Here is a 117,498-nt window from a genome sequence, read left to right on the forward strand (position 1 = left end):
CTGTTCAAACAGATATTTTATACTTCAGCCATGGTGTTAAATAACAGAGCAAATCGGAGTCCAAGGCAGTGCAAGAGTGTCATTCAGGTGAACGCATAGACTGTACCTTATTTCACCTTTTAATGCCTTATTTCACCCCTTATTGTCCCTTTATTGTCCCTAAGAGACAACACTTCAGGTGCACTAATGCAGAATCTCTATGCAAAGCTAAGAAAATGCGAACACGGTTCTAATTATGTAAGGAACCACCCAGTAATGATCATATGAAAGAGGTGATCATTGTTTCTCTGTTTCTGTACTAGCACGATTCCTACTCATTGGCAGACAACGTCATTCCAAAAATGTATGTGCATAATCATATTACAGCCTACATGATAGTTCTGCTGTTTTGTCTGAGGGTTTACATTTGATCTCTTAAAGCAGGGGTTGGCAACAGGCGCATGAGGGAGTTATTTTTCAAATATATTTTTTTACACCAATCTCGACAAATAATTTCTGTATAGACCTAGCTTTGTGCACAGGAGCATTGTCATGCTGAAACGGGAAAGGGCCTTCCCCAAACTGTTGCCACAAAGTTGGAAGCACAGAATCGTCTAGAATGTAATTTTATGCTCTGGCGTCACTGGAACTAAGGGGCCTAGCTCGAACCATGAAAAACAGCCCCAGGCCATTATTCCTCCTCCACCAAACTTTACAGTTGGCACTATGCATTGGGGCATGTAGCGTTCTTCTGGCATCCGCTAAACCCAGATTGATCCGTCAGACTGCCAGATGGTGAAACGTGATTCATCACTCCAGATAATTTGTTTCCACTGCTCCAGAGTCCAATGGCAGCAAGCTTTACACCATTCCAGCTGATGCTTGGCATTGTGCATGGTAATCTTAGGCTTGTGTGCGGCTGCTCGACCATGGACCCCCATTTCATGAAGTTCCCGATGAACAGTTCTTATGCTGACATTGCTTCCAGAGGCAGTTTGGAACTCGTAGTGAGTGTTGTAACCGAAGACAGACAATTTTTTAGGCATTTCGTGCTTCAGCACAATGACAGTGCCACGTTGAAAGTCACTGAGCTATTCAGTACGGGCCATTCTACCGCCAATGTTTGTCTATGGAGATTGCATTACTGTGTGCTCAATTGTATACACCTGTCAGCAACAGGTGTGGCTGAAATAGCCGAATCCACTAATTTGAAAGGGTGTCCACATACAAGTGTATGTAAACAATCCTTCCTCCAAAGGACTATTCAATGGATTACATTTAGTGAGAAGAACATCATGGAATTTTTATGTCTGGGTTTCGTGAGGAAACACTCTAGCCTTCTGTTGAAGCTCTGGTCTCTGAAGCCCTGCTAGGGATTTCTCCACCCCGTGTATTTCCACCAGGCAAGAGGCAGGCATAAGTTTGCACGATCTTGGAGTCAAGTGTTCTCAGGGATGTTGGAGTCAAGTATACTTATGGATGTTGGAGTAAAATGTTCTCAGGGATGTTGGAGTCAAGTATAATCAGGGATGTTGGAGTCAAGTGTTCTCATGGATGTTGGAGTCAAGTGTTCTCAGGGATGTTGGAGTCAAGTGTACTCATGGATGTTGGAGTCAAGTGTACTCATGGATGTTGGAGTCAAGTGTACTCAGGGATGTTGGAGTCAAGTGTACTCAGGGATGTTGGAGTCAAGTCTTCTCAGGGATGTTGGAGTCAAGTGTTCTCAGGGATGTTGGAGTCAAGTGTTCTCAGGGATGTTGGAGTCAAGTTTTCTCTGAGTCAATGTCTTGCATGTGATGCTGAGCTATTGTGATATTGAGAAGCATACGTATGTTGGTGCAAAGTCAACCATCACATTTCACCTTGAGTGAAAGGTTCTAATCAATGCAGTCAACAAGCCCATACAGATGCTCTCGATATGTTCAAGCCAACACACTCATTTTTTAAGTAAGTAATAGTCTATCTACTGGCCCTGAGCAACTTTAAGTACACTCACAAACATCCTCGCACGCCAAATGCAAAAGACTGAGAGAAGGAAGAGAGAAGGGAAAGAAGAGAGAGAGGGAAGTTTAATAGACTGAGAAAACTGATAAATGGACCGGATTGCAACTATGTGCCCTTGCAATCACAGATGAGTGCAGCTTTTATAGTGAGGGGCACTGGAATTTGTATGTGCATACGTGCGTGAGCATACATGCACGAGTTTGTCTGTGTGGCTCAGCCACAACAGTGTGACTGCTGTTATCAACTGCATGTCTGCCCTAGGGAGGAAGCTGCTGTGCTGGGGGGTAAACAGCTTTTGCAGCCTCACTGCTCCCTCACTGCAGCTGTGAAAGGGGCCGAGTAATCCTGCTGCTCTTTCACGCCCTGTGGACCAGGCCGATCTGGGGTGGCACACAGCAACACAGTAACACACACTCCCAGGACTGGGAGGGTGGTATGCTGATCTCAACTAGGGTGCTGTATGATTTGTGTGACTGGCCAAACACTATCAAAACACACAAGGAGCATGCTCACTACAGATATCAGTAGGAAGGTCGTTGTGGGGGCAGAGAAACGCATCTCTGATCAAATCCCGATTACTGAGACAAGGCTTCGGATGTTAGGAGCAGAAAGGTGCAGCATCTGACACCTGTGGAGTGGAGCTGGGTTATTGTAAGTGTCACTGCCTCTGGCACCTGAAACATATTCCCAAACTGAACAAATGTGCGCCTTGGTGCAGAGTCATGGTGATTAGCGTACCAGTGAGGGGTGAGTGTGTGTCTGCGTGCGTGACACGGTGGTGGTTTATGCGAGAGAGGTGGTGACTCACACTGGCCTGAGCTGACGCTGGAGACCCTGTGACCTGTGAGGAGGGAGGGGAGAGAAGGAGGGAGGGGAGGAAGGAAGGCGGAGTGAAAGCTGGATGACGAGGGAGAGATAAAGAAGGGTCTGTGGGGAGAGTGTGTAGGCTGTGCATCCTGCAACATCCACAGAGACTGCCAGCTTGCAGAGAGAAGGGAAGGGAAGTCTGTGGGCCCTGGAGACAGACAGCGCTAGCTGCACCCGTTGGCCTATACGCTGAAGGAGGGTGCTCGGTGGGCGGGGGGCCATGTTTACTAAATACAGATTCCCACTGGGAGACTGCCTCTCTGTGTGAATGTGATTACACTACACACACCATTTACCAGCAGCAAAGCCTTATCATTACTGAATAATTACTTCTGCAACAAGAGCACAGGGAGGATGAATGGCTGCAGGTTATACTGTCTACTTACTTCGTCCGGGTTAGGGAGGGCTTGGCCGGTAGGGATGTCCTTGTCTCATCGCGCACCAGCGACTCCTGTGGTGGGCCGGGCGCAGTGCGAGCTAACCAAGGTGCACGGTGTTTCCTCCGACACATTGGTGCGGCTGGCTTCCGGGTTGGATGCGCGCTGTGTTAAGAAGCAGTGCGGCTTGGTTGGGTTGTGTATCGTGTACCTCGTCTCTCCCAAGCCCGTACAGGAGTTGTAGCGACTAAACAATTGGATACCACGAAATTGGGGAGAAAACGGGGTAAAATAAAAAAAAAACATAAAAAAAAAACATGTTAATATGCCCCACCAACATTAGACAACTCTACAGAAAGCCCTTAAATCGCAAAAAAAAAGTACTGTAAATCAAGTCAAATTATGAAAATAGTGACGATGAGCATGCAGATGAGCTTCCCCGAGACGGTTTCTGACAGTTTGTGCAAAAATTATTTGGTTTTGCAAACCTACAGCTTCATCAGCTGTCCGAGTGGATGGTCTCAGACGATCCCGCAAGTGAAGAAGCTGGATGTGGAGGTCCTAGGCTGGCGTGGTTACACGTGGTCTGCGGTCGGTTGTGAAGCCAATTGGACGCACTGCCAAATTTCCTAAAACGACGTTGGAGGCGGCTTATGGTAGAGAAATTAACATTAAATTCTCTGGCAACAGCTCTGGTGGGCATTCCTGCACTCAGCATGGTAATTGCACGCTCCCTCAGAACTTGAGACATCTGTGGCATTGCGTTGTGTGACAAAACTGCACATTTTAGAGTGGCCTTTAATTGTCCCCAGCACAAGGTGGACCTGAGTAATGATAATACCAGTTAATCAGCTTGATATGGCACACCCTCAGGTGGATGGATTAACTTGGCAAATTAGAAATACTCACTAACAGGGATGTAAACAAATTTGTGCACAAAAATTAAGAAAAAATACACTTTTTGTGCATATCGAAAACTTCTGGGATCGTTCATTTCAGCTCACGAAAAATGGGACCAACATGTTGCGTTTATATTTTTGTTCAGTTATGACCCCTATGCGGTTAGTTGGGCCAACAGGATTGAGGGTATGAAATGTAATTCTGTATTATCAGGGAGCAATCTTCTCAAACTAAGGCAATTTGATATGTTATTAACTTCATAACACAATAAGGTATGAAACAATTGGAATGGTAATGACATCCCTATGGGCTCACCTTGGGGGAGGGGGGGGGGGTCAAAGGTCATACATGTATGCATTTTGGGGTATGTTGAGCCAGAATGGACAGTATTGGGATATTACCACATGGCACCCTATATGATAACTCCACCAAATTCCTTCTTGCTATATAGTCAAAGATTTTGCATGGCCATACCTGAATAAATATCTGGGTTAATAAAGCCAATGTCAGTTATATATCATTAACAAAGTATTACCAGATAGGCCACCAAAATGTTTTGTTTTGTTTTGTAAACATTTTTGGAGAAGCATTCACTGATGTCCATTAATTAAAATGATATACAATATGATTCTATAATGTAATGTTAAATTGTTAACATCAACAAATCAAAACAGAAAAATGGCCACATGCTTCGTAAACAACAGGTGTAGACTAAAAGTGAAATGTTACTTACGGGCCCTTCCCAACCATGCAGAGAGAAAAAGGAGAACTAGAAAAATTACTACACAAGTAGTAAATACATAATGAGCAACGATAACTTGGCTATATACACGGAGTACCAGAACTGAGTCAATGTGCAGGGGTAGGAGGTAATTGAGGTTGATATGTACAGTGTCGTGAAAAAGTATTTGCGCCCTTTCTGATTCTCTATTTTTGCATATTTTTGATACTGAATGGTTTCAGATCTTCAACCAAAACTTAATACTAGATAATAAATGGATGTGTCACCTTTAGACGCAATGACTGCAATCAGATGCTTCCTGTAGTTGTTCATCCGTCTCTCACATCACTGCAGAGGAATTTTGGCCCACTATTGGATGCAGAACTGCTTTAACTAAGAGACATTTGTCGGTTTTCAAGCATGAACTGGTCATTTCAAGTCCTGCCACAACATCACAATTAAGATTAGGTCTGACCTTTGACTAGACCATTCCAAAACTTCAAGTGTGTAACTTTTTAACCATTTTCATGTTGACTTGATTGTGTGTTTTGCATCATTGTCTTGCTGCATGACCCAGCTGAGCTTCAGCTCACAGACAAATGGCCTGACATTCTCCTGTAGAATCCTCTGATACAGAGCAGAATTCATGGCTCCTTCTATTAATTAAGGCAAGTTGTCCAGGTACTGAGGTAGCAAAGACTCCCCAAACCATCACACAACCAACATCATAAAACTGTGAAGGACCTCGGCGTTACTCTGGACCCTGATCTCTCTTTTGACGAGCATACAGTGCCTTGCGAAAGTATTCGGCCCCCTTGAACTTTGCGACCTTTTGCCACATTTCAGGCTTAAAACAAAGATATAAAACTGTATTTTTTTGTGAAGAATCAACAACAAGTGGGACACAATCATGAAGTGGAACAACATTTATTGGATATTTCAAACTTTTTTAACAAATCAAAAACTGAAAAATTGGGCGTGCAAAATTAGTGAGGATCTCTGAATGATCCAATGTTGACCTAAATGACTAATGATGATAAATACAAATCCACCTGTGTGTAATCAAGTCTCCGTATAAATGCACCTGCACTGTGATAGTCTCAGAGGTCCGTTAAAAGCGCAGAGAGCATCATGAAGAACAAGGAAAACACCAGGCAGGTCCGAGATACTGTTGTGAAGAAGTTTAAAGCCGGATTTGGATACAAAAAGATTTCCCAAGCTTTAAACATCCCAAGGAGCACTGTGCAAGCGATAATATTGAAATGGAAGGAGTATCAGACCACTGCAAATCTACCAAGACCTGGCCGTCCCTCTAAACTTTCAGCTCATACAAGGAGAAGACTGATCACTCTGGATGAACTGCAGAGATCTACAGCTGAGGTGGAAGACTATGTCCATAGGACAACAATCAGTCGTATATTGCACAAATCTGGCCTTTATGGAAGAGTGGCAAGAAGAAAGCCATTTCTTAAAGATATCCATAAAAAGTGTCGTTTAAAGTTTGCCACAAGCCACCTGGGAGACACACCAAACATGTGGAAGAAGGTGCTCTGGTCAGATGAAACCAAAATTGAGCTTTTTGGCAACAATGCAAAACGTTATGTTTGGCGTAAAAGCAACACAGCTCATCACCCTGAACACACCATCCCCACTGTCAAACATGGTGGTGGCAGCATCATGGTTTGGGCCTGCTTTTCTTCAGCAGGGACAGGGAAGATGGTTAAAATTGATGGGAAGATGGATGGAGCCAAATACAGGACCATTCTGGAAGAAAACCTGATGGAGTCTGCAAAAGACCTGAGACTGGGACGGAGATTTGTCTTCCAACAAGACAATGATCCAAAACATAAAGCAAAATCTACAATGGAATGGTTCAAAAATAAACATATCCAGGTGTTAGAATGGCCAAGTCAAAGTCCAGACCTGAATCCAATCGAGAATCTGTGGAAAGAACTGAAAACTGCTGTTCACAAATGCTCTCCATCCAACCTCACTGAGCTCGAGCTGTTTTGCAAGGAGGAATGGGAAAAAATGTCAGTCTCTCGATGTGCAAAACTGAGAGACATACCCCAAGCGACTTGTATTAACTTAAGGGGGCTGAATAATTTTGCACACCCAATTTTTCAGTTTTTGATTTGTTAAAAAAGTTTGAAATACCCAATAAATGTCGTTCCACTTCATGATTGTGTCCCACTTGTTGTTGATTCTTCACAAAAAAATACAGTTTTATATCTTTATGTTTGAAGCCTGAAATGTGGCAAAAGGTCGCAAAGTTCAAGGGGGCCGAATACTTTCGCAAGGCACTGTATGAAGACTGTTTCAAGGACAGCTTTTTTCCATCTATGTAACATTGCAAAAATCAGAAACTTTCTGTCCAAAGATGATGCAGAAAAATGAATCCATGCTTTTGTCACTTCTAGATTAGACTACTGCAATGCTGTACTTTCCGGCTTCCCGGATAAAGCTAAATAAACTTCACTTAGTGCTAAACACGGCTGCTAGAATCTTGACTAGAAGCAAAAAATTTGATCATATTACTGCAGTGCTAGCCCTGTTTGGCCCTGTCCGGGGGTATCTTTGGACAGTGTCTCCGGACCCCTCCTGTCTCAGCCTCCATTATTTATGCTGCAGTAGTTTATGTGTTGGCGAGCTAGGGTCAGTCTGTTATATCTGGAGTATTTCTCCTGTCTTATCCGGTGTTCTGTGTGAATTTAAGTATTCTCTCTCTAATTATTTATTTCTCTCTCTCGGAGGACCTGAGCCCTAGGACCATGCCTCAGGACTACCTGGCTGTCCCCAGTCCACCTGGCCGTGCTGCTGCTCCAGTTTCAACTGTTCTGCCTGCAGCTATGGAACCCTGACCTGTTCACCGGATGTGCTACCTGTTCGAGACCTGCTGTTTTCAACTCTCTAGAGACAGCAGGAGCGGTAGAGATACTCTGAATGATCGGCTATGAAAAGCCAACTGACATTTACTCCTGAGTGGCTGACCTGTTGCACCCTCGACAACCACTGTGATTATTATTATTTGACCATGCTGGTCATCTATGAATATTTGAACATCTTGGCCATGTTCTGTTATAATCTCCACCTGGCACAGCCAGAAGAGGACTGGCCACCCCTCATAGCCTGGTTCCTCTTTAGGTTTCTTCCTAGGTTTTGGCCTTTCTAAGGAGTTTTTCTTAGCCACCGTGCTTCTACACCTGCATTGCTTGCTGTTTGGGGTTTTAGGCTGGGTTTCTGTACAGCACTTTGAGATATCAGCTGATGTAAGAAGGGCTTTGTAAATACATTTGATTTTGATGACGACCGTTGGTATGAGGTTCTCACTGTGGAATGCAGTGTTTGGTTTTCATCAGACATAATGGGACCCATTTCATCCAAGTTGACTTGTGTCAAGTTGACTGAATGTCCTTTGGGTGGTGGACCATTCTTGATAAACACAGGAAACATTTGAGCGTGAAAAACCCAGCAGCATTGCAGTTCTTGACACCGTCAAATCAGTGTGCCTGGCATCTACTACCATACCCCGTTCAAAGGCACTTAAATCTTTTGTTTTGCCCATTCACCCTTTCAATGGCACAAGTACACTGTCTCAATGCTGAAAAATCCTTCTTTCACCTGTCTACTCCCCTTCATCTACACTGATTGAAGTGGATTTAACAAGTGACTTCAATAAGGGATCACATATTTCGCCTGGTCAGTCTGTCATGGAGAGAGCAGAAGACTTAAATGTCTTAAAATCTGTAATTTATTGTGGAGTAAACACACAGAGAGAGAGAGAGAGAGAGAGAGAGAGAGAGCGAGAGAGAGCAGGGATTTTCCTGCTTTAGTATTTCGATATGGATATCCTCGCGACAGACAGATACATAATTGAAACAAAATAATACATTAGACATGACTGCAGCTATACGTTCACACGACAGTATGAAAAAACTATCCCCTACGCTTTTAGTGGGAAACAGCTGCCCCAGCAAATTAAGGTGGCGGTGAATATCAGTTAGGAACACGTGCCCCGATAATGCTGAAGTCGCCAGAAAAGGAAGAGGGAGGCAAGGGTCTGGAAAATTAAATTATAAACACACTGAGATCACCATGAGAAATAACCTGGGTACCTGGCTGTATCTCTATTCAACAAGGATACATAGTAACTGCCATGCAAGACAACAGGCACCCAGACCACATGGGAAATAGCCTATCTATGATGTTTAGTCTGTATTGGTTTGTCCAGTCCCTGGGAGTGTTATAGTAGGGTGGATGGTGTCTGGAGCTCACTGGGTCAGTACCATCATCATCACCAACCTGTCTAGTCAGATGCTGTATGTCCCTCATCACTGACTTAAACACAGCTAAACTTGGCCCTGGCCACTAGGTCAGCAAAGCCCTGTATTAGTAGTGGTTAACCCACAGGGATCTCCTACCCGGCCGCTCTGCTCAACACAGTAGGGACAGATCCAGCCGGACAGTCGTGGTATTTACATGCTCTTACATGGATTTTGTATAATGTTCTGGTACCCCGTGTACACAAAGTTATAGTTACTCATTGTGTATTTATTTTTTCAATCATTTTTCTCTGGCTCGTAAGTAAGAATTTCACTGTTAGTCTACACCTGTTGTTTACAAAGCATGTGACAAATCGAAATGTATTTGATGCTCATGGTGTATACACAGCTGGCCATTATGTTTTTCAACAAAGCCCATATTATCCTCAGCTAAGTAAATTATACAATTAGACATATTTGCCAACTGTACACAAAATTCACATTCAGACACAGCAATTCTCTACTGAAATTAAAACACTACATTAAAATCAATGGACAGTGAAAGCTCCGTAGTGAAGACAGTGTAGGTGTTGTGGGTTGTGTACTTGACTTGTAGCAACGACAAGGAACAACGGCATACGGAAATGGATTATATTTAAACAAGGAAAAAGTCACCTTTAATTGGTTGTTTCTCTGTTTTTATATGCAAATGTAAAGCATGTGAAAGACAATTATTGGGCCCCTGGCAGCAAAAAAACGCAGCATTATTGTCACGCCCTGACCTTAGAGATCCTTTTATGTCTCTATTTTGGTTTGGTCAGGGCATTCTATGTTGTGGGTTCTATGTTTTATATTTCTGTGTGTTTGGCCGGGTGTGGTTCTCAATCAGAGGCAGCTGTCTATCGTTGTCTCTGATTGAGAACCATACTTAGGTAGCCTTTTCCCACCTGTGTGGTGTGGGTAGTTCTGTGTTTTGTGTCTCTCTGCACCAGACAGAGCTGTTTCGGTTCGGTCTCTTCCTTGGTTTTTTGTTAATCAGTGTTCAGTTCAAATAATAAAGATGAACACGTACCACGCTGCACCTTGGTCCTCCACTCCTTCCAACAGCTGTTACAATTATCAAAACAATTACATTTAGCTCTATGGGAACATTTCACCCCTTTCTCATTCCCTGTAGTTCTGCAGTATTCACATGCCTGCTTATGTACTACTGTAATCTAAAACATAATCCATTCAGCTATGTTCTATAAAATGGCTGTTGATCCCACTCATTGTCCCCTTCATGAATAAGGCTGCTGTGCTGAATGATCATGCAAATTAATTGTGTATCGGCATTCCTCTAGCTAGTTATTAGTTCTCATCAGAGGCAGGTGGATCTGGCCAACTTCACGCAGGTTGAAGTAGACTAATGAGTGGGGAGCCCTGCTGTAGTCCTGCAGTGTAGAGGGAGAAGATTCCATATGGACAGCTGAGCTGCCCGTCTCGGTCTCTGTTTGAAGTCTGCCTGAGAGCTGGCCTGTGTGCCTATGGAGGATTTCATGAGCAATAAAAAGCCTAGTCAAGCGCACTGCCCACAACCACATTCCAGAGCAAGCCTGGGCTCAGGGCCAGAGCTCACACAAACCGGCTGTCACAGCCACCCAGTTTACGCTCCACCAGCAGGCCACGGCTGTTTATACATTGTGTTATCCCATTAAGTGTGTGTGTGTGTGTGTGTGTGTGTGTGTGTGTGTGTGTGTGTGTGTGTGTGTGTGTGTGTGTGTGTGTGTGTGTGTGTGTGTGTGTGTGCTTTAGGCTATATACATTGCATTGGGCAATAGTATAGTATTTATCCAATATACACCATTCCTAACTAATGCATTTAACCCAGCGGTTGTTGGGGTGAGCCTGGCAGAAGTCTGCCACTGTTTATACTTTAAACCTTACACCAAGTGTTCTACAACTCGACCAGCGATAGAGGAGTGGTAGGACAAATGGCCCAGTCAATTCCCAGCCACTGGTTCTCTTCATCTTTATCTGCTGGTAATGACAAGACTGGCTGTAGCTGTCAGAGGGAGAAATACATCAGCTGTGATTAATCCACCCCACTGCTCTCCTCCATCTTAACAGATGAAGTGTTCTCCATAGACTGTGACAGGGTGAACAGGGGCGCACAGGGGTCAGATATTGATAGCGCCCTCAACGCAGGAAGGCAACCTTGGAGGAGACAGCCAGGAAGAGAGAAAGCAAAAATGCTACTTCTGTGTTCGGGAAGAGAGCAGCTTAAAGATTGAAGTGGGGGAAGAGTGATGGTGTGAAAAATGTGATCACAGTTTCAATTTGGAGCTGTCATGAGTAAATAAGAAGTGTATGGGTGGAAGGAGATAGAGGGCAGGATTAGTGAACCCCGCTTTGCTTTCTGAGGCAGCTCATTCCTCCCATTACTATCAAAGGAAGAGAGCCTTTAAACCGCTTGGAACCGGAAAGAGATAGCCTAAACACAATACAGATTTCAAACACAAATATCCAAACGATGGAAATTTATGAGCTAAGTGGAGATTATGGAGAAAATATATTTCATGAGGACTGTCTACTCCTTAAAGGCATTCTGCTCATTCCAGATACAAAGCACTATCTCTTATTACTAGAGCTCTAGCATCATGCCTGCAATCAGCTTCTCAATGATCCCATTCCTCTTCATTCGCAAGAACTTCTGAAGTTTGTAAAGAATCCCAAAAAATTCAGGTCTAAAATATTCCACCAGTGAATTATACTCAGTAGGAAGGTAAAGTCATACAGGAGCTTAGAGAAAGAGGGAGATGAGCTATTCCCAGCAACAGTTTCACAGAGCCCGGAAATATGTCTCTGGTTTTTCCTTGATAAACTTCCTCTCAGCAACATGTGTATCCTCTTATTTGAAAGTGTATCCTCTTATTTGAAAGGTCAAGCGTATGCTACGAACACTGCAGCCACAGTACGAGATGCAACTGGATGGTAACAACTGCTCATGCTGCACAATCCCCTGGGTGTTATTTCAGATGTTAAATTGGCTTATTGAGATTAGCATGCAACGTCAAAAACAGCGTCATTCTAGCCTTAGCCCATGGCAGTGTGAGTGCCTCTCAACATGCAAACAGCAACAACGTAAAGCATTGGGCTCAATGTGTTTGGGAAATTTATTTGAAATTCCAATGTGCTTTTAGAACAATAAACCACAGACTATCTCCTGTATCAGATATGACATTCAAGGCTTAATAAGGGAGTTATTTATTAAGTTATTTCTCAAATCTGCAATATAAATGTTTCCCTTCTTGCGGAGTTCTGACTATGCAAATAATTTTGTTTCTCTCCAGGCCTTGATTATAGTCCCCAATGTCCCTGGGGAGTGATTTATGTGAGTGTGTGTGTGTGTGTGTGTGTGTGTGTCTGCGTGCGTGTGTGTGTTCGCATACATGTGTACCTGAGAGCAATGTAACTATTCATACAGATCAGTGAGGCCACCCACACAGTATGCAGATTGAGGCCGAGCCGAGACAAGAGGATGGTGGGTGGATTAGAACGCAGTGGAGAGGATCACATTTCTCTGTGGTTTCCAGGAGGATTTCACACGAGGACAGGAATTCACATGATTTCACAATTAGATGAACACAAAGGATATAGTTTATACAATCTGAATTTACTAGAAAAATGGTATCCAATATGGATGGTGTTAAGCGATAGATGGGAGGAGTTGAACGGAGTTTAAGGTTGGGACTAATAACAACAAATAATAACAAGATAACTAATGTAAAACATACTATGACAATAAAATGTGTATGGGTTAAGAAATTTAGTGAAAGAGCACAGTTTCAAAGATATGGCAAAAATAAATCAAACCGGATGGGCATCAGAAATAGATGGGAGAGGTTGAGGGTAGAGGAAGGACATCAGAAATAGATGGGAGAGGTTGAGGGTAGAGGATGGACATCAGATATAGATGGGAGAGGTTGAGGGTAGAGGAAGGACATCAGTAATAGATGGGAGAGGTTGAGGGTAGAGGAAGGATATCAGTAATAGATGGGAGAGGTTGAGGGTAGAGGATGGACATCAGATATAGATGGAAGAGGTTGAGGGTAGAGGATGGACATCAGTAATAGATGGGAGAGGTTGAGGGTAGAGGATGGACATCAGATATAGATGGGAGAGGTTGAGGGTAGAGGAAGGACATCAGTAATAGATGGGAGAGGTTGAGGGTAGAGGAAGGACATCAGTAATAGATGGGAGAGGTTGAGGGTAGAGGAAGGACATCAGTAATAGATGGGAGAGGTTGAGGGTAGAGGATGGACATCAGATATAGATGGGAGAGGTTGAGGGTAGAGGATGGACATCAGTAATAGATGGGAGAGGTTGAGGGTAGAGGATGGACATCAGATATAGATGGGAGAGGTTGAGGGTAGAGGATGGACATCAGTAATAGATGGGAGAGGTTGAGGGTAGAGGATGGACATCAGATATAGATGGGAGAGGTTGAGGGTAGAGGAAGGACATCAGTAATAGATGGGAGAGGTTGAGGGTAGAGGATGGACATCAGATATAGATGGGAGAGGTTGAGGGTAGAGGATGGACATCAGATATAGATGGGAGAGGTTGAGGGTAGAGGAAGGACATCAGTAATAGATGGGAGAGGTTGAGGGTAGAGGAAGGACATCATATATAGATGGGAGAGGTTGAGGGTAGAGGATGGACATCAGATATAGATGGGAGAGGTTGAGGGTAGAGGATGGACATCAGATATAGATGGGAGAGATTGAGGGTAGAGGAAGGACATCAGTAATAGATGGGAGAGGTTGAGGGTAGAGGATGGACATCAGTAATATATGGGAGAGGTTGAGGGTTGAGGAAGGACAGGACCAAAAACAAACAAAAGATACTATTAAAATAGACTGTGTCCACAAAATGTATATTGAGTTTGAGTTTATTTTACTTTTACAGGGACAGTGCACATTAATCAATGTTTCAGTAAAAGTGCCGGTTTTAGCCAGCCGGCTAATTTTCAACCTCAGTCCCTGGGCAGGTCATTAAAAACAATTACAATATAGACAATACAGTAAACTCAGAAAAAAAAGAAACGTCCTCTCACTGTCAACTGTGTTTATTTTGAGAAAACTTAACATGTGTAGATATTTGTATGAACATAACAAGATTCAACAACTGAGACATAAACTGAACAAGTTCCACAGACATGTGACTAACAGAAATGGAATAATGTGACCCTGAACAAAAGGGGGGTCAAAACTGGACTGCACCAGATTTGCCAGGTCTTGCTATGAGATGTTACCCCACTCTTCCACCAAGGCACCTGCAAGTTCCCGGACATTTCTGGGGGGAATGGCCCTAGCCCTCACCCTCCGAACCAGCAGGTCCCAGATGTGCTCAATGGGATTGAGATCCGGGCTCTTCACTGGCCATAGCAGCACACTGACATTCCTGTCTTGCAGGAAATCGCGCACAGAATGAGCAGTATGGCTGGTGGCATTGTCATGCTGGAGGGTCATGTCAGGATGAGCCTGCAGGAAGGTACGACATGAGGGAGGAGGATGTCTTAAACGGCAATCCGACCATCACCCCTGGTGAGACAAAACCGTGACTCGTCAGTGAAGAGCACCTTATGCCAGTCCTGTCTGGTCCAGCGACGGTGGGTTAGGCAACATTGTTGCCGATGATGTCTTGTGAGGAACTGCCTTACAACAGGCCTACAAGCCCTCAGTCTAGCCTCTCTCAGCCTATTGCAGACAGTCTGAGCACTGATGGGGGGATTGTGCTTTCCTGGTGTAACTCGGGCAGTTGTTGCCATCCTGTACCTGTACCACAGGTGTGATGTTCAGATGTACCGATCCTGTGCAGGTGTTGTTACACGTGGTCTGCCACTGCGAGGATGATCAGCTGTCTGTCCTGTCTCCCTGTATCGCTGTCTTAGGCGTCTCACAGTACGGACATTGCAATTTATTCACGCAGATGAGCAGGGAGCCTGGGTATCATTCTATAGGTGTTTTTCAGAGTCAGTAGAAATGCCTCTTTAGTGTCCTAAGTTTTCATAACTGTGACCTTAATTGCCTACCGTCTGTAAGCTGTTAGTGTCTTAACGACCGTTCCACAGGTGCATGTTCATTAATTGTTTATGGTTCATTGAGCACACATGGGAAACAGTGTTTAAACCCTTTACAATTAAGATCTGTGAAGTTATTTGTATTTTTACAAATTATATTTGAAAGACAGTTTTTTTTGTTGTTGCTGAGTTTAGGGGAGGGGTATTAGGGTTAGAATTTATTTTTATAGATATGTATATATATATATATATATACACGTATATATGTGTGTGTATATGTATTTATATGTATGTGTATGTACAGTACCAGTCAAAAGTTGACACACCTTCTCTGGAATCATGTAGTAACCAAAAAAGTGTCAAACAAATCAAAATATATGTTATATTTGAGATTCTTCAAAGTAGCCACCCTTTGCCTTGATGACAGCTTTGCACATTCTTGGCATTCTCTCAACCAGCTTCATGAGGTAGTCACCTGGAATGCATTTGAATTAACAGGAGTGCCTTGTTAAAAGTTCATTTGTGGAATGTCTTTCCATCTTAATGCATTTGAGCTAATCAGGTGTGTTGTGACATGGTAAGGGTAGTATACAGAAGATAGTCCTATTTGGTAAAAGAACATGTCCATATTATGGCAAGAACAGCTTAAATAAACAAAGAGAAAGACAGTCCATCATTACTTTAAGACATGAAGGTCAGTCAATGCGGAACATTTCAAGAACTTTGAAAGTTTCTTCAAGTGCAGTCGCAAAAACCATCAGGCGCCATGATGAAACTGTCTCTCATGAGGACCGCCACAGGAAAGGAAGACCCAGAGTTACCTCTGCTGCAGAGGAAATGTTCATTAGAGTTACCAGCCTCAGAAAATGCAGCTCAAATAAATGCTTCACAGAGTTCAAGTAACACACATCTTAACATCAGCTGTTCAGAGGAGACTACGTGAATCAGGCCTTCATGATCAAATTGTTGCAAAGAAACCACTAGTAAAGGACACCAATAAGAAGCAGACTTGCTTGAGCCAAGAAACACGAGCAATGGACATTAGACCGGTGGAAATCTGTCCTTTTGACTGCCGAGTCATAATTTGCGATTTTTGGTTCCATCCGCCATGTCTTTGTGAGACGCAGAGTAGGTGAATGGATGATCTCTGCATGTGTGGATCCCACCGTGAAGCATGGCAGATGAGGTGTAATGGTGTGGGAGTGCTTTGCTAGTGACACTGTCTGTGATTTATTTAGAATTCAAGGCATGGCTACCCCAGCATTCTGCATAGATACGTAATCCCGTCTGGTTTGCACTTAGTGGGACCATCAATTGTTTTTCAACAGGACAATGACCCAACACACATCCAGGCTGTGTAAAAAAAATGTTATCACTGGGTGTTCAGTGCTGAATGGTTTTTAGATAACGTTAAGTGAGCTTCATGAGAATCCATCTCAGTGGCAGAATGATTCTCTCTATGGATATACACTGATACACACACCCATGCATACCGTGCACTTGTCCACACTCTCATGCACACACACACAAACACAAAGATCAAATGCAAGGCATGAATATCCCGGACTGGGTTCTTTAGCTTGTTTTGTGAGAGAGTCTGTACTGTAGGGTGTGCTGACCACTGCTCCATTTTGTTTTAGCCTGGCAGTGCTCCAGTCAAGCCATGAGAACCCATTAGGTGATGTGGTGTTAAGCGCAACTAAATCACTTTTCTATGCCTGCTTTTACTCGGTTTGTGCTAGAATATACTGTTGGTATTAGTGTGGGCATTGCTATACAAAATACAAACTTGGACAAGACAAGGTGGCTTTGTGTTTCTAGTGAATGTACAGTTGAAGTCAGAAGTTTAAATGAACTTAGGTTGGAGTCATTAAAACTCATTTTTCAACCACTCCATAAATTTCTTGTTAACAAACTATAGTTTTGCCAATTCGGTTAGGACATCTACTTTGTGCATGACACAAGTAATTCTTCCAACAATTGTTTACAGACAGATTATTTCACTTATAATTCACTGTATCACAATTTCACTGGGTCAGAAGATTACATACACTAAGGTGACTGTGCCTTTAAACATCTTGGAAAATTCCAGAAAATTATGTCATGGCTTTAGAAGCTTCTGATAGGCTAATTGATATCATTTGAGTCAATTGGAGGTGTACCTGTGGATGTATTTCAAGACCTACCTTCAAACTCAATGCCTCTTTGCTTAACACCATTGGAAAATCAAAAGAAATCAGCCAAGACCTCAGAAAATAAATTGTAGACCTCCACAAGTCTGGTTCATCCTTGGGAGCAATTTCCAAACACCTGAAAGTACCACGTTCACCTGTACAAACAATAGTACGCAAGTATAAACACCATGGGACCACACAGCCGTCATACTGCTCAGCAAGGAGACGCGTTGTCTCCTAGAGATGAACGTACTTTGGTGCGAAAAGTGCAGAACAACAGCAAAGGACCTTGTAAAGATGCTGGAGGAAACAGGTACAAAAGTATCTATATCCACAGTAAAACGAGTCCTATATCGACATAACCTGGAAGGCCTCTCAGCAAGGAAGAAGCCACTGCTACAAAATCGCCATAAAAAAGCCAGACTACGGTTTGCAACTGCACATGAGGACAAAGATCATACTTTTTGGAGAAATGTCCTCTGGTCTGATGAAACAAAAAATAGAACTGTCTGGCCATAATGACCATTATGTTTGGAGGAAAAATGGGGAGGCTTGCAAGCCGAAGAACACCATCCCAACCGTGAAGCACGGGGGTGGCAGCATCATGTTGTGGGTGTGCTTTGCTGCAGGAGGGACTGGTGCACTTCACAAAATAGATGGCATCATGAGGAAGTCAAATAATGTGGATATATTGAAGCAACATCTCAAGACATCAGTCAGGCAGGAAGTTAAAGCTTGGGTCGCAAATGGGTCTTCCAAATGGACAATAACCCCAAGCATACTTCCAAAGTTGTGGCAAAACGGCTTAAGGACAACAAAGTCAAGGTATTGGAGTGGCAATCACAAAGCCCTGACCTCAATCCTATAGAAAATTTGTGGGCAGAACTGAAAAAGCATGTGCGAGCAAGGAGGCCTACAAACCTACACCAGCTCTGTCAGGAGGAATGGGTCAAAATTCACCCAACTTATTGTGGGAAGCTTGTGGAAGGCTACCCAAAACATTTGACCCAAGTTAAACAATTTAAAGTCAATGCTACCAAATACTAATTGAGTGGATGGAAACTTCTAACTAACTGGGAATGCGAATAAAGTTTAATCGTTTCATATTCTTAAAATAAAGTGGGTATCCTAAATGACCTAAGACGGAATTTTTACTTAAATTAAATTTCAAGAATTGTGAAAAACTGAGTTTAAATGTATTTGACTAAGGTGTATGTGAACTTCCGACTTCAACTGTATGTATGTATGTATGTATGTATGTACGTACAGTGTATAATATATATATCAGTTATTGTATTGTTAGAGCACAGTGCTCTGAATAACTCAACCCCCCCCTGAAAAACCCAGTTAATATCATAGAAGGAAAAGGAAACAAATCGCTCCCATTATGTAACCGCTCCCCTTTCCACATTTTTCCCTTCCAGCTTATTTTCAGTCAAACGGTTTGTTTTGTTGTGAGTGAAGGTAGTTGGACTCCTTTTCATGATTAGCGGTTCAACAGTCCTATTCAGAGCTCCCTGCTCACGGCTTCTTACATAAGAACCCTGGCTGTAGTTGCCATGTTGGGTTGGCGTACCAGCAGCACTATAAAACCAGACTGATGCCTCACAAAACTCCCTCCTCCGGTCTCTCTATAGGCCGTGGTGCTTCAAAAGCACATTGCTACACTCACCCTGGCCTGACACGTCCCTGGTTCTGCATTCATTTTAGTCTTAGTATCGGTTTTCATTTTCCCATTCTAAAACAAATAACATGACTGGCAGAGCATTCATTCTATCCAATATGACAAATACCAATATTGGGAGCACACAGGCATAAAGGAATGGTAGATTGTTTTGGCCTTCCAGAGTTTATATCCATCACACGCTTTTAGGGAGCCATAAATTCTCTCTTGGCTGCACAAATAAATAAATAGCTGTTATTATGTCCAATGATCAACTGCCAGCCAAGGCAAGGCAGGATGAAAACTTACTTGTCACAAAATGGCCTTTTTGTGAGAAAATGATCAAATGAGATCACCAAGCTATACAGGGCACTAAGGCTGGGGGATATTTTATTTTCTGACGGCATAGGCCTACTTTCTTTTGAAATTATTGTCAGAAACAGAAGTGGATTTTGCTCGATTCACATAGACAGCGTCACAGAAATCTCACACCATCCAACTTTAATTTCCTGCTGGCAAGGCAGACCAATCAGAAATCTCATCTCCAGACACTAAGTCAGTGAAAATGAGCTCTCGATGAGGTTATTGAAACATGAGTGTTACACTCCTCCACATCCTCTCCCCCAGCTCCATCAGGTAAAACTAAGGCGATGCTCTCATCTCCAATACCAAACTTTACTTTGTGTGTACAGGTCCAGAGAGGAAATACATATTTGTAATGAGTTGAATCATTCATCGGTTGTCGCCTAGCATCGCTCAGGCAACAGGGAAATGGCCAGTTGTATCTCTTGTACACAGACAGAACAGGAGTGAGTGAAGATACAGTGAAGTCTGAAGACATGACAAATCCCATTACTTCCGGTGGGCACATCAAAGAGCTGAGGTAGGGCCTCTGACTAAAGGGGGAGGTACACACACTCTGCATATTACCATCACTGTCACCCAACCCTGTCTGCTACTGTACTGTCAGGCAGAGAACATCTATGAGTGTCTGTTGGGGGAGACGAAAACAAACATTCACTAGAGACGTCGCATAACCTTTGCTTATATTGCGTAGACCCCACAGACTGAGGAATAGGGGACTACATGAGAAATGGTAATGAACTGACACTATATAGTACATAAGGCTATAAACATCTGTATCCACCCCATTAGTAATGGACTAGTACCCTCCACTGTGCTATCCTGTTTCACATAAATTAACCATATTCTATAAAACTAGAAAAACTAAAGCTGCTATTTTTGTCAAGTATAAAAAAAAGCTTCAAAAGTGAGTGGAGTTGCAAAATGTCAGTAACTTTCCCAAAACCCCTAGGTTTTTCAGAAGTCACGGTTAGACGATTCTGGATTTCTTGCTTATTCCCTCCCGATTCCAAGAATTTTCCAACCGGGATTTCTGGAAAACCTGTACATTTTGGGAAAATTCTGTAATTTTGCAACCCTAAAAGTGAGAGAATGAGATCTCCTGGATGGTGTGTCTCTAACCAGCGCTGGCCTCCCTTCCATCCCAGCTCTCCCTTCATCTCTCTGCCCTACATTCTAGAGTCAGCAGCACCTTCCAAACACTAATCCCCAAGCAAGGGGCATATACAGAATGAAATTGTACATATATAGAACTCACTGGAAAATGTTATTGCATTGCCATCTCTGTGGTGCTGTGTATGTTAAAGGCCCAATGCAGTCAAACTTGATTTTCCTGAGATTGGAAAGATACTGTGAAATTGTGAAAATTATGTTAATGTAATTTTAGTGTTTAGCTGTTTGAAAAGACCGCCTGATCTTTCAGCCTGTTTTGGTGGGATGGAGTTTCGGCCTGCCTGGCGACATCACCAGGCGGTATAAGTTAATAGACCAATAACAAAGAGAGTTTCAAACCTCTCTGGCAATGACAGCTAGTTCAGGTTACATATCCCTCCCATTAGGCCCATCCAATTAGGACCCTCACTCAGACCACTCCCAGACAGTACTAGCAAAATTCTAGCTTGAGAAATTGCTCTTAGTTAAGAAGCTTTTTTTAATTGAAAACAATCACAGTAAAGTACTTAATTGTAACCCAGAAATTATTTGATATTTAGATCAAAACGGCTGCATTGGACCTTTAATGACAATCAGGGGAATCATAGGAAGGCCTATCAAAGGCTGTGTTCACACAGGCAGCCAAAATCAGATCTTTTTTTTCTTCTCACATTTGACCAATCAGATCAGCTCTGAAAAAGACCTGATGTGAAAAGATCGGATGTGAAAAGATCTGATGTGATTGGTCAAAAGACCAATTAGTGGAATAAATGATCAGAATTGGGCTGCCTGTCTAAACGCAGCCTAAATGCAGTTGTTAAATGGCTGTAATTGGCCGTCAGTCTTAATAGGAGCTATTTTGGTGTTTGGATCCAGAGGCCAGAAGTCGTTAGCTACAAGCAAATTAGGTCTCTGTACAAGCGGCATCATCATTATTCATGGGGAATGTTCCAAAAGCGTCAAACAGAAAGTCTCGTTTTTTAATGAGGTACTTTTTTTTTACACCAGTTCAAATGTACGATGGATACAATTTCACAAAAACATCATGTCAGAAGTTGTCCTCTCAATTATCTTCTAATGAAATCAGCATGATGTAAACATAAAGTGACACGTAATGCAGGTGTTGTGAGCATATTGAATCAAAGAGCCTGTCCTCCAATCAAGCAAATGACAATCAGAACAGGCCATCTGCATTCCTGGCCCTAATTGTGAAATATAGGGACTTAACAAGCTGTCTCTGCTCTCAAACTGAGAGGCTCCTAGTGTGTGAGTTAAAGGTAACTGCCAAAATAGTGGAAACACTTGAGTAAATTAGGCATAAAAGTACATAACTGTTGAAAAGTTTGGGGTCACTTAGACATGTTCTTGTTTTTGAAAGAACCGCACATTTTTTGTCCATTAAAATAACATCAACTTGATCAGAAATACAGTGTAGACATTGTTAATGTTGTAAATGACTGGAAACGGCAGATGTTTTATGGAATATCTACATAGGCGGAAACAGCAGATTTTTTGTATGGAATATATACATAGGCGTACAGAGGCCCATAATCAGAAACCATCACTCCTGTGTTCCAATGGCACGTTGTGTTAGCTAATCCAAGTTTATCATTTGAAAACCCTTTAGCAATTAAGTTAGCACAGCTGAAAACTGTTATTCTGATTAAAGAAGCAATAAAACTGGCCTTCTTAAGACGAGTTGAGTACCTGGAGCATCAGCATTTGTGGCTTCGATTACAGGCTCAAACTGGCCAAAAACAAAGACCTTAATTCTGAAACTAGTCAGTCTATTCTTGTTATGAGAAATTAAAGCTATTCCATGTGAGAAATTGCCAAGAAACTGAATATCTCATACAACGCTGTGTACTACTCTCTTCACAGAACATTCTCTAACCAGAATATAAAGTTTGATTTGAGTGGGAGGGCCCGGTGCACAACTGAGCAAGAGGACAAGTACATTACAGTGTCTAGTTTGAGAAACAGACGCCTCACAACTCACAACTGTCAGCTTCATTAAAGAGTACCTGCAAAACACCAGTCTCAACCTCAACAGTGAAGAGGAGACTCTGGGATGCTGGCCTTCTAGGCAGGATGACAATGGCCCCATCAACATGGCACGAGAGGTCATTGAATAGTTTGACAAGCATCAAAATGATGTAAACCATACGCCATGGCTGTCTGATCTCAACCCAATTGAACACTAATGGGAGAATGTCGCGACGCCTGAGACAGCGCTTTCCACCACTATCAACAAAACAAATGCTGAAATGTCTTATGGAAGAATGGTGTCGCATCCCTCCAGTAAAGTTCCAGACACTTGTAGAATCTAAGCCAAGGTGTATTGAATATGTTCTGGCTTGTGGTGGACCAACGCCCTATTAAGACACTTAATGTTGGTGTTTCCTTTATTTTTGCAGTTACCAGTACCTCTCAGTTCTTTGATAGACAGTTTAGACATTAACCATGCATTCATAAGTTTAGAATGTCTAGAGAGTCTAGAATGTCTGCCGCAGGTGCACAGTGTCCTCTTATGATCCATCTTCATTCTAAGAGGGTTTGCTGCATGTGTGAAAGGGATTGTCATCATGGTCAGACTGAGAAGGAGAGGTGATGGCCCCACACACCAGAGCCAAACCCTGATCTCTTGCTTCTCACTTCAGTGAGTCGGGCTGTTGTGGAGAGATGTTACTGACCACATCTGGCCAGCTACCTTCAGGACTGAGAGTTCAGCCAGGCCGTTTAATCCCGTGTGTAGGTATGATGAGCTGATGGACCAAAACACAAGGTGCACGTCGTTCAGCCAAACCTAGTCTACTGGCCTTCAAGGCATTCAGATGATTTTGTTTCCATTTCAACACTGTTTCTCTAGTGGTGGGAAACATACCCAATAGTCATACTTGAGTAAAAGTAAAGATACCTTAATAGAAAATTACTCAAGTAAAAGTCACCCAATAAAATATTACTCAAGTAAAAGTCACCCAATAAAATATTACTCAAGTAAAAGTCACCCAATAAAATATTACTCAAGTAAAAGTCACCCAATAAAATATTACTCAAGTAAAAGTCACCCAATAAAATATTACTCAAGTAAAAGTCACCCAATAAAATATTACTCAAGTAAAAGTCTAAAAGTTTTGTCAGAAATATACTTAAGTATCAAAAGCAAAAGTATAAATCATTTCAAGTTCCTTATATTGAGCAAACCAGACGGCACCATTTTACAATTTTGTTTAACCGACAGCCAGGGGCACATCAACACTCAGACATGATTTACAAACAAAGCATTTATGTTTAGCGAGTGCATCAGATCAGATGCAGAAGGGATGACCAGGGATGTTCTCTTGATAAATGCGTGAATTGGACAATTTTCCTGTCCTGCTAAACATGCCAAATGTAATGAATACATTTGGGTGTCAGGGAAAATGTATGGAGTAAAAAGTACATTATTTTCTTTAAGAATGTGGTGAAGTAAAACGTAAGTTGTCAAAAATATAAAATAGTAAAGTACAGAGAACCAAAAAACCTACTTAAGTAGTACTTTAAAGTATTTTTACTCAAGTCCTTTACACCACTGAGTTGCTCTAGCTGAAAAATTGGAGATTACGTCAGGGACAAGGCCATGTTTTGAGCCCGATGGCTCAAGAGCCTCAATCTACATCCCAAACTATCTGCATCAACTCTATGAGACACCCCCCCCCAAAAAATGTCTACCTATCAAAAATGCTTCTGCACACAATTTCTGGTGGGCACTGCACATCCACAGCAGCTTTAAATGTGCCCACTTTAATCTTCATTGTGATTTACAGGCTCCTTAGGTAACCATGCCAGTCATCTGGAGGGTCCCTTCACTGCACTCAACAGTAATGGCCAAAAATGTGAATTCTTTGCATTTTTCCCCGTCCTTTTTACCCAGCCAGTGCTATTCCAAGTCTCTGGCTCTCTTTCCCTGCTCTCTATAAAGCCTTTATACAGATTATGGATGGCTGCATAAATCCAAGGGGACTATTGGACCAGAAGTCCCCACAAGAATAGTAAAACAAAAAAATTGACCAACCGGCACATTTTTATTAGTCCCCACAAGATCAAATGCTATTTCTAGGAGGTTTAGGGTTACGGTTAGAATTAGCGTAAGGAGCTAGGGTTAGGTTTTCGGGTGAAGGTTAGGGAAAATAAGATTTTGAATGGTGTGTCCCCACAAGGTTAGTTGTACAAGACTGTGTGTGTCTCGGAGAGAGGCTTAGGGAGGGAGCAGAAAGACCGAAACAGAGAGAAAGAGGAGGAAGAGTTAGTACGAGAGACCTTTTGTAGCCTGACATTAAAGAGTCACATTGTAATCTATCAGATAATAGCCTGCAGGTCAGACAGAGTGCCTGGGGAGGAGGCAGCACCTGCTGCCATTCAGTCAAGGTGACAATGTGCCCATGTCACAATGTGCTGATGGCTGCAGTGTGCTGTGCCAAGCCACAGGGGGCCTGAACAGTGCCTCTCATTAAGCATCCTGTATGGAAGTTAGTGTGGGCATCTAGATCATGTTAGACATAAAAACCTCAGTGCAAAAACACAGCATGTAAACTGATTACCTTGACACATCACTCTGCGTGATGTCATTCATTAGGGGACAAAGTGGCACGACAAAAGCAGCACACTGCGGAAGAATTGCCCACATGCCCAGGTAACCTTGCACAGCTGAAACTATGCATGTACATTTACTTTCACACATGACCTTTCCCAGCACTGTGTTTCAAAAGCACATTGTAGTTGAAAGGTAGAGAGTGAGGAAGTGTGTGTGGTGTAAAGCCAGACAGGCTGTCTCCAGAGCGAAGTACAAACACTCCCAGACTGAGCAGGCTCTCCTTCAAACACCCAGACAGCCAAAGGAATCCCCAGAGACCATCAGTCCCTGCTTTGTATCCAGCTCTCACTGCATCATCCTCTCTCCCTCCCACAACCAAAAACAACCAGCTTTTCATTCATTCCAATTTGTCATCTAGTTCTATTCTGAAGATTACTGTGGAGAAAATGATTTGGCAATCAAAAAGGTTTCCTGACAAACTAAACAGTATAGTTTTACACTAGTGAATAAGTTTAATACAAATGTGGTTATTGGTTCCATAGTCCATAGAAAAATGTGCACCTTCTGCTACATTTTAGCTGACACTCTTATCCAGAGCGACTTACAGGAGCAATTAGGGTTAAGTGCCTTGCACAAGGGCACATCTGCATATTTTTCACCTAGTCGGCTCAGGGATTCAACGCTCTTAACCACTAGGCTACCTGCCGCCTGAAGCTCACCTTTATGAGTAGAACGTAGAAAGAGAAGATATACAGAGAGAAGTTGGTTGTTGACAGAAATGGGTGAGTGCTGGAAATACATTGAAGGGTTTTCGAGGGGCTCTCCAACACCTCCCACCTACTCCTCTCAGATGGATGGCACATGGTCCTCTTCAGCCTAGAGCCTGGCACCCTGGAGGAGCATGGGCACAGGGCTGGGGGAGGGCACATGGTCCTCTTCAGCCTAGAGCCTGGCACCCTGGAGGAGCATGGGCACAGGGCTGGGGGAGGGCACATGGTCCTCTTCAGCCTAGAGCCTGGCACCCTGGAGGAGCATGGGCACAGGGCTGGGGGAGGGCACATGGTCCTCTTCAGCCTAGAGCCTGGCACCCTGGAGGAGCATGGGCACAGGGCTGGGGGAGGGCACATGGTCCTCTTCAGCCTAGAGCCTGGCACCCTGGAGGAGCATGGGCACAGGGCTGGGGGAGGGCACATTGTCCTCTTCAGCCTAGAGCCTGGCACCCTGGAGGAGCATGGGCACAGGGCTGGGGGAGGGCACATGGTCCTCTTCAGCCTAGAGCCTGGCACCCTGGAGGAGCATGGGCACAGGGCTGGGCACATTGTCCTCTTCAGCCTAGAGCCTGGCACCCTGGAGGAGCATGGGCACAGGGCTGGGGGAGGGCACATGGTCCTCTTCAGCCTAGAGCCTGGCACCCTGGAGGAGCATGGGCACAGGGCTGGGGGAGGGCACATGGTCCTCTTCAGCCTAGAGCCTGGCACCCTGGAGGAGCATGGGCACAGGGCTGGGGGAGGGCACATTGTCCTCTTCAGCCTAGAGCCTGGCACCCTGGAGGAGCATGGGCACAGGGCTGGGGGAGGGCACATGGTCCTCTTCAGCCTAGAGCCTGGCACCCTGGAGGAGCATGGGCACAGGGCTGGCGGAGGGCACCGGTGCCCTTTGCAAACTCATCCTGCCCCCATCTCTGTATCCTGTCAGACACATAAGTACCACAGAGCCAATTAGCTTTCATCTGTCATATGTGACACTGATTCATTAAAACAAGTTTGGTTTTTTTGCAGGAAAACAAAGCTGTTTTGATGCTTCCGTTTAAGTTATGTATGTTCATGAGCATATACATTGAGGGGTGAAGGCCTGTGGGTGGCAATGACGTAATCACAGTACATGCTCAGACCCGTTGTTTGACAGCTAACCTAAAAACTCTGTCCAAAGGAACTTGCTTTCTGCAATGGAAATCATTCATTTCAATTCCTGAACCAAATCATCTGAACTGTACAGTATTTAGCTTAGATATGCACGTACTGCCAACTGATTTTGAATGTGTCAATACAAGTACAAAGACGGGATCTAACTGGCATTTTGTGTACGAGTAATTTGTGCATCTCAAATAGGATGTTACTTAACTGACAACTAAGGGTCAAGTAGCAACCAACTCTTTGTACTCGTGTTATGATTGTACCTCTTATGTTTCCCTACATATGGTGACAACTATCAACTGCAAGCTTATCAAGTCATCCACCTTTCAAAACAGCTAGATGTTTCAGGCTTAACCAAAATCAGGTACTGCCATCTGCTGTTCAGTTCTTACATTGCATGTCTGAAGTTATTAAAGGTTCAATGCAGACGTTTTTATCTCAATATCAAATCATTTCCCGGTAACAATTAAGTACCTTACTGTTAATGTTTTCAATTAAAATGGTCAAAAATAAACAAAAATAGCTTCTTAGCAAAGATACATTTATCAAGCATGAATTTTGCTAGGTTTGTCTGGGAGTGGTACACAAGTGTAAAATCCATCCAAGAACCATGGAATACAAGTGTGTGAAGAAATGGGTTTATTGCATGCATTTACACTACCAATGTGAGAAGAGAAGGGTTGGGCCCAGTCAAGCAACCCATAGCAAGAGAACCCGCCTCATAGTCAGGATCAACAAAAGGGTCCTCATCCTCCACTAGCTCCTGAGTGAGGGCCTCAACCCAGGTCTGCTGCTTCTCTTCATCAATGTCATCCTGCCTTCTCTTGTTGCCCTACCCACAGGGCTTAGTGGGGGAGACTAACTCTGGAATAAACAGCTAACATTAACATAGCTACTTCCCCACTACCATTCCAGACAAAACACTGTATGTATGGAAACCTTAAATATACATGCCTGTGGATAAGGACCAGCATATGCTGGTGCAGATGGGATAGCCCTGGGCGCTCTGCAAAGGTCGGGGCAGGATAGCCAACAGTATGCACTTGGCCCGACGCTTGTGGCCTGATAGACACTGGCGCACTGAACTAGTGTGGTCATCCTCACTAGCAGTGAAAGTCTTCAGCCACCAAAACCTACAGAGAGCAGTCATCTGCAGACATGGTAGGTAAGGAGAAAAAAATATGTTAAAAAAAAGGGCCTCACATATCCAAGACAGACGCAAATTGAGGACAGCTGCTCATGGAAGGCAAGGACAGCCAGCCAATTTTGACAAACTATTGATTGGCTTGGATTTCTGAACTTTAAATATTATTAATCATTAGAACCCTGGATTAGTGTTGGTGGAAGGAAGGAAGGAAGGAAGGAAGGAAGGAAGGAAGGAAGGAAGGAAGGAAGGAAGGAAGGAAGGAAGGAAGGAAGGAAGGAAGTAAGTAAGGAAGGAAGGAAGGAAGGAAGGAAGGAAGGAAGGAAGGAAGGAAGGAAGGAAGGAAGGAAGGAAGGAAGGAAGGAAGGAAGGAGATGCATTCTGTCTCCTAGAGATTAACATACTTTGGTGCGAAAAGTGCAAGTCAATTCCAGAATAACAGCAAAGGACCTTGTGAAGATGCTGGAGGAAACAGGTACTAAAGTATCTACATCCACAGTAAAAAGAGTCCTATATCGACATAACTGGAAAGGCCGCTCAGAAACAAAGAAGCCACTGCTCCAAAACCGCCATAAAAAAGCGGTTTGCATCTGCACATGGGGACAAAGAAATGTCCTCTGGTCTGATGAAACAAAAATACAACTGTTTGGCCATAATGACCATCATTATGTTTGGAGGAAAAGGGGGGGGGGGGGGCTTGCAAGCCGAAGAACAACATCCCAACCGTGAAGCATGGGAGGGACTGGTGCACATCACAAAATAGTTGGCATCATGAGGAAGTCAAATTATGTGGATATATTGAAGCAACATTTCAAGACATCAGTCGGGAAGATAAAGCTTGGTCGCAAATGGGTCTTCCAAATGGACAATAACCCCAAGCATACTTCCAAAGTTGTGGTAAAATGGCTTAAGGACAACAAAGTCAAGGTATTGGAGTGGCAATCACAAAGCCCTGACCTCGATCCTATAGAAAATTTGTGGGCAGAACTGAAAAAGCGTGTGCGAGCAAGGGGCCAACAAACCTGACCCAGTTACACCAGCTCTGTCAGGAGGAATGGGCCAAAATTCACCCAACTTATTGTGGGAAGCTTGTGGAAGGCTACCCGAAACGTTTGACCCAAGTTAAACCATTTAAAGGCAATGCTACCAAATACTAATTGAGTTTGTAAACTTCTGACCCACTAGGAATGTGATGAAAGAATAAAATCTGAAATAAATCATTGTCTCTACTATTATTCTTACATTTCACATTCTTAAAATAAAGTGGTGATCCTAACTGACCTAAGACAGGGAATTTGTACTAGGATTAAGTGTCATTGTGAAAAAGTTTAAATGTATTTGGCTAAAGTGTATGTAATCTTCCGACTTCAACTGTACACCCCCCCCCCACTTCTAAAAACCAAAGTTGAGCCCCTGCTTTACTTTTCAATGTATATGTTTGACTACTTTTACTCCACTACATTCCTAATGAAAATGATGTACTTTTTACTCCATACATTTTCCCTGACACCCAAAATGACTTGTTTACATTTCGAATTGGACAGGAAAATGGTCCAATTCACACTCTAATCAAGAGAACATCCCTGGTTATCCCTACTACCTCTGATCTGGCGGACTCCCTAAACACAAATGCTTAGTTTGTAAATTATGTCTGTGTTGGAGTTTGCCCCTGACTATCCTTTTTTTAAACAACCGTGGCCTCTGGTTTGCATAATATAAGGAATGTGAAATTATTTAGACATGTACTTTTACTTTTGATACTTAATTATAATTTGGCAATTGCATTTAATTTTGATACTCAAGAATATTAAAAACAAAATACTTTTAGGCTTTTACTCAAGTAGTATTTTACTGGGTCACTTTCACTTTTACTTTTAATTCATTTTCTATTAAGGTATCTTTACTTTTACTCAAATAAACTCAGCAAAAAAATAAGTTTTTCAGCAAACTTAACATGTGTAAATATTTGTATGAACATAACAATATTCAACAACTGAGACATAAACTGAACAAGTTCCACAGACAACAGAAATTGAATAATGTGACCCTGAACAAGGGGGGGGGGTCAAAATCAAAAGTAACAGTCAGTATCTGGTGTGGCCATCAGCTGCATTAAGTACTGCAGTGCATCTCCTCCTCATGGACTGCACCAGATTTGCCAGGTCTTGCTGTGAGATGTTACCCTAATATTCCACCAAGGCACCTGCAAGTTCCCGGACATTTCTGGGGGGAATGGCTCTAGCCCTCACCCTCCGATCCAGCAGGTCCCAGATGTGCTCAATGGGATTGAGATCCGGGCTCTTCACTGGCCATGGCAGAACAGACATTCCTGTCTTGCAGGAAATCACACACAGTATGGCTGTTGGCATTGTCATGCTGGAGGGTCATGTCAGGATGAGCCTGCAGGAAGGGTACCACATCAGGGAGGAGGATGTCTTCCCTGTAGCGCACAGCATTGAGATTGCCTGCAATGACAACAAGCTCAGTCCGATGATGCTGTGACACACCACCCCAGACCATGACAGACCCTCCACCTCCAAATCGATCTCGCTCCAAAGTACAGGCCTCGGTGTAACGCTCATTCCTCCGACGATAAACGCGAATCCGACCATCACCCCTGGTGAGACAAAACCACGACTCGTCAGTGAAGAGCACTTTTTGCCAGTCCTGTCTGGTCCAGCGACGGTGGGTTTGTGCCCATTGGCAACGTTGCCGGTGATGTCTGGAGAGTCCAGCCTCTCTCAGCCTATTGCGGACAGTCTGAGCACTGATGGAGGGATTGTGTGTTCCTGGTGTAACTTGGGCAGTTGTTGTTGCCATCCTGTGATGTTCAGATGTACCGATCCTGTGCAGGTGTTGTTACACGTGGTCTGCCACTGCGAGGATGATCAGCTGTCCGTCCTGTAGCGCTGTCTTAGTTGTCTCACAGTATGGACATTGCAATTTATTTCCCTGGCCACATCTGTAGTCCCCATGCCTCCTTGCAGCATGCCTAAGGCACATTCAAGCAGATGAGTAGGGACTCTGGGCATCTTTCTTTTGATGCTTTCAGAGTCAGTAGAAAGGCCTCTTTAGTGTCCTAAGTTTTCATAACTGTGACCTTAATTGCCTACCGTCTTAATTGCCTACCGTTAACGACCGTTCCACAGTTGCATGTTCATTAATTGTTTATGGTTTATTGAACAAGCATGGAAACAGTGTTTAAACCCTTCACACTGAAGATCTGTGAAGTTATTTTGATTTTTACTAATTATATTTGAAAGACAGGGTCCTGAAAAAGGGCATGTTTCTTTTCCTGCTGAGTTTATAACAATTGAGTACTTTTTCCACCACTGATTTTAGGACCATAATATATAATATATTATTGAAACTGAGTAGGCTACAGAATAAATATAATAAACTGAACAAAAAAGCACAACATTAGCAATAATGTCAACAGCTACCTCTTTACAGGGGAAATTATTGCTTTGTTTTGTTCTTATTAAAAATACTGTACACATATTTAGCATATGTTATTGTGGGTGTAGTTAAATGCTTGTGTTCCTAGCTCCAACAGTGCAGTAATATCTAGCAATACACTACAATACACACAAATATTTAGTATATTTATTTAATTTAGTTAATTAGGTCCATCCCTCTGAACAGAAATAACCACACTTGGTTAGAGCTTCCGCTACTAGACAAACACCGTCACATGTACGCACACACAGTACTCCAAAGTGGGAGATCATGAGGGGGTGAGGGGGAAGACACTGGTATAAAGCCCCGCTGGTTTCTCTCCAGACCAATCTAGCCAAGCCTTCCCAAGACGCGCACTGGTGAACGGGAGAGACACACACACACACACAACAATCACAATGAACAAGAATATGACAGTGACACGCACCATCAGCATTGGAACTATAGGCAGTAGTGCAAAACCCAGTTGCGCAGGGATGCGTGCGCTTTTGTGGGCCACCTCCAGCGCACGCTCTCTAGGGAGTTCCTTTGGATCAGACTGCCACTCAAGTAAGGACAACATCTTCAGCAATATTCTGACACCTAGCAGTATCCCACAGTTTACCATTCCCAGTCTTCACCATTCCCAAGAGGATGATGGAGAGGAGGCAGACGAAGGTTTTGGAAGCCCTGAAGTGGACACCGGCTGTTTATCTCTTTCAGCCTCTTCGCTATCTTTATCAGCGTCATCCTCAAACGTTGTGTCTCCAACTGAGCGAAAAGCCCACCGGACCATCTCAGACCCCTTCATCCAAAAGCGGTCTCCCCTCCACAAGGAGAGCTCGTACCCCAGCCCCTACCTGGAACCTGAGCAGTGTCCCGACCCAACGACCAGAGCTGCCCTGTCTCTGCCTCACCTTGCCAAGGTCACCACCCCATACGGCTTTGTCACCCTGAGTCAGAGCCCTCAGATGGCCAACGAGGAGGCTCTGCTTTTCCAAGCTGGGCTCCGGCGGCTACACAAGGACGAGGACAGTGTCCACCACAGGACACAGGCCATTCACATCAAACACAATGCCTCCAGACGGTCGTCTACTGTCCAACACCTCTCCAGAGAATATAGTATCTCACAGACTGAAGCAGCACCAAAGAAGGAGATACAGCAAACCATCTCCCCAGTATTATCCTCATCCTCCACCGCCTCACAGAAACATGCCACAGGAGTCAAACCTCAATGTCGGCTGTGGGGAGTTCTACGCAAACACTTCACGACTCAGGAGATTGAGTGATTGTTCTATCAGAAAATAAGGATAGTAGGATACCCTTTACATTACAGGAAATAACCATCAAGACATTTCTACAGCTTACGGATTTATCTTGATTATGCATTCTCTACTTCAGCATGTTTTGCTAAGGACCCATTTGTAACATAAACAGTATAGACAGTATTTGCACATTTTCCGTTCCTCACATGTTAATTAATGTGATGCATTGTATTGGTGTTCTGTCAAATCCAACAATAAAACATTGTATTCGTATGAAAGCTGATCATGAATTCATCATTTTGTTTAAATGCCATGAAGAAGCCTTTCATAAACAGTCTCCTCTAAAGACAGGTCAATATATCATGAAATCCAGATGACTGGCTAGTGTATTAGCTATGGCTACACGCTAGATACATTTTTCAAAGATTTCCAATTTCCAAGACGCACTTGTTGGATTTACAATGAAAGTAAATTTTTTATGAATAATATTGCCCCTCAAAATAAATCCAACTGAGATGGTGTAGGCTATCTCTTGGATTATATAATCATGGTTGTGGATGTGCATTCATGTTGCACTGACCAATGTTAATACTAATGGATTCCAATCCCTAGTCACCTTTAGTCAGCATCAGTGTCAGCCCCCCTTCAGACCTACAGTATATAGATCCCCACTATGGCTAGCCTTAAGTCTGTGTGTGTTAAAGGTCCAATGCAGCCGTATTCATCTCAATATCAAATCATTTATGGGTAACAATTAAGTTGGCAGTGGTGCAAAACCTTACTGTGATTGTTTTCAATTGAAATGGTCAAAAAGTAACAAAGAGCAATTTCTCAAGCAATAATCTTGCTAGGACTGTCTGTGAGTGGTCTGAGTGGGGAGGAGAAAACTGAAAACTAGCTGTTATTGGCAGAGAAGATTGGAGCTCTCTTTCTTATTGGTCTAAACCGCCTGGTGATGACACCAGGCAAGCAAAAACTCCATCCCACCAAAACAGGCAGAAATTTCAGCGGTCTTTTCAAACAGACATCCATGCACCAATCTACCAATCTACCATGCACCATCAACAACAACACAGAATAGCTATATATTTTCAATGGTTTATTACTCTTCAGATGACCATTTAAAGCTACATATCATAAAGGATTATGTATTTCAGCAACTCAATCTGTTGCAGATGAGACGTTGTACGGGCCAGACGTCCAACAGTCTGTAAAGCTGAAGTGCATATTGTTCAAAGTGTGCTGACGCAACGTCTGCTGAGATAGACCCTGTTCTCTGTGGCTCTCATCATATGAGTAGCTCTTAAGGGAAAGGACACTCGCGCCTAATGATGTCTAACCTTCTACTGATACTCATTATATCTCTCTCAGATCTAGATTATCATTAAGAGGGAGAGTGCCTCACTGTGGGATAAAGACGAAAGATGAAACCCTATAATTCTAAAAACAAATCACACAAACCCCCTTGTCTGAAGAGCACTTGGCCTAATATATTTCAATAGGATTATCATGTTTCAGATATGACCCAGGTGCAGACAGTGTTGAAGAAACTAAAGTTTAGTCTGTAAACAGGGGTAGGCAAATGACAGGTCAAGGCAGGCAGGGGTCAATAATCCAGAGAGGGTGTAAAGCAGCGGAACAGCAGGCAGGCTCAGGATCAGGTCAGGCAGAGGTCGGTAATCCACAGTAGAGGCAAAGGTACAGGACGGCAGGCAGGCTCAGGGTCAGGTCAGGCAGAGGTCGGTAATCCACAGTAGAGGCAAAGGTACAGGACGGCAGGCAGGCTCAGGATCAAGCACAAGGACAGGTGAAACAGATCAGGGCATGACAAAAATAATGGAGCCAGATATTCATTCTCGGAATAATGCCCACTGCAAATTAAGAAAGTTGCATTTACAAGCTTGTTTAAACCTATTCATGCTGACCAATAGGCCTTCAGTGTGCTATTGTTATACCTGTTTTAATTATAATCCCTCTCTGCACTTCCACAATAACAGGTCCAACCTCCCATCTTCCCAAGGACTGAATGTCCAAGTAGAGTGACTGTTAGTCAAGCCAGATACCTTCAATTATGTTCTCCGAGATAAGCCAAAGACACTCTGCAACCCTAGATGGACTGTACTGAAATATGAATAGAATAGTAGAAATATGAATAGCACCCACAAAATGTTGCATCATTACTAGGAACATCAATTAGAGTGACCACAATGACAAATGGAAATGGCTGTATGATCCTCTACCATAGACCTAAGCAGGGATTCACTCAATCATAAACATTATGCACAATGAACATCAGGGTAAATAAAATAAGACAGTTGTAGAGTTGACAAAACAACACAGATCAGACACTTTGTTATGCTAAATTGTTTATAAAACAAAGACAGTAATAATCTTTATGGGAGTATAGTGTACAACATGAATTCACACATGCTTGTCAAAACAGATGCATCCCAAAGTAATTGGGGGCAAGCACATTGAAGAAGAAGAAGAAGGCAAAGTACAATGGAGGCAGAGACCAAGTGTGTGATGGATCTAACTAAAAAGGGGAGTGAGAGAAAAAAAAAGAGTGTGTGAAGTTGGGAGTTTCTTTTTGATGTTCATCCTTATTTTGTAGTTGAGGTTAGAGCATAAGTACTGCTATGCCATTACACAGACACTACTTGTAGAGAGAGAGAGAGAGAGAGTGAATCAATATCCAATATCCCACGACTAATGGTTGTATTCAGGCACTATAATGGCCATATAGCACATCTCCTAAGCCATTTGCTTAAGTATAAGTCTTCTTCTGTATTTTCTCTTCCTTATTCTGAAGAAGTTCTCAATAATCATAGAGAGTCAAAGTGTGAAAGTTTCTGTTCTGACGATGACATGTTCTGTACTTACCGCTAACTCTATTACCAGCCTGTTCAACCTCTCCTTCGTATCATCTGAGATCCCCAAGGATTGGAAAGCTGCCGTGGTCATCCCCCTCTTCAAAGGGGGAGACACCCTGGACCCAAACTGTTACAGATCTATATCCATCCTGCCCTGCCTATCTAAGGTCTTCGAAAGCCAAGTCAACAAACAGATCACTGACCATCTCGAATCCCACCGTACCTTCTCCGCTGTGCAATCCGGTTTCCGACCCGGTCACGGGTGCACCTCAGCCACGCTCAAGGTACTAAACGATATCATAACCGCCATCGATAAAAGACAGTACTGTGCAGCAGTCCTCATCGACCTGGCCAAGGCTTTCGACTCTGTCAATCACCATATTCTTATCGGCAGACTCAGTAGCCTCAGTTTTTCTAATGACTGCCTTGCCTGGTTCACCAACTACTTTGCAGACAGAGTTCAGTGTGTCAAATCGGAGGGCATGTTGTCCGGTCCTCTGACAGTCTCTATGGGGGTACCACAGGGTTCAATTCTTGGGCCGACTCTTTTCTCTGTATATATCAATGATGTTGCTCTTGCTGCGGGCGATTCCCTGATCCACCTCTACGCAGCTGTATACTTCTGGCCCTTCCTTGGACACTGTGCTATCTAACCTCCAAACGAGCTTCAATGCCATACAATACTCCTTCCGTGGCCTCCAACTGCTCTTAAACGCTAGTAAAACCAAATGCATGCTTTTCAACCGTTCGCTGCCTGCACCCGCACGCCCGACTAGCATCATCACCCTGGATGGTTCCGACCTAGAATATGTGGACATCTATAAGTACCTAGGTGTCTGACTAGACTGCAAACTCTCCTTCCAGACTCATATCAAACATCTCCAATCCAAAATCAAATCTAGAGTCGGCTTTCTATTTCGCAACAAAGCCTCCTTCACTCACGCTGCCAAACTTACCCTAGTAAAACTGACTATCCTACCGATCCTCGACTTTGGCGATGTCATCTACAAAATAGCTTCCAATACTCTACTCAGCAAACTGGATGCAGTGGATCACAGTGCCATCCGTTTTGTTACTAAAGCACCTTATACCACCCACCACTGCGACCTGTATGCTCTAGTCGTCGCTACATGTTCGTCGCCAGACCCACTGGCTCCAGGTCATCTACAAGTCTATGCTAGGTGAAGCTCCGCCTTATCTCAGTTCACTGGTCACGATGGCAACACCCACCCGTAACACGCGCTCCAGCAGGTGTATCTCACTGATCATCCCTAAAGCCAAAACCTCATTTGGCCGCCTTTCCTTCAAGTTCTCTGCTGCCTGCGACTGGAACGAATTGCAAAAATCTCTGAAGTTGGAGACTTTTATCTCCCTCACCAACTTTAAACATCTGCTATCTGAGCAGCTAACCGATCGCTGCAGCTGTACATAGTCCATCGGTATATAGCCCACCCAATTTACCTACCTCATCCCCATACTGTTTTTTATTTTATTTACTTTTCTGCTCTTTTGCACACCAGTATCTCTACCTGCACATGTTCATCTGATCATTTATCACTCCAGTGTTAATCTGCTAAATTGTAATTATTCACTCATATGGCCTATTTATTGCCTAGCTCCTCATGCATTTTGCACACAATGTATATAGATTATTTTTTTCTACTATGTTATTGACTTGTTTATTGTTTACTCCATGTGTAACTCTGTGTTGTTGTCTGTTCACACTGCTAAGCTTTATCTTGGCCAGGTCGCAGTTGCAAATGAGAACTTGTTCTCAACTTGCCTACCTGGTTAAATAAAGGTGAAATAAAAATAAATAAATAAAACTCTCAGAACCCTCTTACTGTCATCAAGAGAGATTTTTCTTAAAGAGCACCACCCCACCATCAGCGCCCAAGAAGAGGCTGGCTCGCACCCTATCCCTACCAGGGGTCTATCTGTGTCCTATCTCCCCAGTGCCTGCTACCCTGCCATTACCAAAACTATGACAACACTCTCTACAAGCCGGCCCCCATCACAGACACTCAGGCCCATGTAGAGAGAGATGAAGAAAGAACAGTACAGAAGAGCCCTCTCCACTTGCAGCCCATATCTCAACTGAACTCCGATACACCTGACAAACAGCTTCACTATTTCTTCAGCAGTTCTACAATCAGGGGAATATTTCTCAAGGCATTCAGCATCGCCACCTACTGTTCCTGATAAATATGGCACAGCACCTGGAGGCTGGGGTTCTCCTGATGAGAGAATCCAGTGAAGAAGTTGGTGCATTTCAGCGCAAAGATTTCCTCTTCTGTGAAAACTACCAGCCCATGCAGATAGCAGGTTCACTGTACTACAGCCTGAATACCCCAACGTTTCCTGGGAAGATGATATACTCATAATATATAGGTTATACTCATAATATATAGCCTACGCAGTATTCATACTTGAGTCATGTGCACAGTGCAAAAATCAAGCAAAATGCAAACACAGCTGCACCAAATGCAAACAGCCACAATCTAAAATAGGAGATAATTACAAAAAAAGTGGTATTTCTATGATCTACCTCAAGCCACAAGTCATGATCTGCACCCTTATGGCAAGTTTGGTAGCCCCTAACTCACACGTTCAAACCCCAGTGACACACACTTCCTCTGAACTGCCAACAGGTGTTCAGCAACCCAACAGAATTGAAAGACAACAGCAAACATCCATGGGTTAGAAAGGGCTGTTTTGTTAGACTGTACAATAGAGAAGCCTTTGATGCGACTTTTGTTTTACATTATGGGTTGGTTGTGTAGGCTCTTCGCTTTCTACTACATATAATAATATGCTTAAATTATATATGTACATTAATATATAGAATGTATAAGTCCAAAAATGGATGTAGCAACCACAGATTGGCCATTTAAATTTACCAAAAGTGTGCTAGTTTGAGCATGTGTCCATTAGACCTATGGATAAAATTTTTATCAGCATGAATTAGATTGAGCAATAAAAGCCACACTTTTATTCCATAGGCTGGGATCCGCAATGCAAGAGCGCTTTTTTTCAATGGCTGTCCACTGGTTTCAAAAACAATGATTGAAAGGCAGTTTAAACTTCTTGAATTCAACTATTATTGGGATCAAATACACATTTAGATTTGTGAACAGCAATCCACAACAACCACAATCCGTAAGGCGCAAATAGCTAAATGAAAGCGCAGCAGTGTGATTAACATCAATAATAAGTGATATCCGTATCGCCGTAGACTACACCACTGCTGTCATCCTTACCTCCAAGCGTTAATTCAAATTGAATAATCTTTGGATGACAACAGCATTCGCACTATTGGAAGACATAGTTTGGACTGTAGCCTACAAAAGCCTCTTCCTGCTCTTTTCCCGCGATCCATCAAACACATTTGGTGTCATCATACTGTAGTGGTCTCTGATTTGTCAGACTCGCTCAGGTGGAACAAAATTAAATATGCGCCTTTTTAAAATTTTGATTTGAATGTTATTGAGAAAACAGAGAAGTGTCATATTTTATTTTTTTTTAAATCTGAATTTAAAAGTAATCCTCGAAGTAATCATCTAGTTTTTCACAAGTATCTGTAATCTGATTACAATATTTTTGCTGGTAACGTAACCGATTACAGTTACCGTTTTTTGTAATCCCTTACTTGTAACGTCCTCCCCAACCCTGGAGAGATTTACCAACCAGAAGCTACTTTGGAAGACTTTATACAAGAGGGAAGGGTCCTGCAGAGCTTTGAACTACTAGCCTATGAGAGGCAAGTTATTTTTATTTCTACTTTGCACATTCTTCCACTGCAAATTGTATTTACTTTGCCACCATGGCTTTTTTTTTTTTTTTTTTTGCCTTTACCTCCCTTATCTCACCTCATTTGCTCACATCGTATATAGACTTGTTTATACTGTATTATTGACTGTATGTTTGTATTACTCCATGTGTAACTCTGTGTCGTTGTATGTGTCGAACTGCTTTGCTTTATCTTGGCCAGGTCGCAATTGTAAATGAGAACTTGTTCTCAACTTGCCTACCTGGTTAAATAAAGGTGAAATAAATCAAATAAAAAGTGAGTAGTCTGCTGCTACAGTTGGCCTTGGGGTTGCAACACCTGTGCAGCAACGCAGCCACCTGCGTGAGGGCACAGCGCTTCTTACTGGCATGGTCAAGGGGTGAAAACAGAGGGAGAGGAAACAGCAGGAAAGGCAAATTATTTAAAAAAAAATATATACAATCAATGCCAGGCACTGTGGCATATAAAGCTGGAGAAGGTGGGCACAGTGCCATATAAAGAAGGAGAAAGTGTGCACTGTGGCATATAAAGCAGGAGAACGTGGAAGAAGTGAAGAGTTCTTAGAGTATGATAAAGCAAAGATAAAGGGAGTGATTCAGACCCTATGGAAAGATTGGGGAGCCTCTAATGTGGTGTTGATCCATAACCTTACTGTTCATGCTGCATTGGAACGCTGGATTGGGAACGCTTACTGTGTCTGCAGTAACTCTCCTTCATTGACTCCAGGACTGTGATGAGGACCACAGCACGGCTAAGATTAGACCAGAAGTTGTCATTATTCACAGCAATACTCATATTTCAAATATGTTAAAGTTCACTGCTTCATTGATCCTCCAATGTAAAATGTGGATGATTTTAAACCTTCATGTATCTGGAATGCATAAAAGATTAGCTTATTTCTCCATTAAAGGGTTTTCCAAGGATATTAACTACATATCAAAAAGCCCAAATTAAAGCCATTTCAAAATGTACACCTTCCTAATATTGAGTTGCACCACCCTTTGACCTCAGAACAGCCTCAATTTGTCAGGGCATGGACTCTACAATGTGTCGAAAGCGTTCCACAGGGATGCTGGCCCATGTTGACTCCAATACTTCCCATAGTTGTCAAGTTGGCTGGATGTCTGTTGGGTGGTGGATCATTCTTGACACACAGGAAAATGTTGAACTTGAAAAACACTGCAAAGTTGCAGTCCTTGAAACACAAATCCTTCTTTAACCCATCCCCACCCCTTAATCTACACTGATTGAAGTCAATTTAACAATTGACATCAATAAGGGGTCAAAGCTTTCACATGGATTCACCTTGTCAGTCTGTCATGGAAAGTGTAGGCCGTCATTGTAACTAAGATTGTTTATAACTGACTTGCCTACTTAAAGGTTAAAGGGGAAAAAAATGAAATGGGTTGCTAATGTTTCCTATACTCTGTGTATATGCACTTAACCTTCCATGGATCCAAGGAGCCCCATTAGCACACAGTAATGATTTTAAAACATCAACTTACAGTGCACTAGGTGAAATTCAACACCGACAGACTGATTTTAAAAGATGATGCTTTTAAAACTGGTATAACCCTCTGGTCTACATAGGCCAAAATTGTACTTCTTGTACAATTCTTTACATATTTCACTGAGCTGTATCCAATCCATACAACATAACTAGAAATCAAAATCCACTTGTTAAGGTGAGCACTTTTATTCGCGCACTTGTTACATGCAGATTTCAGTCAAGTGAATCAAAACTAAAACAAAATAATTCATGCACACTTTTTTTTTTTTAACTAAACATGAAAATCAACTTGAAGTAGCCAGGAAAAAAAAACTAGTTACATGAGTATGCAGCATGGAAATTACCATATATATTACATCCTAGAGATTATCATTGTGGTGGATGGGGGAGGGGGAAATGAGCACTACACATGAAAATTATTACAGTGGTGAGGAAACATTTTCCAGATGTGTCCATTCCTGGTTTAACATTACACACTAGTGCAAATGTCATTGTAATACAGCACATCAAAGGTAATAAACAAAAACAAATTCACAGGAAACCTAAACCTCACTGAGTTTTGATAATATGCATTTTCCCTAAGTGATAGAGTGGGATGGGGAAGGGTACATAAAAGCAAACTTGTGTGTGATCAGTTATTCATCGTCAGAGGAGTCTCGTTCGATGCTGTAAGCCATGAAGAAAGCGTCGGGACGGGTAGGGACGAGGGGATGACCTGGTCTCACAATCTCAAAGCCCAGGAAGCTGAAGGTACGCAGCAGAGATGCTGGAGCGAGAGAGAAGGTAGTGTGAGAAGACTCAAACAAAAAAAGTATAAAAAGAAGGGTATACTGGACACAGACAGGAACTTACCTCTGTCGTCTCGGTTCTTATGGAAGCATATGAAGACATGGTCAACTTGCAGCTTCTCTTCCGCAAACTCCAGCAGGAGAGCGAAACTGGAGAAGGGAAGTAAATCAGTGAGCTATTAAGGCAGTGCAATAGAAACAGAGTCTATCTAGCAAGAAACAACCATGTAAAACAGGTTTAAAGACAACAAAGACATCATCCAGCGATAAAAAAAATATTTAAAAAAGGTTTCCTATTGTGAAGCAAGTATAACTAAATACAGTAACATACACATACTAAAGGGTAAAAAAAATACATTTAGAACAAAATAAGGTTTTAGACAACTGCAGAAAGAGTAGGGCATTCAAGGTGGACTAATGGGGATTGGCCTCCGCTTGCTTGAGGAACAATACAGAAAATAGTAAATGCCCACTATTTCATGAGGATACCTGGACCACCTATCGAGATGTGCCTTTTGTTAAAGGGTCACCTGTTTTGAACGTTATATTGTTCTTGTGCATCTCATAGATGTTCTATAGATTCCAAGGGTCATTTCATGTGTATCTGAGTTATTGGCGTTCAAGCAGACAGAAATCCGGCCGGTATGATGTAGTACTGCGATAAAGTCGCTCTCATTACAATAAAAGTTCATAGGAAACGACTTTTAGATTGCGAAAACGTCTATCATACGACAGATTTCAATACTGGCCGATGTCGTAACTCGAGAGGATGTCTTCTTGAATGAGCCATTGGTCATATTTTTTTGCGATATTCCTACCTCGAGAAAACTAATCTAACAGAGGGTCTAGAAAATGTTCCTATATGTCTGCCTCTTTAGTCAAGGGTGCATTGCATGGGTGCGGTTTCCAATCGTGTTCACGTTGTCATGCTGGATCACAAAGTTGCTAAGCATCACACAATCCCTTCTCAAAGTGAGGGTATATGTCAAGAAACGTGCCTATTTCCCACAAAAGTACGTAATGTCTCGATTCCAAAGCTATACGACGTTACATCTCTGAAAAGATTTGTAATGTTGTACTTCTTGTTGACAAAATTTGTGCCAATGTTGGGTTTTTTAGATGGCGGCCAAGACTCCCATTCACTCCTTGAAGGAGAGCGCTCTTTGTCCCAGAATTGCCCAGAATGCACCACACGGCCCATTGACGTAGCATGGGCAAAGCTTCCCCATCTCCTCAAAAGTAAATCTGTAGTTGTGAATGTTGGACTCTACTGAGACACATCGATTTGCAGATATTACATGGTGAGATTGTTGACTCCTAAATTGCCTAAACAAACAGCACTAACTAGCTAATTTACATGCTGATATTATCTTTGTGATTATTGTGTGTAGCTACATTTTCTAGCTAACAACTTAGCCAGCCCATAAAGAGAGCATTGCATTGTGGATTTTGTAGTCGACTTGAGCTGCAACAGATTCCCACAATAATTTACCACGTTGCTACCAACCTTAATATACCGCCAAAATGAAACCTTTGTTCACAAAATATTGTTCTCACATATTAGTGTTAATTAACTAAAGGAATGAGTTGTTTTGGGTGGATTTTCCTTTAAGTAAAATCAGGTGATAAATGAGCTGAAAAGGAGAATGTAGGAAACCGGTGGACAAAAGAGGTTGCATTTGCATTGGATCACTGACCTGTCTTTGCTGCCCTCAGGCAGAGCTCCAGGGGGGATCTCGATGTAGATGTTCCTCCCTTTCAGCGCCCCCCTCCAGACACAGTGCTTGCCCACTGAGCGACGGGGCTCAAAGAGCAGGAAACGCACTCTGCCGTTGATGGGTGGAGGCTCCTCAAGAACCAGCAACCGAGCATCCTGCAAGATTTCTTTTTTTTTAGAAATTAGTGGGTACGAAGAGAGGTTTGACACAGGTATGTATCCTAATGCCAGAGGATGTGAAGGAGAGTGGACTCACAGAGTAGAATAGCTTAGCTGAAAGACTGCGATCCCGCTGGTCATTTCCTCGCCCACCTGGGATCTTCAGGGGTGGGCGAGGGGCATCAGGAACACCACAGAGGCCCCGGACAGGGGTTACTGCAACAGCGGGAACACCGCCTCTGACTGGAGGTGTTGGAGAACACAGAAGAGCCATTATTACTAAAGGAGTCATACAACTTTTACATTGAGCAATATATGGCACCTTCAGAATATATTCATCGCCCTTGACTTATTCCGCACTTTGCTGTGTGACAGCCTGAATTCAAAATGGATTAAACTAATTTTCCCTCACCCATCTACACAATACCCCATAATGACGGCGTGAAAACATGTTTTTATAAATGTTTCCAAATTTATTGACAATGAAATAAAGAAATATCGTATTCACACCCAAGTCTAGGGCTGGGGAATATGGCCAAAATATAATATCACTATGTTTAAAAGAAATTGGACTATATGGCGGTATTTTAATAATGAAAGTTCTAAATTTACTTTATAAGTGGTGCGTGACCCTATGGTGGCAACACATACATTCTAAGTGATTTCAATGGGTCTTTCTCCATTTTGATTGAATTGAACCGTATAAAACCATAAATAGTTTCACATTTGAAATAATTTCCACACTGCCATGTAGGGCTGCATGATTTGGGCAAATAATCTAGGCCTTATTCTTAACCAAATGTTGCAATTTGGAGCAAATCACTTGGGTAAGTGTTGGAATCATGGAAATAGAATGATTATTCTAATTCTATAGTTAGAATATAATAGCGGGCACTTTGAATACAGTGTTTGACATGACAACGAATGAAAATACCAGGGAGGAGTTAGTGACAGGCTAGGGTATGCTTGTTCAATGAACCATAAACAATTAACATGCACCTGTGGAACGGTCGTTAAGACACTAACAGCTTAGACTGTAGGCAATTAAGGTCACAGTTATGAAAACTTAGGACACTAAAGAGGCCTTTCTTCTGACTCTGAAAAACACCAAAAGAAAGATGCCCAGGGTCCCTGCACATCTGTGTGAACGTGCCTTAGGCATACTGCAAGGAGGCATGAGGACTGCAGATGTGGCCAGGGAAATAAATTGTCATGTCCGTACTGTGAGACACCTAAGAGAGTGCTACAGGGAGACAGGACGGACAGCTGATCGTCCTCGCAGTGGCAGACCACATCTAACAACATCTGCACAGGATAGGTACATCCCAACATCATACCTGTGGGACAGAAATGTCTGGGTTCTTGCAGGTGCCTTGGTGGAAGAGTGGGGTAACATCTCACATTAAGAACTGGCAGTCCATGAGAATCTGGTGCAGTCCATGACGAGGAGATTAACTGCAGTACTTAACTGCTTTGGGAACAGGGGGCAGTATTGAGTAGCTTGGATGAATAAGGTGCCCAGAGTAAACTGCCTGCTACTCAGGCCCAAAAGCTAGAATATGCATATAATTAGTAACCCTAACCCTAACACTCTGATGTTTCTAAAACTGTTTGAATGATGTCTGTGAGTATAACAGAACTCAAATGGCAGGCAAAAACCTGAGAAAAAAATCCAACCAGGAAGTGGGAAATCTGAGGTTTGTTGGTTTAAGTCTTTGCCTAACCAATATACAGTGTATATGGGGTCATATTGCACTTCCTAAGGCTTCCACTAGATGTCAACAGTCTTTAGAACATTGTTTCAGGCTTCTATTGTGAAGGGGGAGAGAATAAGACCTGTTTGAGTCAGAGGTCTGGCAGAGTTCAGTCAGGCGTGCGGCCGAGAGCTAGCTGCGCTCCTTTTCATTTCTTTAAAATGATGTATAATACTTGTATGTTTGAGGAATTTTAATTATGAGATTTGTTGTTTTGAATTTGACGCCCTGCAATTTCACTGGCTGTTGGTTAGGTGCGTCCCACCTAATCCCAGAAAAGTTAATGCAGCTGGTGGCCACACCAGATACTGACCGTTACGTTTGATTTTGCCCCCCCCCCCCCCCTCCCCTTTGTTCAGGGACATATTATTCCATTTCTGTTAGTCACATGTCTGTGGAACTTGTTCAGTTTAGGTCTCAGTTGAATATTATGTTCATACAAATATTTACATGTTAAGTCTGCTGAAAAATAAACGCAGAGTTTAGTTGGGTTAAACGTGTAAGACACATTTCAGTTGAATGCTTTCAGTTGTACAACTGACTAGGTATCCCCCTTTGAATTTATATTAAGGAAAGTGAAAACAGCATTGTTGTACATTCTTTGTAAATTCATCAAGCTCTGTCAAGTTGGTTGTTGATCATTGTTAGACAGCCATTGCCATAGATTTTCAATATGACTTAAGAACCTGTAACGAGGCCACTCAGGAACATTCAATTGTCATCATAGTAAGCAACTCTGGCGTTTATTTGGCCTTGTATTTTAGGTTATTGTCCTGCTGAAAGATGAATGTCTCCCAGTGTGTTGGAAAGGAGACAACCTGGTTTTCCTCTAGGATTTTACCTGTGCTCTATTCAGTTTATTTTTCCCCCCAAAAAACTCCCTAGTCTTTGCCGATAACAAGCATACCCATAACATGATGCAGCCAAAATGCAGGACCAAGTTAATTTGTTTACCCAATTTGATGCAGTTTTTAGTGCCTTATTGCAAACCGGATGTTAACTGGATGTTATGGGATATTTTTTTTCCCCTGTACAGGCCCCCCCAGCTGTCATTTAACTTAGTATTGTGTAGTAAGTCCAATGTTGTTGATCCTCAGTTCTATCACAGCAATTAAACTCAGTGTTCTAAAGTCACTATTGGCCTCATGGTGAAATCCCTGAACGGTTTCCTTTCTCTCCAGAAACTGAGTTAGGAAGGACACCAGTATCTTAGTAGTGACTGGGTGTAATTAATAACTTCACCATGCTCAAAGGGATATTTAATGTCTTTGGGGGAAGGGGGGTGCTAAGCTGACATATGGAATTGTTTTAAAAATGGTCATACAATGGATCATTTAGGTATTTGATTTTAGGACCCCTTTAGGTATCAGATAAATATATATATATTTTTAATTGATAAAATATTGATATTCGCATTTACTACTAAAGCCCATAGAAACGCATTGAATAACACATTCATAAAATGGCATAGAGGGTCAAAAACTAAATTAACCGGTGTGTCACTCAACTCTGGGGGGTTAAGCACATTACTCCTGAATTTATTTAGGCTTAACATAAAAGGAGTTCCTTACTTATACTTAGTCACTCAAGACATTTCAGATTTTATACTGAAAATATAAAAAAACGCAACAATTTCAAAGATTTCACTAAGTTCATATAAAGAAAATCAGTCAATTCAAGTAAATTCATTAGGCTCTAATCTATGGCTTTCACATGACTGGGAATACAGATACGCATCTGTTGGTCACAGACACCTTAAAAAAGATAAGGGTGTGGCTCAGAAAACCAGTCAGTATCTTGTGTGACTACCATTTGCCTTATGCAGCGTGACATCTCCATCACAGAGTTGAACAGGCTGTTGATTGTGGAATGTTGTCCCACTCCTCTTCAATGACTGTGTGAAGTTGCTGAATATTGGCGGGTAATGGAACAAGCTGTCGTACACGTCGATCCAAAGCATCCCAAACATGCTCAATGGGTGACACGTCTGGTGAGTATAAAGGCTATGGAATAACTGGGACATTTTCAGCTTCCAGGAATTGTTTACAGATGCTTGCAACATGGGGGCTGTGCATTATACTGAAACATGAGGTGATGGCAGATGAATGGCAAGACAATGGGGCTCAGGATCTCATCATGGTATCTCTCCATTCAAATTACCATCAATAAAAATGCAATTGTATTCATGTCTGTGGTTATGCCAGCCCATACCAAAACCCCACCATGGCACACTCTTTTCACAATGTTGACATCAGCAAACCACTAGCCCACATGACCATCTGCCCGGTACAGTTGAAACCGGGATCCACCGGTGAAGAGCACACTTCTCCAGCGTACCAATGGCCATCGAAGGTGAGCATTTTCCCTCTAAAGTCAGTTAACGATGCAGAACTGCAGTGAAGTCAACACCCTGGTGAGGACGACAAGCATGCAGGTGAGCTTCCCTGAGACGGTTTCTGACAGTTTGTGCAGAAATTCTTCAGTTGTGCAAACCCACAGTTTCATCAGCTGTCCATGTGTCTGGTCCTAGAAGATCCTGTAGGTGAAGAAGCCAGACGTGGCGGTCCTGGGCTGGCCTGGTTGCACGTGGTCTGCGGTTGTGAGGCTGATTGGACGTACTGCCAAATTCTCTAAAATGACATTGGAGAAGGCTTACGGTAGAGAAATTAACAATCAATTATCTGGCAACAGCTCTGGTGGACATTCCTGCACTGCATGGTAATTGCACGCTCCCTCAAAACTTGACATCTGTGGCATTGTGTTGTGTGACAAAACTGCACATTTTAGAGCAGCCTTTTGTCTCCAGCACAAGGTGCACCTGTGTAATGATAATGATGTTTAATCAGCTTCTTGATATGCCACACCTGTCAGGTGTATAGAAGATTATCTTTGCAAAAGAGAAATGCTCACTAATGGATGTAAACAAATTTGTGCACAAATTGAGAGAAATAAGCTTTTTGTGCTTATGGAACATTTCTGGGATCTTTTATTTCAGCTCATGAAACTAACACTTTACATGTTGCATTTTATTTTTCTTCAGTATACATTTCTAAAAAGATAATTCCACTTTGACATTGTGTGTAGGCCAGTGACAACTAATTAATCAACTCAAAATTCAGTATGGAACAACATTTGGAAAGGGGTGTGAATACTTTCAGAAGGCACTGTACCACATCACTTCTTACTATTAATAGATGCATTGTTTTTGAAACATTTCAAAGCATGATGTATGTGGTTTTCGGGGTAAATATAGCAAAAACATTACAGCAGGTGAGAAAAAAAAATCTACCTGCCACAGTGGCTAGTGGACCAAAATGTTAGTTTCAGTCCCTGGTGATGATTCAATAAACAAAATGACTGCCTTCACTCAGCTTGGTTGTCAGAGATGGCTGCCATGGTGACTGATTCCCTGTTGACATATCACTGATTAAGCAGAGTGAACTGTCACAGTGGGAGTAGCCTATGGGGGAAGAGACGAGTGCCACGGTCGGCATCATTTCGGGAAACAACGTTAATAGAAAAATACTGAGAACAATTTCAGCTACCCGGGCTAAAAATTAGGGTGGCAAAAAAAGGTGGAGTTCATAACCTAATTCAAGTCTGCACTTGCGACAAAAAGGCCAACCTCTTACATCACTGAGACATGTGCCAGATTACTGACTGCACTGATCAGCCATTTTGCCTAAGCCCCAACAGTGTGATCTTGTCCATAATAAGCTTTTCTGTTGGGGTTGCGCTAGCAGAACTGAGAGTAGGTCTATTCTCCGAGCTCCAAACTGGAACAAAACCCATAACCCATTAGCGGTGGTGTTACTGTTCACAGACTCTCATATGCAAACGCCACTCCAGTGTTATATGTGGAGCAGACATGTGAAAGCAAAGTAAGAACCATTGTCAACCTTGGAGCTCAAAATCAGAGTAACAGTGATATTAAGTATGAGCGACGTCATAGGCTCATCACTACGGTATATTGACTGGAATCACTTGTGGTTCTAGTGAACGAGGTTCCTTTGGAAACAACCTGACCAGATAATTGAAAATAAAATCCAACTAGCATCCTTATGTAAAATCCCTGGCCGTTCACAATCCACCTGTAAATTGTTCCCACAGATTCAACTGCACTGCTATTCTACGCCATTCACAAAATTCCTCAAAATCCCCAGACACAAACCATTCATGAAGCGCCTTAACTTGACAGCTGGCTTAGTCAGGTGGGAGATGAGTCCACCACTTGCGTAACAGCCTTTACCAGTTGAATGAATCTGATGTGGAAAAATACTGCCTGGCAGAAAATAGAATAGATATTTGGCCAAAGGGGAATGATTTTGGGGCAGTTATGGACACCTGGCAACCTGTACTCAAAGCACTTAAATGGTGGTGCTGGGGACTACGTTTCAAGAGCCCTCTTCCTCTAGTAACAGACATTTAGCATTATGCTCAATGCCCCACCCATACAACAAACCATAACAGCATTTCACACCCATTGGGCACAGACTTGACCAAAACGTGCAAATAGTGCTGTGTCCATTCTGATAGAAAACTATACTACACAAGTCAACAGTAGTTGTACTTAGTGAGACTCAGACTGCCGAGGCTAATCATGACGATTTGCAACTATTGAGAATAATCAAATGGAAAATATTCCATGGTGAGCTGACTTGTGTTAGGGCAAGGTCTTTAGTGTTGTCTAGGCTTTATTGGTCTATACTAGTTTTAATTCCCACAGATGAGAATGGATGTCAATTCTGATAGGGTTAGTGTACACTGCTGTTCCTTAGCTGGGTTGTTTTTAGCTAAATAACCAACTTTTAGACTGCACATCCTGTACTTTGGTTTTTAGGCACAAGTACTGACTGGGAACTGAGCCAATAGGTAAGTTAACTAGTTGTCACTCATGTTACCTAGCTAACCTAGGTCGAAAGTATATTGTCGACCCAGTCAAGTCGTCACGGGTTTTTATTGGCCAAACATATGCGAGTGCACATATGATATTGATACCTGCAGATGAGAAGCTACATATTTGCCGCAATGGCTAGTAGTTGCTAACTGGCTGTGTGACTCCTGCTTAAAACGCACTGTCACTACGTTTCTAGCTATTAACGTCGACAAACGTCTTCCAGAACATTCGACGAAATAAGGCGTTCATCCAATTATCCCAACATTGTGAAAACACGTTGCCGTGGCTAACGTTAGTTGGTTTATTAATGCATCACAAATAGAGCAATTAGCGTTAAACAGTGCATTGACAAAACCAAAGTAGCTAGTCAAAGAACGAGCTGGCTAGTTAGCATTAGCTGGTAACCTAACTAGCTACCTAACGTTAACCCGTTAGCCAACAACGTCAGCATAATGCTAAATGACAATTTGTTCGAAATAAACAGCAACCAACTTTAATAACAAATTATACAGACTTCGATTAGAGCTAAATATAGTCAACTTTGAAATAAAAAGTCAGTTCGGCACAATATTGTTCCACTGACTTACATAATATCAAATGTAAAAACAGTAAACAAGTTGCTATCGGAGTAAGGTTACAGTTAGCTAGGCCTCTGCTACTGACCCAATGAGTAATCATAGTCCTTCTGACAATTACAACACTATCTCAACTTACCTTTCACTCTCGGGGTTATTACCGGGCAGTTCGTTAACTGGCATTGTGGATGTGGTTTTCTCTTTTTCTCTGACAAAACAGTGGCTATTTAATATCGTCTGAAGGTTGGATTTAACCATAAGGCCAACAGCGTCCAAGACTGCAGATCCCTTTTGCTTCTCTCCTCACCAAATAATTTTTATCGTAGGCTCAGGCTGCCACAGCATAAGGGGAGGGCTGCTCGAGTCACAAAGGAAAGGGAGTGTCCTAAAACCATGACGTTTGATGAATTAAATTTTGGAATTAAACCATAGAATTGGGAATTACAATAATTTAATAGGATCTCTATTGTTGTGACTGTACTTTCATTAATCTGATGACTGTTATTTATCAAATCAACTGTTTAATTATTACCCGATTCATGTAACAATTAACTCATTAGGATTTGGGGGACCACAAGAGCGGTTCTTTAAGGATCGTAAAAAAATTTTATCCTAAAATGACATACAGGCAGTTAGATTTGGGTATCTCAGGACCTGAAGCAAGGATATGAGTATTCTTGGTGTCATTTAAACGGAAACACTTTGAAGTTTGTGGAAATGTGAAATTAATGTAGGAGAAAATAATACATGAGACCTGGCAAAAAGGTAATACAAACAAAAAAACATTTGAAATGCAAGAGAAAGGCCATACTTTCAGATGGGAGTCTAGGTGTAATTTAGATTTTGGCCAACAGATGGCAGCAGTGTGTGTCAAGTTTCAGACTATTCCAGTGAACAATTAATTACATGACAAGTTTGTATCAAGTCTGCCAGGAGTTTGCCAATTTGTACATAACTATTGAGAACATACAAAAATGCTATGGTAATAAAAATGTAAGTTTACAGAAATGTCATACATGATGGATCATTAGCTTATACACTAACTTTCACAAATCTAGATTTTTTTAATTTAACCTTTATTTAACCAGGTAGGCAAGTTGAGAACAAGTTCTCATTTACAATTGCGACCTGGCCAAGATAAAGCAAAGCAGTTCGACACATACAACAACACAGTTAAATAGAGTAAAACAAACATACAGTCAATAATATAGTAGAAAAATAAGTCTATATACAATGTGAGAAAATTAGGTGAGATAAGGGAGGTAAAGGCAAAAAAAAAGGCAATGGTGGCAAAGTAAATACAATATAGCAAGTAAAACACTGGAATGGTAGATTTGCAGTGGAAGAATGTGCAAAGTAGAGATAGAAATAATCGGGTGCAAAAGAGCAAAATAAATAAATACAGTAGGGGTAGAGGTAGTTGTTTGGGCTAAATTATAGATGGGCTATGCACAGGTGCAGTAATCTGTGAGCTGCTCTGACAGCTGGTGCTTAAAGCTAGTGAGGGAGATAAGTGTTTCCAGTTTCAGAGATTTTTGTAGTTCGTTCCAGTCATTGGCAGCAGAGAACTGGAAGGAGAGGCGGCCAAAGAAATAATTGTTTTTTGGGGGTGACCAGAGAGATATACCTGCTGGAGCGCGTGCTATAGGTAGGTGCTGCTATGGTGACCAGCGAGCTGAGATTAGGGGGGACTTTACCTAGCAGGGTTTTGTAGATGACCTGGAGTCAGTGGGTTTGGCAACGAGAATGAAGCGAGGGCCAGCCAATGAGAGCGTACAGGTCGCAGTGGTGGATAGTATATGGGGCTTTGGTGACAAAACGGATGGCACTGGGATAGACTGCATCCAGTTTATTGAGTAGGGTATTGGAGGCAATTTTGTAACTGACATGGCAGAAGTCGAGGATCGGTAGGATGGTCAGTTTTACAAGGGTATGTTTGGCAGCATGAGTGAAGGATGCTTTGTTGCGAAATAGGAAGCCAATTATAGATTTAACTTTGGATTGGAGATGTTTGATGTGAGTCTGGAAGGCGAGTTTACAGTCTAACCAGACACCTAGGTATTTGTAGTTGTCCACATATTCTAAGTCAGAACCGTCCAGAGTAGTGATGTTGGACGGGCAGGCAGGTAGCGATCATATGAAGAGCATGCATTTAGTTTTACTTGTATTTAAGAGCAATTGGAGGCCACGGAAGGAGATGGCATTGTATGGCATTGAAGCTCGTCTGGAGGGTTGTTAACAGTGTCCAAAGAAAGGCCAGAAGTATACAGGATGGTGTCGTCTGCGTAGAGGTGGATCAGAGATTCACCAGCAGTTAGAGCGACATCATTGATGTATACAGAGAAGAGAGTCGGTCCAAGAATTGAACCCTGTGGCACCCCCCATAGACTGCCAAAGGCCCGGACAACAGGCCATCCGATTTGACACACTGAACTCTATCAGAGAAGCAGTTGGTGAACCAGGCGAGGCAATCATTTGAGAAACCAAGGTTGTCGAGTCTGCCGATGAGGATGTGGTGATTGACAGAGTCGAAAGCCTTGGCCAGGTCAATGAATACGACTGCACAGTATTGTTTTTTATCGATGGCGGTTAAGATATCGTTTAGGACCTTGAGCGTGGCTGAGGTGCACCCATGACCAGCTCTGAAACCAGATTGCATAGCGGAGAAGGTATGGTGGGATTCTAAATGGTCGGTAATCTGTTTGTTGACTTGGCTTTCGAAGACCTTAGAAAGGCAGGGTAGGATAGATATAGGTCTGTAGCAGTTTGGGTCAAGAGTGCCCCCCCCCCCCCCTTTGAAGAGTGGGATGACCGGAGCTGCTTTCCAATCTTTGGGAATCTCAGACAACACGGAAGAGAGGTTGAACAGGCTAGTAATAGGGGTTGCAACAATTTGGCAGATAATTTTAGAAAGGGTCCAGATTGTCTAGCCCGGCTGATTTGTAGGGGTCCAGATTTTGCAGCTCTTTCAGAACATCAGCTGACTGGATTTGGGAGAAGGAGAAATGGGGAAGGCTTGGGCGAGTTGCTGTGGGGGGGTGCAGTGCTGTTGACCGGGGTAGCCAGGTGGAAAGCATGGCCAGCCGTAGAAAATTGCTTATTGAAATTCTCAATTATAGTGGATTTATCGGTGGTGACAGTGTTTCCTATCTTCAGTGCAGTGGGCAGCTGGGAGGAGGTGTTCTTATTCTCCATGGACTTTACAGTGTCCTAGAACTTTTTTGAGTTTGTGTTGCAGGAAGCAAATTTCTGCTTGAAAAAGCTAGCCTTGGCTTTTCTACAGTGCCTTGCGAAAGTATTCGGCCCCCTTGAACTTTGCGACCTTTTGCCACATTTCAGGCTTCAAACATAAAGATATAAAACTGTATTTTTTTGTGAAGAATCAACAACAAGTGGGACACAATCATGAAGTGGAACGACATTTATTGGATATTTCAAACTTTTTTAACAAATCAAAAACGGAAAAGTTGGGCGTGCAAAATTATTCAGCCCCCTTAAGTTAATACTTTGTAGCGCCACCTTTTGCTGCGATTACAGCTGTAAGTCGCTTGGGGTATGTCTCTATCAGTTTTGCACATCGAGAGACTGACATTTTTTCCCATTCCTCCTTGCAAAACAGCTCGAGCTCAGTGAGGTTGGATGGAGAGCATTTGTGAACAGCAGTTTTCAGTTCTTTCCACAGATTCTCGATTGGATTCAGGTCTGGACTTTGACTTGGCCATTCTAACACCTGGATATGTTTATTTTTGAACCATTCCATTGTAGATTTTGCTTTATGTTTTGGATCATTGTCTTGTTGGAAGACAAATCTCTGTCCCAGTGTATATTGGTTTCTAGCGTCCCTGAAAAGTTGCATATCACGGGGGCTGTTCGATGCTAATGCAGAACACCATAGGATGTTTGTGTGTTGGTTAAGGGCAGTCAGGTCTGATTAGAACCAAGGGCTATATCTTTTCCTGGTTCTAAATTTCTTGAACGGGGCATGCTTATTTAAGATGGTGAGGAAGGCATTTAAAGAAAATAACCAGGCATCCTCTACTGACAGGATGAGATCAATATCCTTCCAGGATACCCCGGCCAGGTCGATTAGAAAGGCCTGCTCGCTGAAGTGCTTCAGGGAGCGTTTGACAGTGATGAGTGGAGGTCGTTTGACCGCTGACCCATTATGGATGCAGGCAATGAGGCAGTGATCGCTGAGAGATGGCCCGAGCGGGGTGGGTGTGGAGCCAGAGACAGCAGTGGGGTCAAACTGTAGATCCCAGTTCCTACATTTGAACATAAACATTGATTGTATCAAATAAAACTATGCTACATTTTATCTCTGAGAACCACAGGATGACAAATCAGAGCAAGATTACTGAATGTAAGTACATAATTTACCTTCAGAGATGAATGTATCAAACCAGTTGCCATGATAAGTTGTTGTTGTGCACTCTACTCAAACAATAGCATGGTATTTCACTGTATTAGCTACTGTTAATTGGACACTGCAGTTAGATTAACAATAATTGATGCTTTCTGGCCATATAAGACATGTCTATGTCCCGGAAAGTTGTCTGTTGTATACAACATCATTCTAGTCACATTAGCGCACATTAGCAACAACCGTCCCGGTTTAGGGACACCCACCCTGTAGAGGTTAAAGAGTTACCATCTCCCGAATTAAAAACAAAAAAAGGTCTCCATCTATGACATCCATAAACAGTCAATTTATAATCTAGTATCATTCTGAAGAGTCGTAACCTCATGCATCTGCAAAAACCTGAGACTTACTTATGATTCAGTACTACACAAATGTGGTTTAATTATTTATTTACTAGCTAATTAAATGGTAACACAGGGTAGATTAATACATTAGAAACAGATCCCTAGCAGACTGACAACAACATGGCTGCTTGTACAAAAGAGATAGAGGTGGGCGGGGGGCAGAGAGACAGACATAATACTTTGGTACATTTAGAAACTACTCTCACAGTGATCATATACTTTTGCACACGAACCGCCGCCCGATTGTAGTAAGAAATCATGAATGTATTTACGTGTAAATGCCTAGGTTCTTTGTGTATTTGTCGGAATCAGGCCTTCTTGGAAAGAGTGTTGGGCCTTTTCGTGGCACGCTTGTAAGGCTCCGATTGTCCGAAAGAGGTCCCCACCCGTCTTCTACTGTTGTTCTCCTCTGCAGTCGTCCGGTATCCGGTGACTTGTGTTTATTTTATTTCTATTCGCTCTGAAAGATGCTTCTTTGAAGATTTGGCTAGCCAGCGGTGTAGATGGTTCCCAGTGGGGTGATGAGAGTAGCATACTACGGTGGATTGAGACAAGTAGTAGAATTGTTCCACTTCAGTTTGCTTTTCGAGATACTTATATTAGGACAGCTAATCAGCCGTACCAGTGATTGTCCGGGAGGTGACTTGATCATCTCTACCTTGTGTTGAGATTGAGTTCAAACCACTTTAAAACGTGAGCTGCAGCTTGACGTCTTTCTTGTCTGCTATGCTAATTCTTAACCCATAATTGTATACAGTTTGTTCAAAAGGGGCAGCTCCGTCAGGCTGACACTCTCGGACCTCATTCAAGGGCGCAGTGACTACTTACTTGTACAAAGTTATAGTTTCTATAAGGTTACAAGGCGAGACCCAAATGCAGACACATGAGGCAGATGGTTGAGCTATAACAAAAGGGGTAGGCAAAAGGAAGGTCGGGGACAGGCAAGAGTTCATAAACCAGGTCAGAGCCCAAACAGTACCAGGCGATAGGCAAGCTCGAGGTCAGAACAGGCACAGGTTCAGTGATCAGGTCCGAGGACAAACAGTACAAGGGGATAGGCAGGCTCGAGGTCAGAACAGGCATAATAACAATCTTGTAATTTCCCCACCATACAGAACACTTTGTTGTATAGATGACAGTCTGTAGCAGCAATCAACAGTATACATTGCATTCTGAATGTATTCAGACCTTTTACACATTTGGTTTTAAAAAAATAATAATTAAATACTCAATCTACACACAATACCCCATAATGAAAAAGCTAAAACAGGTTTATAGACATTTTTGCAAATGTATAAAAAAAAAAAAAAATATGAAATACCTTATTTACATAAGTATTCAGATACTTTGCTATGAGACTCTAAATTGAGTTCAGGTGCATCCTGTTTCCATTGATCATCCTTGGAGTCCACCTGTGTTAAATTCAATTGATTGGATATGATTTGGAAAGGCACACCTGTCTATATAAGATCCCACAGTTGACAGTGCATGTCAGAGCAAAAACCAAGCCATGAGGTCGGAGGAATTGTCCGTAGAGCTCCGAGACAGGATTGTGTCGAAGGCACAGATCTGGGGAAGGGTACCAAAAAACTTCTGCGGCATTGAAGGTCACCAAGAATTGTCTCTTCCTAGAGCTGGCTGCCCGGCCAAACTGAGCAATCGGGGAAGAAGGGCCTTGGTCAGGGAGGTGACCAAGAACCTGATGGTCATTCTGAAAGAGCTCCAGAGTTCCTCTGTGGAGATGGGAGAACCTTCCAGAAGGGCAACCATCTCTGCAGCACTCCACCAAATCAGGCCTTTATGGTAGAGGCCAGACGGAAGCCACATGGCAGCCCGCTAAGAGTTTCACAACATGAGAAACAAGATTCCCTGCTCTGATGAAACCAAGATTGAACTCTTTGCTCTGAATTCCAAGCATCACATCTGGAGGAAACCTGGCACCATCCCTACAGTGAAGCATGGTGGTAGCAGCATCATGCTGTGGGGATGTTTTTCAGCGTCAGAGTCTGGGAGACTAGTCAGGATCGAGAGATGAACACCCCAAAGTAGAGAGAGATCCTTGATGAAAACTTGCTCCAGAGCGCTCAGGACCTCAGACTGGGGGGCGAAGATTCACCTTCCAACAGGACAACGACCATAAGCACACAGCCAAGTCAATGCAGGAGTGGCTTCCGGACAAGTCTCTGAATGTCCTTGAGGTGCTCAGCCAGAGCCCAGGCTTGAACCTGATCAAACGTCTCTGGAGAGACCTGAAACTAGCTTTGCAGCAACGCTCCCAATCCAAACTGACACAGCTTGAGGATCTGCAGAGATGAATGGGAGAAACTCCAAAAAGAGGTGTCCAAATAGAGTTAACATAATTTAAAATACTACTTAAGTACTTTTTGGGGGTATCTGTACTTTACTTTTATTGACAACTTTTACTCCAACACATTCCTAAAGAAAATGTACTTTTTACTCCATACATTTTCCCTGACACATAAAATAACTTGTTACATTTCGATTGCTTAGCAGGACAGGAAAATGGTCCAATTGACACACATCAAGACAACATCCCTACTGCCTCTAATCACTAAACACAAATGCTTTGTTTGTAAATTGTGTCTGAGTGTTGGAGTGTGCCCCTGGCTGTCCGTAAATTTAAAAATGTTGTTGTGCCGTCTGGTTTGCTTAATATAAAAGGAACGTAACATGATTTATACCTTTTGATACTTAAGTATATTTTAGCAATGACATTTACTTTTCATACTTAATATTTAAAATCAAATACTTTTAGACTTTTACTGTAGTATTTTACTGGGTGACTAACTTCTACTTGAGTAACCTATTAAGGTGTCTTTACTTTCACTCAAGTATGACAATCGGTTACTTTGTCCCACCACTGCCAAGCTTGAAACATCATACCGAAGAAGACTCGAGGCTGTAATCACTGCCAAAGGTGCTTCAACAATGTACTGAGTAAAGGGTCTGAATACCTATGTAAATGTGATCAGTTTTATGTGTAATACATTTGCAAATCTTTCTAAAAACCTGTTCTTGCTTTGTCATTAAGGAATATTGTGTGTAGATTGATTCAACCCCCCCCCCCCCCCTAATAAAAAAAATAAATTTTAGAATAACAAAATGTGGAAAAAGTGAAGGGGTCTGAATACTTTCGAATGCACTTTAAAATCTCTCCAGTGCTATATTTGTATTTTTTTTCAAAAGCTCTCAGCTGTGCCTGCAGGTCAGGGACGAAGGCATCCAAAGCAGGGCAGGCTATAAGACACTTACCAGTGAATTGCAATCAATATCCACAAACTTCTCCCTCCATAGGAGAAAAAGGTCGACACAGGTAAGACTCATTCTGTCATTTGAGTTCTTATAGGTTTGCATTAGAATGTAGTTTGAGAATAATTTGACAAGGACTGTTATTTGACTGATGTCTATTTTAAGAAATGTTTTATTGGTCTATGCCTCATGCTTTATTGCGACTGATCGTGTCCTCGACATCAGCATGAACATGGTGCTTTCAGAAAGTATTCACACCCTTAGACTTTTTCCACATTTAGTTGTGTTGTTACAGCCTTAATATGAAATGTATTAAATTGAGAATTTGTGTCACTGGTATACACATAATACCCCGTAATGTCAAAGTGGAATTATGGAAAGCTGAAATTAGTAAGAGTATTCAACCCCTTTGTAATGGTAAGCCTAAATAAGTTCAGAAGTAGAAATTTGCTCAAGTCACATAAGTTGCATGGACTGACATTGTGTGCAATAATACTGTTTAACATGATCTCTGTACCTCACACATACAGATAATAGTAAGGTCCCTCAGTCTGTGCTGTGCTTTGCAAAGGTTACCTATTGGTAGATTGTTTTTGATTTTTTTTTTACCTAACATTGAATATCCCTTTGAGCATAGTGAAGTTATTAGTTACACTTTGGATGGTGTATCAATACACCCAGTCAATACAAAGCACAGGAGGTTGGTGTCACCTTAATTGGGGAGGACGGGCTCATGGTAATGGCTGGAGCAGGGGATTAGTGGAATGGAACCAATCCATTTGCTCCGTTCCAGTCCAGTACAAAGAAACAGATGTCCTTCCTAACTCAGTTGCCGGAGAGGAAGGAAACTGCTCAAGGATTTCACGAGGCCAATGGGGACCTTAAACCAGTTAGAGTTTAATGGCTGTGATAGGAGAAAACTGAGGATGGCTCAACAACATTGTAGTCACTCTACAATACTAACCTAATTGACAGAGTGAAAAGGAAGCCTATAAAAGAATACAACTATTCCAAACATGCATCTTGTTTGCAATAAGGCACTAAACTAAAACTGCAAAAAAGTGACGAAGAAATTAACTTTTTGTCCTGAATACAAATTGTTATGTTTGGGGCAAATCCAACAGCACGTCAGTGAGTACCCCTCTTCATATTTTCAAGCATGGTGGTGGCAGCATCATTTTGGATATGCTTGTCATTGGCAAGGACTAGGGAGTTTTGTTTAGGATAAAAAATAAACAGAATAAAGCTAAACACAGGCAAATCTTAGAAAAAAAACTGCTTTCCAACAGACAATGGGAGACAAATTCACCTTTCAGCAGGACAATAACCTAAAACAAAAGGCCAAATATACACTGGAGTTGCTTACAGTAAGTACCAAGATGACATTGAATGTTCCGGAGTGGCCTAATTACAGTTTTGACTTAAATCAGCTTGAAAATCTATGGCAAGATTAGTAAATGGCTGTCCAGCCATGATCAACAACCAACTTGACAGAGCTTGAAGAATTAAAAAAAAAGATAATGTACAAATATTGTGCAAAGCTGTAAGACACTCAGCTGTAATTGCTGCCAATTACCCCTGTATTGACTCAGGGGTGTGAATACTTAAATGAGATATTTCTGTATTTCATTTCCACTAAATTTGCAAACATTTCTAAAAACATGTTTTTACTTTGTCATTATGGGGTAGTGTGTGTAGATGGGTGAGGAAAAACTATTTAATCCATTTTGAATTCAGGCTGTAACAACAAAATGTGGAGTATGTCAAGGCGTAAGAAACCTTTCGGAAGGCACCGTAACCCCAATCCTTGTTTGTGCTCAGTCCTCATTGCCTATGTGATTTTAGAGCAAATGTTCAGTTGAGTTAACACTCTGAAAATAAAAGATTTAGTCTATACCGTCACTGGGATGTTTAATAAGTTTACCTTTCAAATATCTTGCATTAACAAAACCCCAATATTTACCTGAATTTACAGGACACAACAGATCCAGAACAACATCATCTGAGTGTCTTAGCAGTAATAAAATCCTTATTCATTACATTTCCATTTCTACATTCAGAAAATAGTATATGTTGACCAACCACTCTGTCTACTTCTAGTGTCATATGAAGGTATTTTGTCCATCCAAAGTTTGAAGGAGGTTGAGAACCCATGGAAAGGCATTTCTCTGAACCGTTGCATAGTGTTGGCCATCATCATTGTGCTTGTGAGCTCAGGGGTGAATGAAGTACATGGTGAGTGTTGAAACGTATGATATTAAAAATAGAATCAATCCACACAGACTAGCTCATGCATTCTCTCTTGTGGTTTAGATGCACTGGAAGTATTTCTAGAGGAGAATGATCTTACTCAGATGTTACTTGGAGGCACAGATCCACAGCCAGATGGCACAGCTCAGGTACAGGGACTTATAGCTTACACGGAGTATACCAAACATTAGGAACACATTCCTAATATTGAGTTGCAACATGACATCAATAAGGGTCCATCGCTTTGCCATGGATTCACCTGGTCAATCTCATGGAAAGAGCATTAGGTGTTCCTACTGTTTTGTATACTCAGTGTATTTTCTGTGTCCTTCTCATTTGTTATTCAGTGTGTTAGTTATAAGTGCCCTGCTTTGGAACCTTATGTTGTGTACCTGGTGTTTCCCTTTTCCTGCCCTCCATCCTCTCTGTGGGACAGCTTGCCGAGTTGGGGATAAGACCATAGAACAAAAGGAAAACCAGAGAGAATAGGGGGAGTCTTGAGGATCAGAAATAGAGATGCCTGACAAAGGGCTGTGAAGGAATGATAGAGAGCATGATGGAGAATGGTAAAGAGGCTAATACAACAAATAGGCTGACATTTTCAGAAAGAATAATCAAATAATGTCAGTTTGCCCGGTGCTTATTCTATCAAAGTGTATATATATATCCATCACTTCTTGCTTCTTCACCAATCATACCTTGTAGTTCAGACAACTTTTGCCCTGAGAAGGGTAAATAAGCTTTATAATATGCTTTCCTTCCATCAGCATGTAACTTGGAAAACGATAAACTGAACAAGATGAAGTGTTCTTCTTACCTGTATCTGGTGTTTTTGGGTCAAAAAACGCACAATTGGCCTAGCGTCGCCCAGGTTAGGGAGGGCTTGGTCGGTAGGGGTGTCTCATCGCGCACCAGCGACTCCTGTGGCGGGCTGGGCGCAGTGTACGCTAGCCAAGGTGGCCAGGTGCACAGTGTTTCCTCCGGCGCATTGGTGCGGCTGGCTTCCGGGTTGGATGTGCGCTGTGTTAAAGAAGCAGCGGCTTGGTTGGTTGTGTATCGGAGGACGCATGACTTTCAACCTTCGTCTCTCCCGAGCCCGTACGGGAATTGCAGCGATGAGACAAGATAGTAGCTACTACAACAATTGGATACTACGAAATTGGGGAGAAAAAGGGGTAAAATTCAACAAAAAAAAAGGTATATGGTAAGATAAGAGACTTCTAAAATGTGAAAGACAAGACGTTCAGTAATGTTGTAAATTAGTAGGTAATGAGTTCTAACCTGTTTGTAAGGCTGTAGATTGACTGGTGAAAGTGATGGCGCTTAAGGCTGCTGTTCTAAAGGCAAGGAGCAGTATGAACTTGATCTTGGAAGGGAGGCAGAGGGAGCCATTTCATTCAGAGTCAGATATCCATAACTGGTTGGGTGCCAAACATGTAGCCCATGTTTCTTTTTTTTGGTGTCTTTAGCTAGATTGCTCACACAGCGGGTGCTCCAAACTCCAACACCAAGTCAAATCCTGTCTCAGATCACTTTCCTGGACCTAAACTTCACAAATTGCTGAAAGCATATCCTCAACTACCTCTACATGAGCTGGTGTACTTCCAAAATATGGAGTGTCCCCACACTGGACAGCATCAGTATCAGGCAGAATGCGCACCACAGCCTCATGGCAGCCCGCCATGTTTTTTTCTGAAATGTGCATTCCCCACTACAGACAGAACTGAAGAGTAATTTCTCAAAACACTTGTCCATTTTTGGGCAAACCGATAAGCCTAGCTTTGTACAGAACGTACTACTCTAATAGTAGTAGAAAAATTATGAACTTATCCCACACCTACATAGCGTCATTGTCGGGCTCCTTCACTTTAAAGCCTAAAAATCTTGAATAAAAAGCATAAAGAAAAGCACCTTTTTAATATGCATAATATCACCAATAAGCAGAGATGGAAATGAAACACTTCATAAGAAAACATTTTATTAATCATAAAAAGCTAAACAAATTTCAATTTGTCATGAATCATATTTAAGATAAAAGCACCAACACCAAGAGTTTCCATGACAACCCAGGGTGTTTTGGAAAGTAGGTTTGCCTATTGCACCTCAAACCTGCCCTGGCTTTACTGAGTTAGTTAAATTAATTCCTTCAACTACACAGCGTTCTCCTATGTAAGGATCACAACACTGAAGGTCAAAGGACATTTCATTTTGCGAAAGAGGAGAGGGATTGAGACGTGAGAGAGTAGGAAGAGATGAGGCTTTTCCACAACATCTTTAGACTAGTCGAACAAACCTGCAGTCTTTTGCTGGCGTGGCTGGATGTGTGTGACAGTGAGAAATTGAGACGACAAACATACATAAGGCAGTTTGTCAACTCATAGCACCAATATCAATTTACGTTACATCAAAATATAAATCCGGTCCCTGGTCCTGAGAAAGGGAGAAACATAAGTCCCAGTTTTAAGATAAGTGGGACATACAGTATTCAAAGTGTTATAGCATTTCAAGATATCTGATAAGTTCCTGAGAGAGACTTGGCAGGATTCAGTCTTGGTATGTGGAAAAGTCTTAACTGTAAAGTTATGCATTGAGAAAATGTATAGAGCACTATATGACTTCAATATATATCATCCACATTTGCCAGAGAGATCATAGGCGTAGTTCTTCAGTGGACATATTAAGAAATGAGGCATGTTGTAAAAGTTTGTTAAAACCTGAACAATATTCACTACCCAATACTATTCTCACTCCCACACACACACACAGCCACTCCGGCCAACTAGGAAGTATGTATATATATATATATATATTCAGATTAAAAAGTAAACGAGAGCCTGTGTTGAAGTTCAAACCTTCCCCCTCTAGCACAACAGGAGAAGTGTATTAATCAATAGCTGCATTTTCCCTCATTTTAAGTGTAGGAGAGCACCGCACTGTCTGTTTAAGAGTATTAAAACTTGATCTGAATCTTGTCATAAAAGCATAATTGATACCAACTGTGATGAAATCAAACACCAAGAAAAAAAATGAAAACAATAATTACAAAAAAGGCCTGTCAGCGCTGTTAACAATGGAATTCGCTTTTTTGTTCATGTCTGACATGAACAAATCATTGTCCTCACTTCACTTGAACAGAAGGGTTGATAAACATTCCTGGCTAGAAAGCACTCGTTTACCGGACCACATTGTGACTAATGCTTTGATGAGTCATTTTTCTTTGAGGGTATAGGTGAAACAAACAAAACAATGAAGAGAAATTAATGTCCTGCTGCTTCACGTCCTCAATTAATAAAGACTCATTTGGCAATCAGATCAAAAGGAAGCCTGATTGTTGCAAACTCACATAATACCTACTAGTTATTCTACTACCAGTTATATTGGAACAATTAACATGTAATTACAAACAGATGTAATATGCTCACGCTATGGGAAGGAGGCAGTTTTAAGACATATCCCAGGCAGTAGAAATGAGATTTGGTTTTTGGATGCACCCAGAACATTTTCTGAAATCAGTTTGTGTGGTTGAAAGAGCACCAGTATACGTTTTTCTTTAAAAAAGCATAAAGTAAATCTGATACAAACCAGAGAGTCTAGTTTCAGCACACAATCTCTGTCTGCATGTGTTAAGCACATAGCACAAGCGTCGAGTTTCTCTAGATAAATATATACAGTATCAGTCAAAAGTTTAGACACCAACTCACTCATGGGTTATTATTTTTTACATTTTCTACATTGTAGAATAGTGAATAGATCAAACTATGAAATAACATATGGAATCATGTAGTAACCAAAAAAAGTGTCCAAACTTTTAACTGGTACAGTACATCTCAGAGGAGCCCTCATTGGACACTGAATAGTCATGGTGTTTCTCACTATTAAAGCACTGGCTTAAAAACTCTGCACCTCTGTCTCCCTTGGGTGCTGGCCCAACCTGTTTGACAGGTTGTAGAAGTTTGCCACATGTCAGCCCCCCCCCCCCCCAAATAATAATTAAATAATACCCCAAAGCAATCTAGGCGTTTCATATTCAGCAACACACCCTTAAAACTTAACAGTTAAAAATAAGAATACAAGAAAAACATTTACAAATAGTCCTGAACAAGTGGCAAGTTTCTGAAAGCAAAAGGGTGTTTCGCAGTATGCCAAAAATACTGTGTGAAAACATTAATGAGAGCGTTACCTATTGCCTTAACTCTGAGCCAAATCGTCTGCAGTTGTACACTAGTACAACAATTCAAAAATCTGATAACTACACTTTAAATACGAGAAAGAAGGCCAGAAAATGGCATTTAAAACGTCCCTGTGTACAAGAAGCACCAAGTATCGACAGTTATTGATGTTCTTAATATTGTATAAATAAAATTAGGCACAGTCCAGAGTTAAACAGATTGTAGCACCAATGTTTTCAGACTACGTTAAGTACACACTTATACCTAATGCATTCTACACTGTTACACATTTCAGGAGAACAAAATAAAAAAAACGTGACAGCATAAATATAATCAAAATTATACACAATTAAACAGTCAGAATGTCTCCCATTCACAGTACAATGTTTTTTACAAAAATGAAATAAATCAAGTGAAAATTGCCCAGTAGTTTGTTGTTATTCATGCATTTACCAGTGTGTGGGTGAGGATGTTCGTATACCAGTGTGTGGGTGAGGATGTTCGTATACCAGTGTGTGGGTGAGGATGTTCGTATACCAGTGTGTGGGTGAGGATGTTCGTATACCAGTGTGTGGGTGAGGATGTTCGTATACCAGTGTGTGGGTGAGGATGTTCGTATACCAGTGTGTGGGTGAGGATGTTCGTATACCAGTGTGTGCAGGTTGGAAAGGCTGCAGAAAGTACCACTACAACCTTCAGTGGACAAAAGGTGACACGTAAAAAAATGTTTTACCCATCCCCTGTGAACTCCATGAGATAGGGTTCCAGAGACTTGCCTGAATACAACACGGACCGTATTAAAAGTCCAAAAATTACACCTGCATTTTTCATCCTATCAGTGTTTCAGCAGGGCTATAAAAACAAAACCAAGAAGCTTAAGTTAGAGTAGTTGAAATTCCTACTTATGAAGAATGCACATTGCGTTGCAGGTCCCTACTCCCTAGCTGGCTCTATAAGTAGTGATTATCAACTGACCGTCTCAGTAATTGAATCCTGTTTCCCCATTACATCCTCAAGTCTTTCTGCTGTTCACTTCTATACATTTTGACACAGCATTCAAATGAATGAGAAGACCCTAGAGGCTTACTATTACATTTCCAGAAACTGTCGTTATTCACATAAATGATCACACCAATAACTTTTTTTTACTCTTGAGCTGACTATAGTGCTGTCCCTGCACCAGGGATGTTGCCACAGTGAGGGAACACAAATATGTTATCCAGTGTGTTTGAACCAACAGCTTTGCGTTTCATACTGTATCCAAAAGCTAATGTGGTCAAATCATATTTAATTCACTGGAGAAATTATCAGGGTTAAAGGTTAGCTAGCAGAGCGACAGAGATGCAGTCACAGCTGCATGGTCCCTAGTCCTGTGTGTGTGTGTGTGTGTGTGTGTATATATATACACACACACACACACACACACACACACACACACACACACACACACACACACACTGGGGCAAAAAAGTATTGTCAGCCACCAATTGTGCAAGTTCTCCCACTTAAAAATATGTACGATTCAACTATGACAGACAATGAGAAAAAAAAAATCCAGAAAATCACATTGTAGGATTTTTAATGTATTTATTTGCAGATTATGGTGGAAAATAAGTATTTGGTCAATAACAAAAGTTCCTCAATACTTTGTCATTGCCAACAAAGGGTATATAACAGAGGTCAAACGTTTTCTGTAAGTCTTCACAAGGTTTTTACACACTGTTGCTGGTATTTTGGCCCATTCCTCCATGCAGATCTCCTCTAGAGCAGTGATGTTTTGGGGCTGTTGCTGGGCAACACGGACTTTCAACTCCCTCCAAAGATTTTCTATGGGGTTGAGATCTGGAGACTGGCTAGGCCACTCCAGGACCTTGAAATGCTTCTTACTGCCTCCCGGGTGGCGCAGTAGTTAAGGGCACTGTACACAGCGCCAGCTGTGCCACCAGAGACTCTGGGTTCGCGCCCAGGCTCTGTTGTAACCGGCCGCGACCGGGTCTGTGGGGCGACACACAATTGGCCTAGCGTCGTCCGGGTTAGGGAGGGTTTGGCTGGTAGGGAAATCCTTGTCTCATCGCGCACCAGTGACTCCAGTGGCGGGCCGGGCACAGTGCGCGCTAACCAAGGTTGCCAGGTGCACAGCGTTTCCTCCAACACATTGGTGCGGTTGGCTGGCGCTGTGTTAAGAAGAAGCAGTTGGGTTCTGTATTGGAGGACGCATAACTTTCAACCTTCGTCTCTCCCGAGCCCATACGGGAGTTGTAGCGATGAGACAAGATAGTAGCTAATAAACAATTGGATACCACGAAATTGGGGGAGAAAAAGGGGTAAAAATAAAAATATATATATATATTTTTTAAATGCTTCTTACGAAGCCACTCCTTCGTTGCCCAGGCGGTGTGTTTGGGATCATTGTCATGCTGAAAGACCCAGCCACGTTTCATCTTCAATGCCCTTGCTGATGGAAGGAGGTTTTCACTCAAAATCTCACGATACATGGCCCCATTCATCATTTCCTTTATACAGATCAGTCGTCCTGGTCCCTTTGCAGAAAAACAGCCTCAAAGCATGATGTTTCCACCCCCATGCTTCACAGTAGGTATGGTGGGGTTCTTTGGATGCAACTCAGCATTCTTTGTCCTCCAAACACGACCAGTTGAGTTTTTACCAAAAAGTTATATTTTGGTTTCATCTGACCATATGACATTCTCCCAATCTTCTTCTGGATCATCCAAATGCTCTCTAGCAAACTTCAGACGGGCCTGGACATGTACTGGCTTAAGCAGGGGGACACGTCTGGCACTGCAGGATTTGTGTCCCTGGCGGCGTAGTGTGTTACTGATGGTAGGCTTTGTTACTTTGGTCCCAGCTCTCTGCAGGTCATTCACTAGGTCTCCCCGTGTGGTTCTGGGAATTTTGCTCACCGTTCTTGTGATCATTTTGACCCCACGGGGTGAGATCTTGCGTGGAGCCCCAGATCGAGGGAGATTATCAGTGGTCTTGTATGTCTTCCATTTCCTAATAATTGCTCCCACAGTTGATTTCTTCAAACCAAGCTGCAACAGCCCCAAATTGCAGATTCAGTCTTCCCAGCCTGGTGCAGGTCTACAATTTTGTTTCTGGTGTCCTTTGACAGCTCTTTGGTCTTGGTCATAGTGGAGTTTGGAGTGTGACTGTTTGAGGTTGTGGACAGGTGTCTTTTATACTGATAACAAGTTCAAACAGGTGCCATTAATACAGGTAATGAGTGGAGGACAGAGGAGCCTCTTAAAGAAGAAGTTACAGGTCTGTGAGAGCCAGAAATCTTGTTTGTAGGTGACCAAATACTTATTTTCCACCATAATTTGCAAATAAATTCATAAAAAATCCACAATGTGATTTTCTGGATTTTTTTCTCTCATTTTGTCTGTCATAGTTGAAGTGTACCTATGATGAAAATTACAGGCCTCTCTCATCTTTTTAAGTGGGAGAACCTGCAATTGGTGGCTGACTAAATACTTTTTGGCCCCACTATATAGATGGACAGGCAGACAAATCTCTCTTTTTTTTTTTTTTTACACTAATTGGTCATTTGACCAATCACATCAGATCTTTTTCAGAGCTGATCGGTCAAACGACCAATTACTGGAAAAAATATCAGAATTGGTCTGCCTGTGTAAACAACTTATTTGTGTGTGTGGGGGGAGGGACAAAGAAAACACCCTGGTGGTCAGATAATGACAGAACAAAGATGATACTGGGATGAAGGTACAACAGGAGTCTCCCGCCATATACAGTCTGTCTTTAGAAATAACATGTACAACTACACTGCTAACTGTGCTTTCTTCTGTCATCAAATGTCTGAATTGAGTCTTAAAGCTCAATATAGTTATCTATATTTCATACTTAGTAGCACCAGGTTACATGGTGACAGTGATGTACCTGTACAACTTACTGCCATGGAAACAGTGCATGTCCTGTGTCTCTATAACGTTAATGTTCAGAGCAGGCAGCATACCAATTCATTCAGGATGGGAGGTACACAACTCACGGATTACGGTCAGCCTCAACCCACGACACAAAAACCCCCGTGACCGCTCAACTCCGCTCAGGATGCCATGCTGTGTGTGTCAATGTGAGAGTGTGTGGCAATTTAACAGGCTTAGGAGCACCAGTGAAAGAGTACCGTGGTCAACACCTGGCCATTTGCATAGGTTACGTTGGGTTGAGGTAGATATTCTTCAGTTACCTGCCAGGGAGAGAAAAGAGCCAGGTTCAGAAAACAAGACAAAATTCTGCCGTGAACAAGGGCACATAAAAGGATAGAACATGGCAGACATGAGACGGCTCATGAAGAACGGATTTATCATAGAGCTAATAATCTATTCACAAACCTAGAGTAGGAGTCTAACTTACCTTGTTGGGACTGAATAGCAGCTTGGGGAGAACAGGGACAACCAGATCTCTCCTCCTTATCCCTCTGACTGACCATCCCCCCCACCCCCCCACCCCACCCTATCTAGGCCGGGAACCGGTGTGCTGAGAGGACGACATGTAGGAAGCAGGCAAGCCCAGAGTCCTCCACATGATGCCCCCACCTCCTGATATACTGGCCGGGGTTGGAGGGGGCAGGTGAGGGGGGTGGTGTGCTGTGAAGTTACGAGAGGAAGGAGGAAGGTGGGCAGAAGCAGCAGCAGAGGAGCCAGAGAGAGAGATTGAGGAGGACTGTGCCCTCTGATGCTGGAGGGAAGAGGCAACTAGTCGTGAGGAGAGGAAGGACTCAGAGCGAGACGAGGGAGTGGGCTCAGAGGAAAAGGGGACAGAGGAAGAGTAGGAGACATTAAGTAGAGGCGGGGGAGGTGGAAGAGAGCGCATGGGGGGCAGAGGAGTGTGCAGTACTGTCTGGGTGCGGCTGTGCTGGGCCTGTGAGAGGGGCAGGGGGATGGTGGAGGACACAGAGGCCAGGAAGGAGGAGCATGAGTGAGGGGCAATGTGCTGATGCTGCTGGGAGGAGGAGAGACTGAGCAGAGAGCTGAGGCCTCCTGTGGCTGGCAGCACAGCCCCAAACTGATGGGATGACACTGAGGGCACCACGTGGTGAAAAATACCTGCGGATTAAACAGCGAGAGAGAGATGGGGGGAGGACAGAGAGATGGGGGAGGACAGAGAGATGGGGGGAGGACAGAGAGACAGAGGGGCTGAGCCAGGATTTGCATAGCGCCAAGCAAGTCCTACAGACAAGCACACAGAAAGCAGACAGACATTTCACTTTGACACATCAACTCATTCAAGTATTACAATATAACTCAATGGCCATTCCTCTGCTTTAAATGTATTGTGGTGTTCTAATAAAACAGCAATGTGGCAAATCATAGTGAAATGTCTATAAATTACACAGAAGACAAGCAAGTGACACAAACACCCATAGAAAATGGCCATGTTGATTAGGTTTCTTTGATTCAATTTTCAATGCTTGAGAGATCTATATCTTACCAACACAGATAATCACAGATGCAATATGTCTTTATTATATTAAAGGACATTTCCCATGTCCGTGGCCATGACTTCATGAACCAATTTTGTCATCTTAAGGATCTGTACTCTCATTGAAGTATTAGGCATTTCCCAAGGGTGTCTAACTCAGCTTCTGTACAGCCAGTCCATGGCAAAGCAAAGCAGCAAGGGCATTGAGACAGGCAGCAGCACAGGGCTCCCACACTTACCCGTGTCCAACTTCAGGCCTCTCCATTGAATCCCTCTCGAGCTGTCTAACACAGCAACCCTATCTAAGGACTGATCTCACAGGAAGAGTAGCTCCTGCTTCAGCAACAGCTAATGGGAATCCTAATAAATGCTAAATCCTCTATCCCAACCCATAGTTAACGGTGCTGCTGAAGGGAAGGTAACTGATTAGAGTATGTCAGTGGGCCTCACCTCCAGCTGCTCCGCCTGCCAGCCCAGCGCTGGAGAAGCTCCCCAGGGAAGAGTGTCCGTTGACCAGGCGAGAGGCCCCGCTCACCGAGGTGCTGGGCGTCTGGGCCCCAAACAGGGACTGAAGGACAGAGGCCCCCCCGAGGGGGAACTGGGCCCCCAGGTACTGTCCCACAGAAGCCCCTGAGGCTGAGGACACAGCTACTGGGCTTCCCCCCACCTTCCCACTCAGGATACCCCCGCTGGCAGCCGCAGAGATGAAGAGGTTTTGGCTGTTTCCTAGGCTGCTGGATGTCTTCAGTTCCCACTCCCCCCTGGGCTTCTGTTTGGGCATAGCCTGCCTCTCAGAGCTGCTTCCTCCCTGGGGGCCTGCCCCTGGCCGGCCACCAGCCTCCTGGCTGAGGAAGGGGCTAGGGGGAATGTACGGAGATGCTGAGGACTCGCCCCCACCCCCTTCGCCCCCCCTCCTCTGCTGCGGTTTGTGATCAGAGTCTGAGTCGGTGCCTAGGCCCAGTGGCTCTCTCCCCATACCGAAGGGGGAGCCCCCCTGCCTCAGCTCGCCTGGGGGCTGCTTGGTGTCTGAGATGGGGGAGAAGGTAGACTTCCACTTGCTGTTGGAAGATGAGGATGAAGAGGAGACTTCACTGCCGGTGCTGTTCCCGCTGCTGCCTCCCGATTTCCTTCCTGTTGACCCAATAGAGAGAAAAAGTCAAGTGGGATAAAAAAAAGCACAAAGACAAAGTACAGTAGACATTGGACAAGTGACAGCGCTGGAACGATAAACTGAAGTTACAGACACGGCCTTCCTCTTTCCGAAGCAGTTTATGTACGCCATGCCAGTAACACAACGTTCCTGTAGATTGTTCTAAAACCATTATTTGGTGAACAGTAATAGCCTATGCATTGTTGATTCCTGCTATGACAGTATCTGCCTGTCCCCGTTTCACCATCGTCTGCTGTGTGAGCAAGCCACTCACAGAGCACAAAGAGATGCCTTTTGAGAAGCACAAGGATGACTGTTGCTAAAAATGCAATTGTGGGGGAATACACAGTTTTAGCAACTACTTTTGTTCTACACTGAAAATGTTGCATGTTAGGTTTGTTTTCAAAGATTTTACTGAGTTACAGGTCATAAGAAAATCTGTCAATGGAAATAAATGTAATCAGGTCCTAAACTACAGATTTCACATGACTGGGAATACAGATATGCATTTGTTCGTCACAGATACCAAAAAAAAAAATTATATACACTGCTCAAAAAAATAAAGGGAACACTAAAATAACACATACTAGATCTGAATGAATGAAATACTCTTATTAAATACTTTTTTCTTTACATAGTTGAATGTGCTGACAACAAAATCACACAAATTATCAATGGAAATCAAATGTATCAACCCATGGTTGTCTGGTTTTGGAGTCACACTCAAAATTAAAGTGGAAAACCACACTACAGGCTGGTCCGACTGATGTAATGTCCTTAAAACAAGTCAAATTGAGGCTCAGTAATGTGTGTGGCCTCCACGTGCCTGTATGACCTCCCTACAACGCCTGGGCATGCTCCTGATGAGGTGGCGGATGGTCTCCTGAGGGATCTCCTCCCAGACCTGGACTAAAGCATCCGCCAACTCCTGGACAGTCTGTTGTGCAACGTGGCGTTGGTGGATGGAGCGAGACATGATGTCCCAGATGTGCTCAATTGGATTCAGATCTGGGGAACGGGCGGGCCAGTCCATAGCATCAATGCCTTCCTCTTGCAGGAACTGCTGACACACTCCAGACACATGAGGTCTAGCATTGTCTTCCATTAGGAGAAACCCAGAGCCTACCGCACCAGCATATGGTCTCACAAGGGGTCTGAGGGTCTCATCTCGGTACCTAATGGCAGTCAGGCTACCTCTGGCGTGCACATGGAGGGCTGTGCGGCCCCCCAAAGAAATGCCACCCCACACCATGACTGACCCACCGCCAAACCGGTCATGCTGGAGGATGTGAAGAGCAGCAGAACGTTCTCGACTGCGTCTCCAGACTGTCACATGTGCTCAGTGTGAACCTGCTTTTATCGATGAAGAGCACAGGGCGCCAGTGTCGAATTTGCCAATCTTGGTGTTCTCTGGCAAATGCCAAACGTCCTGCACGGTGTTGGGCTGTAAGCACAACCCCCACCTGTGGACGTCGGGCCCTCATACCACCCTCATGGAGTCTGTTTCTGACCGTTTGAGCAGACACATGCACATTTGTGGCCTGCTGGAGGTCATTTTGCAGGGCTCTGGCAGTGCTCCTACTGCTCCTCCTTGCGCAAAGGCGGAGGTAGCGGTCCTGCTGCTGGGTTGTTGCCCTCCTACGGCCTCCTCCACGTCTCCTGATGTACTGGCCTGTCTCCTGGTAGCGCCTCCATGCTCTGGACACTACGCTTACAGACACAGCAAACCTTCTTGCCACAGCTCACATTGATGTGCCATCCTGGATGAGCTGCACTACCTGAGCCACTTGTGTGGGTTGTAGACTCCGTCTCATGCTACCACTAGAGTGAAAGCACCGCCAGCATTCAAAAGTGACCAAAACATCAGCCAGGAAGCATAGGAACTGAGAAGTGGTCTGTGGTCACCACCTGCAGAACCACTCCTTTATTGGGGGTGTCTTGCTAATTGCCTATAATTTCCACCTGTTGTCTGTTTCATTTGCACAACAGCATGTGAAATGTATTGTCAATCAGTGTTGCTTCCTAAGTGGACAGTTTGATTTCACAGAAGTGTGATTGACTTGGAGTTACATTGTGTTGTTTAAGTGTTCACTTTATTTTTTTGAGCAGTGTGTATGTGTGTATGTATATATATATATATATATATATATATATATATATATATATATATATATATATATATGTGTGTGTGTGTGTGTGTGTGTGTATATATATACATACATACATACATCAGGTGTGGATCAGAAAACCAGTCAGTATCTGGTGTGATCACCATTTGCATGATGCAGCTGGACACATCTTCGCATTGAGCTGATCAGGCCGTTGATTGTGGCCTGTGGAATGTTGTCCCACTCCTCTTCAATGGCTGTGGGAGGTTGCTGGTTATTGGCGGGAACTGGAACATGCTGTCGTACACATCAATCCAGAGCATCTCCAACATGCTCAATGGGTTACATGTCTGGTGAGTATGCAGGCCATGGAAGAACTGGGACATTTTCAGTCCCATGCTGGATCATGAGGTGATGGCGGCGGATGAATGGCCTCAGGATCTCGTCACCGTATCTCTATGCATTTCAAATTGTTATTGGCAAAATGCAAGTGTGTTCGTTGTCCGTAGTTTATGCCTGCCCATACCTCAACACCACCACCACAGGGCACTGTTCACAATGTTGACATCCACAAACTGCTCACCCACATACACACTGCTGTCATCTGCCCGGTACAGTTGAAACTGGGAATCACTAAGTGTGTTGTGGAATCCGTTATGAATGCATTGTAATGTTTTAAAAATGGTATAACTACATTAATTTTGCCAGACCCCAGGAAGAGTAGCTGCTACCTTGGCAGCAGCTAAGAGAACCAGGGTAGCTAGGCTGGGGCGGCAGGGTAGCCTAGTAGTTAGAGCGTTGGACTAGTAACCGGAAGGTAGCAAGTTCAAATCCCCAAGCTGACAAGGTACAAATCTGTTGTTCTGCCCCTGAACAGGCAGTTAAACCCACAGTTCCTAGGCCGTCATTGAAAATAAGAATTTGTTCTTAACTGACGTGCCTAGTTAAATAAAGGTTAAAAAAAAAAATTAAAAATCCAAATATTTCTTCAGCGACCATCGAAGGTGAGCATTTGCCCACTGAAGTCAGTTACAACGCAGTCAGGTCAAGACCCCGGTGAGGACGACGAGCACGCGGATGAGCTTCCCAGAGACGGTTTCTGACAGTTTGTGCAAAAATTCTTGGTTGCGCAAACCCAGTTTTATCAGCTGTCCGGGTGGCTGGTCTCAGACTATCCTACAGGTGAAGAAAGCGGATGTGGAAGTCCTGGGCTGGTGTGGTTACACGTGGGCTATGAGGCTGGTTGGACTTACTGCCAAATTCTATAAAATGACATTGGAGGCTGTTTATGGTAGATAATGAATATTTGAATTCTCTGGCAACAGCTCGTGGACATTCCAGCAGTCAGCATGCCAATTGCACTCTCCCTCACATCTTGAGACATCTGTGCCATTGTGTTGTGCCAAAACTGCCCATTTTAGTGGCCTTTTATGCGAGGTCAGTACAGGTGCATCAAAGCTGGGACCGAGAGACTGAAAAACAGCTTCTATCTCAAGGCCATCAGACTGTTAAACAGCCACCACTAACATTGAGTGGCTGCTGCCAACACACTGACTCAACTCCAGCCACTTTAATAATGGGAATTGATGGGAAATGTTGTAAAATATATCACTAGCCACTTTAAACAATGCTACCTAATATAATGTTTACATACCCTACATTATTCATCTCATATGTATATACTGTACTCTATATCATCTACTGCATCTTTATGTAATACATGTATCACTAGCCACTTTAACTATGCCACTTTGTTTACATACTCATCTCATATGTATATACTGCACTCAATACCATCTACTGTATCTTGCCTATGCTGCTCTGTACCATCACTCATTCATATATCTTTATGTACATATTCTTTATCCCCTTACACTTGTGTCTATAAGGTAGTAGTTTTGGAATTGTTAGCTAGATTACTTGTTGATTATTACTGCATTGTCGGAACTAGAAGTACAAGCATTTTGCTACACTCGCATTAACATTTGCTAACCATGTGTATGTGACAAATAAAATTTGATTTGATTTGTAATGATATGCCACCTGTCAGGTGGATGGATTATCTTGGCAAAGGAGAAATGCTCACTAACCGGGATAAACAAATTTGTGCACAAAAGTTGAGAAATAAGCTTTGTGTGTATGGAACATTTCTGGGATATTTCATTTCAGCTAATGAAACAGCATTCATTTAATGATAGATTAAATATATTAGCCTACATGGCTATATAGCAACAATATAATATTTAGAGTTAGCAATCTAGCTTGTATTTTGAGTCAAACCTTTTGAGTTCCCACTTCCTCAGGTGGTGAATAATAAAGCCTAAAGGCCAATATGTACAAAGATGTCAGCAAATTCTTTGAAAAGCACCCCAAAATTATAATGCAGATAATTTTGGACCCTATTTAATCATGCATTCCCTGGATATGCGAGATGAAATAGCTTACTTTTTAAACCATAGGCTACGATCTCAGTTGTCTTAATTGGGACTGAAAAAGAGCCCTGTAAAGTAAAATTATCATTGAATGTATTGTTATCGAGCAAAATAGTAACATTTATCATATGACTCTGTCCATATCGGTCAGCTCTATAATATCATGTTTATTATGCAGGCTTCAGCGGTCACATTTGGATGTTCCTTACCCCGCTCACTGTTCCCTGGTCTGCCTGCTCCATCTCTGCTCTCCAAGGAAATAGTGGCAATCTTCCTTTCAATTCTAAAAAAAAAAAGACAAATTAAAGAAAATATAAAACTTCCAATGTACTCTTGTGTAGAGAAGCAGCCAGGATGTCTTTTCTGCTTCACAATTTACTATACCTTGAGCTGGAGCTGTCAGCAGGGTAGCCAGAGTCATCGTCGGAGCTGGGTGCAGAGGAGTAGTGTCCTGAGCCGTTGATCTCCAGAGGTCGTTCTCTCTTCAGTACGGGAGGCTGGTCCATGTCTGGCCCACAGGGGCTACAACCAGACTGCTCCGGGGAAGAAATGGCAGCAATCTCCAGAGGCTGGTTAATGTTATTCACCTGACACGACAAACACAGAAACCATTAGGGAATCAAACATACAACTCTTGTTAAAATATGTATAGAGTAGATATTTGGGAATCAAACAACTCCTGTAGCAAGTACCACGCTGCAATCAACTTAGCCATGGACCACATACTGAAAGACGGGGAAGCAACTTGAATGTGGCTTGACTCACCATGGAGTTGATGTTGAGTGGGGATCCTGAGGGTTGGCTGGTGGAGCTGAGCCCAGGAAAGGACCTCCTCTTTGGGGAGCCGCTGGCAGGTTGAGCCCCCGTGGAGCTGCGCTTTCTCCTCCCACGCTTGCGTCCCTCTTGTGATCCATGGCCGTGGGTGCGTGTGTGCTGGGAGCCTGGTGAGTGGTGGTGGGTATTGGTGTTGTGGTTGCCGTGGTGATGTTTGCCCTGCCTGCCCGAGCTGAGGTGTAGGCGAGTCACTGCACCCCCTGAAGAGGATGAAGATGAGGAAGAGGAGGAGGAAGAGAAGAACATGCGCCGTCTGGACTCGCTGTCCTGGGGCTCAGAGTCAGACTCACCGTGCCGCTCGGCCCAGTCCTCAGGGAGGATTCTGGGGGGGCCGTCAGCGTAGTGGAGGACCCCCCCGGTGCTGAGAGGGGGGCTGTGGCCTTGTGTTGGTCCCGTTAGAGGGGCACCGTGAGGGGGGGGTGAGGGGGCAGCACTGTCCTGGTCCTCAGAGTGAGAGCCTCCGTTCATCAGCCCTGAGCTAGAGGAGTACCCTGAGGAAGAACAGAGAGCGTTAGACGCTGGCCCTTCAGGAGATGTCTGTCAACACATGCAGGTTTCAATGGATGTGGTTAAGGTACTAGTGTATTTGGGGCTGCTTACCGTTGGTCTGGCCTGTCTGGGACACAGGACTCGGTGTGCTCCTCTACAAAAACAAACGTTAGAGTCAACCGTGTTTTATTACAGCACACATGACCTTTATTACCCAGTCCAAAATCAAACCCTAGCTCTACATGTACCCACCAGTCTCTCCGCTCGGCTGGGCAGCACCACACTGGCCAGGGGGATGCTAACAGGAAGCTTGCTGGGGTGCACCGTGCTGAGGGGGATACTGATGGGCAGGCTGGTGATGGTGTCACCCTGGCCACCCTGGATATCACACACAGACAGAGGACAACTTAGGAAGGAACATACAGGGAGAGTAAATAGTGTTTGAGTCAGCATGGTAGGCTGTGTGTCAGGACAGAGTCAGTCAGTGTGGGAACAGAGTGGACAGAGTTACCCTCTCAGCACTCCTGGGTGTGTTGTTCTGCGGACTGTCTGATGAGTTGGGAGAGAGGCAGCTCAGTTTAGCTCCTAATGGAGAGGTGACAGCAACCATATCCCTGCAGGAGCAGAAGTGTCAGAAATACAGTACTCTACAAACATGTAACAAACCTATTAGCAGAGTCCCTACAGTGGTTGTAGATATTAAACCTGACTAACCTGAGACCAGTGAAGCCCAGGCCTCTGAAGTGTGCCATACTAGAGTCCTGGTTCAGGTGTCTGCGCAGGGCGATCTTAGCTGGGGAGTAGCGGGTGTAGTCGGGGAGGGGGTGACCCAGCTGCCTGTGTCGGGCATCCGGGGTGGGGGGTACAATCTCGTGGTCAGGCGAGATAGGCAGGTAGCGGGAGAGCAGCGCTCCCTTGGTTCCTACACCACCCCTGTGGAAGCAGGGTGAGGTGATGCTGTTGATGGACAGCACGGGGCTGAGACTGTTGAGGCCGGCCGCAGCCAGGCTGAGTTTGGGGGTGTGGTGGTCCAGGGGAGGACGGGGGAGGGCCTCCAGGCCGGGGAGGCCCTTGTGGTAGAGGGAGCCTTCACAGGGACTGTAGGACTTGAGCTGGAGCAGCTCCTGTTGCCTCTGACTCTTCTCCAGTTCCACGATGCTAATCTGAGAACCAACAGGGGGAGCCATTGCATAAGGTAAGAAGAGGAACAAAGCTTTATGAGAACATGCCACTGCTTCACAATAACAGTAGACGGATTCTTTCAATTATTTCTGAGTATGTCAATAGAAACAGGCAGAGGAGGAAAGAGGGGATTCAGGCAGGGCTATAAATGAAACGTTGGAGCACCAGAAAATACAATTCTTTAAATAGATTGAGATATAGCCTATAGCTGGCCTGTAAGCTACTTCTGAAGCACATGTTGTGCCCTACAAACTAAAAGGTAACCCTGGAAATACATCTGCTTATTATAAAAAGCAAAAATGTTGATACAAATAACTCATTGAAATTAACAAGTAATTTGTTGAATATTCGGTTATGTAAGTTGTCAGGTTGTGATCTCAAAAAAAAAAAAAAAAAACTTTAATATAAACTAAATAGGAAGTTCCATGTCCACAACAATGCTTAAACCACATCAGTAGACCACTTGTTGAGTGTTGTTAACCTTTAATATAAGTGTGCACCATGCATCTCTATAGCAACAGACTATTGTTTGGTTAGCAGTGTTTGTAGCTCACATCTGTAGGGTTTGCAAAACAAATGGATGCAAATAATCATGATGTCTTGCTGCAGGGTAGGCATAAGCTACATTGTACTTAACTTTTAATTGAGGTTTTTGAGAAACAGACAAGAAAGCCTTTAAATCTACCATTAACGTCACAACACAGTGGTAGAAATACTCAAACCGCACACAGACGGGTATTCCTGTGCGTTGCCTCTTCAGAAAGTTGCAGAAAATACCAATCACTGATGCATTCTGTTCATTTCTTATGATACACTTAAGCAAATTCATCTTTTGAACGGGCTAGCAACAATCTGTTTTCTATGTAGACTAGTAATGGTGCAGTCACAACACTAACGAATCTGTGCTGTTTTTTTCATCTTCTTTAAAACACTTCGCAACAGTACAGAAAAGCCTAATCACCACAATTATCTGGGAGATTTTTTTCCCTAGACGCACTCGTGCTCACAAATAAAAACAATTCAAAGACGCACAATCCAATTTTAAGGAGCATAAGCGAACAAAATGCCTGCACTTTAGAGCCCTGGGTACAGGTGAGAGGTGTACCTGCAGCTCGAGGCAGTGGCGCTGTTTCTCTGAGATCTGTCTACGCAGGGCCTGCTTCTCCTTCAGCAGGCTCTCAAGACACAGAGAGCTCCAATCCAGCTTCAGCTCCTCACATCGAGACTTCAACTGCGACAAACAGACACCTCCAGTTAGTTACATGCCTCTGGTCCAACAGTGTCAAGCATGCAGATGAAATCCAATGTGAAAGCGGCCAGAGAGAAGTCAGCCAGGAATACAGTATAAGTCGCTCTGGATAAGAGCGTTTGCTAAATGACAAAAAGGTAGAGGTCTCACCAGGAGCAGGCTGTGATCCCTCAGCTCGGCCATGTCTCTCTCCAGCTGCTTGGTCTGCTCCTTCAGTTGACGGTTGTGGGCCGAGATCTCCTTCTGGGCCTCCAATAGGTCCTCCATGGTGAGGGCCTTCACTCCCAGCTGAGTGGAACAGACAGGGTACGACTTTCAGGGATCGAGTACTCAACCACTATTTGAGTCTCAATATCAGCTCGTTTTATTAGACAGTCACCACTGTCTGCCTACCTCATCCAGTTTGTGGTGGAAGAGCCCTTTGATTTTCTCTTTGTGGGTCTGACACGCAGTCTGCAGATGCTCCGCCTGCCCAGAAAGCCCTCTGTGTTTGAGCTGGAGGAGAGAGGGAGACGGATGGAGGAACACAAGCGAGGAAGCTTTACAGGTCGAGGCTAAATCAGATGCAACATTCCCAGAAGGATAGTTTCATCCAACATGACTGATAAAGAGAGGGGTGAGAGTTGCGGTGTGAGTCTGAGGGAGTGAATAATTATTACTTTTTCAAAAGGTGGCAATATCATTAGAGTGATTGTCAGAGTTCACAAGATGGAGTGAGTGATCTGGACATTCCATTTACCTTCTCCTGCTCCAGGACTTGCTGCAGGTTGTTGCGGTACTGAGGTGTCTTCATGTAGGCCATGAACTGTAGGTACTGGACTTTAATGTTGTCTGTGTGAGGAGAGAGCAATGGCTTATCAGGACTGCTGACTCTGACTGACTGATGGATGGATGTGATAACTAAGGGTGGGGTCAGGGTAGCGGTGCTCACCAAGAAGCTGTTGTAGGCCAGGAGGACTGGGGCCCAGCAGAAGTTGGCCAGACGCATAGTGCTGAACTTTGGGAGGTAGCTGGTAGAAGGGACTTTGAGGTGACCTGTATGCATCTTTAGAAACACAGAAAGTCAGCTAAACAGACATGGACCACAATGAATAAAGGGCTGAATAACACAAATGCACAAGGGTATATGGACACAGCCCTGAGTAAAACTGTCACCAGGTGGCTCACCCTGAGGGGGTGCTGCTGAGAGGGTCTTGGCATGCAGCAGATCCAGGGCACTCTGGCTGCTCTTGCTCTTTCGCTCAGCTGCGGCCACAGCAGCCTTCTTGGGACGCCCGCGCTTCCGAGCACTCAGCTTGCGGCCCTTGAGGAGTTTGGCGCGCCGCGGTTTGGGTGGCGCCTTCACGACTGCCAATAGGCCTGGTCGCTCAACCTCCTCACAGGAATCCTGAGACATATACAGGGAAGGGACCAGCATGAGAGAGAAAATTCTGACCTAGAGCTGCTAGAAGTGATCTCATATCATAGGGTAAAGCGCAATAACTTAGCATAGAGACGTGAAAAGACTATAAAGTCAGCTAAGTCACTTGCCTTGTGCTCCTTTGCCTTGGTTGGTGTGGTGCTGTTGCTTTTACTATTCTTTTCTTGACGACGCCTAGCTGCTTCTTGCTCCTCCTAAAAACACATAGGAACATCTGTTGTTTACCATGTGAATCGTTCAGCAGGGCACGAACTAGGAGCAACAGTAAAGCTGGAGTTGACAAAGATTGCCCACATAAAATAGTGCAAAAGGAACAAAAAATGTTTAGCTTACCCTGAGTTTAGGATTTTTGAGACTATGAAAATAGTTTTCAAGCTGAAAAGGAAAAAGAAGGTATCAAGTATTGCACAAGGACATAGGGGAGAGTGACCTCTGCTATCTAAGCGCAGTGCCCCTGTTTGACACTGTCCATAAGCCATCCAACACGTGCAAGAGTTAGTGAGGAGCTACAGAAACAATGCAGCGATGACCTCACCGTTTCCACTGCCTCCGGGTGAATGGATACATTAACCTAGAAGGCTAAGCTGTTGGATCATTTAGCTATTTGATTTACAATTTTAGGGACCCTAGTTATAATTTTGTTAACGATTCCAATGTAATTAAATATTAAAAATAAATTGGCTACTACTACAGCCCACAGAAATGCAATGAATAACTCCTTCATAAATGTCAAAAAGAACAGTCAAAATAAATCATAAGGAATACGTTTTTGAATTGTCTGTCCTATTTCTAGGACATAAGAAAGCTCAGGAAATATTTGTTTTCTGGACACATTAAACCCCTTATTTTTGTTCACAAAACTACCTCCATACTTCTATTTGTTTGTATGGGTTACCTTCAGACGAGTCCCGTGACACTTGTGGGGGTTGTAGAGCAAATCTTTCCATAGAGTGGTCATATTAGTTTGTAGGCCAAACCGTTCGGACGCTAGAGACGTTTGTGAGAAGACCGATTTTCAGGATGTCTCATGGTCTGACAAACACCGCTGTAGCTCAGCCACCTTCCACCACAGATGCGGAAGGCCGACATAGGCAGATGGTGGATTGAGACGCAGCCCATGCAAAAAAACAGATATCTCCATCTTAAAACTGACGGATGCGTCAATCGATTTAAGGATTAAAGACTTAGCCAGTTATTTCACTTGCACTGAGATGGTACAAACCAGTATAGACCAGTATCAAGACGAAACATAACTAAACAGAAGGACACATTTCTAGGTCAGGATTCTCCAACCCTGTTCCTGGAGAGCTTACCATCCTGTAGGTTGTCTTACTAACCTGATTCATCTTATCAACCAGCAATACTGAACAACAATAAAAACGTAACATGCAATGATTTTACTTACAGTTCATATAAAGCAAATCAGTCAATTTAAATAAATTCATTAAGCTCTAATTTATGGATTTCACATGAATGGGCAGGGGCGCAGCCACTGGACAGCCATAGGCCCAGTCAACCAGAAGTTTTCCCCACAAAAAGTGCTTTATTACAGACAAAAACACTATGTTTCATCAGCTGTCCATGTGGCTGGTCTAACATGCAGACCACACCGCTCGTTACGTGCAAATTGCAAATTAAAATGTACACGTTATTCAATCATTTAATCTGAACTGCTCACTGAACTTGATCTATGTTTTAAGATTGATGTGCTTGCAAGTCACACCTCTCCCATCTCCTCATTGGTTTTTAGGAACATATACCCACGTGGATGATTGAAAGATGAAGTGAGGTCCACACTCCAGCCCAGTTGGTGGTGGTAATGCACCTTAAAGTTGGTTGAAAACTGCCGTATAAAGTCCACATAAGACTGGACAGATTACTAGAAAATAACTAGGTTTACCCTTTTATCTGTGGATTAATTGTCAGAGTAGAGGATCTTGTGCATTTCAGGTCAAATAACCCAATGTTTATATCTCAGGACAAATTATAATGAATGTTTGATGCGTTTCAATCTGTCCCCAAATTAGTTGTCTCAGAGTTCATTTTGATATTTCAACCTGCGTGTCCTGATCGCGTATGGTCTGGATGGACAGAAATCAACATTCGCACGCCCCGTTCTAGTCAGCATGTAAGACGATCCTGCAGGTGAAGAAGCCGGATGTGGAGGTCCTGGGCTGGCGTGGTTAAACGTGGTCTGTGGTTGTGAGGCCAGTTGGACCTAGTGCCAAATTATCTAAAACTACATTGGAAGCGGCTTATGGCAGAGACATGAACATTAAATTCTCCGGCAACAGCTTTGGTGGACATTCCTGCAGTCAGCATGTCAATTGCACGCTCTCTCAAAAGTTGAGACATCTGTGGCATTGTGTTGTGACAACTGCACAGTTTTGAGTGGCCTTTTATTGTCCCCCAGCACAAGCTACACCTGTGTCAGCTATTTGATATGCCACACCTGTCAGGTGGATGGATTATCTTGGCAAAGGTGAAATGTTCACTAACAGGGATGTAAACAAATTCATGGACAATTTTATAATTAAGCTTTTTGTGCATATGGAAAAATTTAGACATTTTATCTCAGCTCATAAAACCAACACTTTACATGTTGTGTTTATATTTTTGTTGTGTTTATATTTTTGTTCAGTATAATTATTAGAATCAGGTGCGCTACATTAGGATTGGCAAGAAACCCTCCAGGACGATAGCTCTCCGGGAACAGGCTTGCAGTGTCCTGTTCTAGGTTCTATTGGCACAATATGCCACCACGACCAACAGGCAGAAAAGTGAAGATTTCCTGCTTGCAGTCAGGCTAACTGAGTGCAAAAGTAAGCAAGCAAGTCCTGTTTTTAATGTTTCTAAACAAGTTGAAAACACTCATGGTACAACATGTAGGCTAGTAGTAATGTTAGTTGCGCCATCACCTGTCTCAGTATCACCTCTCCTCTGTCCACTGCAGGGCTATACCAGCAGATGCAGTTGTTTCCTGCAGGGATATGGCCGACTAAACATGTTCTGAGTACTGCTACCGTACGCATTGGTATTTTATATACAAATGAACTGATTGAGAGCTCTCATTCAATTCAAAGTTGCCTTACTATAAACAGACTTTTTTCCCCCCTGTTTTTTATTTTATTTATTTTTTTACAAGGAGCACATGTGCACCTAAGTTGGAACATGTAGGCGCACATAGAAATGTAGGAGCACAATGGAAAAAATATTGGAGGTAATAAAGCTAGAATCCTTTTTTTTTTGCTAGGCGCACGGGTGCTCCCAAATAAACATTCTAGGTCATACAGCAAAATATTTAGGCGCATATGAGTAAAATGGTGGCACTGTAGAGCAACTGCCATTGCAACATTGTGAGTGTATTGGGACGGAGGGGATGAGAGTACAAGAGGGGAAGGCTTGACTCACTATGGTGCGGTCTATGGTATGAAGGTAGTAGGAAACTGGTTTTCCAGTCCAGGACACTGAACCCCTCAACGGAGACAACTCCACGACTCTCATTATTGTGCCAATGTCTGAAAAGGAGAAACAAAGAGCAGAAAGGCCATCCATTTAGTTCATGAAAACACACTAGAATCTTTGAGATCCATAAGAATGATATGAACATGATTAAAACCTACCACTCAAGTTTCGACTGTTGATTCTAAAATTTAGAGGTGCAAAAGGTTTTGAGGATACAATTTTCCCACCTAAAAGAGAAAAAACATGATATTCCCATGAAGGCACTTCACAAAAGGCTATTTGAGAATGACAGCTTAAAACTAAACAATACAAACACAGATCTATAATGAGTCCCAGATTGATCTGTGTATGTGGCTGCAATAAATAATCAATGGCAGCATAGATCATGCTTTCATGTCTAGCTTTTAAAACACAAGGGTCATGTGGAGGAGAGGTCAAATGACTGAGGGTTCAGAGATCAAGTGTGTGGTATTGACACAGCTGACATTAGCTACCTGCATGTTACCCTCTCTCTTGTTATCTCTAATGAAAGCAGCTGAATCAATAACCTATTGAAATTATCCAAGGTTCTTAATTCGCTGTACCAAAATGTCAGGGTGGGCTTGACACAGGGTAACAAAAGGGCCATTTACTACATACCTTCCTTCATGTTAGCAAAGCGCTCCTTCAGCTGGTGATCAACCTCTGGACCAAAAGCAAAGTTGTTCACAAAAATTACACTACTAGACAAACGGGGAAGAGGAGAAAAGGGAGAAGAGGAGAAAACGATTTAGAGTTGAAGCTGTGGAGACGTTTCCCTTGTGTTCAGACGTGTGTAAATACACAGTGACATCTCAGTGGGAGTGGAAGCCTCCAGATTACTGTACCTTGTGTTGGCTATCCTCTCCTTCCACACTTCAGACAGGAAATCACCCCTCTCCAGCTTGAAAATAAACAGGAAAATAAGTTGCATGTCTGCAATCCGAAACCATTTGTGTATTTCTGAATGACACTTCTGTCAGATCAACTCAATCTTACCGAGTAGTCCCCGTGCTTCTTCCCATACCACTTCATCCACCTCTTAAATTCTTTGTCCATGGACTGAAAGAAAAAGCACACAACTTACTTTTATGACAACCATCTGGAATAGATGACAAAAAACATCAAGCTCAGTGTGGGATGTTAGGAACTTACCTCTGCATAAGTGGCTGGAATGTCTGCCTTCTCCACACCAAAGTAGTGTTTACAGTTTGTTGCTGCAGCAACCTGCAGCACCACTTGTCCCACTCCTGCAATTACAGATGATTAAGATGGCAAATAATACACCGGGCTGCGAGTCACATTGAGACTGATTATCTCATTAGGACTAAACATTGAGGTAAACACTGACCGCTGCCGAGGTCTACAAAGGTGTCGTCCTCCATCATTTCCATCTCGTTGATGATCTGGGCCACCAGGTCAAAGGATGTCTCACCGTACACCTCAGGGGAGAATGGCTCATAGTTGTTCAGCTTCTCTGGGTCCGTGACCGAGTGGTTGTACACCTGCTGCAGGATATGCCTGAGGAGCCCGTTGGACGGCCGCTTGTTCAGCTTCAGGGGCGGGGTGGTGCCTTTCCACTGACACACAGGACAGGGAGTTCAGTATGACTATATTACATAGCTAGGTTATAAACATGTCGCTGTGCACAAGTGAGCTAGGTTTTCCCTACGGTGACAAACGGCGACAAGAAAGATAAAGCGCTGAAATGTTACATTTTAATTAACATAACGTGTTCAGAAATAAGCTTTGGACTAAACTGTAGAGACATGCCAACTCACCAGCTGGTGGATGCTGTCGATGGCTCTGTTGTATTTGTCACAAAGTCTTTGCATACTCTCGAAGCTGTAACACACAGAAAAATAAATAACGTCTATCAACATCTTATGACAAGACATGGACAAGGAAGCTAGCAGCCCATGACTTGTATTTTTGTGCTGATGTTAGTTTGGCCAGGACCGTGGATACAAGAATGCTAATTGCATATCAGTTTGCCTCCACTCTACGAGACTCATCTCTTGGGCTGCTACCACACCAAACCAAAATATTCCTAAATGAGCATCCCTGTCATTAGCATCTGCATCCCCCCCTGGGAAGAACATTTAAATGTAAAAAAAGTGCTAGTCCATTCTACTCATACTCTGGATGTTACTATGGTATTAGACTGTGACTAAAGGTGCGCTGGTAGACTGTGCTGAAGATCAGCACCACAGTCCTTGTTCTTCATAGTCTGATGCTCAGCTCACCTCTTCGTGTCATAGTCGATGAGGACATAGTTCTCCATAGCCAGCTTAAGGTCTGGGATCTCCTCACACACCCAACTGAGAACAATGTTCAATACAGGGGTTAGTTTACAAAGACCTAGGCTAACTCAGTCAAGAAGTACAGTCACTCACTGCACCATGCTTTTGAGATAGAAAGGTGGTAGTTACTTACCGAATGGTCTCAATGATTTCATGAGCAGCATCATGGTGTTTATCCTGGTGATAAAGTAAACAAAAGGGGAGAAAAGATAGTGGGTTTGAATAGACCCTTTTCCAGTACATGACACATGACTATTGGCTGCAGGTGGCTTTCTTACTGCTGCCATTCAACATAGCCTAGATTTAAATGTTTTTGGTTCTCATATGCTTAACAATTATATGATTCTTGCTTGAACGGTTGCTAAGATCATATTTGCTGACTGCCTTCATGACCTGTGACCGCCGGGGTGGGGGTAATACAGTCACCATAACAGCCCTAGTCAGTCAGAATCCAAATAGAGGAGACAAAGAATGTACACAGATACGCTAACAGCTACCAACACGAGTTCAGCCAACTGGCTCATATAAGGCCAGCAGCACTCAATGACTTAATAATCCACACAGTGCAAACCACAGTAGTTAGTGTGACTCATTCACTACGACTGCCAGCATAACAATTCAAGAGACCACCGAGTGTATCACTTATCAAGCTAACATTCTCTAAAATGGCTGTGGTCTGGGAGAATGAGTGCATTTAAAGCTCAGTAACTTAATTAGATGGGTTGTCAGGCCACTGCTGTACCTACTGCCATTGCAGCATGGGAGGAACTGCAGGATTCCAGTCAGACTGGTTGCCAGCAGCCTAAGATGACCCAGTGACCTACTTTTTGCTCCAACGCGGGACCTCCTGGGAGAGCCTCGGCGGAAAGGAAGAAGGGAAGGATTTTTTTATTTATTTAACTAGGCAAGTCAGTTAAGAACAAATTCTTACTTACAATGACGGCCTAGGAACAAGGCAGTCTGACTTGTTCAGGGACAGAATGACAGATATTTACCCTGTCAGCTTGGGGATTCGAGGAAGCAACTTTTTGTCTACTGGCCCAACACTCTAACCACAAGGCTATCTGCCACCCCAATGCACCAGAGCTCAATTTCAAGTCTCATAGCATACTAACATAAATAAGGTAGTTTAATTTATACATTTGCAAAAAACATATAAAAACCTGTTTTTGCATTATCGTTATGGATGATTGTCTGTAGATTGGAGGGAAATAAATACAAATTAAAACATTTTTAGAAAAAGGCTGTAACGTAACAAAACGTGGAAAAAGTCAAGGGTTTATGATAATATATTTTGATACATTGAATGTAAAGATTGTGAACCCATGTTACATTTACCACCCATTTCAGGAAGTGAGGTCACTGGGTACTGCCCCTATATACAGTGCCTTCGGAAAGTATTCAGACCCCTCGACTTTCTCCACATTGTTACAGCCTTAATCTAAAATTGTCATCTCTCTACACACACCAAAAAACAGGTTTAGAAATGTTGCTAATTTATTAAAAATACAACGGAAATATCAGATTTAAATGAGTATTCAGACCCTTTACTAAGTACTTTGAAGCATCTTTAGCAGCGATTACAGCATAGATTCTTCTTGGGGAGTTTCTCACATTCTTGTCTGCAGATCCTCTCAAGCCATGTCAGGTGGGATGGGGAATGTTGATGCACAGCTGTTTTCAGGTCTGTCCAGAAACGTTAGAACAGGTTCAAGTTGAGGCTCTAGCTGGGCCACTCAACAACATTCAGAGACTTGCCCCGAAGCCACTCCTGCGTTGTCTTGGCTGTGTGCTTAGGGTCATTGTCCTGTTGGAAGGGGAACCGTCTCCCCCAGTCGGAGATCCTGGGCGCTCTGGAGCAGGTTTTCATCAAGGCTGGCTATACACTTTGCTCCGTTCAGCTCTCTCTCGATCTGGACTCATCTCCCAATTGCTGAAAAACATCCCCACAGCATGATGCTGCCACCACGCTTCACTGTAGAGATGGTGCCAGGTTTCCTCCAGACATGACGCTTGGCAATCAGGATAAAAAGTTCAATCTTGGTTTCATTAGACCAGAGAAGCTTGTTTCTCATGGTTTGAGTCTTTAGGTGGCTTTTGTCAAACTTCAAGAGGGCTGTCATGTGCCTTTTACTGAGGAGCGGTTTCCATTTGGATAGTCTACCATAAAGGCCTGATTTGGTGGAGTGCTGCAGAGATGGTTGTCCTTCTGGAAGGTTCTCCCATCTCTACAGAGAAACTCTGGAGCTCTGTCAGAGTGACCATCAGGTTCTTGGTCACCTCCCTGACCAAGGCACTTTTTATTTATTTCACCTTTATTTAACCAGGTAAGCAAGTTGAGAACAAGTTCTCATTTACAATTGTGACCTGGTCAAGATAAAGCAAAGCAGTTCGACACATACAACACAGAGTTACACATGGAGTAAAACACACAGTCAATAACACAGTAGAAAAATAAGTATATATACAATGTGAGCAAATGAGGTGAGATAAGGGAGGTAAAGGCAAAAAAAGGCCATGGTGGCAAAGTAAATACAATATAGCAAGTAAAAACACTGGAATAGTTGATTTGCAGTGGAAGAATGTGCAAAGTAGAGATAGAAATAATGGGGTGCAAAGGAGCAAAATAAATAAATACAATAGCGAAAGAGGTAGTTGTTTGGGCTAAATTATAGATGGGCTATGTACAGGTGCAGTAATCTGTGAGCTGCTCTGACAGCTGGTGCTTAAAGCTAGTGAGGGAGATAAGTGTTTCCAGTTTCAGAGATTTTTGTAGTTCGTTCCAGTCATTGGCAGCAGAGAACAGGAAGGAGAGGAGGCCAAAGGAAGAATTGGTTTTGGGAGTGACCAGAGATATATACTTGCTGGAGCGCATGCTACAGGTGGGTGCTGCTATGGTGACCAGCGAGCTGAGATAAGGGGGGACTTTACCTAGCAGGGTCTTGTAGATGGCCTGGAGCCAGTGGGTTTGGCGACGAGCGCGAAGCGAGGGCCAGCCAACGAGAGCGTACAGATCCTAGTGGTGGGTAGTATATGGGGATTTGGTGACAAAACGGACGGCACTGTGATAGACTGCATCCAGTTTATTGAGTAGGGTATTGGAGGCAATTTTGTAAATGACATCGCCGAAGTCGAGGATCGGTAGGATGGTCAGTTTTACAAGGGTATGTTTGGCAGCATGAGTGACGGATGCTTTGTTGCGAAATAGGAAGCCAATTCTAGATTTAACTTTGGATTGGAGATGTTTGATGTGAGTCTGGAAGGCGAGTTTACAGTCTAACCAGACACCTAGGTATTTGTAGTTGTCCACATATTCTAAGTCAGAGCCGTCCAGAGTAGTGATGTTGGACAGGTGCAGGCAGCGATCGGTTGAAGAGCATGGGGCTTTGGTGACATTTAGTTTTACTTGTATTCAAGAGCAATTGAGGCAACAGAAGGAGAGTTGTAAGGCATTGAAGCTCACTTGGAGGGTTGTTAAAACCTCTTGAAACTAGGGGGCACTATTTTTATTTTGGGGAAAATAACGTTCCCAAAGTAAACCACCTATTTATCAGGACCAGATGCTAGAATATGCATATAATTGACAGCTTAAGATAGAAAACTCAGTTTCCAAAACTGTAAAAATATTGTCTGTGAGTTTAACAGAACTGATATTGCAGGCGAAAGCCTAAGAAAAATCCAATCAGGAAGTGACTGATGTTTTGAAACCGTTGTGTTCCTATGCACCCCTATTGGTCACTGAAAGGGATATCAACCAGAATCCTTTTTCTACGTATTTCCTAAGGTGTCTACAGCATTGTGACGTAGTTTCACACCTTTATGTTGAAGAATGAGTGTAAACGACTACATTGCGTAAGTGGCCAGCTGAGGGATCTGAGTGATTCTTGCGTAAAAGACAGAGGTAGTCATTTTTCCTCTCGCTCCTACTGAAAAGCCAATTGTCCCGGTTGATATATTATCGAATAGATATTTGAAAAACACCTTGAGGATTGATTATAAAAAACGTTTGCTATGTTTGTCGATATTATTCACATAATTTTGTTTTTTTTCCCCCCGGCGTTGTCGTGGCCGCTATTTCCGGTGGATTTCTGTACATAATGTGACAAGCAAACGGAGGATTTTGGGGTATAAAAATAATCTTTATGGAACAAAAGGAACATTTGCTGTCTAACGGAGTCTCGTCAGTGAAAACATCCGAACATCAAAGGTAAACAGTTAATTTGATTGCTTTTCTGATTTGTGACCAAGCTTCCTGCTGCTAGCTGGACATAATGCTATGCTAGGCTATCAATAAACTTACAAACGCTTGTCTTGCTTTGGCTGTAAAGCATAATTTCAAAATCTGAGATGACAGGGTGAATAACAAAAGGCTGTGTTTCACTATATTTCACTTGTGATTTCATGAATATTTTCTAGTAATATTTTTTGACCGTTGCGCTATGCTAATTAGTGTAGTTGATGCCAATTCTCCCGGAACCGGGATGGGTAGTTCCAAGAGGTTTTAACACAGTGTCCAAAGAAGGGCCAGAAGAATACAGAATGGTATCATCTGCGTAGAGGTGGATCAGAGACTCACCAGCAGCAAGAGCGACATCATTGACGTATACAGAGAAGAGTCGGTCCAAGAATTGAACCCTGTTAGAGGCCCGGACAACAGAACATCCGATTTGACATACAAATCATTAAAATCCAGACAGAAAATATTTACACAAGACGCAATCTAATATCAAACAGTTAAACTGTCATTTAGTAAGGTCACCATTCTGCAATTCTCACTGTTAAACATCGCACAGTGTTTCAACAGAATGGCTCTTTAGTCAGCGAAGTAGTTGGTGAACCAGGCGAGGCAATCATTTGAGAAACCAAGGCTGTCGAACCTGCTGATGAGGATGTGGTGATTGAGAGTCGAAAGCCTTGGCCAGGTCAATGAATATGGCTGCACAGTATTGTTTCTTATCGATGGCGGTTAAGATATTGTTTAGGACCTTGAGCGTGGCTGAGGTGCACCCATGACCAGCTCTGAAGCCAGATTACATAGCGGAGAAGGTATGGAGGGATTCGAAATGGTCAGTAATCTGTTTGATGACTTGGCTTTCAAAGACCTTAGAAAAGGTAGGGTAGGATAGATTTAGGTCTGTAGCAGTTTGGGTCAAGAGTGTCCTCCCCTTTGAAGAGGGGGATGACCGCAGCTGCATTCCAATCTTTGGGAATCTCAGACGACACGAAAAAGAGGTTGAACAGGCTAGTAATTGGGGTGGTAACAATTTCGGTAGATCATTTTTAAAAAGGGTCCAGATTGTCTAGCCCGGCCGATTTGTAGGGGTCCAGATTTTGCAGCTCTTTCAGAACATCAGTGGACTGGATTTGGGAGAAAGAGAAATGGGGAAGGCTTGGGCGAGTTGCTGTGGGGGGTGCAATGCTGTTGACCGGGGTAGCCAGGTGGAAAGCATGGCCAGCCGTAGAAAAATGCTTATTGAAATTCTCAATTATAGTAGATTTATCGGTGGTGACAGTGTTTCCTATCTTCAGTGCAGTGGGCAGCTGGGAGGAGGTGTTCTTTTTCCCCCATGAACTTTACAGTGTCCTATAACTTTTTTGAGTTTGTGTTGCAGGAAGCAAAAGCTAGCCTTGGCTTTTCTAACTGCCAGTGTATATTGGTTTCTAGCTTCCCTGAAAAGTTGCATATCACGGGGGCTGTTCGATGCTAATGCAAAATGCCATAGGATGTTTGTGTGTTGGTTAAGGGCAGTCAGGTCCGGAGAGAACCAAGGGCTATATCTGTACATGGTTCTACATTTCTTGAACGGGGCATGCTTATTTAAGATGGTGAGGAAGGCATTTATTTATTTTTTTAATAACCAGGCATCCTCTACTGACGGGATGAGATCAATATCCTTAGAGGATACCCCGGCCAGGTCGATTAGAAAGGCCTGCTCGCTGAAGTGTTTCAGGGAGCGTTTGACAGTGATGAGCGGAGGTTGTTTGACCTCTGACCCATACGGATGCAGGCAATGAGGCAGTGATCGCTGAGATCTTGGTTGAAAACAGCAGAGGTATTTGGAGGGCAAGTTGGTTAGGATGATATCTATGAGGGTGCCCGTGTTTACGGCTTTGGGGTGGTACCTGGTAGGTTCATTGATCATTTGTGTGAGATTGAGGGTATCAATCTTAGATTGTAGGATGGCTGGGTTGTTAAGCATGTTCCAGTTTAGGTCGCCTAGCAGCACGAGCTTTGAAGATGGATGGGGGGCAATCAGTTCACATATGGTGTCCAGAGCACAGCTGGGGGCAGAGGGTGGTCTATAGCAGGCGGCAACGGTGGGAGAGTTGTTTTTAGAGAGGTGGATTTCTAAAAGTAGAAGTTCAAATTGTTTGGGTACAGACCTGGATAGTAGGACAGAACTCTGCAGGCCATCTTTGCAGTAGATTGCAACACCGCCCCATTCGGCAGTTCTATCTTGTCTGAAAATGTTGTAGTTAGGGATGAAAATGTCAGAATTTTTGGTGGTCTTCCTAAGCCAGGATTCAGACACGGCTAGAACATCCGGGTTGGCAGAGTGTGCTAAAGCATTGAATAAAACAAAGTTAGGGAGGAGGCTTCTGATGTTAACATGCATGAAATTAAGGCTATTACGGTTACAGAAGTCATCAAAAGAGAGCGCCTGGGGAATAGGAGTGGAGCTAGGCACTGCAGGGCCTGGATTCACCTCTACATCACCAGAGGAACAGAGGAGTAGGATAAGGGTACGGCTAAAAGCTATGAGAATTGGTCGTCTAGAACAGAGAGTAAAATGAGGTTCCTGGGGGCGATAAAATAGCTTCAAGGTATAATGTACAGACAAAGGTATGGTAGGATGTGAATACAGTGGAGGTAAACCTAGGTATTGAGTGATGAGAGAGTCTCTCTAGAAACATCATTGAAACCAGGTGATGACATCACATGTGTGGGTGGTGGAACTGAAAAGGTTGGATAAGGTCTAGTGAGCAGGGCTAGAGGCTCTACAGTGAAATAAGCCAATAAACACTAACCAGAACAGCAATGGACAAGGAGAGGCATGCTTAGTCGAGTGATGAAAAGGGTCCAGTGAGTAGTGAGGTTGGTTGGGGTCACGGCGATTCAGACAGCTAGCCGGGCCATAGGTAGCAAGCTAGCACAGGATGTAGGTCTGTTTTTAGCCACCTCATGCGTTTCCGTTGGTAGATTAGTGGGGTTCCGTGTGGTAGAGGGGATCAATCCAATTGGCAAAATAGATAGTGACCCAAGAAAAATTGTCCGACAGACTTTTTCAGAAAGCAGCCGATAAGACCGCTAACGATTAGCGGGCCGCAGATGGGCGTTCAGGTCACGCCGTGACGGAGGGGCCAGTTGGATAACTCCCTCAGGCAGATAACGTCGGTAGTCCAGTCGTGAAGGCCCGGTGGGGCTCCGCATTGGCAGTAAAACGGGTCCGGGTAGGTGATTGCAGCCCAGGAGAGGCTGATGGAATGCTTCAGCTGGCTAGCTCCGGAATAATTGATGTTTGCTCCGGGATTGACGTAAGCCAATAGTCACACAGATAGCAGCTAGCTAGCTGCGAGATCCATGTGTAAATGTCCAGAGCTTGCGGTTGAAATCCGGGGATATGGAGAGAAAAATAGGTCCGGTATGTTCTGGTCTGAGTCGCGTTGTACAAAACTGCCGATAGATTTGAGCCTAAGGATAGCTGATGACCACAAACCGTGGTTAGCTGAATACTAACGTTAGCCAGTAAACTGGTTCTAGCTTCTGGCTCTACCTGGCTCTACCTTCTGGCTCTACCTTCTGGCTCTACCTTCTGGCTCTACCTTCTGGCTCTACCTTCTGGCTCTACCTTCTGGCTCTACCTTCTGGCTCTACCTTCTGGCTCCTTCCCCGAATGCCCAGTTTGGCCAGGCAGCCAGCTCTAGGAAGAGTCTTGGTGGTTCCAAACTTCTTCCATTTAAGAATGACGGCGGCCATTGTGTTCTTGGGGACCTTCAAATGCTGCAGAAATGCCGCGACACAATCATGTCTAAGCTCTTTCAACCTCATGGCTTGGCTTTTGCACTGACATGCATTTTCAGCTATAGGACATTATATAGACAGGTGTGCCTTTCCAAATCATGTCCAATCAATTGAATTTACCACAGGTGGATTCCAAATCAAGTTGTAGGAACATCAAGGATGACCACTTGAGCTCAATTTAGAGTCTCAAAGGGTCTGAATACTTGTGTAAATAAGGTATCAGTTCATTTTAAATACATTTGCAAACATTTCTAAAAACCTTTTTTGGCTGTGTCATTCTGGGGTATTGGGTGTAGATTGACGAGGATGTTTTATGTATTCAATCCATTTTAGAGTAAGGCAGTAACATAACAAAATGTGGAAAAATTCAAGGGATCTGAATACTTTAAGGCACTGTATAGGACCTTCCACCCGTCTGGGATATAGATGCCCCATGAAGACCTAAGGGTCGAAATGTTATAAATAAAAGCACCTGGGACAATGAGCAGCGTTTTCCTCCGTTTTCCATTAGTTTGCCTACAACTCCAGCACCTGGATGTGCGCATGTTCTTCAGCTTTTGTACAATAGTGTTTAACATGATTTTTGAATGACAACCTCATCTCTGTACCTCACACATACGATTGATTATCTGTAAAGGTCCCACAGTCGAGCAGTGAATTAAAAAAAAAGATTCAACCAAAGACCAGGGAGGTTTTTCCAATGCCTTGAAAATAAGGCCACCTATCAGTAGAGGGGTAAAAATTCAGATAGACATTGAATATTCCTTACAGAATGGTGAAGTAATTAATTACACTTTGGGTGTATTGATACACCATCCAGTCACTAAGAAGATACAGGCTTCATTCCTAACTCAGTTGCCGGAGAGGAAGGAAACCGTTTAGTGACTTCACCATGAGGCGAATAGTGACTTTAAAACAGTTTAATGGCTGTGATAGAAACTGAGAACAACATTTTAGTTACTCCACAATAATCTAAATTGACATAGCGAAAATGGAGAAGCCTGTACAGAATAAAAATATATTCTAAAAACGGCAGCAAATATGGCAAAGAAATTAACTTCATGTCCTGAAAATGTTATGTTTAGGGGAAATCCAACACAACAAATCACTGAGTGCCACTTCATATTTTCAAGCATGAAGATGGAGGCATCATGTTACGTACATGTATGTCATCGGCAAGGACTAGGAAGTTTCACGATAAAAAATAAAAAAACTGAGCTAAGCACAGGCAAAATCAGAGGAAAATCTACTTTCCACAAGACACGGAGGTGAATTAACCTAAAACACAAGACCAAATCGACACAGGAGTTGTTTAACAAGAAGACAGTGAATGTTCCTCAGTGGCTGAGTTACAGTTGACTTAAATCTACTTCAAAATCTATGGCAAGACCTGAAAATGGTTTGTCTAGCAATGATCAACAAACAATTTGACAGAGCATGAAGAATAAAAACAAATTTTAAAGGCAAATGTTGCACAATCCAGGTGTGGAAAGCGCTTAGTGATTTACCCAGAAAAACTCACAGCTGTAATCATTGCCGAAGGTGCTTCTACAAAAGTATTGACTCAGGGGTGTGAATACTTAAAGAAATCTCATTTACACATTTCAATATTTCTAGAAACATGTTTTCACTGTCATTATGGGGTATTGTATGTAGGGATCCTGAGTGGCGCAGCGGTCTAAGGCACTGCATCGCGTCACTACAGACCCGGGTTCCGGCAGTAATCGAGAGTCTCATAGGACAGTACACAATTGGCCCATCGTCGTCCGGGTTAGGGGAGGGTTTGACCGGGGTAGGCCGTCATTGTAAATACAAATTTCTTAACTGACTTGGCAAGTAAAAAAATAAAATAAAAGCTGGATTAGAAATCTATTAAATCCATTTTGAATTCAGGCTGTAACAACAAAATGTGAAGACAGTCAAGGGGTATGTATATTTTGAAGGCACTGTACATGCAGCAAAAATTAGAGGGCTCCAATGAGCTTACTGTGCTACAATTTTGTGACGGGTTAATATGCTGGTCCCAGACAGGCCGCGTGTGCACATACAAATCAGCCTCTTCACAGTGTGGGTGTGTGGAGGCGGCGAGAGAGGGGGGAGTTCCTGCTGCTCACACACAGACAGCACGCAGCAACACCAGCGCTGCTTCTAAAAATAAACGCTGGCTTAGAGAAAGAATGCGTGTGACGCCTGAGAGGCACTCTAACAGCCAATCATCTTCTCTTCCCCTCCTAGCCCCCTGTTGTGGGCACGATGAAGGAACTGACTCAACCACTCACTACCTTCCCCGCCTTTTCATTCTGTCGTTACCTCACCATGACGCACTGACAGGGAATAATACCGCTCCACTACGCATTACTCATGACCAATGAACAAATAGCTAACCAGGTGCAGCAGCGATATTACCACAGAGAAAAACTGATTCATCAACCCATCCATCAGTCTAGCTCTTAGGCAGAACTGCCTTAATATGCCTGTATGCTTGATCTTCCCTGATAACACCACAGGTCACGTTGGCCCAAGGAGTGCTTCTTAATTCATTGATGGCTTGTTAGTTTCACTTTAACACAGGTAGAAATACTGGAAGAAACACACATCTGACAACACAAAATAAGAAAGATGACATCGATTCGAATACAGTCTTGTGCGAAAGCATTCTGGCTTTAGTTAGAGCTAAGAAAATAATTTAACAAAGGGCTCTGCAGCACAAGAGCTGTTCCTCATATGAACGCAGTTACAAATTTAAATCCGCAGATGGTGACAGTGAGAGAATGAGCGTTTAAGCATGTGATTGATAGCAGCTTCAGCGTGGGGAGACAGGAAGGCAGCATATATTACTATCATGTTGTGCAGTGAACAACAGAACAGTGCACGTTCCGTCTGTGGGGGGAGTGGAGTAATGGTCAGAAGTACTGGAATATGTATGATGTACAGCATATTTTGGCTGGGCAGGAGCACTGGGCCTAAAGCACGTGTCAAACTCATTCCACGGAGGGCTGAGTATGTGGGTTTCCGCTCCTCCCTTGGACTTTATGAATTAAAAAGACACTGATTAGTATGAAACTCCCCTTACCTTGTTGTCTAGATCTTCATTGAAAGGAAAAATCAAAAACCAGCAGACACTAGGTCATCTATGGAATGAGTGACACCCCTGACCTGAAGCATTATTACTGAGAAAGATGAACAAACAAAATACATCCCAATGAATACCAAAATATTGCACCATTATACATTAATATGCTCAGGAGTTAGTCATAGTCCTCTTCAATAGATCAAACTGTAAAAAAGAAACCACCCCAATGAAACATCCACAGGCTTGTGATGTGTAGACTGAAGAGCCAGGCAGAATCTGCAGCTAATCAAGACCAGCGTTACAAAGCTCTTATCTTCTGCCCCCCTATGGTAAACGCGTTGGGAGTTAGGACGAAACAGACAGGCTGGCAGCTTCTCAGCCAGGCAAAATCATCAATAAGCTGGCATAATATTTGTTGGATATATACACAGAAATGTCAATAGAAAAAACACAAAATTCAGCAAGTATGCTGTCATTCCAGCTTCAGTTTGAAGTGATTGTGTTAGTTGGCTCTCTTCTGAAGAGTGGCCTGGAGAGAGAGCACATGTTCTATGCCAGGTGAAATTGCACATCATTAGCTCATGCATTGTTATGGATGTATCCCCAACCACATTTTTTTTTTTTTACACTATACCGAAATAGCTCCGCCATTCCCTGGTTAAAACTAATATAGTTTGCCTCACTTCAGTTTATGTGACAAAATAAGCAAGTATAGTGCAGAGTATCATTGTACCATCAAAACCGCTGTGAACTATATTTTCCATAACCAAAAATAATCTTGTTTCGGCTTTTTGAAGCTGGTGTACAAAACCGAATGTAAAAGACAAACTGTTTGTTTTGTTTTTTTACCTTTAACTAGGCAAGTCGGTTAAGAACAAATTCTTATTTTCAATGACGGCCTAGGAACAGTGGGCTAACTGCCTTTTTCAGGGGGAGAATGAAAGATTTTTAACTTGTCAGTTCGGGGATTTGATCTTGCAACCTTTCGGTTACTAGTCCAACGCCCTAACCACTAGGCTACCTGCTGCCCCACAACTCTGTGCTTAACGGGAAGCATAGAAATAGCGCACATAGAACAGATTTACCGCTTCTTAAACTTGCTTTCAAGTAAAAATGAGAGGTCCGTAAGTATCATTTCTATGTGAATTTGATTGCTTGCTCAAAAAGTTACATATTGCTACAATAAACACAACTGCAGCTACTTCGCTGTTATTCTGGTTGCACTGTTTGACATGACTGTTAGCCAAAGTTGGCTAGCTAGAAAGGGATATGAATGGTGCCAGCCACCACGGCAACGAAACATTTAGAACAAACAATCTGTTCACGTCCATAGATTTATAACAAAAACTGGTACCCTGGCAACTGAAACGATAGCATGAACAACCAGCCTCTTTGGGTAGCAACCCTATATTTGTCAGGCCTGTATCTTGTGGAATGATGAAATTGTATGAATGAAATCAAAATAAAGTTGATGAAAATATGGCAATAATTATTTGAATATGTTGGTAACACATTGTATAAAAGTGATAATGCCCTCGAAGCAGTCATGCTTGTATATATCCTCCAAACAACAGTTTCTCAGGCATTATCACTTAAATAATGCCCCTCAAGGCAATTAGAAACGAGTATTCAACAATTCCATGGTATAACACAGAAGCAGTTGTTGTGAGGCAGCTCCATCACCAAACCATTACATATTGTGTATTTATTGATTGTGTTATTTTTCTACTATTCTCTCAGCTTTGTTGGGAAGGGCCTGTAAAGAAAGCATTTTTCCCTGTTAATCTACAACGGTTTATGAAGCATGTGACATAAAATATTAGTGATTTGTTTGCGTTGCCTTTTTCTGAGGATGCCAGTCATGCAACAGTCCGGTTATCAGTCTCTGGTGTAATGGGAGTGAAGTCAGCCAGGGCCAACTGTGGAGGATTGCGTCAGCAGCAGTATTGCTTAGTTCCTGAACTCTGACGTTAAAGGGTATTACCCAGTGTGACACAGAACACTAGACACGCCACAGACAACACTCCTCTGTTCTGAGAAATACACTTTCAGGTAGTCCCCCCCCAGCACCGTCTTACCGCAATTTTCTATAAATGAGTAAAACAGCTGAAACACACTTGAAGCCACCAGAGAAACCACAATGATTTCATCTGCTTCCATTTCGTTCCCCTTTGTACAATCTGGCAAACTATAGTATGAACTTCGGCTAAAAACAAATATGTTCAAAGCATGCTGCACACACTCAAGGTGCAAACACAATCAACTCTGCCTTAACAATAGAGGTCGACCGATTAATCGGAATGGCCGATTAATTGGGGCCGATTTCAAGTTTTCATAACAATCAGAAATCTGTATTTTTGGGTGCCGATTTGCCGATTTTTTAATACATGTATTTAACTAGGCAAGTCAGTTAAGAACAAATTCTTATTTTCAATGACGGCCTAGGAACCGTGGGTTAAGTGCCTTGTTCAGGGGCAGAATGACGGATTTTCACCTTGTCCGCTCGGGGGATCCAATCTTGCAACCTTACAGTTAACTAGTCAAACGTAATAACGACCTGCCTCTCTCTCATTGCACTCCACAAGGAGACTGCCTGTTACGCGAACGCAGTAAGCCAAGGTAAGTTGCTAGCTAGCATTACACTTCTTACACATGGTTGATGATATAACTAGATATTATCTAGCGTGTCCTGCGTTGGATATAATCTGACTGAGCATACAAGTATCTGACTGAGCGGTGGTAGGCAGAAGCAGGCGCGTAAACATTCATTCAAACAGCACTTTCTTTGCGTTTTGCCAGCAGCTCTTCGTTGTGTCTCAAGCATTGCGCTGTTTATGACTTCAAGCCTTTCAACTCCCGAGATGAGGCTGGTGTAACCGAAGTGAAATGGCTAGCTAGTTAGCGTGCGCTAATAGCGTTTCAAACGTCACTCGCTCTGAGGCATCTAGTAGTTGTTCCCCTTGCTCTGCATGGGTAACGCTGCTTCGATGGTGGCTGTTGTCGTTGTGTTGCTGGTTCGAGCCCAGGGAGGAGCGAGGAGAGGGACGGAAGCTATACTGTTACACTGGCAATACTCAAGTGCCTATAAGAACATCCAATAGTCAACGGTTAATGAAATACAAAATGGTATAGAGGGAAATAGTCCTATAATAACTACAACCTAAAACTTCTTACCTGGGAATATTGAAGACTCATGTTAAAAGGAACCACCAGCTTTCATATGTTCTCATGTTCTGGGCAAGGAACTGAAACGTTAGCACATATTGCACTTTTACTTTCTTCTCAAACATTTTGTTTTTGCATTATTTAAACCAAATTGAACATGTTCCATTATTTACTTGAGGCTAAATTGATTTTATTGATGTATTATATTAAGTAAAATAAGTGTTCATTCAGCATCGTTGTAATTGTCATTATAACAAATACATTTATTTTTATATCGGCCGATTAAATCAGTATCGGCTTTTTTGGTCCTCCAATAATCGGTATCGGCGTTGAAAAATCTTAAATCGGTTGACCTCAACTTAACACACTAGGAAAATATGTTTTTGCATATAGCCTATCTAGTAAGATCCACATAGGTTAAAATACTACAGCATCATAGTATGTGCATGCAACAACAAAAGCAATCTACGGAAGATCGAGAAGCTTGGTCATAACACACAGCAATGATTCACTGTTTTTAATCTACACATGACATGCATGCAAAAGTAAAAACAAAAAGAATTAAGTGGAATTCAGTAGGCCTTTGCCCACAGTCAACCCACACTACTGGTTTATTTAGTGGCATTTGCGTAGAACACCCAAAACTTAGCCTAGTCCCCCAAAATAGTTGTAATTAGGCTTCTGTCTAACACCCTTTCGGTTGGATGTTAGCAGTCTCCTCTGCACTAACCAAAATATGTTTTGAGTAACCTACATACTGCAAAACAGTACTGGACGTTCACATTTATGGTTGAAACTAGGTTTCAAGTTCAAGTCTGTCAGCTAATCCACTGAATTTGTGGAACTGGTTTTAGAAGTGGGATGGATAACTGGTCAAACCATTTGAGACACATGTGAGTCATATGGGATGGTACTACCCAGAAGCCCTATTTATTTGATTTATTGGACCTAGTGGAAAAGCAACTTATATATCCATATAAGGGACTAGAGTTGTGGGGAATTGTGCAGTGTTTCTGCTATATTAACGCAAATTATAGCTTCAGATTGTACTCTATTGGCATGAGTGCAGTATTGCATCAAGAGTGCAGGATTTTAGGTGCAATTCCAGCTGGCAGCTATACCCTAAATTCAGTCAGACTGGAGTATGCAACAATCTTTCTGTGCAATAACAGTAACAGTAGATATCAACAAGACAGTGAACACCAGGTAGAGAGTCATTTGAAGTCCAGCTACTGTAGTAATAACGTTTCAGCAAAATATTTTGAAAAACATATTGTACAATATATTGTTTAAGTTCTGGCAAAATTCCTTGCATGCATGAGTCGAATTACACGTATTGCAAATGACAGTGGTGTTAAAACATCGCTCTCTGACTCACTTCAAAATTATGGCATGGTAGCTAGTTACATTAAAATCATGGATAGATGCATAAAATAAAAAGTTAGCGAGCTAGCGTTCTAAACAGCTAAATAAATGCTTAACGTTACTCAGAACTATAATGCGAGTCAAAGAAAGCCGTTAAGAACGCTAGCTAGCCGAGTTTAACCAAATAGATTTATAACTAACCCTTTCTGTGGTTGAACCTTAACTAGTTAGCTACAGTACCTAGCTAACTTACTGACCCAACAGAAACCAAATGGTGGAGAGCTTCTTCTAGACTTCTGAGAGTTACCGGGACCTATAACTAGCTAACATACTGTACTTAGCTAGCCAAGTGTGCAGCGCTTCTCGTGTGTAATTTGTGTCATGCTCCATCTAACGATGTGTATACTTTAATCCGTTAGTAATCTAGTTACTAGCAAGGCGTTCCGCACAGTCAGTAGCCACATTGTTGGCTATACACTCCACTGAGAATCGGTGGATATAACGTTAATGATACCCACTTCGAACAGCTTCTGGCTAGCCCTGTGGTCTGTCTGTCTGGCCTGTGTGCATGTAACCTTAGCTAACACATAAGCTAGTAGCTATACACATAGCTAGCTAACAACAGCTAGGTAGGTACATTAAGAGATGAATAGCTAATCCTCACTTGGTTGGCCAAGTTATAACTGGCAACTTCGTTGGTTTAATTAAATACTCACGTATACTGGTAATGGCCACGAGTAGCCAGCAGCTTCGGCTCCAACTGGCGACTTCAGCTTGAGTTCTAGCTTTTCTCCCATTCTACACTTTCTCCGGCGTTTCCTAACGTTAGCTAGTTTAGCGAGCTACTACAATTATCATTTTGTCAGAAATAAATCCTTATCACAACATATACAATTAGATATCGATGAATGTAATGCGTGGTAAGTGGTACACGCTCCCTGTAGTCCGGTGTTCAAATATTTGTTTGATTTTAATCAATTTGTTAAAAAATTACTTCATGCCGAGCGGCTCCTACACCTCGGCAGTACAGCCGCCATCTTGCCCGGCGTGAAAATCGGTCACTACCAAAGGGACAGAAACGCCAGGGGGGGGGTTGTTTTAATGTCTATGTGGGGGGAGCGGCAGTCGGAGAATGGTAACTATCAACGGTTACCGGGGCTGTACAACCGGATTGTTACTTTTCGAAAGATGAGTATGACGAAAACAACCAACCATTCTCCTCTGTATAAAACAGTTTGAATGAGAATTTCCCGGGACCAATAACGGACAACTGGCGGGAGATACCATTTTACTCGATTACTCAATGCATGTGATGACATTGAACAATAAAAACAATGTTTTGGATGGAGCAGACCGAGGTCGTTTGCTTTCCTCAATTTACCGAAAGTGTGTCAAGTGTGTTTATCAAGGAGCCAATGGCTGTATATAATATAAATGGACAAAGCCATTGATCACGTGACACCATTCATTCCTATGTTTAGACTCAATAGCGAATTGATGCCAAATTAAGTCGATTAAAATTAGTTGTCTCGAAGGGTTACAGTTTTTGTCAAAATTGAGGTTAGGATTATCTAACCCCCCCCCCAAAAAAAAATGTATGTATATATATATATATAGCTTTTGTCATACTTGTATATATACACACACACACTTTGACAAAAGCTGTATCCCAGTTTGACATGACCCTAAAAATGGTTTCTCATGGAGACAAAGGTTGTGTCCCCTGCTCAAACATTGCACACATCAACCAATGGTTGCATGCTACGTCATCGACTAACATAATACTTTAACATATGAGAGATGGCATGTGTCAGCAATGAATGGGCAGAGGAACGCACCCATAACATGCACCCGTTTGAGCTACTCCAGGAAGTGACGTTACAGGCTTGGTCAGTGCTGCCCCCTCGCATTGACTAATTTAACCACCGCGGTATAAAATGAATTGAGGAATGCACCCAAGATATCTTAACATTGTTTTCAAGGTAATCTACTCACATTCGTATACGCCGATTGGACCGGCTATATCCGGGTTGCATCCGGTTTATATGGAAGAACGTCAAATGCGCACAACGTCAACACGTCATCCAAACTCATGGCAGACATTGTATGAATTGAAAATGTTGATCTCGGCTGTGAGTGATAGAAAAAATAAATCTGCCTCAGCAACAATGATTTGAATAATTCAATGGATATTTTGAGCACAAAGGTGATGGTTAATGTATCTTATTAGCAATGTTCAAATCTGACTTCTCCGTGTTAAACAGCAGTACCGAAGCAAAACTGTAGGAGCAGTCGGAATCTGGGCCATTGAACTCAAGCAGAGGTGAACTCCCTGTCATTGAAGCCAGGGAGTTCAAGGCCAACCATGGTACTGCAGCATTGTTAGCAGAAAACAGGATCCTCCATTATTGTGAATCGAAACATGGCGATCTTCGTGGTCAATCTTCTTGTAAATAAAAGTTTTGAAGATAATCATGTTACCAATAATTGCTTCTAATAGACCAGATGTATTTCCTCGAACCAATTATTTTAAAATCGCACACAGAAAAAGTAATGATAATTTAGTTGCTAATTGCAGCCTGGAGTAACCCAGTCGGCCTTCAAATCAAAAGGTAATTGCTCACATACGCATGTTTAGCAGGTGTTATTGCGGGTGAGGCGAAATGCTTTTTTTCTAGCTCCAACAATAACAATTCTCAACAATACATACAAACCTAAAAGTAAAATAATGGAATTAAGGAATATAGAAATATTAGGATTAGCAATGTCAGAGTGGCATAGACTCAAAACAGTAGAATAGAATACAGTATATACATATGAGATGAGTAAAGCACAAATTTGTAAACATTATTAAAGTGACTAGTGTTCCATTATTAAAGTGGCCAGTAATTTCAAGTCTTATGTATATAGGGCAGTAGCCTCTAAGGTGCAGGGTTACGTAACTGGGTGGAAGCCGCCTAGTGATGGCTATTTAACAGTCTGATGGCCTTGAGATAGAATCTGTTTTTCCAGTCTCTCGGTCCCAGCTTAGATGCACTTGTACTGACCTTGCTTTCTGGATGATAGTGGAGTGAACAGGCAGTGGCTCGGCTGGATGTTGCCCTGGAGAGCTGATAGTTTGCCACTGGTGATGCGCTGGGCAGACCGCACCACCCTCTGGAGAGCCCTGCGGTTGCAGGCGGTGCAGTTGCCGTGCCAGGCGGTGATACAGCCCAACAGGATGATCTCAATTGTGCATCTGTAAAAGTTGAGGGTTTTAGGTACCAATCAAAATTTATTCAGCCTCCTGAGGTTGAAGAGACGCTGTTGCACCTTCTTCACCACTCTGTCGGCGTGGTTGGACCAATTCCGATGGAGCAGTGGACCGTCGGTGATGTGTACGCTGAGGAACTTGAATCTTTCCACCTGCTCAACTGCGGTCCCGTCGATGTGGATAGGAGCATGCTCCCTCTGCTATTTCCTGAAGTCCATGAGCAGCTCCTTTGTTTTGTCGACATTACCAGGGCTCTCACCTCCTCCCTGTAGGTTGTCTCGTCATTGTTGGTAATCAGGCCTACTACTGTTGTGTCATCTGCAAACTTAATGATTGAGTTGGTGGCGTATGTGGCCACACAGTCATGGGGGAACAGGGAGTACAGGAGGGGACTGAGTATAGGAGGGGGCTGACTGGAGGTGTTGTTTCCTACCTTCACCACCTGGGGGCCGGCCCATCAGGAAGTCCAGGACCCAGTTGCACAGGGCGGGGTTCAGACCCAGGGCCTGGAGCGTAATTGTGAGCTTGAAGGGTACTATGGTGTTGAATGCTGAGCTATAGTCAATGAACAGCATTCTTACATAGGTATTCCTCTTGTCCAGACGGGATAGGGCAGTGCGGATCATCTGCGGATCTATTGGGGGCGGTAAGCAAATTGAGGTGGGTCTATCTACGGTGTCAGGTAAGGTAGTGGTGATATGATCCTTAACTAGCCTCTCAAAGCACTTCATGACAGAAGTGAAGAGAGTCATTTAGTTCAGTTACCTTTGCTTTCTTGGGTACAGGAACAATGGTGGACATCTTGAAGCAAGTGGGGACAGCAGACTGGGATAGGGAGAGATTGAATATGTCCTTAAACACTCCAGCCAACTGGGTTGTGCATGCTCTGAGGACGCGGCTAGGGATGCCGTCTGTTCCGGCAGCCTTGCGAGAGTTAACACCTTCAACTTGAGTTCAATGACTGTATATGAATGGACAAAGCTATTGATCATCTGCCACTATTAATTCCTATGTGAAGACTCAATAATGTATTAAAGCCAAATAAAGTATTGAGCAACTGACCATTGAAGCAAATTCGGGGTGGGTGTAGGCGGCTCAAACCTGTCACTGCACATTACAACAGAAGGTCAAAAACTCTTGATGAAGTCACTAGGCATTGTTCTAAGGTAAACAAATACCTATAGGCATCCCATCGCTGCCACCAATGTAGCCAACCGATGTAGCGCAAGTGAATGCTATAGTGCCTTCCAGGGGGTTTTCAAACCTCTCGTAGCGGACCTCCAGTCATGTATTTGAATTATTCCAGAGCTAGCACACCTGATTCAACTAAGCAACTAATTATCAAGCCCTTGATTAGGTCAGCTACACTGAACAAAAATATAAACCCAACATGTAAAGTGTTGGTCCCATATCTCATGAGCTGAATAAAAGATCCCATAAATGTTCCATAGGCTCAAAAAGCTTATTTATCAAAAATCTTGTGCACAAATTTGTTTACATCCACGTTAGTGAGCATTTCTCCTTTTCCAAAATAATCCATGGTATATCAAGTAGCTGATTAATCAGCATGATCATTACACAGGTACACCTTGTGCTTGGGACAATAAAAGGCCACTCTAAAATGTGCAGTTTTGTCACCCAACACAATGCCATAGATGTCTCAATTGTTGAGGGAGCGTGCAATTGGCATGCTGTGTGCAGGAATGTCCACCAGAGCTGTCGCCAGAGATTTTAATGTTCAATTCTGTACCATAAGCCGCCTCTAACGTTGTTTTAGAGAATTTGGCAGTACAACCAACCGGCCTCAGAACCGCAGACCAAATGCAACCATGCCAGCCCAGGACCTCCACATCTGACTTCTTCACCTGCGGGAACGTCTGAGACCAGCCACCCAGACAGCTGATGAAACTGTGGGTTTGCACAGCCGAAGAATTTCTGCACAAACTGTCAGAAACCGTCTCAGGGAAGCTCATCTGCGTGCTCGTCATCCTCACCAGGGTGTTGACCAGTTTGGCATAGTAGCCGACTTCAGTGGGCAAGGGCTTGCCTTTGATGAGCACTGGCACGCTGGAGGTGTGCGGATTAATCCCAGTTTCAACTGTACTGGGCAGATGGCATTGTGTGGGTGAGTGGTTTGCAGATGTCAACGTTGTGAACAGTGCCCCATGGTGGCGGTTATGGTATGGGCAGGCATAAGCTAAGGACAACAAACACAATTGCATTTTTTGACAATTTGAATACACAGAGATGCCGTGACAAGATCCTGAGGCCCATTGTCGTGCCATTCATCCACCGGCATCATGATAATGCACAGCCCCATGTCGCAAGGATCTGTACACAATTCCTGGAAGCTGAAAATGTCCCAGTTCTTCCATGGCCTGCATACTCACCAGACATGCCACCCATTGAACATGTTTGGGATGCTCTAGAGTCTGGCTTGACGTGTACGACAGCGTGTTCCAGTTCCCGGGAATATCCATCAAGTTCACACAGCCATTGAGGAGGAGTGGGACAACATTCCACAGGCCACAATCATCAGCCTGATCAACTCTATGCAAGGAGATGTGTCACGCTGCATGAGCCAAATGGTGGTCACACCAGATACTGCCTGGTTTTCTTATCCACTCCCCTAACTTTAAAAAAAAGATATGTGACCACCAAATGCATCTGTATTCACAGTCATGTGAAATCCATGGATTAGGGCCAAATTAATTTACTTGAATTTACTGATTTCTGTAACTGTAACTCAGTAAAATCTTTTAAATGGTTGCATGTTTCGTTTATATTTATGTTTAGTGTAGTTCAGGGCTACAACCAAATTGTTAAACTGGGGGTCCCCAAAGAGAGCTTTGAAAACCACTGCCGTAGTCAATGAGTTTTACCACCTCCACCGCAATAGCCCAGGCCTTGGACAGAGTCCAGTGTATTTTGGATGTAGCTAACGAATCCGACACAACTAACCAGTTTTGTTAGCAGGTTTCCAGGGCTTGGATCCTGAATGCTCAGATGTACTGTGAGCCTCACTGTATTACAATTTACATGGTAGTTCAGTGTATAGCATCTACAGGCCTCAAACTTGACTCTAGATCTCGAAGCCCGTTCCACTGCATTTTTTCATTGTTCCCCTCTAATCAGGGACTGATTTAGACCTGAGACACCAGGTGTGTGCAATTAATTATCAGAACAAAAAGCAGCAGGATCTGGACCTCGTACTGTTAGAGTTGAGTACCCCTGATCTACAGTCTGTCTACATTGGGATTTAACAACTCAACATTGATTTGACTTAAAATTGTTATATCACAGCATTACATTGAGGGAGAGCCAACAGTGAGATAGCCTCCCTGACCCAGTGCCTTTTGATCCTCAAGGTATACTTTCCATAGGGAAGAGAATGATAACGCCCAATGACAGAGATAGGAGTCATTACATCTCAAAAAGCACAAGAAAGAGGATTTCGACAGCCACCATCTCAGATTGTTCTGAAATCGTTTCTGAAATTAGAAATGGTTAAGATTAGCATTCCTAATCTTATTTATTGCACCCAAATTAGCCCGTTTAATTGATAAGATTCTTGTAATCTTCAATAAATATAGTACCTTAATCTGATTTGGACCATAACTACATCTAACAATGAATAAGACATGGAGAATCCAATGAAATGATCAAAAGCCACCAACGGACCCCACACACCCCACGCCAATCCCACCCCAACATCCAGTATACAGTATCAGTTCTCTATGTCTGACATGTAGTGTGGAGCTGCTGCTTAGACTATTGCTTCTTCATCCTTTGTAATGTATTCCCTGTGAATCTGGTGATGTTTTTTTTTTCTTTCAAAGAAATTAGAGAATTGAAGTTGATGCATTATTTACCGTAATAATTAGTGGGAAAGTACCACGTTTTGCCCACTAGATGCCACTGTTCCTGCTACTGCCACCACACTATTTTATCCATGTTGCTGGTCTTTTGTGTTTATTAAATGGTTCACATTTTCTTTGTAACTGTGGGTAGAAAACCACTAGATTTTGCTCATAATGAAAATGCATTGTATGGTCATCCTCACAATTCAAGCAATTCAGTTTGTCCTTCTCTATCATGAATGACATTCCTGGGAGTGTGTACAGTCATGGCCAAAAGTTTTGAGAATGACACAAATATTAATTCCACAAAGTTTGCTGCTTCAGTGTCTTTAGATATTTTTGTCAGATGTTACTATGGAATACTGAAGTATAATTACAAGCATTTCATAAGTGTCAAAGGCTTTTATTGACAATTACATGAAGTTGATGAAAAGAGTCTATATTTGCAGTGTTGACCCTTCTTTTTCAAGACCTCTGCAATCCGCCCTGGCATGCTGTCAATTAACTTCTGGGCCACATTCCTGACTGATGGCAGCCCATTCTTGCATAATCAATGCTTGGAGTTTGTCAGAATTTGTGGGGTTTTGTTTTGTCACCTGCCTCTTGAGGCTTGAACACAAGTCCTCAATGAGATTAAGGTCTGGGGAGTTTCCTGGCCATGGATCCAAAATATCAAATCAAATCAAATTTATTTATATAGCCCTTCGTACATCAGCTGATATCTCAAAGTGCTGTACAGAAACCCAGCCTAAAACCCCAAACAGCAAGCAATGCAGGTGTAGAAGCACGGTGGCTAGGAAAAACTCCCTAGAAAGGCCAAAACCTAGGAAGAAACCTAGAGAGGAACCAGGCTATGTGGGGTGGCCAGTCCTCTTCTGGCTGTGCCGGGTGGAGATTATAACAAAACATGGTCAAGATATTGATGTTTTGTTCCCCGAGCCACTTAGTTATCACTTTTGCCTTATGGCAAGGTGCTCCATCATGCTGGAAAAGGCATTGTTTGTAACCAAACTTTTCCTGGATGGTTGGGAGAAGTTGCTCTCGGAGGATGTCTTGGTACCATTCTTTATTCATGGCTGTGTTCTTAGGCAAAATTGTGAGTGAGCCCACTCCCTTGGCTGAGAAGCAACCAGCATCCCAGGACACTTTACTGTTGGCATGACACAGGACTGATGGTCGCGCTCACCTTGTCTTCTCCAGACAAGCTTATTTTCGGATGCACCAAACAATCGGAAAGGGGATTCATCAGAGAAAATGACTTTACCCCAGTCCTCAGCAGTCCAATCCTTGTACCTTTTGCAGAATATCAGTCTGTCCCTGATGTTTTTCCTGGAGAGAAGTGGCTTCTTTGCTGCCCTTCTTGACACCAGGCCATCCTCCAAAAGTCTTCTCCTCACTGTGCGTGCAGATGCACTCACGCCTGCCTGCTGACATTTCTGAGCAAGCTCTGTACTGGTGGTGCCCCGATCCTGCAGCTGAATCAACTTTAGGAGATGGTCCTGGTGCTTGCTGAACTTTCTTGGGCGCCCTGAAGCCTTCTTCACAACAATTGAACCGCTCTCCTTGAAGTTCTTGATGGTCCAATAAATGGTTGATTTACTGGCAGCAATATTCTTGCCTGTGAAGCCCTTTTTGTGCAAAGCAATGATGACGGCACGTGTTTCCTTGCAGGTAACCATGGTTTACAGAGGAAGAACAATGATTCCAAGCACCACCCTCGTTTTGTAGCTTCCAGTCTGTTACTCGAACTCAATCAGCTTAACAGAGTGATCTCCAGCCTTGTCCTCGTCAACACTCACACCTGTGTTAATTAGAGAGTCACTGACATGATGTCAGCTAGTCTTTTTGAGGCAGGGCTGAAATGCAGTGGAAATGTTTTTTGGGGGGATTCAGTTCATTTGCATGGCAAAGACGGACTTTGCAATTAATTGCAATTCATCTGATCACTCTTCATAACATTCTGGAGTATATGCAAATTGCCATCATACAAACTGAGGCAGCAGACTTTGTGAAAATTATTATTTGTGTCATTCTTAAAAATTTGACCACGACTGTAAACTTACATGTTTTATTACGATAGCATTTTTGTATGTTCTCTGTAGTTATGTACTTGAAAATGTATAAATTGACCAATTCGGCACATTTGGGCAAACTCCTGCAGACATGAAACAAAATATTGTGTAGTGAATCAATTGCCAGAGTTAAATCTCAAAAGCTCCTCTGTTCGCACAGACATAATATAGTTCTAAGAACCCCCTATTGTTTTGCATAAAACAACCATTTGATGCAATAACAGTATTATAACATAATCTTGTAATTTCACCACCACACACTGTGAAACTATAATGTCCCAAGGATATCAAAAATGTTCTGCACAATCAGGTCAGTTTATGTAGTTCATATCACAGTATCCCAAATATGATCTGTTGTTCATAGTATCAATGTGATTTCACTAAATCTCAAAAATGTCCATCCTGCTTATAGGCTATTTAGAGCACACCCATAGACACCCTTGTGTCAAAAAGTTTTTTTTTATTGCATTATGTCCCGTAGGATTAACTTGCATGTTGGAGAGGGACCAAACTTATCAAGGCACAAGGCGAAACCCAGATGTAGACACAGGAGGCAGATGGTTGGAGTCTTACAATGTTTAATATTCCAAAGGGGTAGGCAAGAGAATGGTCGTGTACAGGCAAAAGGTCAAAACCAGTTCAGAGTCCAATAGGTACCAAAGGGCAGGCAGATACAAGGTCAGGGCAGGCAGGATGATCAGACAGGCGGGAAAGTAGTCCAGAGTCAGGCATTGGTCAAAACCGGGAAGACTAGCAAAATAGGATAGAAAAGGAGTACAGGGAAAAACATGCTGGTTGACTTGACTAAACATACAAGACGAACTGGCACAGAGAGACAGGACACACAGGGATAAATACACTGGGGAAAATAAGCGACACCTGGAAGGGATGGAGACAATCATATGGGGAGGGGAAACAGATTAGGGCGTGACAATACGAGTGCTCCCAGTATCACAAGTGCTTCATCCGAAGTTCCACTCTGGCCAAAGACCATACTCCTGCCCCACCTGCGGCAAAAGCTTGATGTGCCCCACCTGCTGCAAGGTGATGTCAATCAGCATCTGGTGGTGCATGAAGATGTTCTTCCCTTGCCTGTGACCAGTGTGGTAAAGGCTTCAAGCGGGCAGGCTGCCTGACCAAGCATCAGAAAGTCCACTCCACAGATACGGGTACTATGTTTGGGTGCTGCTATGGTGACCAGTGAGCTGAGATAAGGCGGTGCTTTACCTAGCAAAGACTTATCGATGACCTGGAGCCAGTGGGTTTGGCGACGAACACGAAGCAAGGGCCAGCCAAGGAGAGCATACAGGTCGCACTGGTGAGTAATATATGGGGCTTTGGTGACAAAACGGATGGCACTGTGATAGACTGTATCCAATTTGCTGAGTAGCTTGTTGGAGGCTATTTTGTAAATGACATCGCTGAAGTCAAGGATCAGTAGGACTGTCAGTTTTACAAGGGTATGTTTGGCAGCGTGAGTGAAGGAGGCTTTGTTTGATGCTTTGTTTTGCGAAATAGGAAGCCGATTCTAGATTAAATTTTTGATTGGAGATGCTTAATGTGAGTCTGGAAGGAGAGTTTACAGTCTAACCAGACACCTAGGTATTTGTAGTTGTCCACATATTCTAAGCCAAAACCCTCTAGAGTAGTGATACTAGATGGGTGGGCGGGTGCGGGCAGCGATCGGGTGAAGAGCATGCATTTAGTTTTAATTGCATTTAAGAGCAGTTGGACACCACGGAAAGAGTGCTGTATGGCATTGAAGCTCGTGTGGAGGTTTGTTAATTTAACACAGTGTCCAAAGAAGGGCCAGAAGTATACAAAATGGTGTCCAAAAATGATGCATAAAAATTAATCCATGCTTTTGTCACTTCTAGGTTAGACTACTGCAATGCTCTACTTTCCGGCTACCCGGATAAAGCACTAAATAAACTTCAGTTAGTGCTAAACACGGCTGACTAGAACCAAAAAATGTGATCATATTACTCCAGTGCTAGCCTCCCTACACTGGCTTCCTGTCAAGGCAAGGGCTGATTTCAAGGTTTTACTGCTAACCTACAAAGCATTACATGGGCTAGCTCCTACCTATCTCTCTGATTTGGTCCTGCCGTACATACCTACACGTACGCTACGGTCACAAGACGCAGGCCTCCTAATTGTCCCTAGAATTTCTAAGCAAACAGCTGGAGGCAGGGCTTTCTCCTATAGAGCTCCATTTTTATGGAATGGTCTGCCTACCCATGTGAGAGACGCAAACTCGGTCTCAACCTTTAAGTCTTTACTGAAGACTCATCTCTTCAGTGGGTCATGTGATTGAGTGTAGTCTGGCCCAGGAGTGTGAAGGTGAACGGAAAGGCTCTGGAGCAATGAACCGCCCTTGCTGTCTCTGCCTGGCCGGTTCCCCTCTTTCCACTGGGATTCTCTGCCTCTAACCCTATTACAGGGGCTGAGTCACTGGCTTACTAGGGCTCTTTCATACCGTCCCTAGGAGGGGTGCGTCACTTGAGTGGGTTGAGTCACTGATGTGATCTTCCCCCCCTTGGGTTGTGTCGTGGCGGAGATCTTTGTGGGCTATACTCGGCCTTGTCTCAGGATGGTAAGTTGGTATTTGAAGATATCCCTCTAGTGGTGTGGGGGCTGTGCTTTGGCAAAGTGGGTGGGGTTATATCCTTCCTGTTTGGCCCTGTCCGGGGGTGTCATCGGATGGGGCCACAGTGTCTCCTGACCCCTCCTGTCTCAGCCTCCAGTATTTATGCTGCAGTAGTTTATGTGTCGGGGGGTAGGGTCAGTTTGATATATCTGGAGTACTTCTCCTGTCCTATCCGGCGTCCTGTGTGAATTTAAGTATGCTCTCTCTAATTCTCTCTTTCTTTCTCTCTCTCTCGGAGGACCTGAGCCCTAGGACCATGCCGCTGGACTACCTGACATGATGACTCCTTGCTGTCCCCAGTCCACCTGGCCGTGCTGCTGCTCCAGTTTCAACTGTTCTGCCTGTGATTATTATTATTTGACCATGCTGGCCATTTATGAACATTTGAACATCTTAGCCATGTTCTGTTATAATCTCCACCCGGCACAGCCAGAAGAGGACTGGCCACCCCACATAGCCTGGTTCCTCTCTAGGTTTCTTCCTAGGTTTTGGCCTTTCTAGGGAGTTTTTCCTAGCCACCGTGCTTCTACACCTGCATTGCTTGCTGTTTGGGGTTTTAGGCTGGGTTTCTGTACAGCACTTTGAGATATCAGCTGATGTACAAAGGGCTATATAAATACATTTGATTTGATTTGGTGTCGTCTGCGTATAGGTGGATCAGAGAATCACCAGCAGCAAGAGCGACATCATTGATGTATACAGAGAAAAGAGTCAGCCCGAGAATTGAACCCTGTGGCACCCCCATAGAGACTGCCAGAGGTCCTGATTACAGGCCCTCCGATTTGACACACTGAACTCTATCTGAGAAGTAGTTGGTGAACCAGGCGAGGCAGTCATTTGAGAAACCAAGGCTGTTGAGTCTGCCGATAAGAATACGGTGTTTGACAGAGTCGAAAGCCTTGGCCAGGTTGATGAAGACGGCTGCACAGTATTGTCTCTTATCGATGGCAGTTATGATATTGTTTAGGACCTTGAGCGTGGCTGAGGTGCACCCATTACCAGTTCGGAAACCAGATTGCATAGCGGAGAAGGTACGGTAGGATTCGAAATGGTCGGTGATCTGTTTGTTAACTTAGCTTTCGAAGACTTCAGAAAGGCAGGGTAGGATAGATATAGGTCTGAAGCAGTTTGGGTCTAGATGTCTCCCCCTTTGAAGAGGGGATGACCGCGGCAGCTTTCCAATCGGATAATTTTAGAAAGCGGATAATTTAAGAAAGAGAGGGTCCAGATTGTCTAACCCAGCTGATTTGTAGGGGTCCAGATTTTGCTGCTCTTTCAGAACATCAGCTATCTGGATTTGGGTGGAGAAATGGGGAGGCTTGGGAAAGTTGCTGTTGGTGGTGCAGAGCTGTTGACTGGGGTAGGGGCCAGAAAAATGCTTACTGAAATTCTTGAGTAACATAGATTTATCGGTGGTGACAGTGTTTCCTAGCCTCAGTGTTGTGGGCAGCTGGGAGGAGGTGCTCTTATTCTCCACCGTGTCCCAGAACTTGTAAATGGAAATCCTGATGTCTTTATAAGGCAAATGATTTGAATTCATTTATTTTGTTTAGCTTTTGTAACATTGTGAATTGTAATTTAAATATCAGAGATTATTTGAGATTATTTTATTTTGTTATCTAGGAGGCCTTAATGACTTGTTGATCATGTTTGTATGGAAATAGTGAGTCAATGGTATGATGACACCAATAAAAAGGCTGAATAATTTAAAAAGCCTTTTCTCAGCAACAACTCTTTTGCACTCATCGCAAATTACGAATTGGTTGGTATCATATACACTTCACAATGTATATGTAACCGAGTAAGAACGTACCGCTCACTCCATAGCTTGCTTGAAAAATCACCAATGGAGCCATCCAAGAGTTACAGTTGAATTCGGAAGTTTACATACACTTAGGTTGGAGTCATTAAAACTAGTTTTTTAACCACTCCACAAATGTATTGTTAACAAACTATAGTTTTGGCAAGTAGGTTAGGACATCTACTTTGTGCATGAAACAAGTAATTTTTCCAACAATTGTTTACAGACAGATTATTTAACTTATTTACTGTATCACAATTGCAGTGGGTCAGAAGTTTACATACACTAAGTTGACTGTGCCTTTAAACAGCTTGGGAAATTCCAGAAAATGATGTCATGGCTTTAGAAGCTTCTGATAGGCTAATTTGAGTCAATTGGAGGTGTTTGAGTCAAAAGGCCGCTCAGCAAAGAAGTAGCCACTGCTCCAAAACCGCCATAAAAAAGCAAGACTACGGTTTGCAACTGCACATGGGGGCAAAGATTGTACTTTTTGGAGAAATGTCCTCTGGTCTGATGAAACAAAAATAGAACTGGGGGAGGCTTGCAAGCCGAACAACACCATCCCAATTGTGAAGCATGCGGGTGGCAGAATCATGTTGTGTGGGTGCTTTGCTGCAGGAGGGACTGGTGCACTTCACAAAATAAGGCCAGCATCACGGAGTCGCCTCTTCACTGTTGACGTTGAGTCTGGTGTTTTGCGGGTACTATTTAATGAGGCTGCCAGTTGAGGACTTGTGAGGTCTCTGTT

At 43.1% G+C, this 117,498-nt stretch overlaps 2 protein-coding genes across 5 annotated transcripts; both read right to left on the reverse strand.

Annotated features, from left to right (window-relative positions):
• Positions 1-41,194: 41,194 nt before the first annotated feature.
• LOC139406532 (ornithine decarboxylase antizyme 1a) lies at positions 41,195-51,247 on the reverse strand. The gene is given in 6 exon segments (XM_071149211.1): positions 41,195-41,798; positions 41,885-41,970; positions 43,518-43,693; positions 43,794-43,880; positions 43,882-43,939; positions 51,062-51,247. Coding segments are annotated over 6 exon segments (657 nt in total). The 5' UTR covers positions 51,181-51,247; the 3' UTR covers positions 41,195-41,667.
• An 11,686-nt stretch (positions 51,248-62,933) lies between these two features.
• LOC139406533 (histone-lysine N-methyltransferase, H3 lysine-79 specific-like) lies at positions 62,934-104,169 on the reverse strand. 4 transcript variants are annotated; one of them, XM_071149214.1, is made up of 28 exons: positions 103,831-104,141; positions 87,622-87,665; positions 87,432-87,506; positions 86,967-87,030; positions 86,537-86,765; positions 86,341-86,435; positions 86,185-86,247; positions 86,034-86,089; positions 85,807-85,889; positions 85,326-85,394; positions 85,114-85,220; positions 82,036-82,077; positions 81,813-81,896; positions 81,450-81,669; positions 81,214-81,327; positions 81,022-81,113; positions 80,676-80,777; positions 80,433-80,570; positions 80,139-80,264; positions 78,566-79,014; positions 78,363-78,465; positions 78,104-78,229; positions 77,963-78,005; positions 77,294-77,853; positions 76,913-77,115; positions 76,738-76,811; positions 71,289-71,969; positions 62,934-69,603 (listed from the first exon to the last, which is right to left on the reverse strand). In XM_071149214.1, the coding sequence occupies exons 1-28, from the start codon at positions 103,909-103,911 to the stop codon at positions 69,596-69,598; spliced, it is 4,131 nt and encodes a 1,376-aa protein (XP_071005315.1). In that variant the 5' UTR covers positions 103,912-104,141; the 3' UTR covers positions 62,934-69,595. The 4 variants fall into 4 exon arrangements, with proteins under 4 accessions (XP_071005315.1, XP_071005317.1, XP_071005316.1 ...); XM_071149216.1 differs by lacking the exon at positions 62,934-69,603 and adding an exon at positions 69,870-70,462; XM_071149215.1 differs by lacking the exon at positions 62,934-69,603 and having other exon boundaries at positions 70,535-71,969; positions 77,294-77,562; positions 77,653-77,853.
• Between the last annotated feature and the right edge of the window lie 13,329 nt (positions 104,170-117,498).

Source organism: Oncorhynchus clarkii, chromosome 4, assembly GCF_045791955.1.
Source record: "Oncorhynchus clarkii lewisi isolate Uvic-CL-2024 chromosome 4, UVic_Ocla_1.0, whole genome shotgun sequence".
Classification (NCBI taxonomy): Eukaryota; Metazoa; Chordata; class Actinopteri; order Salmoniformes; family Salmonidae; genus Oncorhynchus; species Oncorhynchus clarkii.

Coding starts and splice junctions, on each gene's coding strand:
- LOC139406533 (XM_071149216.1), bottom strand. CDS start 103,911: ATGGGAGAAAAGCTAGAACTCAAGCTGAAGTCGCCAGTTGGAGCCGAA. Junction 86,436..86,536: donor CTTTGTAGACCTCGGCAGCG/GTCAGTGTTTAC, acceptor CTGTAATTGCAG/GAGTGGGACAAGTGGTGCTG. Junction 86,248..86,340: donor TTCCAGCCACTTATGCAGAG/GTAAGTTCCTAA, acceptor TTTTTCTTTCAG/TCCATGGACAAAGAATTTAA.